General features: G+C 37.4%; 3 protein-coding genes and 1 pseudogene across 9 annotated transcripts; 1 reads left to right on the plus strand and 3 right to left on the minus strand.

Annotated features, from left to right (window-relative positions):
* The first annotated feature begins 57,721 nt into the window (after window positions 1-57,721).
* LOC113112093 (nucleoside diphosphate kinase A-like) lies at window positions 57,722-63,687 on the plus strand. Of its 2 annotated transcripts, none has more exons than XM_026277493.1 (5): window positions 57,722-57,815; window positions 58,431-58,563; window positions 62,414-62,515; window positions 62,656-62,768; window positions 63,484-63,687. In XM_026277493.1, exons 2-5 carry the CDS (start codon window positions 58,435-58,437, stop codon window positions 63,599-63,601), a joined length of 462 nt encoding a protein of 153 aa, XP_026133278.1. In that variant the 5' UTR covers window positions 57,722-57,815; window positions 58,431-58,434; the 3' UTR covers window positions 63,602-63,687. The 2 variants fall into 2 exon arrangements, with proteins under 2 accessions (XP_026133278.1, XP_026133277.1); XM_026277492.1 differs by lacking the exon at window positions 57,722-57,815 and adding an exon at window positions 57,943-58,349.
* Window positions 63,688-63,836: 149 nt separating this feature from the next.
* LOC113112092 (caskin-2-like) lies at window positions 63,837-110,490 on the minus strand. 6 transcript variants are annotated; one of them, XM_026277487.1, is made up of 22 exons: window positions 110,282-110,490; window positions 109,564-109,912; window positions 96,196-96,247; window positions 91,011-91,108; window positions 86,776-86,921; window positions 85,304-85,399; window positions 83,345-83,457; window positions 79,711-79,819; window positions 79,351-79,459; window positions 78,468-78,562; window positions 76,982-77,099; window positions 75,835-76,005; window positions 74,598-74,687; window positions 74,107-74,240; window positions 73,254-73,311; window positions 71,433-71,503; window positions 71,138-71,248; window positions 70,878-70,979; window positions 70,571-70,709; window positions 68,342-69,943; window positions 67,082-67,322; window positions 63,837-65,408 (listed from the first exon to the last, which is right to left on the minus strand). In XM_026277487.1, the coding sequence occupies exons 2-22, from the start codon at window positions 109,655-109,657 to the stop codon at window positions 65,312-65,314; spliced, it is 3,846 nt and encodes a 1,281-aa protein (XP_026133272.1). In that variant the 5' UTR covers window positions 109,658-109,912; window positions 110,282-110,490; the 3' UTR covers window positions 63,837-65,311. The 6 variants fall into 6 exon arrangements, with proteins under 6 accessions (XP_026133272.1, XP_026133271.1, XP_026133274.1 ...); XM_026277486.1 differs by having other exon boundaries at window positions 74,107-74,243; XM_026277489.1 differs by lacking the exon at window positions 74,598-74,687 and having other exon boundaries at window positions 110,282-110,489.
* Window positions 110,491-112,245: 1,755 nt separating this feature from the next.
* LOC113112191 (alpha-N-acetylgalactosaminide alpha-2,6-sialyltransferase 1-like) lies at window positions 112,246-114,654 on the minus strand (annotated as a pseudogene).
* A 469-nt stretch (window positions 114,655-115,123) lies between these two features.
* On the minus strand, window positions 115,124-121,663 carry LOC113112096 (alpha-N-acetylgalactosaminide alpha-2,6-sialyltransferase 1-like). The gene is made up of 9 exons (XM_026277494.1): window positions 120,541-121,663; window positions 120,171-120,366; window positions 119,915-120,077; window positions 117,761-117,929; window positions 117,461-117,599; window positions 117,208-117,308; window positions 117,017-117,100; window positions 116,819-116,918; window positions 115,124-116,648 (listed from the first exon to the last, which is right to left on the minus strand). Exons 1-9 carry the CDS (start codon window positions 120,633-120,635, stop codon window positions 116,475-116,477), a joined length of 1,221 nt encoding a protein of 406 aa, XP_026133279.1. The 5' UTR covers window positions 120,636-121,663; the 3' UTR covers window positions 115,124-116,474.
* Window positions 121,664-121,896: the final 233 nt, after the last annotated feature.

Raw genomic sequence — 121,896 nt, forward strand, 5'->3', positions numbered from 1 at the left:
TATTGTGTGATCACATTTAATGTTGTTTTAATTTTTTCTTCTTTTTTTTCAATGTATACCTTATACATGTATATTTGCTCAATGTGACTTCTGTGTGAATGGTGCTTTATGGATTGCTACACTATTACCAATATACCATGGATCTTTTTTGTCTGCCAAAAAGGTCTGCCTAACTTTTAGTCAAATGTTACTGTACTTAAAGTAATAGTACAACCGATAATTAATTTTCTTTTGTTAATTTACTCACCCTCAGGCCATCAAAGAAGTAGGTGACTTTCTTTCTTGAGCAGTTCTATGAAGATGAATTTTAGATAAGCCCATGGTCCTTGATGATTCAGAAAATGAAAGTCAATGCTTTGAGAGTCAGAAAAGCTGAAACAGAAAACACAAAATTAAGGCTCGCAGTTCCTGACAGTAAAGCAATCCGTGTTTGCAAGAAACTGAACATTATTTAAAACATTATTTCCTGTAAATATTTAAATGAAAATAAATTCAAAAGTGGGTATTTTATCTTGTCAACTGTAGAATAAAAATAAATAAATAAATATAAACAATTTGGGCTTTGGAAAGACTGGGTTTACTTGTTCAACATAAAAAGAAATTCATGAAAGTGGCAAGACAAATGTGATTAGACGCAATGTTGCACTTTATACTGTAAGTGGCTGGGCAGCTTAAAGTTGTGCTCCTTTGGTTAGGAACTTAACATATGCACAGAATAGACTTACAACAATGATTTTTTTGTTACTGCCATTATGCAACATAAACATTAATTATCATATTACATTTAAAATATTCAATTATTTCTTAAGAATATAACATACCTCACATGTAAACAGCTAGTTAAGCTGATCAAAAGAGGCCAAAATCAAATTTTTTTTGTTTGTGTGTTATGTAAAGTCATGCCTATTACATAACATGCACCAACTTTTTTGTTTCACAAACTCTTTTCTTTTTAGTGTGGGCCTGCAAATGCTTTGAATTAATTATTATACAGTAGTCTATTTTGTATACCTTGTCTCTGATCAACTGGACAAGATCAGAGAAACATCCAGGTAATGAATTTACAAGTGGTTTTCACACATTATATTTTCATTTTACACAACGCTCTTGGGAAATGTGCCATAGAGATTAGTTACTTAAAGTGGGTTCTAAAATTCTTAGAGCGCTAGTGAATGCTTCTTTTTGTCATTTATTTAATTTTTTTCATTATAATTGATCATCTCTGTATAAAAATGTGAGAGAAAATTTATTTTAAAATCAAAAAGAAGTCTAAAACCACCCGTGAATGTTTCTACTCTGCATACATAAGTACATTTCGGCATAAAAATGTTAAGTCAAAATTGTATTTGAGAATTCTTTGACCACAAGACAATCCTTGCTTTTTTCTTTCTTTCTTTTTTTTTTTTTTTTTAAACTCTTTTAATATTTTTTTTCTATTATAAATTATAATTTCTGAATAAAATATGAGTTAAAATAAGTCTAGGACCACTAGTGAATGCTTCTATTCTGCATACAAATGTACTGTACAAATGTATTTCTGCATAAAAAAAGCGAAGTGGAAACTCTATTTAAAAAGTCTTAGACCACTAATTTAAAATATAAAATATCCTTCTAGCGTAAACATGAGTAAAAAAGAAAAAATGTACTTGAAAATCTAGCATGCACTTCAGAATTCGGCTATTTTGATCAGTGGTCTAGAAATAATGCAGAAGTTCTGTTATTTCCAGGTTTAAATGTGTTTTCGAATGTGGTCTCAGACCTTTGTAGCCCGCTGCACTTGCTGCTAACTTAAGGCTTTGATAAACCAAGCTCGACTTTTTTTTTTAAGAGACTCTGCATTTTATTCAGAAGTAACACAGTGTATTAGGCCAACAGAAAGAGCCCGATGCACTGCTGTTCCCTAATAAAATGTTTTATCGACAGACACAGAGATTTAAAAAATAACCACTGGATATTACTATTAATATTTTAAAAGCAGCACGCTGTGGGGAGACCTTTATGGCAAAACTTTAGAGAAGTGCACTTCCATCAGCTCTAACTCTGGCAGCCTTGTCTACGGAGCCACTGCCTTAAAGCAGAAGACAAATGATACCACTTTCCTCTGTATGTTCAACAGTGTTAGCGCACAGAAGGGGGCATTGCGGTCTTAAGTGTAGTGGAGGATGCTGCCGATTCTTCTGGGCTGAAACATCCAGGGGGAGATGAACAATAATGAGGTAAAGAAGTCCTTTGACCTTCATCACTGGGATGATCGCAGTGGACTCCTGCTATACTAGATTGTGTTGGAATCTAAAACTAGACTATAACCACTGCAAATCTATAAGCAATGCAATATAGAAAGCACAGTCGAAAATAGAGTTGTGCTTTACAACTTTAGATGCTCTCTGCCCATGTATGTCAAACAATGTATTTTAAATTATGTATGAATCCAATAATATATCAGGAAAAAAGTAATGGATTGCTTATTACATTTCTCACACGATTGCTAAAAAGATGGCAAAATGAGAGAGAATGCAATTAGCATGGTTACAGCTGCAAAAATGTCTACACGAGGAGCTGAAGTGTTTATTTGCTTCACATGAAGCCTTCCTCTCCAGCACAATTTGAATTCTGTGGCATACATCTTGACATGTTATGTAATTCACTAGGGATGCACAACATATCAGTACCATACCCGTTAGTGGCAAGCATTAGTGCTTTTATTTATCATATCAGTCCATACTGGTAATATTTTGGCCAAAACAAAGATATGTAAAGTGAATCATTATCAACATTAATACTATTAAATATCAATTAACCATTTTTCATTTTGTACTATGTAATGTTGTGGTGTTTAAAATTACTTAATTACTTTTAAACCTTTTTTTAGGCTGCTTTTTCTTTTTAATGCATACAAATTTAAACTGATCCATTTATGGGTTATCTACCATAAAATCAAAATAACTCATGTCTTATGCAATTCTAATGTGATACAAATTTCTTTTTAATTAATTTTGTGTTTGGGTTCCAAAATTCTGAGAGCGCAAAATAATGCTTCTTTTCTCATTTAATAAAAAATAAATTGTACATTATTAATTATGATTTCTGCATAAAAATGTCAGCGTAAATATTTTCAACGTTAAAAGATTCTAAGAACGTTCTAAGAACAGCAGTGAATGCTTCTATTCTACATAAATATGTACATTTCTGCATGAAGTCTTAAGACTACTAGCAAACGCTTTTCATTTATTATGGAATATCCTTTAGGTTTTAGTGAAAATATATTAGAAAATCTAAGACGTATTTCAGAATTAGGCTATTTGATTAGTGGCCTGGTTCTGGTTCCGCTTTATTAACAGGTTTAAATGTGATTTTGTATCCCAGGTTGTTTAAAGTTATACCAACAAAATTTAAAATACCCACACCCTCATATCATTTATGTCTTTCTTTCTTATGTAAAACATAAAAGAAGTTATTTTAAAGAACGCTGGAGGCCAGAGCAACACTCGATCCCGATGACTTTCATTGTTTGAACAAAAAAATATATATAATTCTTTCAAAATATCTTCTTTTGTGCTCTATAGAAGACAGTCATACAGGTTTGAAACAACATGAGAGTGAGTAAATAATAACAGGATTTTTATTTTTGGATGAACAGTTTCTTTAACATCAGCTTCCCTGGTAAAGCTATCAACAGGCCTTTCTTCCCTATTCTGTTCAAACTATTCTTTTTCCAAAGGTTAATATTAGCAGCAAAGTGGAGAGATGCTGGAGTGTATGGAATTTTGTTCTAATGAAAAACCATTAAAGAGTTTCCAAATACATATCAGTTTATTGGATAGGCCCAAATGAAATATAGTGAGTGCTGCTCTTAGTAATATTGTCTTTTAACCCTGCACTGAAGCAATAACTTGCTCTATTACCTTCACATGAACCTGTGCAAGCAGAAATGATTGAACTCCGCAGGACGGGGGGTGTTCTCTGTGGATTTCACAATAGATGACCCATAAAAATACTGAATCCGGGAAGATCACAGCAATCATCACCTGATCCTGTATCGATCCGCCATTGTAAGTTTCATTTGTTTGCCATCAAAGGAACCCAAATAACCCATCTGATGCCCCAGCAGAATATTGATCAGGCAGTTGCGAACAGATGCAGGTGGTCGCGAAGACCGTCAACATCCAGGATCATTTTCTATGAAAATGGCCCAAGTAATTCTAAAAGATGAGGGAATGAATGGATTCCAAAGAGATTTCTGGCGAACATGGACAAATATGAGAGTGTAAACACTGGAGTACACTTACGAAAAAAAAAAACTCAAAATGCACAGCACTGTGCCACATGATCAGGGATGTCATCAAAAATCAACCTTAGTGATAGACTGCGCTGCTTGAATATGGAAGTGAAAACAAGAAAAGAATCTTGATACTGTATATTGAGTTTGATGCTAGTACATCTACATTGTACATTTTCTCAGTGTGCTGAGGACATCTACTGGCACCACATTTGTTACGTGATCGCTTCTCTAACTCTGGGCTACAAGATCCAGTTCATCAAAGCTCTCAGCCACCATAGCATTACAATTCCTCAGCAAATCACTAAGGATGAACAGCCGCCTCAGTTGATTTGTGTCCTCTGCCCACCCATCTCACCCATGTTCCACTGTCTAACTTGCTAAATGGTGTTATATTTCCTAGCTGTTTTTCTGAATGCACAAGTGATTTGTTGCTGTCTCTCTCTCTCTCAGGTGAATGTGCAAAGTGTAATACAGACTTATGGCTGCCGTGTTCCTCTTCCCTGACATGGCAAAAAAAAATTCTCTGCCGCTCCATTTATCAAAGCTCCTCGCGCTGGCACCGGCTTTAAAATGACCTTCATTAAATTGATATTTTCCCGCAATGCAGATTGAAACATTCATTGTCTCCTCCTACACACTCTGACCGGTGTAATAGGCTTGAGTGTCTGGTGTAATTTTTATAGCCTATTTTAGAACATTGTTCATTTTCCCACAAGTTATTCTTCCACAAGTATGTATGCGTGCTTCTCAGAAACATACATAATAGGCTTTGTGGTGCAACATCAAGGCTGACACATGGCCCAGATTTTCTGTCAGGGAGCTGAATGAAATACGGTTACCCCTGGCACCACGGTGGCCTTCTGTCTTAGGCAGGGTTTAACCGGACTCAGTATGGAAAATGACATGGTAGGTGACTAGTGGCAGGTTTTGAGAACTAAAAATGTGCTTTATCTCCTAAAAGTTATCAGAAAAGTTCACTCATTGCTGTAAATGTACTCACTCCCAGGCCATTTCGAGACAGTCACCAATGGATCTTCTGCAGTGAATGGGTGCCGTCAGATTGACAGTTCAAAGATCTGATTAAAACAGCAATGGATTTGTTTCTTACAAATACACAAGTTTTGGTTTCACAAGAAATTCAATGATAAACTGAATGGAACTCTCATTCTGATGGCACCCATTCACTGCAGAGTATCCATTGGTGAGCAAAAATGTAATGATAATCCTTTGTGCCAATAAAACATTTAGTGCCTTTCAGGGAAAAAAATCTGGTCTAGTTTATTTCCAAGATTTCCAATCACAAATATTCATTGTTCAAAGACAGGACTTTGTTATAGTTTTAGTCATATACACTAAATTAAGTGCTCCCAGTTGCCAAACAGTTGACACATGTATACAAATTAAGGAATAAGCTTGAAAATATTAATGAAATTATGTGGTTTTGCTCTCTACTAGCATCTATGATACAGTATATTAAGATTTTTCTCAGATATACAGATTCAATTTTCTGTTCCATTTGCAAGAAATTTGTTTAAATATGCAATAAATGCCCTTGGATAATTAAAAACAAGACAATGTCACTTTTTGGCAGAATAACGTCAAAATAAATAAATAATTTTTAAAAAGCCTGGGCACTGGTATCACATTCATTACCGGTCAGCAAATTAATTATGAGTGTACTAATTAACAGTCAGATTAACCAAGCGAATGGAAAGCTGCAAAAAGTTACAGGATTTGCACTATAATCCTGTGCATTTTGAATATCAATTTGGCTTTACTTATATACTTGTGAGCAACCTGATGAACTGTGTTGACCCAACTCATACATGTACATACACCCCCTTACTGACACAAAACATTTTTCAAAATATATTTGTGTTTCACAGAAGAAAAGGTTTGGAATGACATGAGGGTTAGGATGCTATGAGTAGAAGAGTACTGTATTTTAATCAAAAACTCATTGTCAATTTTTTTTTTTTCTGTAACCACTTGAATCACAATAAATAAAGTTACTCAAAAGTTCCAAAAGTTGTGAGTGCTCCTAAAAAAGATCTCTGTGCTTATAAAGAAAAATAAGATGCATGCCATGAAAAAAATTAGTAGTAGTGATAATTAACTTTAAAAACTCCTTCAATAACCTTCTCAAGAAAGCATAAAAATCATAAGTGCAGATATTGATTGCTATAGTCCTTCTGATTCACTAAACAGCCCAAGTTCAAGGTTTATATGAAGTAAAGCCTTTCTGGAAAAGTCCAAGATTTTCAGTTCTTGGAAATAGAAAATCCATTCAAAATTTGCAGGCTTTGCCATCAGAAGAAACATGGCATTGTAGCATTCGCCACAATCTTCTTTTTCTTAAAAACCACACTCTAAATAAATCTGTACTCTCTCTGAAGATTTCATTTCTTGTTTTTTGTCATTTATAATTTTTCAAATTATTGTTTTTTTTTATGGCGTTGTAGAGGTGGTAGATTTGTCACTTTGCAAACCTACACTCTTTCATTTCACATAAGCTACGGGAATATTTTAACATGTTAAAGCCAAGACATAATTTTCTCATCAAAATCCAAGTGATAACTGCCATTATAACACAAACAAATCTCAAATCACAGTTCCATTTTAAGTGTTGTTCTCATTAAATAAAAAAATAAGGAAGAAGGGAAGGAAAAACATATTATATAAGGGTATATTTACACCTGTATTGTTTGGTTCCATTGAATTAAACTCAAGTTTTCTTCCTCCTTTGGTGCGGATCTTTTGGGCAGGTGTGAATACAGCAATCACACATTTGGGTGCGCACCAAACAACTGTACCGAGACCCAGCTGAAGAGGTGGTCTAGGTCCGTTTCCAAATGAGCTCTGGTACGTTTGAATGGATGAACCAATGAATGGATGTCTTTAGCACGTGTTGTTTTATTCACAATTTCTGGTTCACTTGCAAAAATAGCAGCGTGAAAGTGAACCGCACAAAAAAGAAAAAAACATTGTATTTGGTTTGGACCAAAGCAAGAGAATTAGCGAACTTTCCTGGTGTGAATACACCATAAGAGTAGAACCTACTAGAACCTCTACTGAATTCAAAAGTAATCAGAAAATAAAACCAATTTTAAACAAAGTTAAGAACATATTTAAAAAAAAAAAATCCAACTGCAATATAACAACACTGTCAGGGAAAAAATTACCTCTGTTCTAGCTTTTTTCCAAATGTAATTTTTAATTTTTTTTTTTTTTTTACAAATTGCTAGTTATATTCCTTATTTGCAAATGTACAAGTCACTCCAATTTTCAATTAAAAGTGGCTTGCAACAGGCGTTTTACTTATTCTTAATCTTCTATAGTCGAAAATGTTTGGCCCCAGAATAGTTTAAGGGCAAGTAAGCCTAAAAAAGTAATGGTGAGTAAGCCTTAAAATTGAAACTTAAAATTCTGAATCTCTTGCATAATTATTTTCTGTTGACTTCCTTTAATGTATTCAAATCTCAGTATGCCATTCATACATGTAATAAACAGAAAGTCTCTATATTTCCACTGCCTCATCACTGTGCTCCATACAACAACCGCTCACACAAGTGCATCACAAAATTCGAGGAAGAAATTCAATTGAAGGAATACTGACTGCCAGGAAATAACTGATCAAATGAAACTTAGCCCACGAGTGAACTCTCAAAAGATGAGGACTGGTCCATATGTGTGGACGTCACCCTACTGTCTAGCAGCACAAAAACATTACCTGCAGTGCCAGCAATCTTCTGATCGCTGACGGAGAGAGGCATGAAGGATTCTGCCAAGTGTAGGGGCGATGGGAGCGCTGTGCCACTTGCTACGGTATTGTCTGAAGGCAAATGGATGACACCATTTCTATTCAGAATATGTTCTCCCAGTTTGTTAATGAAGACTTCTGGGACAGTGGGTTGGAAGAAAGAGAAAGCATTTCAAAATCTCCAAACAAAATATAAGAACTTGAACTTAATTAGTATAGACTTTAAAGTGGAGTGAAGTGGGATAGAAGCAGCTCGCTTCTCAAGGCCATTTGAATTTGTGCCTGGGCTGTCGAGACTGTGAAATATTAATTGGTTGTGGGTGAGTGGGAGCAAATGGCAGCTCTGAAGGCGAGCACCCGAGTAAAGAGAAAAATCACATGCTTGGAAAGACACATCATGTAGCGCCGCAGACGTGATCATGGAGCGGTCAGGTTCATCTGGACAGTAATCCTTCCTGTGATTCAGAGTAGATAAAGTACAGTGAAGTGTTATTGTTAGGAAGACAGTGCATTTCTTCTCTTCTGAATGGTTCATTCACTTGAGCTCTTTCAATACTGCTGTTCTACATTAGGCTCCTGGCTTCATTTGTAAAGGACAAGGGAAGTGCAAGGGAGCTACAGAAGGAAGTACAGCATATAACCTAAGTTAAACCAACCAAAACACCACTTAAAAACCAAGTGACCATCTCATGATTGTGTAAAATGTAAGCGCTTCACTCACTTTGTTGTAAGAACTGGTTTCGCAACATACAGTAGGCTACAATGGGATTTACAAGTTAAAAACAAAAAAATGTTGTTTTTTTTTCACAAAATACAGAAAATTGATCATTAATTGCAATGTAATAAAACTGTTAAAATGATCTAATGTCTCAATTTGCTTTATGGAAGCTTGTTAAAATTCATATAAAAAAAATTAAAAAGGTAATTGCAATGGCAGGGTAATTCTGACTTTATTTCTCACAGTACTGAGTTCAGAATATAAAGTAGCAACTGCAAGAAATAAATTAGAATTGTGAAATAAAGTCCTTATTACATTTCTTTTTTGTTATTCTGTGGTGGAAACAAAATTGTGAGATATAAAAGCAGAACAGAATTACGAAATATCAACTCAGAATTGTAAGCTGATGAATTTCTGTATCTCGACGTTTTAAGTTTTTCAATTTTAAGTCTCGCAAATCTGAATTGAATTGTGAGAATTGCAAGAAAGAGTCTATTGTAAAATAAAATATCCAAAATCAAATATTTTATGTTTTTGATTCCAAGGCGAAAACAGGCTTCCCTAGAAATTGGAAATAATAATAATAATGATAATAATGATAATAATAGTTTACCAAGCCAACAGAATAAACTTAAGTTTATATAACATTGTATAGAGACTTTGTATGGAAAGGATAACAAACAAACTACATTTCAGCAGTCAACCCTCAGAGTGTATCTGAACAATCTGGAGTATTTGAAATATATCCAAGTCCCACAAGATAAAGCTGCAGGCATGTTTTGGCATTATTAGACCTTCACAAACCAAGACTACTAGAACAATTCACCTTCCTGCAATCCTTTTATGTGTGTTTTCTGCATGCAGATGCCAGCTCTCTTTTCTCAGAGGACATTTTCTCAGTTTTTATTCCGCCTGTCACTTCTGCCAAAGCACATCAAAGTCTTCTTTCCATTAGTCTAAATGGTAGCCTCTCTGTCATGGTTCAGAAGTTAAAAGTAATGGTTTATGCGGGAAAGTGATGAATTCATTACTTGAGACGAAGAGATGAAAAACTCAAGCAAACAACATAGATATTTGTGTTATTTGCTCATTACGGTAATGAGGAAATTGAAAATGCGCAGGCTTTGTGTTTTAATTCGGAATGGCATGCAAGCACACACACAAACACCACAACAGAATGGAACAATATAGGTTACTCTGTAATTGCTTAGGCTCATTCAGATGGCATTATATCAACTTTATAATTCTTGTTTTCAGTTTTATTTTGAACAAAGAGACATTAATGCGAATATGAAGTCTGTTTTAACAAGCGCTGTTAGAATTACAGCCCTCGTCTTATTGACTCGAGGCAGAGTAAAAAATGTTTAAAAAAATCAAGCAAGCCTAGCCCAGATGAGACAAAATAAAAAAGTACACACAGAAACATTAAAATATCTTTAACCATAAATTCAGATGGCAAATCCAGCTAAAACAGGATTTTCACTATTTTGCAGCCTACTTTCTGAAACCGATGACCTGTGTGCAAAAAGCCCATGGCTGCCCTGTGAGCATTTTATTGATCTGCTCCAATTAACATTAGGATAGAAGAGCTAACGTACAATTAACACTCCCACTCAAGGGTCATGAGCGACTGTCATCTTTGAAGCTAAATGCAAGTTCTAATAAAGTCAGTAGGCTATGAGATCAAGACATCCAGCCCCCCCACACACACACACACACACACAAACCTGCTCCCTTTCTGTTTGCAGCATGACTTCTCCCCATCCATAAACACATTTCTTTCTCTTTCCCTTGGCACAAATTTCCATTCAGATCTATTCACGAGTTTTGGATTCCGATCCCAGGGTTGGCAGGATGAGAGGAAGGCCACGGCCTTTATCAATATTACATTTGTGCAGGAGATTGCGCTGCATTCAGCAAGAGAATAGATCTCAAAAGTCAATATGGCGAGTAACAGCTAACAGCCTCTCCTAGTGACTCACAATACAGTGCCTAGTCAAGCGCTTCACTGCAGTCTCCTGATGTTATATATGCTGGCTGTTAAAATATAAATGATATGCTAGACTGAGCTGATGTTGCTCTTCTGCTTTTCGGGAGTCGAATTAGTTTAAATTTCTCCAGAGCTATTTGGCATACATGTAATGTCGCAATGTGGCTCTTCAATAAGAAATCTGGATCCATGTTGTTCTAAAAAAAATATATACCACAGGCTGTTTACTGTATGTACTTGTCTGTGCTGTTTTTGAAAACAGAAGGTGTAATCGTGTAATGGGGAAGCGGAGTACTACTGTTACCTCACCTCAAGACATCGATCAGATGATATATTTAAAAGGGATTTGTCTGGTTTTTGTACTTAAATCGCTATTTTGAGTAGGATTATTTCTTACGTATCTCATCCAATGCATCTTTTGCTAATTCCAAATCATCATTTTAAAGCTGGTAATGGAGGCTTGAGCCATGATAGCATTCTAATGCAGTTATTAATGAAGTTATTAATGTCAAACAGCTGCTCCACCAACACTGGTGCCCCTCAGGGATGTGTTCTCTCCCCTCTGCTCTTCTCCCTGTACACCAATGCCTGCACCTCTAAAGACCCCTCTGTCAAGCTCTTGAAGTTTGCAGATGACACTACAGTCATCGGCCTCATCCAGGTCTGAGTCTGCTTACAGACAAGAGGTTGAGCAGCTGGCTGTCTGGTGCAGTCTTAACAACCTGGAGCTTAACACCCTCAAAACAGTGGAGATGATCATGGACTTTAGGAGAAACGCCCATGTACTTTCCCCACTCACCATCATGAACAGCACTGTGGCTGCAGTGGAGTCATTCAGATTCCTAGGAACCACCATCTCTCAGGACCTGAAGTGGGACAATCACATTGACTCCATTGTGAAAAAGGCCCAACAAAGGTTGTACTTCCTTCGCCAGCTGAGGAAGTTTAACCTGCCACAGGAGCTGCTGAAACAGTTCTACTCAGCCGTCATTGAGTCTGTACTGTGTACTTCAATAACTGTCTGGTTTGGTTCAGCAACGAAATCAGACATCAGAAGACTACAGAGAACTGTTCGGACTGCAGAAAAGGATTATTGGTGCTCCTCTGCCCACCCTTCAAGAACTGTATACATCCAGAGTGAGGAAAAGGGCTCAGAAAATCACTCTGCATTCCTTACATCCAAGTCACCCCATATTTGAACTTTTGCCATCTGGTCGGCGCCTCAGAGCCGCAAATACCAGAACAGCAAGGCACAAGAACAATTTCTTCCCCCAGGCAATCTACCTCATGAACAGTTAAATGTTCCCTACTTATGCTTATAAACGTGCAATACCCTTATATTTATTTGTTAACCCTCCATCCTAGAACATTCCTGCATCTCAATCCTATTCCATTATCATTTATAGCACAATTGTCTATACACTTATTTATTTGCCAATTTGTAATTCTCCTTTTTTTTTTTTTCTGTGTGTTGTTGTCTCTGTGTACTGGAAGATTACGGTATGTCACTAAAACAAATTCCTTGTATGCACAAGCATACTTGGCAATAAAGCTCTTTCTGATTCTGATTCTGATTCTGATTACAAAGAGAGCGAGAGACAGAGACAGAGAGAGAGAAGGAGGGAGAGAGAGAGAGAACTTGTGTGAATTAGGCTACCTCTGTGCATCTCGAAACAGCACTTTTATTACCTCGCTAGTGAGAAATGTCATGTGTAGCCTTTAAGTTTGCCACACTATATAGGCTAACTGATAAAATTGTCAGGGCAACACTGGCAACACCTTTTTGTGCAAACTGCGCGACCATTATTACAGTTAACTATGCAAAGTGATATGGAACTGTAATGCGGTCAAGCAGAGCTACCTGGAAATATGCTGCTGTGTATTTCCCTGAAAATAATTGCATACCTCAGAACTTTCGTCAGCCAATCAGATTCAAGCATTCAACGGCCCCGTAGTATAATAGAAAATAATGCACACCTGAGGTGGTGGTGCTCATATCTTGGATGTGCATTATTTTCTAATAATCCAACTGCCTTTCGATAATTATTTCTAACCTCTTCAACTCTGGTATTCAGAATGTCCTACTTTTCATTTGGTAAAATCCAGACTGCTAATTTTAAACCTCAAACGGACATCCACAACATTTCCCCTGTGTTTAGATTTAGATAATCTTAGCCATATTTATTGAATTATGGGATTTTTCTCTTACTCAAACACATCTCTTTACATCAGAAGGCGTTTAATAACCCCCAAGAGCCATGTACAGCACTTTTTATTATATTACATGATTATAGGGATGCACCGAAATTGTAATATTATTATTGTCTTATTTTTTATTTTATTTGACAAGAATAACAGTACAACTACAATGTTAACATTTCTAAATGTTGATGGATTTCTTGCTTTTTCTCATCTTATTTATTAATTTTTAGGAATTGTTTTGGCAGAAACCTGCAGGGAGACCTCCTTGCTTCTTTTTTTTTTGACAAAAGCAGATTTATAAATTATTCTCATTACAAATTTGGGGAAATGTTTGTTGCATGCATCACTTTGTCACATCCATAACTTGTAAAAAAATCTAAAAATGTTACTGAGCAACTGACGAGTAACACTGTTTCAGCACAGACTTTCCTCATGCTTTGGATTTTGAACCCTGGCTAACAGGCAGATAATTCTGCAAGCTTGTGCAACTCTGTCAGAAAACATGCAATTCGGACGTGCATTAGAAACATAACAGTTTGCAGTTTATTTATTAATTGGTTTATTAATTAAAAGCCATTTCACACTTTCAATCCACATACAGTAACCAGCAGCAACAACAACCCCTTCCTCTCGATGCGATGCACTAAACAGTCTCACACAGTTGGTGTTTGTAATGCTTGTAGTGCTTGCAAAGGGTGCCACCTCACATTTTACACTGGTTGCCGTTTGATCGCATACACAATCAAATACACCTAGGAAGACTTGAGGGTGAGAAATTTTTGAAAATTAATTTTTTGGTTGAAGTATCTCTTTAAGATATGCCTTTGTCTAATCAACAATTTTATTTATTTATTTTTTTTTGGATAATTCATTCCACACAGGTGTAGGGCCTATGTCAAAATACTGAAGAAAAGATCCCTCACTACTTCTCTTACATCACAAGATTAAAGGAACACTCCACTATTTTGTAAAATAGGCTAATTTTCCAACTCTCCTAGAGTTAAACAGTTGAGTTTTACAGTTTTTGAATCCATTCAGCCGATTTAGTCTGGCGGTAGCACTTTAACTGTAAGGTTCCTTGATTATTACGCTGGAATAAGAGCATAGGTCCTAGCCATATCAGCATAGGAAAAAAATTGCAACTTTTCATTTTCTGTCATTCCTAGAACGTGATGTAACTACAGAAGAGTCAAGTTTTAAATAGGAAAAATATCTAAACTATTTGGTAATTTTTGAGAGACATGCTAACGGTTTAATCAGATTCAATGATCTATGCTAAGTGTGACGGCCCGAGTGGTGGCCGCACAAGAGCGGTAAAGTGGATGTATCCAGCGCACACACACATGCATACATATATTTATACAAAGGACATTCATTTCAGAATGAGCTTTATTTAAACTTCTTATTCATTTTCATTTGTTTCAGTATGATCGCATAAGTAACCACAGGAAACACAATTCATTCATTCATTCTCTATTTATTGTTAGGTTTGCATAAGTTTACATTTACATTTACAATACATTGTGACTGATTTGAAGTGCACACAAATTAGTTATGTTGTATCTGTTATTTATATTTGTTTCTATTTTGAGTTTAAGTTTACCGGTGATCAACTTCAGCCATGGTCCGTTGCAGCCGCATCCTGGTGTGACGAAAAACAAGAGTCCGGCAGGAACACCATATTTAAGCTTATTGGTTCCGTCTGGACGTACCATTCACTGGGAGTTTCCGGGGGGAGGAAGGAACGTTGATGTGTTTATTAATTGATTGATTTAGTTGTACATTTATGATATTTGATTACATTTTGCTTTCCTTATCTTTATTTACAATGTATCTCTGTTTGATTTGATTTTGATTTATGTAAGGTTATATGTTGTATGTAAAGTTAAATTGTTTCATTTGTAATGGGCCCATCCCTTCCTTTATAAACTGTTGCTTTGTTCATTTGAGCAGGTCAGTTTTAGTTTGTTTGTTTGGTTTTTGTCCAATTGTTTTGATCTCGGTTTCTGTTTGTTTATTTTTGTTGTAAGTGTGTAAAGTTATTTTGTTTTGGGGTTCAAATAAAGACCCATTTGTTGCGCAACGCTTGTGTTCCTTGTTCTTGGCTTCTCGGTCCCTCACATATGGTGGCAGCGGTGGGATTCTTCAGTCAGTCAAGGACACAAAGCGGTGTTTTGTTCTTTTCTGCCCCTCGAGGCTGTTTTTTTTTCCCCGGTTAATGAGCCGTACCTCAAAGAGAGGTGGGCCTAAGGCTCCGCCCTTGCAGCAAGAGGAAGAAAAGGGTGAGGAGGACCAGGACATGGTGGAAGGAGCTGAAGGAGGTGAGGCAATGGGAGACCGAGACGTTTCTGTGACTGAGTTGGCATATCTGCTTCGAACCCATATGGCCAGGACGGAAGGCTGGGAGACTGCAAGACAGCAGGAGCAGGTGGATCAGGAGCGACGGTTTAAGGCTCTCCAGCACCAGTTTGGTCTTCTGCAAATAGAGGTCCAAGCACGCACCTCTCCCAACCTTCACTTACCTGATGTTGACCGGGAGTCTCGGGGAAGGCACGATGTGGATCATTTAGATTCTGATGGCAACTCAGAGGCTGCAGTTCATCAGCAGAGTTTTAATCAGGTTGGGAACAATATAGGCCCACCATTATCTCAGATACCCCGATTGGAGAAGCTGAGTGACACTGATGAAGTGGAACACTTCCTTGTTACTTTTGAAAGGATTGCTGTTGCTTGTAGGTGGACTAAAACTGATTGGGTCTGGCATTTAATCCCTTTGCTGACTGGTAAAGCAAGAGCAGCTTATGTCCATATGGATGTGAACGAGTCTACTGACTATGATAAAGTGAAAGATGCTATATTAAAGAAATATGATGTCAATGCCGAAACTTATCGACAAAAGTTCCGTTCCTTATCCGTAGATCCATCGGAGAGTCCCATAGAACTTTATAACCGGCTCAAAGAACTCTTTGGAAAGTGGATCCAGCCTAAGAGGAAACGAGTGGAGGAGGTGAGTGAAATCATCATTCTGGAGCAATATCTTAGGATGCTGTCCCCTGAACTCCAGGTGTGGATTCGAGAGAGAGATCCTAGAACCGCAGCGGAAGCAGCGTCTTTGGCGGATGTGTTTGTTGCAGCCAGAGGAAAGAGTAAGCCGTGGGCTTGGAAACCTGTCAATGACCGCCGTTCTCTCGACATGCCTCACTTTCAGCAGAGGAAGTCGGAGGGGTCCGGTAAGCCCTACATGAGGAATCCTACTTCAGCCAAATTGAATTTTGCTCCTAAACGACCTCCCATATGTTACCTGTGTGGTCAAGAAGGGCACACTAAGCCAAATTGTCCGAAGATCTCAGCTCAGCTTACACAGCTATGTTTCGTGCCAAGGAGGGAGGGAACCAAATCCCCAAGCTCTTTGAAAACTACAAATGTGGAGATAAATGGTGAGAAATTGACTGCTTTGATTGACACCGGCAGTGATCAGACTCTGGTAAGAAGAAAGTTCATATCACCCTCTTTGATCAGTACAGTCAAAAAATTGCCTATTTGCTGTGTACATGGAGATGAGAGACTGTTACCAACCGCCAATGTTTATGTTAAAATCGAAGAACAGACTTACCTGGTGGAAGTGGGGGTTGCTGATAACTTGTCTTTCCCTGTGATTCTGGGTCAAGATATACCAGTGCTGCTGGAGTTGTTGTACCCGGCTCGACAGTGTAATGTGGTGGTGACCAGAGCAAAGGCGAATCAGTCAGAGGGAATTGAACACACACTAAGTACTTTACCTTTCTTCAATGCAGAGATTGAAACCGGGGTGTCGAAGAGGAGGAAGTCCAGAAGAGAAAAAAGGCAAGAAAAGGTAAAATATGCTGCTCATACAGAGAGTGAAGATTTAGCCTGTGACTTACCTGTGAACTTCCAGATGCCCACCAATATCGTTCAGATGCAGCAGGAAGATGCTAGTCTCACGGAGTGCTTTGCTAGAGCTGCAGAGGTAAGAGAGAAGCCTATAGATGACAATACAGCCAGATATGGGATCACAAAGGGAATACTCTATCGGGAGATCAGAGACCAGAAACAACTTGTGGTTCCACAGTGTGTTCGAGAGATGGTGTTACATCTGAGTCACTCGATTCCTTGGGCTGGCCACCTGGGGAAAAACAAGACCACTGCAAGAATCAAGAAGTGGTTTTTCTGGCCTGGTTTGAAAGTAGATGTGGCCCAATTTTGTAAAAGCTGTCCTGTTTGTCAGAAGGTATCCCTCAGACGTCTGTCAAAGGCACCACTACAACCACTTCCTATTATTGATACTCCGTTTGAGAGGCTCGGAATGGATGTCGTTGGACCCGTGGAGAGGAGTCGCTCAGGGAACCGTTTCATGCTGGTGATAACGGACTACTCCACCAGATACCCAGAGGTATTTCCATTAAAATCTGTGAAGGCGAAACCTGTAGCTACTTCCTTGGTCCAGTTATTTTCCAGGGTCGGATTTCCTGCAGAAATTCTAACCGATCAGGGCACTAATTTCATGTCTACCTTGTTGAAGCAGGTTTACCAGCTCTTAGGAATTAAGAGTCTGCGTACTACTCCTTATCATCCCCAAACGGATGGGTTGACTGAGCGATTCAACCAGACTTTGAAGCAGATGTTGAGGAAGTTTGTCAGTGAGACTGGTCAAGACTGGGATCAATGGTTGCCCTATCTTCTATTCGCTTATCGGGAAGTCCCTCAGGCTTCCACAGGCTTTTCTCCTTTCGAGCTGTTGTATGGCCGTGATGTCAGAGGCCCATTGGCTCTGCTCCAGGAGATGTGGGAAGGGAGTCCTGAAAAAGAGCCCACCAGTGTTGTTTCCTATGTTCTACAGATGAGGGAAGGTTTGCAGAAGATGACCGGTTTGGCTCAGAATCATTTGGCAGAAGCCAGAGAAAAGCAGAAGACGTGGTATGACCCTCTGGCTCGAGAAAGGGACCTGGAGGTCGGTACAAAGGTACTTGTCATGTTGCCCAGTCGAGAGAGTAAACTACTAGCGAAATGGCAGGGTCCTTACGAAATCAAGAAACGCCTGGGTCCTACAACTTATGAAATCAGTATGCCGGGTCAAGATCGATCTAGTCGGGTTCTGCATGTCAACCTGTTGAAAGAGTGGGTTCCTCGTCCTGAAAAGGCACAGTCACTGATGATTCGCTGTGTTGAAGAGGAAGAATCTGATGAGCAGTATCTGCCACAGCCAGTTCCTGGAGAAATCGGGCTAGATCATCTAACAGCTTCCCAGCAGTCCCAAGTACAAGTTCTCTTCACTTCTAAGGTATTTTCTGAATATCCTGGGTTTACCAACTTGATTGAGCATGGTGTGATACTGAAACCTGATGCTGTCGTGAAACGCCAGAGCTATAGGATACCGGAAAGATTGCAGGTGCCCTTGCAGGAAGAGGTAGACCTTATGCTCCGCTTGGGAATTATTGAGCCTTCGAACAGTGAGTGGTGTCACCCCATAGTCCTTGTGCCAAAAAAAGACGGGAGTATAAGGTTCTGTATAGATTTCCGATATCTCAACTCAGTATCACAGTTTGATTCCTATCCTACCCCTCGCATAAGTGACCTAATTGATCGTTTGGGCCAATCCAAATATCTCACAACAATGGACCTTTCTAAAGGCTATTGGCAAATTCCACTGACTCCACCCTCACGGCCCTTGACTGCATTCAGAACACCAAGGGGCCTTTTCCATTTTAAGGTGTTACCTTTTGGCCTTCATGGGGCCGTGGCGACGTTTCAGAGATTAATTGACCAAGTGTTACGGGGCTTACCTTTTGCTGCTGCATACCTTGACGATATTGTCATTTACAGTAACACCTGGGAGGAACATGTGCAACATCTCGCAGAAGTCTTGCAGCGTCTTCAGAATGCCGGCCTAACGGTCAACCCCACCAAGTGTGCTATAGCTAAACAGGAGACCGAATACCTGGGTTATGTCATCGGCCAGGGTGTTGTGCGACCGCAGGTGAAGAAAGTTCAAGCTTTGGAGAGGTGTGCGGTACCCCAGACACGTAAGGACATGCGATCATTTTTGGGGATGGCTGGATTTTACCATCGCTTTGTCCCTAACTTCTCCAGTAGGGCTGCTCCATTAACGGACATGGTGGGGGCACGTTGCCCGAACCAATTGCAGTGGACTGAGGAGAGATTGAAAGCCTTCCGAGACATCCAGGGAGCTTTAACAACCAGCGCTGTGCTACACAATCCTGATTTTAGTCGTCCTTTCATTGTACAGACTGATGCCTCTGAGAGAGGAGTAGGAGCCGTTCTATTGCAAGGACCACCAGAGAGTCGACAGCCAGTGGCTTACATTAGTCGCAAACTGTTTCCGAGAGAAGTACGTTATTCAACGGTGGAAAAAGAGTGTTTGGCCATAAAGTGGGCGTTGGATTCCCTACGATACTATCTACTAGGCCGTGAGTTTACCCTAGAGACTGATCATAAAGCATTGCAGTGGTTGGAGAAAATGAAGGATTCTAATGGGAGGATTACAAGATGGTATCTCGCCATGCAGCCCTTCAGATTCAAGATACAACACGTTTCTGGAAAAGTCAACGTTACTGCTGACTATCTCTCCCGCTCTACTGGCGAGATTCCTGAGGGGGGGGAAATGTGACGGCCCGAGTGGTGGCCGCACAAGAGCGGTAAAGTGGATGTATCCAGCGCACACACACATGCATACATATATTTATACAAAGGACATTCATTTCAGAATGAGCTTTATTTAAACTTCTTATTCATTTTCATTTGTTTCAGTATGATCGCATAAGTAACCACAGGAAACACAATTCATTCATTCATTCTCTATTTATTGTTAGGTTTGCATAAGTTTACATTTACATTTACAATACATTGTGACTGATTTGAAGTGCACACAAATTAGTTATGTTGTATCTGTTATTTATATTTGTTTCTATTTTGAGTTTAAGTTTACCGGTGATCAACTTCAGCCATGGTCCGTTGCAGCCGCATCCTGGTGTGACGAAAAACAAGAGTCCGGCAGGAACACCATATTTAAGCTTATTGGTTCCGTCTGGACGTACCATTCACTGGGAGTTTCCGGGGGGAGGAAGGAACGTTGATGTGTTTATTAATTGATTGATTTAGTTGTACATTTATGATATTTGATTACATTTTGCTTTCCTTATCTTTATTTACAATGTATCTCTGTTTGATTTGATTTTGATTTATGTAAGGTTATATGTTGTATGTAAAGTTAAATTGTTTCCCCTCTTAATTTGTAATGGGCCCATCCCTTCCTTTATAAACTGTTGCTTTGTTCATTTGAGCAGGTCAGTTTTAGTTTGTTTGGTTGGTTTTTGTCCAATTGTTTTGATCTCGGTTTCTGTTTGTTTATTTTTGTTGTAAGTGTGTAAAGTTCGAGAGAGAGATCCTAGAACCGCAGCGGAAGCAGCGTCTTTGGCGGATGTGTTTGTTGCAGCCAGAGGAAAGAGTAAGCCGTGGGCTTGGAAACCTGTCAATGACCGCCGTTCTCTCGACATGCCTCACTTTCAGCAGAGGAAGTCGGAGGGGTCCGGTAAGCCCTACATGAGGAATCCTACTTCAGCCAAATTGAATTTTGCTCCTAAACGACCTCCCATATGTTACCTGTGTGGTCAAGAAGGGCACACTAAGCCAAATTGTCCGAAGATCTCAGCTCAGCTTACACAGCTATGTTTCGTGCCAAGGAGGGAGGGAACCAAATCCCCAAGCTCTTTGAAAACTACAAATGTGGAGATAAATGGTGAGAAATTGACTGCTTTGATTGACACCGGCAGTGATCAGACTCTGGTAAGAAGAAAGTTCATATCACCCTCTTTGATCAGTACAGTCAAAAAATTGCCTATTTGCTGTGTACATGGAGATGAGAGACTGTTACCAACCGCCAATGTTTATGTTAAAATCGAAGAACAGACTTACCTGGTGGAAGTGGGGGTTGCTGATAACTTGTCTTTCCCTGTGATTCTGGGTCAAGATATACCAGTGCTGCTGGAGTTGTTGTACCCGGCTCGACAGTGTAATGTGGTGGTGACCAGAGCAAAGGCGAATCAGTCAGAGGGAATTGAACACACACTAAGTACTTTACCTTTCTTCAATGCAGAGATTGAAACCGGGGTGTCGAAGAGGAGGAAGTCCAGAAGAGAAAAAAGGCAAGAAAAGGTAAAATATGCTGCTCATACAGAGAGTGAAGATTTAGCCTGTGACTTACCTGTGAACTTCCAGATGCCCACCAATATCGTTCAGATGCAGCAGGAAGATGCTAGTCTCACGGAGTGCTTTGCTAGAGCTGCAGAGGTAAGAGAGAAGCCTATAGATGACAATACAGCCAGATATGGGATCACAAAGGGAATACTCTATCGGGAGATCAGAGACCAGAAACAACTTGTGGTTCCACAGTGTGTTCGAGAGATGGTGTTACATCTGAGTCACTCGATTCCTTGGGCTGGCCACCTGGGGAAAAACAAGACCACTGCAAGAATCAAGAAGTGGTTTTTCTGGCCTGGTTTGAAAGTAGATGTGGCCCAATTTTGTAAAAGCTGTCCTGTTTGTCAGAAGGTATCCCTCAGACGTCTGTCAAAGGCACCACTACAACCACTTCCTATTATTGATACTCCGTTTGAGAGGCTCGGAATGGATGTCGTTGGACCCGTGGAGAGGAGTCGCTCAGGGAACCGTTTCATGCTGGTGATAACGGACTACTCCACCAGATACCCAGAGGTATTTCCATTAAAATCTGTGAAGGCGAAACCTGTAGCTACTTCCTTGGTCCAGTTATTTTCCAGGGTCGGATTTCCTGCAGAAATTCTAACCGATCAGGGCACTAATTTCATGTCTACCTTGTTGAAGCAGGTTTACCAGCTCTTAGGAATTAAGAGTCTGCGTACTACTCCTTATCATCCCCAAACGGATGGGTTGACTGAGCGATTCAACCAGACTTTGAAGCAGATGTTGAGGAAGTTTGTCAGTGAGACTGGTCAAGACTGGGATCAATGGTTGCCCTATCTTCTATTCGCTTATCGGGAAGTCCCTCAGGCTTCCACAGGCTTTTCTCCTTTCGAGCTGTTGTATGGCCGTGATGTCAGAGGCCCATTGGCTCTGCTCCAGGAGATGTGGGAAGGGAGTCCTGAAAAAGAGCCCACCAGTGTTGTTTCCTATGTTCTACAGATGAGGGAAGGTTTGCAGAAGATGACCGGTTTGGCTCAGAATCATTTGGCAGAAGCCAGAGAAAAGCAGAAGACGTGGTATGACCCTCTGGCTCGAGAAAGGGACCTGGAGGTCGGTACAAAGGTACTTGTCATGTTGCCCAGTCGAGAGAGTAAACTACTAGCGAAATGGCAGGGTCCTTACGAAATCAAGAAACGCCTGGGTCCTACAACTTATGAAATCAGTATGCCGGGTCAAGATCGATCTAGTCGGGTTCTGCATGTCAACCTGTTGAAAGAGTGGGTTCCTCGTCCTGAAAAGGCACAGTCACTGATGATTCGCTGTGTTGAAGAGGAAGAATCTGATGAGCAGTATCTGCCACAGCCAGTTCCTGGAGAAATCGGGCTAGATCATCTAACAGCTTCCCAGCAGTCCCAAGTACAAGTTCTCTTCACTTCTAAGGTATTTTCTGAATATCCTGGGTTTACCAACTTGATTGAGCATGGTGTGATACTGAAACCTGATGCTGTCGTGAAACGCCAGAGCTATAGGATACCGGAAAGATTGCAGGTGCCCTTGCAGGAAGAGGTAGACCTTATGCTCCGCTTGGGAATTATTGAGCCTTCGAACAGTGAGTGGTGTCACCCCATAGTCCTTGTGCCAAAAAAAGACGGGAGTATAAGGTTCTGTATAGATTTCCGATATCTCAACTCAGTATCACAGTTTGATTCCTATCCTACCCCTCGCATAAGTGACCTAATTGATCGTTTGGGCCAATCCAAATATCTCACAACAATGGACCTTTCTAAAGGCTATTGGCAAATTCCACTGACTCCACCCTCACGGCCCTTGACTGCATTCAGAACACCAAGGGGCCTTTTCCATTTTAAGGTGTTACCTTTTGGCCTTCATGGGGCCGTGGCGACGTTTCAGAGATTAATTGACCAAGTGTTACGGGGCTTACCTTTTGCTGCTGCATACCTTGACGATATTGTCATTTACAGTAACACCTGGGAGGAACATGTGCAACATCTCGCAGAAGTCTTGCAGCGTCTTCAGAATGCCGGCCTAACGGTCAACCCCACCAAGTGTGCTATAGCTAAACAGGAGACCGAATACCTGGGTTATGTCATCGGCCAGGGTGTTGTGCGACCGCAGGTGAAGAAAGTTCAAGCTTTGGAGAGGTGTGCGGTACCCCAGACACGTAAGGACATGCGATCATTTTTGGGGATGGCTGGATTTTACCATCGCTTTGTCCCTAACTTCTCCAGTAGGGCTGCTCCATTAACGGACATGGTGGGGGCACGTTGCCCGAACCAATTGCAGTGGACTGAGGAGAGATTGAAAGCCTTCCGAGACATCCAGGGAGCTTTAACAACCAGCGCTGTGCTACACAATCCTGATTTTAGTCGTCCTTTCATTGTACAGACTGATGCCTCTGAGAGAGGAGTAGGAGCCGTTCTATTGCAAGGACCACCAGAGAGTCGACAGCCAGTGGCTTACATTAGTCGCAAACTGTTTCCGAGAGAAGTACGTTATTCAACGGTGGAAAAAGAGTGTTTGGCCATAAAGTGGGCGTTGGATTCCCTACGATACTATCTACTAGGCCGTGAGTTTACCCTAGAGACTGATCATAAAGCATTGCAGTGGTTGGAGAAAATGAAGGATTCTAATGGGAGGATTACAAGATGGTATCTCGCCATGCAGCCCTTCAGATTCAAGATACAACACGTTTCTGGAAAAGTCAACGTTACTGCTGACTATCTCTCCCGCTCTACTGGCGAGATTCCTGAGGGGGGGGAAATGTGACGGCCCGAGTGGTGGCCGCACAAGAGCGGTAAAGTGGATGTATCCAGCGCACACACACATGCATACATATATTTATACAAAGGACATTCATTTCAGAATGAGCTTTATTTAAACTTCTTATTCATTTTCATTTGTTTCAGTATGATCGCATAAGTAACCACAGGAAACACAATTCATTCATTCATTCTCTATTTATTGTTAGGTTTGCATAAGTTTACATTTACATTTACAATACATTGTGACTGATTTGAAGTGCACACAAATTAGTTATGTTGTATCTGTTATTTATATTTGTTTCTATTTTGAGTTTAAGTTTACCGGTGATCAACTTCAGCCATGGTCCGTTGCAGCCGCATCCTGGTGTGACGAAAAACAAGAGTCCGGCAGGAACACCATATTTAAGCTTATTGGTTCCGTCTGGACGTACCATTCACTGGGAGTTTCCGGGGGGAGGAAGGAACGTTGATGTGTTTATTAATTGATTGATTTAGTTGTACATTTATGATATTTGATTACATTTTGCTTTCCTTATCTTTATTTACAATGTATCTCTGTTTGATTTGATTTTGATTTATGTAAGGTTATATGTTGTATGTAAAGTTAAATTGTTTCCCCTCTTAATTTGTAATGGGCCCATCCCTTCCTTTATAAACTGTTGCTTTGTTCATTTGAGCAGGTCAGTTTTAGTTTGTTTGGTTGGTTTTTGTCCAATTGTTTTGATCTCGGTTTCTGTTTGTTTATTTTTGTTGTAAGTGTGTAAAGTTATTTTGTTTTGGGGTTCAAATAAAGACCCATTTGTTGCGCAACGCTTGTGTTCCTTGTTCTTGGCTTCTCGGTCCCTCACACTAAGCTACAGCTAAAGTGCTAACGCCAGACCCAGAGATCAGCTGAATGGATTCGAAAACAGTAAAACACAACAGTTTAACTCTAGGGGAGTTGGAAAGTGAGCCTATTTTCACAAATAGTGGAGTGTTTATTTAATATCAGTGCATACTTTAAAATTAAACTATATAGTAAGCATTCGCAGAGACAGGTGTGATTTTTTTACTTCAGAACAGATTTTAGTAATACATAACATTGTTTATCCTTCATAATTTGGTTGCTACGCAATTTATTCCAAGGCAGTCACACTCCTGCGATGCTAAAAGTAGTGATTCAATTGGGTTTCCTTACACGTGACTTTCCAAGAACCAGACGCCTTTATCATGGGAAGTTGGAGATAGGAATATGCACATTCGACTTTGAATAGATCGCAGCAATAACATTTTACAGGAATTCTACCTGCCTGAGGTAAACCCATTTTCTCTAGAGTTCTTCTGAAACTGCCTTTCAAATACAGCACTCTATTTTAAAATGTGCCACAGAAACACAAACCATCTGCAATTATGCAGAACAAAGTCAAATGGTAAATATCATGTCCCTCTCAAAGAGCCGTGGTATAGCTCAGTACGCTACTCTCACACCTCAAATATTTTGTTCACAGGACTCATTCATCATCAGACTCTTTGAAGATCAGCAGGTGAGGAGGCTGCCAGGCTGTTTAAAATGCAGCTCTTGCCTCCGGTTTGTCTGCGCGCCTGACGTCCTGTTTGCTTTTAACTCTGGCGTCAGCCTGGGGACAAAGCGTACACCTTCACATTTAAGAGAATAATCCAATAAGATCAGCTTTACCGACTCTCGAAAATAGGAGAATACCAGTTTTCACACAGACTATTCATCTGTGTTTAACTTATTAATAGCCATTCTTTGTAAGACCTGGAGCTATTCCGTTATTTTACAAAAACAAAATTTCTATCCAAAGAGGTAAGCTTTGGTACACTGTCTAATCCTCAGATCACAGCATGAACTGGATATGCAGTCAGCTAAATTTGTTTATTTGTCTTAATCTTGTGTAAATGGTGCTAGCATATTTGACATTGTTTCATTCTGCTAATTTCAACCACAAAACCGCGCACTCCAAAAAACAAATCAGCCAATCTGATGTCAGCAAAAACTAACAGGCACACTGACTGACTGGAAAACAAAACATTGCCTTGGGCTGTCACAGAGTGTCATTTCTCATGACAACCATTTCAGTCATATCAGTCAGGTAGAAGAGATGATTTCTGTGTGGCATTCCAAAAAATAATCACTTAGAGCACTTAATTATCATCGAAGATGAACATGTATGAAATGTCACCAATCAGCAAAACACGTTCAAAAAAAAAGTTGCTGTAGTGGCAAAAACATGTAAGATTAAAGTGTGAAATATTTTTTTGTTAATCGCTGTAGACTGGCAAGTTCAGTATTTGCAATTACTGTGTTTCAATGCAGACAAGAAAAATTTAATCTGCATGTTATTTTAAATAGCATTTAAATTTAAACCTCATGTTTAATTTGGCAGACACTTAAATGTAATTGTTAATTTAGAAAAACACGTTAATATATACATACACATTGCACTATGTGTCTCAACCACCTTAATTGCTGAATCCAGTAATTATACACACACACACACACGCACAAAACATGATTAGATTAAATGTAATTTAATATTTCAATCAGCTAACAGCCATTATTACATGAAATACAATTTTTATATCCTATTTTGATCCCAAACAATTACCAGAAACTTTAAACTGAAGGACGGCACTCACCTCCATCCCCAAACAACATTACAAGGTTGAATTATGTTCCTGACAAGGAGAAATGCCCTGAAATCTTTAAACAAAGCAAAAAGAAGAAAAAGATACTGCTGGGCAGTGATGTCCAAATTATGACATACTTTTGGATTGAGGGTTGAGGGTCAAATTCTCAGAGGACTCCAATCTGCCAGGTCTCAATTGAGGCGGAACCAGTGTCCCTGCTACAGAATTACCCTCCAGACCTAGGCTGTCAGCCACAGTACATTCAATTAATTCTAAACCATATGGAACCTCATTACAGGGCTGAGGTTTGGGAAGAACCTGAAGCCCTTCAGTGTACACTACCATAACTGTCACTTTCCTTTCTGAGGGATGTCAAATGAGCAAAAGTCTCATATATGGCTGTCAACTCAATGGTGCAGGTGACATTTGTAAGGTCAAACAATGCTCATAATGTTTATCTAACATTCTAGGTTACTCTGGTTTACATTGGTTTTAGTTACTAAAATCCTAAAATTGTCATGCTGTGATCTGAGGATTTAGATACTCAGAATTTCTGGTATTGGATCGGATCAGTTCTGAAAAAAATGGTATTGTTCGATCCATAATTATTGTTTTATTTTGCACAAATAATGCAAAGGAAAAAAAAGTAATCTAGAGTGAGAAAAAAAGCAATATGAATATTTACTTTTGATGTGAACACACCATTACAGATGGTGTACAAAAAAAAAGGAACACAAAATATAAGTGAATTCGAAAATTTAGAGACTAGTTATTATGCAAAGAAACAAAACATTTCTTTGACAGCCTGTTAAATGGGGTGCAAAAAATAATTATAATGAATACAGAAAGACAACCCTGAAACTGCAGGGAAAAAATCAAAGACTGTGACTATGGTGATTCAGTTAAAGTCTGCACCAAAGAAGGACAATTACATCTTATAAAGTAGATGTCCATATATCAAAGAACACGAAAATCAATAGGCATTCATTATCCAAGACACAGGGGGCCGATGTCCGCAGGGTGAAAATTCAATCAGCCTCAAAGTGTTACAGCAAAAGATTTACACCTCCTCATCTGGACTTTCAGAAACATAGTACATCACCACACATCTGACAAACAAGACAACAGACTACTTGTACTGTAGTACTTTAGAGTTCACTTCTATATCATAACTCTTGAGTTTGATCCACACACACCCCAGGCAATGTAGCACAGCAAGAGGAAAAAGTGATAATGTTCTGAAGGAAAGAGTTTTCATGATTGCATAACGAAATGGTTTCTGCCGTTATTACTGCAATGTCTCAGTCCAATGGGAGTCAAACTCTTAGCAATTTCGGTTCATCCTTAGCGTTTTCTGTGAAATTCTGTATGGGCGACACAGTCCCTCAGGAATTTAGCCTGGTGAAAAACAATTAGTCATGCATCTGACTGAGATCTTGGCAACAGTGATCTCAGGAAATGTGTGATATTTGAGAAGCTGATTATGAAATCACCCATGGGTTTTCAAAATAGACTTAATAAGGTTTATTAAAAAATCAAAACCTCATCTGCCTGAGACATGATGAATCTCACCGGCTGCATTCATAAGCCAGCATAAAAGCCTTTGAAGTGCACTCACCATCAGATATCAGATTTCCTGTAGTAATTTCTTAGATGCTTCTTGAGAAGGTACTATCTTTGTATATTCAATTTATGAGTGTACATTTATAAATTTTGGCTTTGGGATGTTCTATATCAACTTGATAGGTGTCTTGAATTAGCTTGGCAAAAATATAACTATTTATGTTCGGCCTAATAGATCTTAAAGGTGGGGTATGCATTTTTTTTTCTCCAAAACCCTTTAGAAAAGCAAGTTGGGCTTAGTACTGGAACAAACTTGTAGCCAATCAGCAGTAAGGGGCGTGTCTACTCATGATGTGTAGGAGAGAGCGCTCAGTGAGTCCACAGGATGGACATTAGCAAAACAGAGTAACGACAGAAAGATAGAGATGGCAGATAAAAATGTCTGCAGAACAAAAGAAGGCTTATGATAAGGCAAGAAGTAGGAGCCGTGTAAGTAGGACCCGTGCTTTGTTTCTTCTCAATAGTTGAGTAACATTAGTTTTGCTTTGTTTCACAAAACTAATATATGCTGGCTTTTGCTTGAATATGCTTGTTTGTGTCATGTTCGCGTGTTTGTTCATCTGCAATCAAATTGTCGTTCCCTTCAGCTATGATAAAGACACATTCATTTCCACACTCTATAAGCCTGAAGAGCCTAAACCTCCTCCACTGTCTGTTTTAAGCGTGAGCTCCCAAAGTGTTTCTGAAAAGTAAGTTATGTTTAATAAAGCAGATAATAATACAGCAGATTCCGTCATAATCAGTGCCTGGTTTGCATACGTATGTGAGGGGTGGAGCTATCAAAATAGGGATGAAACCCTTTTGGGGTAGGAGCGTGTTTGTTTTGGTGATTGAAATGTCAACATTGACCACCAGAAATCACTTACTCCACCTTTAATAATTGGCTCTTCGTAATCTTTCCTAAAAAACTGCTTTATTCTGTCAATGCATGCTCACCACTATAATTTAAATGTTTCCCTTATATCTTATAAAAACAAAAACAAAGACACTTCAATTCATTTGAATAGAACTTAGATGAGGGACTTAACTGAGAACAAGCACTTATGGAGACAAAAAGGTGTTTCAGTGATACAAGGTGCTTTCTTCCAGCTTCTCCATCTCTGACACCTTCAATAGCAGGTCAGCTCTTGAACATGTTTGTGTTGCCCTCTGCCTCCGTTCCTGCAAGGCCTGAGACCCAAGTAATGAGACGGATATCCCATCCCATCAAGCTGACTTCAATTCAGTGGGGTGGGAACACCCCAATAAGGCTCCTACAAGCTACTCGCTTCATTCTCCGGCATCCATTTCCAACTTATCAGGAGCCATTACCTGCCTGGTGCTCTGAAGGGTCAAGGACAAGCAAAGAAACATTGCTTGTTTATTCTATAAGGACAGCCAATAAAGCAGAGAACTGCTAGCAAGCTTTCCCAAAGCTTCTGAAAAGAAAACCCAGTGAAACTGATTGCTGTTTTGAGATCTGATGTTTTTAATTGGTGTTAATTTTCTGATCAAACATGAAAATGCCTTTAGATAGCAATAACACTACGCTGTGATCTTACATTTAACAGTTAATAGAGACTTTATCTCTATTTCTGCCATAATTTACTCAACCTCATGTCGTTCCAAACCTGTATGACTTTCATTTGTTGAACACAGAAGATTATTTGTTTTGATTTGGGGGAAAAAAGAGAGACCTATCTTTAAACTAAATGAATAATAATAAATAATAATCTTAGGAAATAATGGAAATGATGACAGTTTGTTTTTGTTTTGTTTTTCGAAATGATACCAGTTACAACATTTACTTGCAGCATGGATTCTTTTTAGTATAACTGATGTACTACTACAGTTTTATTCATATTTTGAATTTGTTTGTGTTTTTATATTTTCTGTTTTCACTTTAATTAATATATATATATATATATATATATTAGACCATTTAGACCTTGCACCCGGGAGCACCAACCTTTTTTCCATCGTTAAAATAGCACAAGTGAATTTGGACATGCCCTGAGTGCACCTGCGCCGTGCGCTTTACACTTTGCGTTTAGATTAGGGATGCACGATAATATCGGCACAACATCGGTATCGGCCGATAAAAGCTTAAAATGACCATTATCGGTATCGGCCGATATGAATATTTCTGCCGATGAGCCAAACCGATATTCTCCAAGTGAAATAATTGACCTGTTTTTCAGATGTGAATGTCTGTCTACATTTGTAAAATAATAAATTTATGGTAGAATCAGTACAGAAGAGATACATGGATTTCTCTTCAGTAAAATTAAAGTTTAAATATATCAGTATATATTTGTAAATATATCAGTATATATTTGTATATATATCGATATCGGTATCGGCATCGGCCAAAATTATTTAGAAAATATCGGCATATCGAATATCGGCCAAAATCCAATATCGTGCATCCCTAGTTTAGATCGTTAAAATAGGGCCCTTTTTTGTATGGTTTTAGATTTAGTTTTATTTAAATAAAATAATCCTGTTTGGCAGCCTAAAATAGAAACTATATAAAATGCAACAATAAAATTACAACAACAAAAATGTAATAATAATAATAATAAACTACATTGAAAAAAATATTTCAAAATGAATTAAATTAAAAGTGCAAAATTATAACAACTATGCAACTAACTGCTGACTATTAGCAAAGTTCTCTAAAACGAAATAATTATTCTTAACCATCATATTTTTTAATGGGCAATAATGAATGAAAACAATCATTTTTAAACTAAAGGTTGTAGAGTGTTTTATAGATTTCGATAGCAATACAAGATCACTGTGCTACAGGCAAAACTAGGAAAAATAGTGTGATTGTGCTCCTGTCTATATTCATTTCTCAAAGAAAATCTTGATGTTTATGTAAAAATCATACCATATCATGGGCATGCATACAAAGATATTGCATTACGCCTTACACAACAACTAGATCATCAGAAACAAACAGCATTTGTCACAGCCACTAAAATGTTTAGAATATGCTTTAATACTGTTGTATACAAAAGCATATGATTGTCAATATTTAAGAGTTTGCTTTGAAACCGTGAATTCATTGTATGAAAATGACATGTCCTCTTATTACATTTTCCTCTATCATCTTCCAGAGACTGAATTTGTTGACATGCCCTTTCACAAGTTTTGTTTGCTATTCACTGTGCTGCAGTAGCAGTCAATTCTCCCAAGAACTATAGTGGCCGAGAGAAAGAGAAAGAACGAGATATATTGGGGGTGGGGGGGGTATATGGTAGCAGTAGCCTTATGAAGGAGATGCCTCAGGGCTTTTCAGAGGAGTCCTCCAAACTTCAAAGTCTCTTTGCTTCCATAAGAAAGGCCATTGGGGAGTTGGCATCAATTTTAAATGATAAAGAAAGCGGTTAGGGAGAGAGTGAGTGAAGCATACCAGGATAAAAAAACAAGCCTCTTGTCAGGATGAAAATTAGTTGTGTTCATGCTGAGAGTGAGTTGGATGTGTTCGTTCCACTGCTGAATTCCAGCATATCCAGCAGAAGACATTGTGAATGTATTATCAGCACTATCAGCATCAGAGCAGTCATGATGAGAACTTCCTGCGTGCATAATGCCAAATACGTCAAAGGAAATGTAAAAGAAAACTGATTAAATAATTATGTTACAGCAGACACATATAGATATATGTAGACCAGTTCAGATCTTCAATATATATACCTGTCACACATGCTGGAGTGTAAATCAAGAGCACGACAAAGGAGATATATAAAGAGTTCTTTTAATGAACCGGGAGGGAAAAGGGAACATCCAAACACAAATCCAAATAATTGAACATTACATTAATAGCGGACAAAACAAAACTGAACAGACAGGGTTTAAAAAGGCATGGAAAGTAATCAGAGGAATGGAATCAATTAACAAAGCAAGGAAAGGAACATGACCAAATAGGGATAACACAAAAGGAACAGGAGTCCATGACTGTGACAGTTCGCCCCCTCCCGGAGCGGTGCGTCCTCTCACTGAGAGAGATAGTCCAGTGGAGGGAGGGGGTTCATGAGGCAGGCATGGGGCAGGCAAGGGTCAGGCAATGGAGAGGGAACATGGGGCATAGTACCAGGGTGGAGTGGATTGAGGAGCCAGGGAGGAGCCTGGAGCAGGAGGAGCCAGATGGTCATCCAGATGCCAGTCAGGATAACGGCCCATGGTGGAGTCGACGGCGGGAGGAGTCATGGTGGAGGAAAAGCCGATACCAGGGGGCCGATTGATGGAGACTGCAATGATGTATGAGGAGCCCAGGTTGGAGCAGAGTAGACGGAGAGCCAGGGTGACACAGAGGGTCCAGAGGTCCAAGGCAGTACTGAAGGCACCGGCGACCGAGGCGGAGGCGGGGCTCCGGAAGCCCGCTGCGGAGTCGGAGTGACTGAGGATGGAGATAGAGCCAGAGGGAAGGAGGAGCCTGACAGAGCCGGAGGGATGGAGTGACGAGGCGAAGCCATAGGAGTGGAGTCCCAAGGCGGCGGATGGTCGACGACTGACCAAGGTGGAGCCGGAGGGATGAGGGAGCCTTGTGGAATTGGTGGGATGATGGGCCATGGTGGAGATGAGGGAGCTAGGTTCCAAGGCGGAGCCAATGGGTCAAAGGACCAAGGTGGAGTCCAGGGCTCGGAGGCTGGAGACAGAGAATCCTCACGCCAAGGTGGAGCTTGAGACTGGAAGTTCCGCGGCGAATCATCGCACCTAGATGGCGCTGACTGAGGGTGAGCTGCGGGACTGACCGGCACCAGCGGAGATGGGGTTGAGGAATTGGCTGGTTTGAGAGGAGGCGGGAGAGGGAGGCTGGGAGGGAACACAGATGGACGCAGGAGATTCAGGGCTGGGCGGAATGAACAGAGACACAGGAGATTTGGGGCTTGGCAGAATCAGCGGAGATGCAGGGGAATTGGGTAATACCTCACCAAACCAATCAGTTAAATCTGTCTTGAAAACATCTATAAGTTCCTCATAATAAACTCCAGACACTAGTTGCAGCGCTCCCTCAGGGATGGGAGGGTGGGCAGGGCTTCCATCCAGGACCTTGATCTCCACCAAAACATCATAATAACAGTCTTTGAATGCAAGATATTTAAAGTGTACATAAAGAATACTTGCACTAGTTCCACTTTACCATATGTAAATATATTTCAATATACAGTATCTGTAGTTGCACTATTTCCATACAATTAAAGTGCATTTAAGCACAAAATTAGCATATACTTTAATTACACCAGTTTAGTATACCAGAATCAGGGACGGACTGACCATTTGGACGTTCTGACGTTTCTATCTGGCGAACAAATGCAATCTATTTTTGTTTATAAGTAACAATGTTGCCAAGTCCACGGTTTTCCCACGGAATTGGGTTACTTCTACACTGTTGCCGGGGGTTGTTTGTCATATCTGTAAACCTCAATAACGTGATATTTAGCCACGGAAAATGCTAATTTAAACAGGGGAACCACACCAAAACACATGTATTTTATCCCTGTATCTGTGTATTTTATTTTTAATGGGGGACCCCTTCAAAATCAATTGGGCTAGTTTTGAGTACAGATTGGGTTGGGAATTTTTGTGAAAACCTAGCAACCCTGATAAAAGCCCAAAACTGATGCAAAAGAGTGTGAGATCATGATGGCAAGCAAAAGAAATGAAGATAAAGGTGATTTGGAGAAGCTAAAAGAAAAAAAGCAAACCGTTACATCAGGTTGCCTTTGCCCACCTCTCCCACTAGGCACAGCATGTAGCCTAATAGAACTGCAGTTAAATTCCAGGTCCAAGCGTCCACTGCTATTTATTACTCCGTAATGTCTGGCATGAATCTTCCATTCATTCATAAAGAGCAGCGATTCTACAAAGAGTTATGTTTGAGAGCTATTGAGTTAGAAAATAGAGTAAATGAAGTAGCCTATAAGGTGATGAGTCGGATTAACATGACACACACACACACACACACATAAACATATGAAAACTCAAATTAAAGAATTCTGTTGTTTCAGGTGTCTAGATTCTAGGTTTATGCTTATCATTACCACATATTGCATTCTGTTCTTTTTATGTAGTTTTCAAGTATTTTAGTTTAAACAATAATGCATGTATTTCAATCCTCTGTTGAAAAAAATATATATAAAGCATAACATAATTTGTAATGGTTTTACTGTTATAGTGAAAATTGTATTGGTTTTAATGGAAACTGTAATGGTGCCTGTTGATCTTTACTGGTAATTGGTCACCTTCTATTCGTGGCTTTTGTTAAAGCTACTAAATCCTAATATAATATGTCCCAAAACTTGAAACATGAAACCATTATTTACATGAAACCATTATTTAATGGTTTTAATGGTTAAAAGTTGATGGTTTGTAATGTTTTTAATGATATTTGTAGTGGAAATCATTCACATTTCTGTGATGGTTTCTTTTGTTTATGTAAGCAGGGTCACCATGGGTTTTTTGATGTTATCTGCCATAAATGCAATAGGATTGCTGTAATATTGTGAGATAGTAGCGACTGTTTGTAGTTGTGGTGAGCCTGTTTGTGAGAAAATCCAGAGCTGTTTTTTACTCCCTGTCTGTCCCTGACCAGAAGCACAACTGCGGGGTATTTTTATTAAGTACATGAATATGTAAATATATTTGTAGTATACTTAGCATTAAATACATTTTACATATTTTTTTTTTATATTTATGTTTTACTAGCTAAGGTTCTTAGTGTATGTGTTTGTGTAACAGAAATTACATGATTCTTCAATAGGTTTGCACTTAACTTTTTTCCGAACTGTGATCAAAACCCCAAAAAACTGTAATATTGTGACATTTTACTACACTTTAAAAGCACTGTTTCCCTATTTTTTTAAATCGTATTAATTTGAAAAGCTTATTTATTCATTATTCATGATGGCAAAGCTGAATTTTACTCCAGTCTCCAGTGTCACATGCATGATACTTCAGAAATCATTCTGATATGCTGATTTGGTGCTCAGAAATCTTATCAATGTCAAAAACAATTGTGCTGCTTAATATTCAGGTTTGTACAGGATTTCTTTGAGGACCAAAGTTCCAAAGTACAGCATTTATTCGAAGCAGAAATCTTTTGGAACATTATGGGCCCTATCTTGCACCCAGCGCAATTGACTTTGTACACCGACGCATGTGTCATTCCTATTTTGCACCTGCGCAAAGCGCGCTTTTCCCTCCACAGAAGCACGTCGCTAAACTAGTGAATGAACTTGCGCTCCCTGGGCGGTTCAGCGCAAAAAAGGAGGCGTGTTCCGGCGCAAACAATCCCTGGTGCTATTTTGCTGTTCCATTAAACAATTGCGCCACTGACCAGAAAAAACCTAGTCTAAAGTCAGTGGCGCGTTGCGCATTGTTCATTATGCTATTTTAAGGGCGCATTCTTGACCATAATGTATAGCGTGCACAACGCGCATAGACTTTGCTCATGTAATCTACACAGATGCAACAGTTATTTTTGCAAATCATAAATTGTTACACTAAAAAAATATTAACACATGAGATGACGGAAATCATTGTGGTGTGCCACGAAGATGTGAAAAAATAGGCATAAATCTAGCTTACAAATTATTCAGGCTAATTGTAGTAATTAAGGATCAGACCTGTTTGAGGTCATATATGTATATAAGGACATCTGACAAATTGGTTTGTCCGTCAAGAACCAGGAAAAAAAAATCGATGAAACAATTGTGGCTATTTCCTCCCACGCCTGTTTAACCGACGCTATTTTGGGTGGGTTTCTCCCATCCCCATACAACACAACTTCTCTGTCTTTCACTGCTCTTACAGGAACACCAGTCTCCTCGGCTGTGAACCGCTCCTGGCGTGCGCCTGGTAAATACGCCATAATAATAGCAATCCATAATGGAACTTGCGCACCTGCTCTTAAAGGGAATGTTGGATGACGCTCTGATTGGTTTATTTCACGTTACGCCCAAACCACACCTATGAATAATGAAGCTACTTCAGACCAACCCACTTTAGATTTGCGCCGGGCGCAAGAGCCATTTATCCCGCCGGGAAAATAGCAACAGCGCCGAGACCCGCCCACAAACTTACTTGCGCTTCGCGCTTTGACACTTGCGTTTCAGATCGTTAAAATAGGGCCCCTTGTTTTACTGTCAATTTAATGTATACATTTTTGTTGTAGTTTTTTTTTTCTTTCTTTTTCTTTTTTTTACTAAGCCCAAAAGTTAGTTAGCTAGTGTATTTCCAAAAATTACACAACAAAAGCTGTTTCCAACATAATAAGAAATGTTTCTTGCATCAATTCAACATGACAGACAGACAGACAGACAAACAGACGGAGAGAAAGAAATGCAATCTAAAAATAAATGTATATATCATGTACATATTTATTTAAGACCACTTCTTATAAACTATAGGAAAAGCCTTGAAGCAAAATCCAGCCAGGATGGGAATACAGGACACAGTAGGTCATCTACCTGCGCACTTTAGATATGCCATTTAATCTTTCCTTTCTCAGCTGACACGGCTCAAGGGGAACTTAGGAAGGCAGGACGTGGAGGTGATTGCTACGTGGTATAGCCGGTGGACAACGGGAAAGTTCAGAGCTCATTTAAGAGACTTGGGGACCTTTTCACCTCGCGCAGCGCACCGGGTCCTGGATGACAAATGAGCTCCTTAAAGCACTTTATTCTGCAGCTACAACGGTCCCGCCCCCTCACTCCACCTTCAGCCATTTATCATTCACATCCCCACCTCACCAACATGGCCTAGTTCATAAAGGGTGTTCAGCACAATGGGGAAAGTAAAATTCAGGAAAAGGAGAATATATCCAACTTTGAGCGATTTTGATTTAATTATTTTAAAAATGGTCTGTGAACGACTGATGCAGAACAGAACACACTGGTAAACAAGAGGAAATGGGACAGCTGAGTGGAATGTCACTGTTGTATTGATGATCTATTCTCTCTTTGAGCTGAGAATAACGACGCTCTGATCAACAGACGCATTTTTCCATGTCTCTGTTTATTTGATCAAAACTGATTGGACTGGGGAAATGAATCCGGCTGTGGCTTTGAAAACAACCTGAAATAATTGAGCTATTCTCTAGAGTTTCATGAATGTTTTGAATGCGTTTAAAAACAAGATTTGTGCCCAAAGGATATTCGCTTGCTCAATCATAAAATGTTTGTGTAGTGGAGATAGATAAAGCCTATCAAGTGGATGGAGTGTTCCTGTACATAATAGCAAATAATAACACATCTGCAGGTTCCGGTGAGAGATGTAAACTCACTCTCAATTGTCTCCACAGCAACAGATTACATGTCAGAAATGTAAACATCTCCTTTGCTGTTGTGAAAACTAATGAGGGTGATTACAGACAAAGCAAAAAAAAAAAAAAAAGATTAGTCCTCTGAAATGCATAAGAGAATTCATTTACAGAAATTTTAGCCGCTTCAAGAAAGTTAATTGCATCACATCTGAAGTCATCTCAGACTCATTTCCTCTCCGGTTTCATTTCTGGATCTATTTTCATTGCCTGTAGTCTTCGGCACTACAGCACACTACCAATTATACCAATAAACAAAATACTATATTTACAAATGACAATATTGAGTTTTTCATTATGTACAACATGAGCAAAATCTCTAGTAAACTGATCATACTGCTTAAATCCACAAGGTTTTTACAATCAACTGTAAGCTCGCATTCAGATCCACCTCCATCCAATCCACGACCATCTGATAAAACTGCTTTTTTGATAATCCATTCACTTGGATGTACATCACAACAAAATCTCTTACTACTTGCTTTACATTGCAATGTAAAATAAATCCTGGGAAGTGTACATTTATGTTGTGAATTTTAACTGTTACCACTCATTCATGCAAATGAACATGTTGAACATCTGTAAAGATGTGTATATTTGCTCCATGGTAAATTAATGCCACTAAATTCTTAAAGCAATATATAAAGAATATAATGTGAGTGAAGTGTTACATTTAGGCAAAATCCTATGCTGAAATTCAGGCCCTACTTACTTCTAAGTTAATTTACTTTTTCACTTTTAACTTATTTTACTGATGGACTGTCTCATGGGTGAACTCTTATGTGCCACATATTCTGCATACACCATATTTGTTCCTTGTGATGTTTCGTGCACTTTTTTCCTTTCTTAAGTCAGTGTTTGAGATTGTTCAAGAATCCCCCAAGCAATTTGTTTGTAGGACTGAAATGGTCTAATGAATAGGCCCTGAGTCAATTAGACAGAAGCTGTTTGTCTTTGTTTTGCTTATTGGCCTTGGCACTTTGAATGTACATCTTGTCATCCGATATTATTAAGCAAAAACAACTAGAGACAAATAAAGCATAAACAAGCATGGGAGATATCACTGATACCACACTCTAGTATTGTGTCTCCTCAGCAGGACTATCATTTCCTCCTGCTTAGTTGTAATTAACTGTAATTCTAGATACAAAACTCTGCTTCTTGATGTGAAAATGAACGGCTAGATCAACAGTTTTCTAAATATTTAGTTTTTTAATCAAAAATTTTAACTAGTTAAATTGCGAGCTCTTAAGGAAAACAAATGGTCCACCAGCCGTCACCATGCAAGTGGTGTATATATATTCATATATTCACATATACAGATTGTTATTATCATAGGTTGCTGGGGAAGAAGCTTGAAGAAGCACAAAGGAGGGTCAAAACGAACAGATTATATTTATTTAATATATTTAAATAATCCACATGGGAAAACACAACCTCTTAAAACAATGAAGACTGGATAAAGAAACTTAGGAAAGGCAGGGCTATAAAAACTAAACCAAATGAGGGACACAGGTGAACAGAATGACATAAGCAACACAGGAAAACTAAGTCAAGGCAGGGAAAACAGAAACAGGGAAATCTAAACCAAAACAGAACATAAACACGACATATAGCCCTGGAACCATTAATCTAGATTAATAATGCTGCACAAATGTTTATCTTCTATCATATCTGATACATGCCCGGAAAAAAAAAATGATGATCAATTTATCCAGAACTGTGCAGCTATACTCGTATGTTTGATTTCTATCTATCTTTCTATACTTTTGTTTAAGCATTCAGGTTTTCTTTGTAGGGCTGTTTTGAACTTACTCTTTAAATGCATTTGTTTACTGGATCCTTTGGACTAAAACACCATTAATTTAGATTAATAATGTTGCACTTAATGCTGCACAAATATTTATCTTCTACCTTACCTACTGCATCACCTAATGAGATTCAACTGAACCTTATTGTTAAGTGTTATAGCTGATAAATAGAACAACATTAAAGTTGCAACCTAAACTACATAAGAATGCTTTTGTTTCAAGCATAGGTTGAACTTACATGAACTTTACAGCCTGCTCAGAAAAAAAATAATAATAATAATAATTCAGGAAACCTTGCCTGCATTCCTCCCTGTCATGAACAAACTCTCCATCAGCTCTGAATGCCATGGGGAATAATCTACTTGAATGAAAAGTTACAGAAAACTGTTCAGATGGGAAATCTGTGGTAATTGCACTTGAGATATCTCCAGCAAAATCTTGATTCAGGTCTTTAATTAATTTGCTTTGATAACTTCAAAAAAGGATGTGACAACTTCATTTTGCAATTTAATTGCATACAATGGATAGTTATATAAAATATATAAGCAGTAAAAGTGGATATTAAACAGAATATTGTACAATTTATTGAAGTATCTATACTGGACTGATATTTTTGCACTTTACGGCCAGTTTCATCAGATTTTCTTTGCACACTCCCTACATAACCCTAACCGGAGACATACAAGGACCTTACTCGCAAGTTCACAGCTTTCAAAGCACTTGACATTGCAGACCTTATTTTTTCATATTTCGCAGCAGATGAATTAATGATGTTTCTGCACTGTTGATTTCACTTCTCTTCAAAAGCAGCAGAATTGAGGAAATATGACAGTATGGTGTGTGCTATGCTATCATGAGGCTGTGAACTCTTAGGAACATGTGATGATTGGATATGTAAATTTCCTGCTGTTCTCTGTATTTCAAAGGTATCAAACACGAGAAGCCACCCATGTACATTCACCACAAAATGTGAACTGTAATTGTTTAACACTGAATAGACAGTTCACTCAAAGAATGAAAATTCTGTCATCAGTTACTCACCATCATGTCATTTTAAACTTATACCACTAGGGCTATTGCAAATGAGACCGCTTCAGCACTGGCTTCATGGCCATGTCCCTAGGTGGGTGTGGCAGCCTGGCACTCACCTGGTCCAAGTTACACCGACCTGTCACCAAACCTTCACCCCGTGGTCAGATCTTACATTTCTCCATGCCGGAGTGCCTCTGGAACAGGTCTCAAGGCATGCTGTGGTTTACATGGATGCCTCCACCACCGGCTGGAAGGTCATGTACAATGGGCATGCAGTTTTGCTCTGTCCCATCCATGCATTGAGATGCTTTGTTTACATAAAAACACATAAAGCTTCAGGACCTCAGACCAGCTCTTTATCTTGCCTATTCAGGTTGTGAGCTCAGTCTATGAGGAGTGTTGCATACTCTTGGGCACTGGCTCGTGGTGCCTCGCTCACAGATATTTGTAGAGCTTCAGGCTGGGGGACCCCCGAAGTGTTCACTAGATTCTATAGCCTCTGTGTGGAGCCAGTATCCTCCTGTGTTCTCACCTCAAATGGGTGGTGGCACTGACAGGCCCTGGTTAGAGTTGGTTTGCTAAAACTTTTCCAGAGTGAAGTGACATTCAGCCAAGTATGGTGACCCATACTCAGAATTTGTGCTCTGCATTTAACCCATCCGAAATGCACACACACAGAGCAGTGAACACACACACACACACTGTGAGCACACACCCGGAGCAGTGGGCAGCCATTTATGCTGCGGCGCCCGGGGAGCAGTTGGGGGTTCGATGCCTTGCTCAAGCACACCTAAGTCATGGTATTGAAGGTGGAGAGAGAGCTGTTCATGCACTCCCCCCACCCACAATTCCGTCCGGCCCGAGACTAGAACTCACAACCCTTCGATTGGGAGTCCAACCCTCTAACCATTAGGCCACGACTTCCCTGTGAGTGTCTGTACTGTAGACCCTGACGAGTTCCTCCATTCCCTTGGCAGCCAGATGCAGTGGAATGTCTGGCACCAGGCCTTCACTAAGTGACCTAAGTGGATCTCATATGTGTAAAGTCCACGGTATAGCCTCAGAAACCATGGTTCCCCGGCAGATTGCTGCCATTTAGACCTCTTTTGGGAAGGATGGGGCTTCCGCAGAATCCCTGTTCCAAGTGGAAGTGGCTCAGCTCCTCAGCAAAAACATGGTATGCATTGCACCTGCTGCCTTTTTATGCTCACGCATATGACATATATGATTGTAATGTTTTCAACAGATGAAAGGCTGATGAAAACAGATGAAAACTGCTGCATTTGTACACTGGGGGAGTTTCCTGAGCTGTGGGTAAAATAACAGTTAGACGAAGCACTACATGAGCAGTGCCACTGATGCTAATAATTAGTTATTTAAATACACCTTCTAAGGTGAGAATATCGAATTAACCCAAGTGCTGAGCTAATTAGAGGTTATGGGACAGATCCCTACTGCTTCCAGTCACACAAAATGGCATTACAGCAAAGAAACGGCATGCCTCCGAAAGGCCCAGGAAGTCTGGAAACAAGTTACTGCTTAGGTTTATTGAAGGCAATAAAAAGATGAGAGACAAGTGCCTGTATCACAGGAATATTTATTCCGTCACCGGAATAGATCTACAATTCAATAAGGCACTGCCGTTTGGTGCAAACTAATGAATGATACTTACAATGAGTGACAATAACCCACTTGGAAATTGGTCTGGGAAACAATGAGCCAAAATGAGGGAATAATACGTGGATGACAAATAAACAAATAATACTGGTGGCTGCCACATTGGTGGGGGATATTAGAAATGTCACTGTGGGTGTGGAAGAGAGAAAAAGATTTCACTGTTTCCCTCTGGGGACTTTCAGGTTCTGTGAGTGTGTGTGTGTAAGAGAGAGAGAGAGAGAGAGAGAGAGAGGTGAACGGCTGATGATTACCATCAGGTACTAGGTCTGAGACTCTGACTGATACCACCACCAGCAAGGGAAATAATGCCCTATTTCCTCGCTCAAAGATAAGCCTACAAATTCAAAAGATTTTCACCCCCTTTTCTTTACATTATTGAGTTTTACAAACTTTGTACAAACTATATAACTTGTAAATGAGTTATATAGAAATATATGAGTTTCTTTAGGTGAATCTAAGTCAAGTCATCAGTGTTTGTTGACTTCAGATTGCTGCATGGTCGTTCGGTGACAGGTCTTTCATTTACAATGAACAAAACATGGTCTTCATATGTTCATCAATGCATTCTTTGGATGTGACTCTGTGAATATATGTACTGTACAATCAATTAACTTCCTAGTGAAAAATAAATATACTAAAACTTATTTGAAATGTGTTTATTTTTTTTTTGTGCCAAGTATACTACATATACATTTACAAAAATCCCAAAAATAAATCTTTAAAAAATAAATATGTTTTGGTTATTGGATATAGAAACATACAAATATTCAGTATCTGTATTTTTTATAATTAATATCTGTCTCTATTTATCTATCTATCCATCCATCTATTCATCCATGTTCTTAAATCAAATTAGTTTAATCAGGCATTTGCAAGCTCCAGTTCAGAAAATGGTTTCGGTTAAATGTTAGTTGCACTATATCCAAAAAGTCTAAAAAGAAAATTCTGCAATTGCACTAGCTGTAATTAATATTCACAATACCTTTGCTGGATTTTGAATAATGCATGTTGACATTTATTGGCCTTCATTTAGAGAGCAGAATATTTAATGCAATAGTAAATTTTGCTTTGCTCAAAGCCAATTCATTCTCAAAATGAGGGTCATAGTTTTACAGGCAAAAGACATTGCAGACCATTAGCAGTTGATGCTCATTGCTAAAACTGCATCACGACGGTGCTGAAAATGGATCCATATTCCCTGATAATGTTATACAGAACTTTGAATACACATGAATATTCTATGAATGAATTCCTAAATCATGAGTGTGTCTAGTTATCATGCACTGCAAGAACAAAGCATGGTGGGAGAAGGTGATTACAAGAACAAAGCATGCTGGGAGACGTCATAGTGTCATCTGAAAGAACGCTCTCGACATCATGAGGTGCAAAATAGGCAATATCTTCAAACCAACAGATGCAAAACTCACTACCGTGTGAGAGATTGAGATCATCAACAGGAGAAAAAGTTCATAACCTATCAGAAATGTGGATTTTTTTCTTTCCACTTTTATGACACAATTATTTCCACAATTAAATGAATTAGCTTTAGGGAAGCCTAAACACATGTAAAGAAAACAGGGTTGGGTATCGAGAACCAGGGCAACATTTCCAAGAACTTTGGATTCAATAAGACATACACATGTCAGTTCTGCTGATCAAATCATGTGTGTGAATTTTAATGTGATTTTATACCATTCAAGTGCAAGAAGGCTCGAAAGCGCACTCCACACTTACACAACCAAAGTGCACACACAAAAAGCTGCCTCTCATATATTGTGCAAATACTAAATTGACAGACAAAATTATGCCAAACCGTAAACAGCTGAGAAAGAAAATGCATGTATAGCATAACAGTGCATCGGATCCATGCATTAGGTCTTAAAGTGACAGCATCAGTGGGTATACGCAAAGCCGACTGATAAAGAAGTCGGTATATGCTGTATACCTGCGTATACCCTGCACTACACCACTGGTGCTAATCAGAAAACAAAAGAATGTCATTTCCTGATATTAACTAAGAGCCTTTTTGTAATTTTAATAAGGATTAATCTGTTTTTTTATTTTTAAAAGGAAACTTGCATCGTGTTATTTTACATTTGATTTCACTGTCTGTACCTAAACTTTGTTTAGCTGTATTTATTTGTGCTGTTGCTAATGTTGTTATTTGTTCTTATTTTATTACTTGTCTTTTATCATTTTTGAAATCTATATGAATTAATCTTGTCATTTTTGCTGTGGTATTTTTGTAAGTGTTCTTTAGGCTGCTGATTTTTGTTAATGGTATTCAGCCGCAAAATTGCAAAAAAAATATTCAACACAATATTTTAAACCTTTTTGGAATCATAACTTGAAATCATTTAGAATAAGCATAATCTGAATCAGAAACTTCAAACGATACTCAACCTTCAATAGTAAAATGAGAAAATATATAGTTTGGAAAAAGAACAAATCACAGGGCTTACAATAGCGTTGTTAAAAGTAGTTTCTTAGGAAACTTAAACCCAAATATAAGAGCACTGACTGATTTAGTTGTTTAATGCGGCTACAGCAGTGTTTTTACAGCATAAACTGGTAATGATTCAGTGGCAGATTAACACCCCACCTCTCTCCTTCTTAATTAGCTCAACTAAATGATTTCAAGCTTAATTGAATGTCAGATTATTATTGCATGACAGCAGCTGTTTGAGGACACGAAGACGAACAACCGATGTGATTTGGAGTGATGGCCCTATCTCGGCCCTCTAGGATTAGCCAGGCATGTGCGGAGAGAAGCGTTTTCACTGTTGTTTGCTAATGAATAGCTGTGAATGCATGGTCATACTGTGAATCTGCGCCGGCAGCTAATTGAAAAGTAATCTCTGTTGTTTATCTTTACACAGCCAGTCATCCAAAAGTCGGTGATATTTTTTATATTCACAGCTTGGCTGCAGCCAAAAGCACACTTTAGTCTGAGGAAAAGGAGCTACTGAGATTCATGGCCCACATCCATGACTTTTTGGATATAAAATTATATGAATGCTGTCAATTCCAAATGTCTCATCTCCGCAGGTGCTAGCTAATAGATGGCTGCTTTCCAAGGGTGGGTGGCATCGCAAAATCTTTTATGATGGTTTGAAGAATTTTTGATCATACAAAATCTGTAACCTTTATAACTTAGTTGACTCTAAATGGAACATATTAGTACCTTTTGAAAAGTGACAGTTATCACACAATTTGTGTCTGAAAGCGTACAGCCATACAGCTACATCTTTTTTTTCTACTCACAGTAACAGGAATGCACAGTATCAGTAATATCACCTACTGATATTAGATTTTTTTGATATTGGACATATAATTATGCATGCTCACTTGACATATTTTTTTTACAATAAGGTAACCGTTACTTTTATCTAATACTTAAGTTAATAAAAAAAAATAAAAAAAAAAATCATACTATGCCTGCAATTTATGGGTTATCAGAGATAACAAAAATAATTACCAGCTTATCGGTATTGGCCAGAATTTTTTTTATCAGAACTTCTCTACTAGATGTTCAAAGAATATTACAGAATAGAGTTTATATATTAAACAGCCAATAAGTAATGTATGTTTTTGTACAATCCAATGAATTAAAACACAAATTAAATGCTGTATTTCATTTGCTTTATTTTAACTTAGACACAAAACAAACTATTTTTACTATGATTAATTTGAACAAATTAAATGATAGGTACGGTATCAATGTAAAAACAGCTTCATACTACAGTATGTAGAACTGGAATTAAAACAAAAGATGCCAAACATTAACATTTATATTACAAAATAACATTAAAATGGATATACGCACATCGTTATTTGCATATCTTTTTAACTGTACTCAAGTAGCAAGATTCAGTGTTGCCTGGAAAACATAAACAACTAAACTAAAGAGCATAAACTCTACACAATCGTACTGCCCAGAGTATTTTTTATCTTCATTCATTGTAAAGTAGCTATATCAATGTCCCCAGATGCTAAGAATCCATTCTGGGTCTGTTACATCTACACTTAGACCTCGATCAGCTGCGTTTATCTCTCTGTAGATCTTCATTTTTAGCTTCCCCTGATTCGATCCAATCTTAGACATGTATACAAGCAAGCATGTTTGCCTGCAACCCCACACTTCGAAAGTGGGAAAAAACCTATAGCAGGCAGTGGGGGCCTGACCTGATTTACTGTTAATGCATTTTAATACAGGCAAGTCCCCGGTCTCCCGCAGAGTCATCTCTGGGAGAGGAGAAAAAAAAGGTTCTGCTGCTGTGTATTATCATTTCATCATTTATTCATGCTGGTCTATAAACAGAGGGAGAGAGGCAGGCTGAAGCGCTTTGGCAGCTGAGACCTGAAAAAGATACCCATTAATGTGGGACACATGAAGAGAGTCATGTGATGTCAGACACTTTACCTTGACATCAAATTGATGATAAGGATTTATTTCAAAGGTGGACTTAAACTGTGTTCAAGACCGTTTCATTTCAGGCAGAACAGAGGGCCGCTCTAGGCCATGCTCTGGCAGAGCTAAAGAGCACTGCAGCCATATTTCTGCCCCAACATGAATGAGTACCGACTATAGCGTGAAGCCTGGGAATCATGCAGCACATTCCCAAAAAGCCTCGCTCTGATTTATAAACATCAACAAGTGGAAAGCATTTCAATTTTACAATGTCAGTTTGAGCTGAGTGCTTCAGATGCCATTCGTGATCCTCCAGATGATTTCATTTTAACAATGCTTTTGACTAGGTAGGCGCAGATGGTTTATGAATATTAATCAACTGATCCACAAAAATATTGAGATTCAGTGTTTTGTTTTGTTTTTTAATCATTGTAAACTAAACGGATTAAAAATAAATAAATAAACAATATACATTATATATTATATTCTATAAAGTAAAAACGAAAAACAAAATAACGAAAATAGAAGATGCTGCATTGTTGAAATTTCAAATTCGTAAGTTATTTTTTTTCTTGCTCCAACTTGTTATGTTAAAGGTGTTATGCTGACTATTAAACTTAGGTTTTTAATCACTCTTTTGTCTATATTAGTTGAATTTATGGGGTCCTATAATGTGAAAAAATTATTTATGTATTTTTTGTAAAGTAAACAAAATTCAAAATATTTAGGGCCAGATTTGCTAAACAGTGTTAAAGCGCAATTCCATAAAAGCACAGATGGGAGAGGGAAATTTTATGTGATTTACTGACAATGTGGACATTAAAGAATACAGACGCAGCCAAATCACCTGCTTTAAGACATATTTTTGGGGTGTTAAATAACAGCGCAAATACCAGTAATTTGACGAGCGCAAACTTTAGTAAATCGTGTTGCATGATTCGTTTTAATACTATCCTCCAATAAATCTTGCGACTAAAAAGGAAAACTTCTATAAATACTTATTCAATAAGGTCAAGCAAATATTACTGTCCATACCTTTTTAGTGCTAATTCTTTACAGCGTGCTTTTAGTAAATCCTACTATATTAACGGCAAAAGACGTTTGCACTGGTGTTAGTAAATCTGGCACCTACATTTTTATTTTAGCATGTAAGAATACAGTATTTCATATTAATTCTCCAATTATTTTGTGGCGAGTGGGGCGGGGCCGAGAGGCGTGGGAACGAGGAGTGAGGCCAGGTGTAGTGATTGGAGATGAGCTACACCTGCGCCCCCACCGCTAGTATCGAGTCCCACGTAGGAGATGGAGGGATATAAAACTGGAGTGACGACCGTGAAGGACGAGAGAGGACCAGGCCTGGGACATTATTTTATGTGTTTGCTTTTTATTTGTGCGCGTCAGTCGCCGTGAGGGGCTGACGCACTGTTTAGTGTTTATTTTGAATAATTAAAGTTTCATTTTGATTGTGCGCCGGTTCCCGCCTCCTTCTTCCCGATGAATAGGAAGTCTTTATTGTTACATATTTCTTCCTACGCTCATCTTAAGAAAAATAATAATGGAACAGGGCTTGCATACAGCACAAAATTAAAAAAGAGAAAAGTGTTAGAGTTGTGTGGGACATGGGAAAGAAAACTTTATATGGAGTTATTGAACTCTACAAAATAATAACAGAGAAAAATGTGACATTTGTTAGAATTCGGTCTAAATGATCATTTGAGGTTTATAATGTTAATAAAAATGGCTTTTAAATAGAGATAAATGTCTTAATATCCATTCTGTCTTTAGAAATCACAAAAGTGTTTCATTTAATAAAAAGTGTTGGTATTGGTATCAAAAAATGTGATCAAAAACATAGATTTCGTAATGAAAGATTGCCAAAAATGTACTTTTCCTCACCAGAGGAGTTTGTTTCTTCATCAGAACAGATTTGGAGTAAACTGGCATTTACATCACTTGTACTCCGATGGATCGCTGTAGTGAATAGGTGCCGCCAAAATGAGTTCAAACCGCTAATACACTGTAAAAAAGAAAAAAAATTGTTCCTGCATTACATTTACATTTTTAAGTATAATCAACTTGGTTGTAGGCCTAGTCATTTCAACTTGAATTATGTTAAACCAACCTAAAAAAATTAATAACAATAAAATGAATTGAATGTATTTTATGAATGTTTGTAATAAACTGGAAAGCAAGTGATGTACTGGACAGTAATGCTATTTACCTAAATCTGTTCCAATGAAGGAACAAACTCATATTTACAGTGTCCCTGGGGCTCAGTGGTAGAGCATTGCGATACCAGCACAAAAGGTTGTGGGTTCAATTCCCAGTGAACACATGTACTGTAATGTGTTCTGTACATGTGTCTGTACATGTGTACTGTAAGTCACTTTGGATAAAAGTATCTGCTAAATGCATTAATGTAATGCAAATATACATCCTGGATGGCCTGAGGGTAAGTGCATTTTTCTTAAACTAAAAGCGTCTGTGTTTAATTGCTATAACATAATCTTAAATATTAGTCTCTATAACTATATGTTATGGAATATACCTGCAGTATTTATTTATTAATGATTTACATACTGCATAAATGAAATGTACTAAACCATGTTTATGAAGTAAAGGAATACCTTAACTTTCTGAGACCCAGCAGCCTGGGACTTCAGTTGGACATGTAGGTATTTGAGAAGACAGGACCAATGACTGTCAGGGTTTAATCAAACAAACGGGATATGACTGAAAAGCCCAGTATGTAGTCTTTATTAGGACACAGTTTCAAGCCAAAAGCTATTCCTTGCCCTGAATTCAGATCTTGAGTCCCTTATAGGGGACAAAAATGAATTACATGGTCTCGACAGGCAGAGGCCACAGGAAGCCTTCTGTCACACTGAATTAGCAAAGTGATCAACGTTACTAGCTAGCGGGATGAATCCGATAATGGATCAGTCTACAAAGTAACAACAACACGAAGCGATTCAGGGTAGAGGCAATTCAGTGCGTTCCCAGAAAACACCATTTTCTTGATGGAAAAATGATTCATGCGTTGAAGAGCAAAGGCTTTATTCACAACGCATTTTAAAACTGTCCATGAAAAGAAAATACCTGCTATTCACTATGGACGCATTTACAGTATAAGTATAATTCGGGAAAAATAAAAAGAATATCTCAAAAAGTAGAGAAAAGGCTTAATACATTCAGCAAATACAGATGGATTATTCTTCATCTGCAGTTAAAGGTACAAATATATAGAGCAATTAACAGTCTGCATAATGTTTATTAGTCTGAATTATATATATATATATATATATATATATATATATATATATATATATATATATATATATATATATATATATATATATATACACACACACACACACACACACACACAGGTAATTTATTACTGTTTTGGAAAGAAGTCTTTTATGCTGTATTTATTTTTTCAAAGTATAAAACAGTAATACTGTGAAATATTATAACAATTTAAAACACATTTAAATATGTCTTCAAATGTAATTTATTAAGATGATGGGATGCACACATTATTCCATTCTGGTGATGCATCCTTGCTGAATAAAGGTTAAAAAAACACTTTTTCCTTAACCTGAAATTTCGTGACATCCTCAAACTAATGTCATTGAATTTTGCATTGGTTTGAAAAATATATTTCTAGCTCTTTGACAAACGTGATAAACAAATCACGATTGCTTCTGATAATGCCTGTAATGTCTGAAACATTTTCACAAACCTGAATCAAGCGTGCACCTGACTCCACACCACACTGGATGAACAGAGCTCTCCGCCAAGCAAAGAGAACACTGCCCTCTGCTGTTTACAACCAGTATCTGTTGAGTGTTCACCAAACACCCTGAATATGTTGTAACCCCAGCACTTTCATTATTTGATAAGGCATCTGAGGACTCACAGCTTCACTTCAAAGACTACAAAAAGACACCAGGCGAACTTATCTGACGCATATTACCGCTTTTGTTCAAACAAACAAGCGAGAAGTGCATTAATGCCAAGCCCCGAGGTCAAAGCAGTGCATCACTCATGCGATATCTGCACCTGAAGGAGATGCAGACTTCATTGTTCCTGCTCTGACAGCTGAGTTTTGCTCAGTCAAATCCCTGCACTGTCAAAAAAAAATGCTTGAGAATATAAGCAGCCGGAGAGAAAAGTACTGGAAGATTGTATTGAAGAATATAAGATCCTCAAATAAGATAGAGCCAGAAGGACGGAGGTGCGGAGAATATTAAGCAACGCCGAGGCTTTATGTAATGCAAGACTGTGCCAGAGCTTCCGCCTCAGACATTCTCGGCGCAGTTCCACCTCCAGTCTCTCTCATCGTCCTCAGATTATTTGTGCAATTGGTGTAGGAAGAATTTGTCAATATGCATGGCGCTCTCACCAGCTGGATTGCCTCACGTTGCAGGTTACCAGGGGAACAAAGATTCAGCCGTCTGTTTCTATTGAGAGCAAACACAAACCTCAAGGTTACAGACATTAAGGAGTCTCATTCATGTGAAGAGGCTCAGAATATCTGACAGTTCAACTGAGCCTTCTATCTCGATCCTGTCTGCTGTCTTTTTCATCCCCGTACAATCCATCCCCAGAATGACATGAGAGGTGAACAACAGTGAGTTCCCATCGCTGCTCGCTGATGACAAGGCACAACAAATCCCACACCTGAAAAAAAAAAAAAAAAAAGTAGAAACTATCTGCTCGGATACGAAGCTAAAGTACGGTTTCTGAAAATATCTGTATTCGGAAGATTTCTCAGCTTTTCGCCTTTCCAATAACAATGTTCTCCATCTCACCCAGCCGGAAAAGAAAGTGATTTCACAGACACAAAGTCTTCACAGGGTACTTAATGCTCGGAGTCTGCTAACAGGCACTGCAAGCTATTCAGAGAACACGTCATGGCATCTAATGAAGACAAAAGCAGAGGTTTGGGGAAGGGAGATGTGGGTGAGGAAAGGTTAATGTTATATTAATGGGGACCTCCACTGTCCTTGACAAATCATGTGGCCCCTGTGACCCTTTCCCAGACTTGTGCTCGCTTCAAGCACTTTATTTTACCCTCAAGTACTCCGTTTTTACAAAGCGGCGGTGTCTGCGTGTCAGTTGCTTCGTGAATCCCACTGTATAATTCACATATTTAGTTATTCAGCAAGGACTTGGTGTTTGCGTTGGGGATTCACACCGACACGAACGCCGCGTTTGTGGCGAGATCCCAAAACAGCCCGATTTTCAGGATGTTCTGCTGTCAAACCAAAGTCCCAAGACAGATGGGAGCCGGAGATTTTTATTCCTCCCACGGCAGGTTCAAATAAAGTTGAGAATTAGGTTTCTATAATTAGTTGACTCTTTGGAGGCATACTGCCAAACTGTAAAAGAAACTGTAATTTATAATAGAGGCAACATGAAAAGACTTTAAAGGGATAGCTCACCCAAAAATAAACTTTCTGTCTTTAGTAGCTCACCTTGATGTTGCTCCGAACCCAAGTGACTTTGCCTTATGATCAAAATACCTATTTTCAGATCACAGAACAGAACTTTTGTGTGCAATGACAGATCTTAGTGTACATGGCTGTGAAGCTTAAAAGAAAACGACACACACACACGCATATATAAATATATATATATATATATATATATATATATATATATATATATATATATACACACACACACACACACACACACAGGTATATACACATCATAATATAATATATATATATTAAATATTGCTTTGTTTTAATTTTTTTGTTTTGTTTTTTCCTGTGATGGCAAAGCTGAATATCCAGTCTTCAGTTTTCCATGATCCTTCAGAAATCCTTTTAAAATGCTGAAACTTTTATATTAGTCAATGTTGAAAAAGATTAAGCTGCTTAACATTTTTGTGGAAGTTGTGATGCAGTTTTTCAGCAATGTCTGATGAACAGAAAGTTCAAAAGAACAGCTTTTATTTGAAACGGATTATTTTACTGTCACTTTTGATCAATTGAATGCATGCAAAATTGTGCATGAAGATTCTTCAAAAGATTTTTCTGTGTTCCACAAAAAAAAAAATGCAATTAAGTATTAAGAAAGGCAAGATTTATTCAATAAAATGTTTATAAAATGCAATTTTATAAAATGAATCAATACATTTAAAACCTAAGTAAACGTGTATGTCAATCATTTAACTGACTATTTGTACAAGATACTTAGCTCTATGTAAATCTGCCTCTGTGCCACAAATATACTTGATAATCATTATGCAAAATGCCATTTACTCTCAGAATTCACCTCCTTAACATCCACGCTCACTTGCAATCTCTCCCCATCTCACACTCAATCCAATTTCTGCAGCACCTAACCATGTGTGATGAAGAGCCCAGGCCAATGAACTTCATTGATAACTCGCAACTAAAATGACAACTGTGGCACAACGTGATGAAAATATCAGCGTATTGCTGCTGTGTTGGAGGTTTCTGACAGGGCCACATCAGTCACCCTCATCTCAGATCTGTTCCTCAAAAATATAATCTTGTTTCCTCGCATCAATCCGGGTGTAAAGTAGGCCGCTGTGATCAAAATTAAGCTGTTGACATGACTGCTCGACTTCCCTTTCCAGCTCTCTGACTATCGGGTATACACCAGCAAATACAGACAGACATAGCACAGATGGATTGTCTAAACACCACAGCAAAACTGTCAGTGCATGCTACAATAATAAACTTGCCTTATGAAATTATCAGTTAGAAAAGTGCAATCGCCAAATCTCTCCTCTCCTCTCCTCTTCAGTCCAGCATGTTGCCAGAAATGAACGGTAAGTGTATGCCAAATAATGTCACTGTACTTTCAGACAGCTACAAATTGTCCTAAAAACATACAAATATTTCAGAGGTGTTTATTAATGTGGGGGGGGGGGCATAGGTATAGGTACCTAGAGTTTTGCAGCCATGAACTAGCTCACTTTACAGCCAAAAGCCAAAACATTAGCACTGACAATTTGCATGAAAAACATCTACACAGACACAAAATGAACAAAATTGAACATTGATGAGTTTGACTACAAAGCAGGGACTACATCACAAAAATAAATGAAGTATAAAAAAGTTACATTTTACCTCAAAATAAGCTTTTCTCCTCTAAACTCTTCTGCCTGCCACAGGGCACGGATTTCTAGTGTTTGGAATAAGCACTAAAATGAAAATATGTGAAGTGAATTAGGTGGTTTGTAACTTGTTCCTTAACTGAGAAATAGGTTGTGTTAACTGATCCATGTTACAACCATCTCCGGCCCCCCCAACTAGCTATAGCCTAAGAACAGAAGCAACAAAAAAAAAAAGGTAGGCCTATGGTAAACGTTTTTGAAAAAATAAATTCTGACATTTTAATAAATTAACAACTGGGGCATAAAACCTGAATGTGACCTAAATTTGTTATACTGTATATTATCACCTACTACATCAGTTATTTTTATAATAGTTAATAATTATATATAATTATTAGTGTTTATATGACCTAATATAAGATTGTATGATTTTAACCGTTTCCGTAACTTGTAATCCCGCTTGTTTTCATTCGCGTCATTAATGGCTGAGGCACTGGAAGATGAATGAGCCACGTGCCTTAGAAAATCAGATTTTTGAGCATCTCGGCTCTGAACATGTAGGCCACCCAACTAAAACGAGCCAGAGTACAAGTGGAAAGTTAAGCGTGAACGGATGGGAGTTCTCTTTCTATATCAATTTATATGTAAATCACACTAAATTACCCACCATATGTCAGTCCTCGTTTACAGTTCTCCCGAATTCATCCATGCAGGAGGGCGGCTGAATGAGGATCTATCATCAGCTGGATTGCTATAACGTCTGTTTGGCAGGCCAAGAATGAAGCAATGAGGCCATCTGGAATGACTGCACTCCTTATACACCGCCCTCATGTGGCTTTAAGTAGAATCAACAGGGGGGCTGGAGTGGTTTGGGTTCGTGATCACCTGTGAAACCATACGGAAAATTCTCTGTCTCTTTCGGCTTATTCCCTTTATCAGGGGTCGCCGCAGCGGAGTGATCCCCAGAACTTAACACTGGATGCCCTTCCTGCTGCAACCCAGCACTGAGAGTACACTAACTTGTGCCCATACTTAGTCTACAAGAGCGACAACATTTCACTTTTTGGTGTGTCTTCTAATTATGGAGCAGACTTCATCTGAGAACTATAATAATTTAATGAAGTCTCTAATGAAAGGAAATCAAACACTAAAAATACCTGCTTGTTATTGGTTCTGTGCACTCTACCTGCTACAACTCAGACAAATAAATGATGCAGAGAATTAGAGCACAAAAGAAATCCCTGTGATTTACAATATATGAGTGACCTGAATAAAGCAGCTAGAGTACAAATGTGATTAAAAGCAAAAGGAACAAATAGAAGAGAAATTTGTGTAATTTACAAAAGACCTTTTACTTGTTGATATATTTCCTGCAGTTTCTCCCCAGAGCTTTTAGAACGCAATGAGAATTGCATAAGGCTTTTGTGATGATTGACTTATATTCTGCCAAATTAATCAAGTATAACAAATAACAGGGTTTTTTTATACGCAAAATACTTATATACAGAAGCGATGTGTATTAAAACTGAAAAAGGGGGAAAGAACAAGCTCTTTAGTGACAGTAAATCAAAGTTACAGTCACTATGGAGGCAGTACTTCACACTACCTTTTGGCAGCTACCTCATTTAATCCTTCCTTTAAGCCCTGGTAAAAATAGAGAATGGAATACAAACTATCCAGTACTGTTGGAGAGATTAGTAGAGGATTATTTATCCATTTAGTCAGGTAAGGCATATTATGTTAGAAGGAAGGATGTGGAAATACGAGCCCTGAGTGTCACGTCCCTTTACTTGATTGCTAAGATCTACATGATAAACTAGATTGCAGATTCATATAGGTGTTCAAGGAATAGTTCACCCTAATGTACTCAACCTTAGGCCATCCAAGGTGTAGATGAGTTTTTTCTTAATCAGATTTAATTTAGAGAAATTTACATCACTTGCTCATTAATGGATCCTCAGCAATGAATGGGTGCCATCACTTGTTAAGTTAAAAAGTGTTTGTAGAAAACAAAACTTACATTTTTAACTTCACACTGTTGTTTTCAGCTACAATCCAGCTCCTCAGTCCAATTTATTGCTTTTTCCAGTGAATAATTGGTTCATCTGAATCAGGTGAGAAATATGCACAGATCAAGCACCGTTTACAATCACATTGCTTTTCACTTCACAAGACGTTAAATGATGGACTGGAGTTGTCTGGATTACTTTTGAATTATTGTAATGATTTTCTCAGCTGTTTGAACTCTCATTCCGATGGCACCCATTCAATACAGAGGATCTATTGGGGAGCAAGTGATGTACTGCTAAATTTCTCCAAGTCTGTTCCAATGAGGAAACAAACTCATCTATATTAATATATGAGTTTAGGATAGCCTGTATGTGAGAAAATATTCAGCAAATTGATGTTTTGGGGGTGGTCCAACTTTCGGTACAAAAATTTTGGTCAGTAATATGACTACCAATGCCATTGCACAGTGTGAATGTTTGGGTTACTGGGGGCATTCGACTTGTTTGTTTCTTGTCTTTTTCTCAGGGTCAGCATCACAAATCCCTCTGTTGACAAAACTGCATTGACTGCAAATAAGAATGATGGGTTGTGAATACAAACATGAATTATAGCTAAAAGTGTACAGAGTTTATCAGCAGTCATTCTTGTCATTTCAGGGTCATATTTGAAATGGATAACAGACATAGAACACTAAAACTTCTGTAGGGTTGTATATATTTTATATGAAAAGTTCCACATACTGCATTATTGAGCAATGGTACATAAAAACCAGTGGGTTTTTTATTTTTGACTTCTCTTGTTTCTTTTTTCCTTATGTGTATATGACTGCAGAGTTGCATTAGAAAATTATAACTTTAGACAAGGTCATTATATTTATGATTTGGTAAAATCCTACATTTTGATTTAATATTAATCAAATATATTTATTTTCCCCAAATCATTAAATTCTGTTTTCTTGAATGTTTTTATACATATATATAATAAAAAATTAAAAACCAGAATAAATTGAGCAGTCAGTAAATATTCCCAACACTATACCATTTTTAAATATACTATTAACTATTGTTGACCAAAAAAAATAATAATAATTAACAAAACAGCTTTAAAACAGATCCCAGGATTTTCAATTTGACCAATATAAAAAGGCACTTGTTTTTATGAGCAATAAAGACTTGTTTCCACAGTCCTGCTTTGCATTACAATGTCAGTGCAGTGCAATACTTTATTGCAAGAGGACTGAGACTTACAAGTCATCAAATTGTAACATTTAATTGCCAGGAACAACTGTCATCCAAATGCCCAGGCTCTTTACACAGGGCTGAAATTAACTGCCTTGCATGCCTTCACTGCAAGTTATCAAAATACTCTACTAATGATCAAATAATAGTGTTACGAGAACAAGAGCCAAACGTGTCTCTACACTGTGCATATATTAGATACTGAACCGACAGTTGCATAAAACATTTAATGGAACTGCGGCAAAGAGTGTGTGGAAGTGCATGTAAGTAACTGACATGACTGCAGTGAAGTGATTCCCTGAGAATTAAATCAGTATATGATGCTGAGGGATTTGCTGCATATTTCTTCACTGTACAGATGGTCTAATGGGTCCAAATCTCACACCAGGGAAATATGTTGTACAGATAATGACCTTGAATGTACAGAATGTAATGCTTGGCATAACTGGAGCTCTGATCAGTCCTTTGCTGGCCCTGTGCTGTTAGATTAGTGCCCTGTGGATAAATTGCTTTGGGTGCACTTAACAAATCCAATATTTTATCATTCTCTAATGTGCTTTGCAATGATTCTATGATTGCATAATGCATTTTGATACGCAATTACACGTTAGAAGCACTGTAACTCATTAGAGCTCAGTTAAAAATAATGTTGACAAGATATTAAAGTTACACTTTAGACAAAGTAGAAAACATCAAAGAATCTTTTCAAGTATTAATGCATTTATAAATAGAGATGCATACAAAATAAAACAGAATAGAAATAAAAAACGGAAATAAAAACAGTTTATAATTTTATAATAAAATCTTGATTTAAAAGTATTATTGTGTTTTATTATTATTATTATAAATTTGTTATTAAAAAAAATAATGCATGTTAATAATATCTCATTCCATCGCAACAGATTAAAAATCACCGAGTGCCACAGCACTGGACTCAGTCTCCGCCCACCTCCATTAAAACACTTACTGCGGATGCTCATGGATTAGTGAAAGCACACGCGTGAGGAATCAACTTCAGACTCGTCGACTGCATTCAGAAATTGTAAGAAAATTATTTTCAATCAATCAAATATTTTATTATTGTTAGATGTGACATGTCAATGCTGTATTTCAATGGCCTGGTAAATTTGAAACTGTTGGCAGCCAATGTTGCACACGCGCAGCTACTTCATATAAGCGCGTCCTCTGATTTGATAAACAAACGTGAGCGCAACAGTTTACCAAATATAGGGAGACTATAGCTAAAAAAATAATAATCGTTTTCTAGAAGTGGAGATAAAATAAGCTTGAATGTGAAAGTCGCATTCAAATGGAAATTAAATATATATGGCTAAATAAAGTTTGTTCAAATGAAAACGTGATTAGATAATGTGCTGGGACCGGATGCGTGAGGAGAGCAGATCAGATCACTATTCACGGGTTAAGCTGTCAGGCTACAGAAAGCCGTCAATACAGGTTAAGACAGGGAAGGAAGGATCTTACTGTCACTTGACATGTAATTAGTGATGGGGTCAGGGGTTTCATCTGCCAAACCCCCCTCCACACCTGCAGCCCAGTGTGCCAAATGTGCGACGGCGTAAGTTTGAATGCACTTCTGTGTTGCAACTGTTTTTCTTCTTGTGTGTTTTACGGGTAACTTAGTTGTTTTGATTTTCAGCCCAATGTCTGGAAATGAAGAGCGCACGTTCATTGCCATCAAGCCTGATGGAGTGCAGAGGGGACTTATCGGAGAGATCATCAAGCGTTTCGAACAGAAGGGCTTCAAGTTAGTTGCTATGAAGTTAATCCAGGTAAATTGAATTAAGTTTTACTCTCAATCGTTTAGATAGAACCTCCATTTCCTTTTAATAGTAAAACAGCTTGCTGAGAGTGTTTCATTTGCCATTTATTGTTGACAGTTACATGTGTCTGGTGAAAGTGACAGATTTGTTTAACATGTATACCTAACGAATATTGACCATGGTTTTTCTACAAAAAATAAATAAATAAATAAATGACTAAAGTTTATCCATGGTATTTTTAGGCTTGTAAAACTGTGGTTATACAAATATTAGTTGGTACTTGTACATGGCTACTATAATTTAACTATAAAAAAAATAAAAGATAGAAAAATTTCGTAATGGTAGAATATTTTTCACAATTAAACTTACATCACTGCATCACAAACAGTGGTCAACCATTTGACAGCAAACAAAAGAGCATGCCTGCGTCTCAATGTTCATACTCTCCATCCTAAATAGTATTTAAGATTAGAATAACTGTGTCCCAAAGCATAGTATGTTGAAAAGAGTATGCCGAAGTTCCCAGATGGTCCACTGTTTCAGGTCGATTTTTGGAAGTGTGGATCAATGCACACTCTAATGGCTAAAATTGCCCACAATCCATTGCGCTTTGGCGAAGGATTTGGTCCAGAACTACAAACGAATGACGGTTAGGTAACTATAGAGAGGTTTACAAAAAGTGGTTACTAATCAACTTTTAATCTGGTAAAAAAAAAAAATTATATATATATATATATTTATTTATTTATTTTTTATCCGTGTTATATTTCATCTGCAACAGCAATGTGAACTTTTATAAACATCCATTTGGTCGTTAACTTTTAAATGCATCATTATGCAGAAAATATGAGAAGAGTTCTCCGCATGAAAGACCCGTGACTGGCAGATCAACGAGCTACTTATTTTCTCCCCAGTACAGTAGGAAGTCAAATGAAATGTAGATGCTAACTGTAACGAGATGATTGACGGGCCTCTGACAGTGACAGGATGCGTGTAATTATGCGACCGAGCGGTCTGTTAAAGACACAGTTGTGTGACGTGATAGTATGCCCCAAAGCTTGCCTACTCTTCTATTACACACTCAAAAGTGTGTACTATTTCTTCACCAAAAGAGTACATACTTTAAGGGTGTATACAGTAAGTAGGCACATTAAGACGCAAGGTATGGCTTTAACAATATAGTCATCAGTTTGCATGTATAGCATGAAAAATAATTAACTGTAATTGAAGCTTTCAGTAAATAAAAAATTAAACACCCAAAACGGGTGCACCCTAAGGACAGCCTTGCTAATACCAGAGTCGTTTTAAAGGTGCTGTATGTAAATTTTGGACTCTAGAAGTATACAGATACCATAATATGTTTGCATATATTTAAGTTAACATATTTGTTTATCTGAAAAACAATGCAAGTCAGTTATTCTCCTTTGAAAATGTGCGCTCCCGGCCGGAATGTCAGTCTCCGTTTTGGTTTGTGGAACCATCTCACTGCCAGTTTACCCAATTGTATTTCGGCACCCTGGGTTGCCAATTGAAGGAAAACCGCATATTTCATTTCATTCATCATCAAGTTAGCTCATTCCTGTTGGTTTCGTCAATCTGGCAACCTGCAGTCTGATGTCACATTCCAGGCAACCTTTAACCCATGTTTTTCTAACCTTACACGTGAAAGTGCACTGGAACAGCAGTCAAACCTGTGACTTCCCACCCGTGAACTCGTACTAGAAGGATGTACTCCCAGTTCTGAGCTCTGACGTCATATAACCCCGCGAAAACAACAATGGCAGCCCCTACGGATAATACTGCCTACAGATGCATTGTTTATGCAAGTGGTACACATTGAAAAAAACGATTTTAGGACAATATAACATTACAATAAAATGTATAATCTAGCTACAATTCCTTGTGCTCAGGAAGTTTGGCATGACTTGCCTGGAATTCTACAAAGTCGTGAGCTGTGGTTTGAAGTCGTGACTTACAGGCTCAAAAATCTGCCTGGAACGCAGCATGAGGAGGAGGGGCCGGGTGAAAAAAACCCATCTCATGTCTCAAGTCATGTCATTCAGCGACCATCTTTGAAACGCCGCTCGGGCATGCAACTGTAACTCTTTATAGCAACTGGAACTTCTAACAGCAGCTGCAGTGACACACTGACTTTACCAATTAGCGATTTGCTCTTTCATTCAGAAGGCGGGGTTTCCTGCGAGCGGCCATATTGAGTGTTGCTTTTTTCCCCATTCAAAACTATTAGAGTGATGGTGAACTAGAATTCACCAAGTACAACATGTTCCTGGATCCAACATCCTTGTTAATCCAGAAACAACATTCAAGTCAACCAATCAGAACTGAGGGATCGGTTTTCGAGAAATGTCAGTTTTAGGCTTACAATCAGGGTTAGATGCTTCTTCACCCTTGCTATTCATATTCATATCACTTCCTTCAGATTTTAGGAATAAATCATGGGTAGGGTTAGGTTTGATCCAGGAACATGTCTTACTTGGCAAAATCACAGTGACCATGAGTGACAAGTTTTTGTATTATTGTCCACTTAGAAGATACAAACATGGCCCATTATAAGATTTATAGTCAGTCACTTTTTGATTTTTTTGTCTGTTGGTATTTGATAAAATTAAAGATGCCAAGTATGTAAACAAGATGTCCAGGACCAGCAGAAACATAGGTCCACAACATTAAAAATACAGCAGTTCATATTTCATTACACATGGGGTACTTTTTATCCCTGTCTGCACCAAACCCATCTTGACAATATAGACACATCATCTTCCAGGCAGTCTTGTAACATTTTTTGTTTATTGGGAATTCAATAATTTTGACCCATACAATGTTTTCTTGGTTATTGGTAAAAATATACCCCAACGACTTAAGATTGGTTTTGTGGTCCAGTGTTACATACTTTGGTTTTTCTCATTGTGATGGATGATTAAGGGAATTCAGCCTTTTTTCCCTCTCCTATTTATATTCCTGTGAAACAGATGAAACTGGATAATTTAATGTTCATAAGCACCCTGGTATGCTCAAAATTGTACAAATGAATGGGAATATACTACACTGATATTTTACTCAAAGAACTTCTAGGGGTGCCAATAATTGTGTCCAACATGTATTTGAGAAAACATTTATTTCATAATGAGTTTTTCCCCCCATTTTAAATTGTTTCAGTTTAATGAAATGTTAGATGGTAGAGATAGAGGCCATTTATGTATATAAATATTTGGTAACATTTTATAATAGGTAACACCTATTAGTTGCTTATTAGCATGCATATTACTAGAATATTAGCCATGTATTAGTGGTAGTTAAGAACATAAGCCTTATTCTACTTTACCTTATTCTACATCCCTAATCTTACCCAATACACACATTTAAAAACTACCTTACTAACTATTAATAAGCAGCAAATTAAAAATTTGAGAAAAATATTGTAGTTAATAGTTAACAAGTGTTACCTATTCTAAAGTGTTACCAAATATTTATATATTCAAAATAATTTTAATGAATGTTTAAAAAAAGATAACCGTATTTATAACTGCCTTTTACATTTATTTTCTTAATTTAAATTACTTAACTTATTAAAAACCTACTATATTTTAGTTTCTAAATGTGGAAAGCTCTATTTAGAGCTTGACTTCTAAGGGTTAAACCAATTATAGGCTCTTTTGGTCTACAAAGTTGCACGTGCTATATATATCCACTTGTTACCATCACATTACAGTAAATATTGCCTTAAACTCTGTCACAAAAAAAGTGGTCAAAGGATTTTATTGGGATTAGAGATTACCTTTAATTCTCAAAACATTGTAGGCTTTTTTATTAATGTTTTGTACGCTTGTCTTCAATGCAGGCCGATGAGGATCTTCTGAGACAGCACTACTGTGACCTGAAGGATCGTCCTTTCTTCCCAGGGCTTGTCAGTTTCATGTCCTCTGGCCCTTTGGTTGCCATGGTAAACCCATTTATATTATTTTCCCCAGAGTGCGACTCTAGGGCACTTTGAATTGAATACAATTTCCGGCTTATCGCTAATAAATATACTTCATTCATTTTATGAAGGTCCCTAATGTTATTTCTGTGATGTATTTTTAGGTGTGGGAGGGTTTTAACGTTATAAAAACCGGCAGAGTAATGCTCGGTGAGACTAATCCCGTTGACTCCAAGCCTGGGACTATCCGAGGTGACTTTTGTGTTCAGGTTGTCCGGTAAGATCTTGCATTGTATTCTAAAATAACATTTTGATGACTGCGTTTTAAACAGCATATGCTTTATAAAGAAGAGCCTGAAAAATTAATAAATTTCTTTCTTGTGTAAAGAATGCAAAATAATTGTCTGGATGTTACATTTGATATATTAAACACAATTTTACATATTTACCATATTTTCCGGACTATAAGTCGCACTTTTTTTTCATAGTTTGGCTGGTCCTGCGACTTATAGTCAGGTGCGACTTATTTATCAAAATTAATTTGACATGAACCAAGAGAAATTAACCAAGAGAAAATAATCAATAGAAAACATTACCGTCTCCAGCCGCCAGAGGGCGCTCTATGCTGCTCAGTTCTCCTGTAGGCTACACTGAAGATATAGAGCGCCCTCTCGCGGCTGTAGACGGTAATGTTTTCTCTTTGTTCTAAATAAATGCGACTTCTAGTCCAGTGCGACTTATATATGTTTTTATCCTCATCATGACGTATTTTTGGACTGATGCGACTTATACTCCGGTGCGACTTATAGTCCGAAATATACGGTACCGTTTATTTTTTTATATAATAAATAAAGCATGCAAGCCTTGGTGAGCATTAAAATACTTTCAAAAACATAAAAAATCATTACCAACCCCAAACTATCTTTGTCTGGTACATATTTATTTGCAATAGTTTTTTTTTTTTTGCTAATATTAAATTGCTTTCACTTCAGGAACATCATTCACGGCAGTGATTCTGTCGAAAGTGCCAACGCCGAGATCAACCTGTGGTTCAAGCCAGAGGAGATCTGTGACTACACCAAATGTCAGGACAGCTGGCTCAATGGCTGAACGCTTTCTTCTTTTTCTGCACTTCTCTCCCTCCCGGGTGCTTCTGATTTAAATCAGCTCATTTTCATTTTTATTCCCTCTGTTTCTGCTGTTTGCTTATTCCCACTGTTTCTGCTGTTTGTCTTTACAATTAGAAAAATCATTTCTATCCCATGAGTTCAAACGAAAGCTTCAGTGTTCTGATACTATATAAAACAAATGTTAAAGCCACTTTGACATGAGTAGTCTGAGAATTGATCTTGTGACGTTTTTATTAAACAATACTTCAAGTAGTTAAAATAATTGAATTAAGAGGCCTATTTTAATTATTTTATGGTACTGGTGGCCCCACTCAGGCAAAGCAACTCAGCGCAATGCCACACAAAGCACTGCAGTAAGGAATGAACTTGGGGAAATAAAGTACACAGTGCTCATTTAAATGATACTGTAGCACCAACAGTGCTGTTGTCCATTAAAATATCATTATGCCACATAACACAAAAATCACAATCTTGTAATTCCAGATTGTTGCTTACAAAAAGAAAGCATGCAAGAACAGGATGGTCTTCTCACAGTTTTTTACATATACAATTCTTTTTAACAATGTAGTTCACGTCAAACAGTTAGAGAAAGGTCTCTTTCAGTCAAGTACTGGCTGTCCTGCCAGTGTACAGTACATGCAAAAATAAATCTGTACAATAAAAGATACATAATGCATACTCTACATAAAGATGGTGAAAGTGCACAAGAGTCACAGAAATGAATGCTCCATTAGAACACTTCTTATCCTGTATATTCTGGTGATGTTTTTGTGTGTTTTTATTAACCACATGGGCCCTATTTTATTCAAATAAAAGTTCCCTTTTGGTCAGCCGAGTCTAAAGATGTAGTGCTTCTATTTTTGCTTCTCAATTTCAGAATTCACCAAGAGGGACTTTCCCTTTTAACCTGACAAACCCAATAAATTATTATTCTGGTACAAAAATATATAATAGATGTAATCCATATACAGTTTCTCTTTCCCCAAACTCAACGGTTGTCAAAATACACTTTTAATATGCTGAGCTCTAGTTGAATTCTATACAAAGATTGAAACATACAATGTACAGTGAAACTAAAAATCTACTGTACAACACCGAATCTGTTGGCATGGACCTATATATATATATATATATAGTTACAGTACAGTTAAACATGGTCCATGAGGTTTGGGTTATTAATAAATCAAGCGTTTTCTTGGTTATGTTTTTGATCAGCTGTATTATTGCTTTTGAACAGGATTTTCAAGTCTACAGAAAACAAAACTGGAGAGTGAATCTTTTGCACTTGTAACCGAGTTCAGGTTGTATCTCACTTTGATTTTACACCGTATATCCATGCGCTAGAGGCCAACTGTGAGCACAACAGGAAATTAAAGTGTCTCTGTTGAAAGAGCTTTAGTACAGTAGATCTGTAGAACAGAAGTGCTTACATTCAGCAATCTTCACTGCAGATACGACGACGAAGATGCAGAAAGCAATAGTTTGGTAAAAGATATGTTGAAGTTCTCAAGTGGATATTTTGGAAATTTGAGGCACGATCCAGCCAACAGACGCTTAGCTCATTTAATTCAACTGTAAAACCAATGCTTGTCAGCAGGATCACTGAAGTGATTAAAGTGTGAGAAGTTAGATATTGCTGGTCTCAAATATCCAGAGGTTCGCTTGTTCTACCTGTAGGAATTACAGAAGGTCAGTCCAGCATGGCTTCCAGCTGGTCAGCAAGATCATCGAACATGTTCCCTATATCATCAAGAATGTTCCCAGCTGACTTCACTGTGTTAATGCCCCTGAGGGAAAGACGAGAAAGAATGAGGTTAATATGGGAGTATTGTGAGTTTTAACTTAATGAGTGTTTATACTGACAGCAACCTGCAGTCATTTTCAATTTCAATGAGTTTACGATTTTCAGGACCATGAGCAACTGATGGAGATGCATTGTTTCCTTCAATGTTAAGCACTTTATCTCAACTTTCAGTGTGATTGATGAACTGGAGATAACATTGGACTTTTATATAGCAATAATAATAATAATAATAATAATAATATATTAATATGCATATTTAATTACTGTGCACATTTAATAGTTTGGATTCTGCAAATTAAAAAAAATGTATTATTTTATTTAACAAGATTTTTTTTAAAGATATTTATTTATAATGCTACAAAAGACATCCATTTCAAAGAAACCATTCCCACAAAAATATTAAGTGGCACAACAGGTTTGAAAAAATAAAATAAAAAAATAAACATCTTAAGCACCAAATCAGCATATACGAATGGTTTCTGAGGTACTGTGTGCTGAAAATAAATCTGGTTTAGTTTTTTTTTTTTTTTTTTTTTTTTTTTTTAAGTTGCTAGTACAAAAAATGGCAAGAAACACATTGAATTAAATATTATTATTTTTATTAATTTTTTGTAAGTAGAAAAACTGAAAAGTTTTATTGTAAAATGTACTCCAATAATCTTTGTTTCATTTATTTTTTTGTGTGTGACACTGAAAAATGGAGTAATGGCTGCGGAAAATTCACCTTTGCCATTATGGGAATATTTTTTTTATTTTGAATTGTAGTAATATTTGACAATAATACTGTTTATTGTATATATTAATTAGAGCGGTCAAAAAATTGCACATTAATGCAGGCGATTCATTTTTCCAGTATAACGGTGAAAATAAAAATCAATATTTAATTTAGAATTTAGTGTTGATAAACTCAATTTCTGTATACAGTACTTTCTACTTGCTGAAGGGAGCAGGTAAATTACTAAATTCATATATCATGCTATTAAATTATTGTATAATTAAATGCTGAGGTCATATTATAATGGTCCAGTAGCATACTACTATTTAAAGTGTTTCACTTACTTCTTTTCTTAAAAAAGGAACCCAGTATATAGTGTTCAACACATTACATGCAGCATCAGTACCAGTCAGGACCGTCAGGATTAGATTCACAACATCTATATATTTAAAACACTATGACAGGGGGTTTATCTTGGATTAGCATATGCTCCGCTATGAGCTAAATCTGTTCAAAATGCAAAATGTGGTTTAGCACAGACAGATTGACCAGCTTCACTGCTGAGAGTGGATTTGTTGTGACAAAATAGGAGGGAAGTCAAATGAAAGTCCAAATTGTAGACACCATCTGTCTTCATCCGTGAGATAAGGACATCAACAATCTGTCTTCATCGCAGCCAAAACGATCAAAGAGTCAAAGGAAAAACACAAACTAGTTTTAGGGAGATCACTTATTGCTAGATTTCCCAGCGGGCTTGTTGTGACAAGCGGCCATTCAGTCATTATAGGACCATCTGCAAACCGGTCTCATCGAAATACAGCAGACAGAATTTCCTCGGCCGCATGGAAAAAGTGGATTCAAGCTGTTTAATACATTTGCCGACCTATTATATGAAAAAAAAGGAACGTTACAAACATGCAAACATAAGTGGTTGGTGTTACCTGTCTGCTGGATCTTCCTGAGCCAACTTCTTCTCCACAACTTTAAGTGCTGCCTCGAGAGATGTGCTGGTTTGCTCAAGTCGTTTGTGGACCAGCACGTTCTGGCCTTCCGTCACAGCCTGTGGCTTTCCTGCCAGTACAGACTGACCTTGAGCTGCTTTGTTTGGTGAACAGCGAGCCAGAGGACTACAAGGAGGCGAGTCGGCAAAGGCCACGCTCTGTACGACACTGACCGTCACTCCTGAAGAAAATTGACCACAGCCAAAAGGCGGAGGAAGAACAGGAGTTTAGTAAGAGCATAAGTTATTAAATAGAACCATGGGCAATTGTGTGTGAGGACCCCAGGGCTAGTTTTATAATTTAAGAGCATCAATTAGTGCATTTATCATTAATAAACTAAAACTATTATTTATTTTTGTTTTTTGCTTGAAAAAAGTTGCCTTGCAAACAACTGCAATATGTTTAAGCTAAAGTACTAATATGACTCAAATTGAAAGTGAACTTACAATGAAGCTTAATAGAAATACATAAAAACAAAAGAACATAACCGAATTAATCAAATGTAAACCAAAAATTAAAACACACTAAATATGAATAAATACTACAATGAACATAAAAACACTAAAATAACACCGGATCCAATGAAGTTCTGCCCTATATCTTTTTGAATCAGGAATACATAACATTGCAAAGGTAAATTGGGCTCACACACTGATTTGAACATAAATGGAACAATTCCAAATAAAGCATCAAGTAGATTAACCCTATAAGACTTTTCAATCTGTGTGTATAAATGTGTTTTATATAATTAGAACGTAAAATTATCTTTATATAAATTATTAATTTAAAATGTATACTTTTCATATTTGACATTTACAGGTGTAAATAAAGACCGATTAAGTGGAGCATCTTTAAAGGCTTCTAATGTGTGATCACACCTCCTCTACATTATTCAAATTATATCATGTGTATAAATACCAATTTTCAGATCCATGGGTGCTGATGTGATTTGTTGGTAATTGGAGGAAATAATATTTAAATCATCTTGTTTTCAGACATTAACACAATTATGCTGTAAATAAGCCTATAAGACCAATACATACTGTTCAAAAGTGTGGGGTCTCTTATGCTCACCAAGGCTGCATTTATTGATCAAAATAAACGCTGAATTTTCAGCATCATTACTTCAGTCTTATTAAAAAATATATAAACATAGAGCTTTTTCCTATTTTAAATAATAGCCTTAACAAACTGCAGTACCTGAGTTTGCTGCAGAAGAATGGCGTGTGGGTTTAGAAGGGGTGGGAGGTTTATGTGGAGATCCTGGTTTCGGAGGAATGCCAGATTTATAAGGATTTTTTGTCAGGCCACCATTCTGCATGCATTGCGAGACCATCTCGGTCTCAGCGGCCCTCTCATTTCCTATTTGTGTGCTGGTGTCCTGACCTTTCATCTGCAGTTCTTTTGGCTTGGGTCTCCTTTTGACTGTGTCTGATTCCTTCAAGTTAATCTCCGGCACCTCTAGGGATGAATTGATAGATTGCACCGGCTTCAGAATTTCAACAGACTCGATCTTAGCAGATGCTATTTTGCTCCTCTGTTTGATAGTAACTTTGCCCTCTTCTGCGAAAGGTATGCTCTCCTGTGAGGATGTTGAACTTTGTTTGCTCCTCAGAGGGCTGATGTCTACACCAGCAGGATCTTCTCCATCATGCTTTGTTTCATACGTTGAAGATTCACTAGCGGTCCTCCGACGGTTTTCCATATTTTTTGGCGAGATGGCTGGGGACATGGCTTTAAAAACAGGGCTGTTACATGTCTTGTTGGGGCTTCCTGTATTGTTCTCCAGCCTGGCTGCAATGCTTCGGACACTTCCTGCACTCTCCATTTCAACCCCACTTGGGGCAGAGCTAAGTCGTTTTGGAGGGGGAGGAGGAGGACCTTTCCTCTTGGCACGTATGGCGAAGGAATGACTGCGGCCCACTTGGCGCTCACTGGAACTGTAAGATGGTTGGCTGCGGCCAGGCTTGCGAGTGAGTGTGACATAAGACGCCACATTAGCGGTTGTTGTCGCAGGGGCCGAGATGTCATCATCTTCATTCTCTCCATCCGACATGGCATAGCGTGAAAGACTCTGAGTGCGCTTTTTGGACCGAGATGGGTCCCCGTTTGGCTGTGGGGCTCTGATTGGGCTTGGGCTTCCCATGTTGGCATTGCAGTTTAGATGTTGCAGGTAATTGAAGCCTCTCTGATGTGGTGATCCATGATGGGGCTGAGAGGGAGAAACCACCGGTCTAGGTTTGGTGTGGATGGGTGGATATACGAAACGTGCAATTTTACTAGTAGCTATGGGTGGTGTCCTTACTGGACTGCCAGATGAGGGGAGATGATGCTGTAGCGCCATTTTTACAGGTGATATTTGACTTCTATCCTGAGATTCCTTGCTGGGACTGTTGTCCATGCTGCCTAGGCTCTCTTGTGTGCGGCTGTTAGGAGTTACCGATGCCATTGGACGTTCTTGCGACCGTCCTGACCCTCCTGACCGTGTACCGATGCTTTCTTGACTAAGACGCATGGATGTTCCACCCATGTTTCCGAAAGCATCTTGGCCTCCACCGTGTCCGCTGCGAGCCATGGCGTTCTGTAGCTCAACGCTCAGCTCGCTGTCCTGGAAGGTGAGCATCTTTGGTGATTGAGGTGACGAGGGGCATTCAGAGCTGTTGTGATGCTCGATGGCCACCAGCTCGAGGGCGGGAGGAGCTCCCCTGCGCTGTAACAATGCCTGCCCCTCGGCCTGGTTCTTACGAGCCTTTTGGAGGTCACTGAGCTTCTTAACAGCAAGCATTAGCTTCTTCTGATGGCCTGTAGATTGAAAATATGTTATTTAGAAAATTCAAATACTTTGGAAACAGAAATGTGGTTTTGGAATCTCGTGTACATGGGCGTTAATGAAAATGTAGGACCTAGACTTGAATCTTGAATCGGTCAGTAGTGTTTTGTTTTTAAGAAATCAATGCCTTAAATGCAGCAAGCTTACATTAATTTGCTTAAAAGTAAGAGTCAAGACATTTATTATGTCACAAAAGATTTTTATGTCAAATAAATTATATTTTTTATTCAAAATGTATTACAGTTTCCACAAAAATATTAAGCAGCACAGTTCTTTTGAACATTGACAATAATAAGATATTTCTTAAGAAAAGTTCTAAATAAATTCTTCAACGACAAATCCACACGACAGACAGACAAAAGACTGGAGTAACTGCTGCTGAAAATTCAGCTTTGCCATTACAGAAATAAATCACATTTAAAATAGAAAAGGAGTTGTTTTAAACTATAATAACATTTCACAATATTTCTGTTTTACAGTATTTTTGATCAAATAAATGCAGACTTGGTACACAAGAGACTTTCAAAACCATAAAAAAAATACATATATAATAATAAAAAATAAAAAAACAACATTAGTGTATCTATCCATTCCCTTACCCAGCTTAGTGATGCCAATTTCCTGTAGATCCTCCCAAGTGATATCCTGCACTATGCTGATGGAGTCATATCCATTCTCTGCTAGCTTCTTCTGGTATTGTGGCAGCCCAATCGCACTGAGCCATTTCCCAATATCAGACTGAAACAAGCAGACAAATTTCATCTTCAGTGCCTCTCTTAGTTAAGAATAAAAACTCAATGTCTGTGATATGAATCTAGCAATCATCTGTTCATTCACTCCCGAAGCTGCACAGCGCTGTACGTTTGTGTAAATGTTGAAAACCGTTCATATATTGCACTGAATTACTGGAATGTAATCTGGCAACCACTCTGAGATATTCATGTTGCCGATCTCCATGGAGATCTTCTTGCGGTGGCCAGGCTTTGTGACGCCAATAGCGGTGAGATCCTAAAACATAAAAACAGATTGATACACTTAAAATATTAATAGACCGTATGTTCAGCTTTGAATTTCTATGGAGTGCCGTAATGAATACCAACGAGTTGTGCAGGATTGCAAACATAAGCCCGTGTACTTAAATGCCGATACACAAAAAGGGGGCTCACCTCAGGGGTCATTCTGCTGATTGTGGGCACATCATAGCCAGCTGTGAGGAAATTAGATGTGTACTGCTCAAGCTGATATTCACAGAGCCACTGGTAAATGGCCTCAGCATCCTACAACACAAAGAGAGGCATTACACACAAAAGCCCAATGGGTCTGTCATGTTAAGGCACACTGCATAAACAATTTTGCATGTGGCTGACAATGTACATGGTATATGCTACATTGTTAAAAATAATATATATTGCATCAACAGCATGAGTAATATTGTAATATGCAGTTCTGTCTTGGTCTTGCCTTGCCATCCAGAAGTTGCTGTGGGTGTATGACATGATGTTCTCCTGGTGGAATCCTCCGTCCAAGAGCACCTAAAGCACACACACACATTTCTGCCGGTCAGGGACTCTGCTATTGCCTTAGGCTGTGGACTATGGAATCAGTGCAGTCTTTCATGCATGTTCGTGTACCTGCATGTTTATACTTCAGTGTGCTGATGGAGTAATGTTTCAGAAGAAAAAAATGTTCTCCTGTTACCTGAGGCACTGTTTTTCATCTTCATTAATAATAGATCATACCAGAAAAGCACAGTCACGGACACGAAGGAAAGAGGATTTAAGACCCAAGGCTGTTTTGATGAGTGATTTTGTAAGTATGTGTTCATTTGAGAGACATGCATATACATTTCTTCCTTGATAACAAACAGTACTCCAAGGACATGCTTGGCAAGAAACAAACATTTACAGTTATTAGCTAATAAAAATCTATATAATGATAACCCATTAACTCTTAACCAGACATTAAGATTTTTTAATGTCTGCAGTGGCAATAACACACACGTAAATATACCCCCATTTAACTCACCTCCAGAAAATAAGCTGATTTTAGAAGAGTTTGTTGATCTCATGCTTATTTTTTAGATCCTCTTCGAGTCAAAAGACACTGTAAAAACACTCGCTTGTGTCCGTTTCACTGATAATCTTCTCTCCTTCTCAAATTGTCTTCTTTTCCTTGGTATTTCTGACTTACATACAACTTAGCTTCCGTCATTGCGTCCTTCCCTTCTAGTGAAATATGACACTGCACAGTATCTGTCTTTAAGTAAAAAATGAGCAGGTTTTTTAAGCGGTCTTTCTCTTTTTTTTTAAAGCGGTCTTGGGAAGGAACCTCTTTCCAACTTTAAACTATTGTAGATTAATGAAAAACATGGCTGTCTTTTTAAGATGAATAAAACTAATAAGTTTTATAGGTGATATTTGTATTGAATGATTCTCTGAATGTCCTATTCATGGAAAAGACCCAACAAGTGGACATGCTCAAGGATATAAAAAAATGTATATGAGTTATCTGAAGGACAGCGCATGAGGCTTTTTAATTTGAGAGTATTGAACTTTTCAATGACTGCTTTACACATTAATATACAGAGGCTTGTAAATGTATTTGGGTACTTGGGGCACACTTAAAGCTGCAGAAGGTAACTTTTGTAAAAATGTATTTTTTACATATTTGTTAAACCTGTCATTATGTCCTGACAGTAAAATATGAGACAGATAATCTGTGAAAAAAATCAAGCTCCTCTGGCTCCTCCCAGTGGTCTTATTGCCATTTGCAGAAATACACCGCTCCAGGTAAGAAACAACCAATCAGAGCTGCGGTCCGTAACTTTTTTTGTGCTCAAAATGTACAAAATGTATATAATAAGCGAGTACACCATGAATCCATTTTCCAAACCTTGTTTGTAGCCTGTCCTGAATCACTAGGGTACACCTATAATAAGTGTTTATATTTGGACTATTTTAGATTGCTTCGGGGGTACCGCGGCGGAGTAACCCAGTACCTTTGTGATTCTTTCATAGACATAAACAGAGGGAAGTAGTTCCGACTACGATGTTCTTCCGCAGGATGCAAGCAGTTCTGTTTATTAACCGCTAGAGCGTCACAAGTTACAGACTGCAGCTTTAAGATGTTTAATATATGCTATTAAGCCAAGTACCATCTACTGATGTATATTGGTGGATATTATTCAATATTTTAAGTTGAAATAAATTAAATAATAATACATTTTAAGATATTTAGAAATTAAAATAAATGTAATTCACACATGACAGCAGAGGTTCTGACCTGAATGAGGGTCCGTCTGCTTTGTCTGTTCCACCAGTTCTCCAGCAGAGGGAGGCAGCTGCATGTGAGAAAACCACAGCACTGTCACATTAAACTCAACAGCTGTCTGGCAGAAATAGCTCAGAGAGACGATTACAGCATGTTAAAGACTTCACACAGAGAGTCTAATTACTACATATGAATATTAATTATAATTATCAGCAAGAACGTAATCTCTCTTTAATTTCACATGTAAAAGTCCCTGTCACAGAGGTTTACAGACTCCATCATTGAGAATATTGGGAGTAACTCTCACAGCATGAGATCAGCATTAGGTTCTCTATGGTAGTTTAAATAAATGCTGCAGTATGAGTAACCGTAAAGTTCAGCTGCATATAAAAAGCAGAGTTTATTGTGTTATGTAATTAGGTAATACCAATGTGATGGCTATATGAGCTTTAATTACTGTTCCTGCTGAGCAAAATTATTTTCTATGCACTGGACCTTTTGGCCACATTTGGGGGTCAGAAAGTTTCTTTTTTTCCCCTTTTCTTTTGTCAAGATGACCAGAAAAATAAGATTAGGAGAAAATAAGGCAAAAATAATGATGCGTGGCTTCTGTGAGTGTCTATATATAACAGTAATTATTCTTTCTCTTTGGTGCCTCTGTGAACCATGAAATCTCTTTGCTGTTCTAGGATGGGGTCGCTATATTGTAAATTAATCAGTTCTGAATATTTCTCAGCACAGTTTTCTCTCAGCTTCAGGTCCCTAATGAAAATCAATAGACATGCAGATGGAATTATAAAATCTTTCGTTTATTTGTTCTTTTTCTGGTTCAGCTTAACATTGGATGTGTGAGACTGAAGCCCACCTTGGTGGTGTCCTGAACAGCAGAAGGTGACTGACTGGGTCCATTGTGTGGAAAGTTTCCCTCGGTGCTCTGTCCACTGCCAGCACTGCGACTGCTGCCCATGCTGCCTGCACTGCCCACACTGTTCCTGTCACCTGCTGAAAGAAAGAGGAATAAACAAAGACAGGAGAAAGATGAAAACAGTTGGTGAAACACTGCCTGTTAAAAACTGTTTTACTACACACTGGGCAACAACTAGACAAGAACTAGACAAGGGGAATGTGAAGGAGCACGAGGGAACATTGAGGAGGCCTAGTGCGAATTAAACAATGTGAATGGCAAGCTGATGGTAGGCTGACAAACTGAGAACAAATATAGCCTAAGTGAACAGGAGCCCTTGTGCAACAGCTGGAAAAAAAAACTCAAATTGAGACAAAAGTCACTGGTGTGCAGGCTTTGGGACAGCCGTGGGGATGAGAAAACAGGGGCCTGGGGAAACGGACAACTCTTACCATTAAGAGAGGTCCTGAGGACCCAAATATCGTCTGGATCTTTGGGACTAGCTGGCTTACACAGAGCACTGGGACTGTCGGGAATCGCACCTAGCAAACACAAACACTTTAAAGGGCCATGGGGGGAAACTCTAGGAGTCCAGATGTACTTAATGCGAAATCGAAGAAAGAACTGGTGAGGTGTCATTTCTTACAAAATAGTGTTTGCTCCAGCTGGTAAACCCCTTCACCAACTACCAACGGTCAGTGGCAATTGCGTACTATAATAGGTTTATTTCCTAGGTTTAGCCTTTCATATAGTCTTACCTAGTGAAAATCTGTGATTTACTAATGTTTTTTTTTTTTTTTTAAAGTTATACATTTTAACCTCAAATGCTCATTTCTAACGTGACTATGTAATGTGCGAGACGTGGGTTTTTTTTTTTTAGAAAATGACTACTGTAGATAAGACCCTTATTCCTCTGCTGGGATAGTGTAGAGCCTTTTGAAGCTGCACTGAAACTGCACTTTGGACCTTCAACTCGCTGCTACTGAAGTCCACTATATGGAGAAAAACCAAAGAATGTTTCTCTCAAAAACCTCAAAATATTTATTTCCGACTAAAGAAAGACATTTTACCATCTTGGATGACATGTGGGTAAGTAAATTGTCAGGAAATTTTCATTCTTTAAGTGAACTAATCCTGTAATACTGTAAAGCTGCTTACTTTAAACCAATTTATTGTATAAAGTGCTAGATCCATAAACAGGACTTGACTGGAGTGCGGAATTACAGAGCTGGTGTATTAATATCTATGTCTCTATAACCAGGTGCTTTCTGAACTTGTTTTCTCACCCCTTTCATTTTTGCTGTGTTTGTTTTCTTATAAAGAGGAAAGCAAACTTTACATATTCATTTATATTGCACTCTCAGCAGCCTGGGTAAACTGTAGTAAACTGCTGTTAAGGCATTTCAAACGTTCTCTCCCAAAGAGAAAAAACAGAAATGTACTTTGTGTATCATGTCCTTTATGGCTAATGCATATCAAAAACTTTTCACCAAGAATTACACGACCTTGGACTTGGGAAAACTCTAAATGTAGCTACGATGGATTAAAGTAGAGTTTATGTTGCTCACATGGTGAGGGATAGAGGAGTTTTTCCTCCTTTTTTCCACAAATACTTGGATGGGCTCTTGAAATAAGTTTGTAGGTGTACGTGCTTTGAATTCATCCCAAAGAGTGTAGTTCTCACACTACCTGGGTGCTGATCCAGCCCATTGTGGGGAGTCAGTACAGGACGGGTGGATGAGTATAAGGTATAGGAGTCGTCAGTGTGAGAGGTGTGATGAGAAGTGTGTGAGGACAGGGCTCTGGACAAAATGTGATGTCTCTTGACGGGTAGTGAGGCCTGCCGGGAGAGAATGCCCCCTATAGACACAATATGGAAACACAAATGAGGCATCATGGACATAAATGAAACATCATCCCTGAGAAAGATGTTTCCATTAGGGACATGCTCTAAATGGTATAAACTAATGGGCGTTTATGAAAGTTTGTGACATGAAACATGAAAGACAAATCCCTTTTTTTCTTTCCATAAATGAACTTTAAAAACTAAGATGAACCTGGGGTGGCTTTAATATCCTGATAAGATAATGCAGGTGGGAGAAACACCCCAGCACAATGAGTAAGTGGTTGGGTCTTAATCTGGCTGTTTTGCATCCATCATGTCTCTTCAGCAGTATCGAGGCAGAAGCTCAGAACGGAGGCTAATTTTGTGTGAGCAGCAGGATGTTGATGCGGTGACATGACAGAGTGCTGAGTCTGCCGCTGCGCTTCCTCTCACACACAGAAAAATAAAATAAAATACCCAGCTCATTTCAGGGAAAGATTTTCTGCTCAAAACCTAGCAATCTAAGGCCGACTCCCACTTTTCATGGAGGCTCAGGGCTCTAAAGCTGATCCGCCTGGCCCCAATATGTTCCTGTTAATCCCATTAGTGTGTGTCTGTGTGTGCCTTTATCAATGGACTACATGTCCACAAGTCTACAAGAATTTAAGAGAACTGCACTACTTTAGTATGCATTATTTTGATACGCATACTGTGGGATACAAATGTCAGAGAGTGCATTTAAAATCTGGGATTCAAATTCTATTTTAAGCCTAAAATATAGTTTTAGTATTCTGAAAAATTAAGAACAAAATGTTCTAGTACTAAAAAGTCAAAAATGTGTGTCTAGGGCAAAACATTAAACATTTTCAATTTTAATCTGCGCTGAAATTTTTATGCTGATAATGTAACTTAGAATAAAAAATACATATAAAAAGAATAAAAATGGGCCATATATCTGTAGTACATGCTTGTGCATGTTGAAAAATAGAACACCAAATTATTACATTTTACCTGATCTGCGACTAATGACCTCCACGATGGAGGGAGGGAAGAATCCCACACGGTCAGTGCCTCTCTGACTGTCATGGATGTGTCCTTTCCAACGTCCATCCATATGCTGCTCCAAGACCTGGAACAGACCAATAAGATCACAGGATATTAAGATCTTTGAATGCTTGCACATTTTATAATATTCATAATGGTCTTCTCTTCAACAGCCATTCAGACTTTTTCATTTATTATTGCGTGAAATAATTTCAACAATCTATGATTTAATTATAGCCCTCGGTGTACCCTACACCATTTAAAGTCAAAAAATGGTGCAAATACGCACCTCACATGATTTAATGGCCAGTGTGAAAAAATAAATAGACATGAAATATTGATTTAGTATCATTATATAACACTTGAGTGTAGATCACTGCTACTCAATATTGGGTTCATCTCACGTATTCAAAGGCGATAATGAACATGATATTGCATAGCTTGTGAGTGATCTACGACTCTGTCTATTAAATGCCGCTCCATTTGAAAGCAGGTGATGGCGATTTAGCGGTAATCAAGGAACCAGATTTACTGACTAGATTCGCATGATAATATCGTTAGATATATTGCCCAGCCCCTAATGCATTACAAAAAAGTTATTGGAGTTTGAAAAGAAAGATATGATGTTGTCCATCACCTTTCCTCACGGTATTAGTGATTAAGATAATGAGATGTTAATTTACCCCCAATTCAACTCCCTACTTCCTAATAAAGCTGTAAAGGAACTGTGAATTTTAAAGGTGGGGTTGAGTCTCAGTGAAAGTATCTTTCATTGCTAGCTTTTGAAAACCTGAAGTCTCTTATGTCTCACTGCCACAAAAACAGCAGTCTTTTATGCTAGCAGAAATGGCAGCCTAAAGCTATCTAGACAGACAAGGTGTGAACAATGACAGCATATGTGCGGCACTGAGCCTCGGGCTGCACTCTAGAGTACACACACCGAAGCCAAGTCTTTTATTGGGGGTGAAGCACGTTGTTATGAAGGCAAACTAGGCTGAACACACGCTACTATAGCACAAACAACAAGCTACAGTTGATTCATTTGAGACATCAAAGGCTGATTGGTGGGAACTTGTTGTAGCATGTTAAAGTATTCTCTGTAGGGAACACCAAATTACGGTCCTCACTTGTTCATGTTACTGTTATGTCTTATATGCAGGACATACATGTATCAGTTAGAAACATATGCAATGCTGTTGTGTTGTCTTCCATACTTAAAGCATTTTGAACACTGCTTTCAGCTCTACTGTTTTTCCACAAGCCTAAACCAATTTGTTGTTTTGGGTTTTCATGTTTTTGTGATTCATTAGAATACGGTTTAGTAATCTGGTTAGAATGCAGATCAAGGCAACGCTCAAGCACATTGCCAATTATATAGGCCTATTACATAATGCAAATTATACAGTATTAAATTAGGACACCTCCTGTGAGAAATAAGGCTTGTAAAGCCTACCATGATTATATCTCCTGCCCGGATGTTGAGTGCAGTTGGGTCATGGAGATTCCAGTAGTCCTTCAAAGCTCTCACCTGCAATGCTCCGCTAGCATCTGATGTCACAACCAAGGGAAACGAATGCATGAAAGAATAAGAATGAGAGAGAAATAAAAACAGTTTGCCTTGAAAATACTCAAGTCATGCACTATGGGTTTAAGTAATCTCTGAGGTCTTCATAATAACTAAGGTCCACAAAACTGCTACCGGAAAACCTAAGAATTCAATACTCAGGTGGGATTTGTTGCAATAAAGAAGTGTAATAAGCAGAATTTAAAGAGAAGTAATAGATTGTTTAAATACTCTGAAGCACTTAGCACATCTTCTGAAAATTTAATGAGTAGCTGAGCTCAGAACAGGGATGCTAAACACCTCTCATCTTCAAACAACAGCTCCTTCAGTCGTTTTAGTGCTCGAATCAAAGCGCACACTTCAAAGACAACAAGCAGCTGGATTACAGGAGGGATAGTAGAAGGGCACATCTACTTAACACATTCAGACGTATGCCTAGACCCAGACACGCAAACACGTAAACAAAACTTTTAGCTAAATTTCCAGGCATGGCTGCCGTTGCTGTTGCCCCGGGATAGTAATGTTATGCAACACTATAGCTTTATAACAAAAGCTATGAAAGCAGGTTCCCAGAGACAAACACGCAACACTAAACACACTCTAGACAACTGTTGTCTATTTTCAGTCTCAGCTAACATTGAACAAACAAAGGCTCATGGCCTGATATTAAGGAAAGGAAAGGAGGATTAAAAGGAGGAATGCAAAACAGAAAAAGGAAAAGGAACAATAAGAGTAAAGGGAAAACCACAGGAGTTTGGGATTTCTGACTCACCTCGAAGGAGTTGTTTGATTTCTTTGCTGGCATGTGAAGTGGTGAACTGGTTCACAATGTCCAGTGCTGTTTGATTGTAGGTGTTGCGGATGTTCACATCAATCCCAGCCTAAGTGTCAGATGATGAAGGGTTGGATTGATATGTGGAGGTTAGTTCAGGTGAGAGAGAGAGAGAAAAAAAAATAAAAATAAACACTGCATACAGGCAGAAATACAAAAAATGATATATCATTGTACTCTGATCTGACAGCAGTACACTGTTGGAAAGCCCCCAAAACTGGTTCTACGATTCACAGCCTTTTCCTTGATGATACATCTGACATGAGAACACTTCCCAATGTTTTGTATGCATCTACTTACATCAAGCAATAATTGTACTACTTCCGTTTTCCCATAGAGGGCAGCCTCATGTAGAGCCGTTCCGGATTTAGTGGTTCTGTTGATGTCAATCCCAGCTTTTAGCAGCAGTCTAAAAATGAGTGACAGACCACAGTGACACATGAGCCATACTGTCCACAACACACCAACGAAATCACTCAATGGTACAGTCAGCCGCTCATTACCACTACATTCAACCTAACACGCTGATCAGGTCTTTTGTCCCTTATTAAGTGGCTACTTGCCAAAATAGCTAGATTTTTTTAGATACTGATTTCAGTTGAAATTATATGTGAGAAGAAACAAGCTGTAAAAAGATATAATATGAGAAACATGAAACTAGCACAACTATGCCCGCCCTCCAGCAATACATCTACAAAACCAACATTTAGCATGAGAAATTGCATAGTGAGTGGGCAGCACTGAAACCACATGATAGTGAGTTCAAGACCACTAGCAAGGGGTCAAAAGTCATGGCAATTTAAAGCCTTTGAGTAACATAAACAGCCTCTGCATCAATCAGTTTTACATTGTGTGTCTCTCTTCAGGATTCAGAATCTAAAGCAGCTGCAGTGCAGGCTCCATTTTCCATTTAGCTGTAATTGATTAATTCAGCAAACTGAACGGCCTTCCCTCTTTAAATAAGGTCATCCAAAGTGTTAACCCAAAAATGAAGCTCCTGTCATCATTTACTGACCTTCTGTGCTGCTCCAAATATTTCTGATTAATGTCTAGCCTGCTCTTTTCCATATCATTAAAGTGAATAGGGACTGAGGTTGCACAACAGAAACGCCATTATAAGCAACATTAAAAAGCAGTTCATACAACTTGTACACTACATTCCAAATTCTTCTATAGTTATATGAAAGCTTTGTATGAGGAAAGGATTTTGTTTGTGGGAAGCTCTGTCCTGCTGCAACTCTCAAATATGGTATCAGTGACACCACGAGAGAGATGTGAGAGCCCTATTGATCATTTCTGTAGTCCATTTCAGAACTTTTCTGTAAGAAACCTTCTATTAAATGGATACGAGTGACCAATATATTATTTAAACCTTCTCCTTTAGTGTCCCACTGAAGAAAGTCATTTCTTGCTTGTTAAATTCTGCTTGAATTAATTCTGTTTCAAGAATCCAATGCTTTATACTAAGAAGCACAGAGTGGTCTCTTGTTACCACTGTCCATCTTTCCCATGTTTACAAGTTCCAGCATTCCAGAAAGGCAGTGGAGGGAGAGCTGCAGCGTGAACTTTCATATATGGTTACTGCTAGAGAAGCATGTTGAGCAGCTGACTGGCTGGTGTAACTCTATTCGGCCTCATTCCTATGCATGTTACCATCACAGTGCAGTCACAGCCCTCTCATTACACTCACAATGGAGGGCAGCCCAGGTCAAGACATTCACGCAGCACCAAACACACTACACTCATTCCACAACCTCTTCTCTTCAGCTCACTTGATCGACAAACATGTCAACAAAACGCCCAGTCGAAGTCTGCCTGACCGTCAACTTGACACCACACTACTTTCAAAAAAGACAGACAACCTCCCCCCAGCAGGCTTGCATGCATATAAACACATAATTCTCTCACTCTCTTTGCTGCCTATAGAGGTTGCGTGTTAAGGCATAGTAAACAGGCACCAGATCCAGATCAAAACATAGATAACATAGATGCATGCGTGTGTGTGTGTGTGCGTGCGTGCGTGTCTCGAGAATATAATTATAGTGCTTATTTAATTTTACTTAGAATAGAAATGTTAAACATAAACAAACAAAAAAACATTATAAATCCAACTTTTATTTTTCCCACTGCAAACTGACAAACATTTATTGAAAACACTGAAATTTAATGAAACTGGTGTAATTAAAAACGGTGTATTTTATCCAATATTCATGTATTTCTTTTTACCTATTGGATTAATCAAGCCATTAGCTTATGCAACGGCTCGAGGTGCCAATATGGTTAGATTGCTACAAACTAGTGCTGTCAAATCGATTAATCCCATCCTAAAATAAAATTTGTTTGCACAATGTTCGCTATGTACGGTGTATGTTTATATATTTAATCGGATATGATTCATATTATATATAAATATGAATATATATTACATATATTTCTGAAATATTTTTCCCTGGAGTCACGATTCGTTGTGGATTACCTTAAAGTTAGTGTTGGCAGGATAGGTGGAATCGTGCTGATAGAAGTGCTCTCTCGCGCACGTGCACGCTCCACTTCTTCAGTTCTCATATACAGCACACGATCAGTTTTTATTTACATTTATGGATTTAGCAGAATCTGAAGGCATGCATGCTCAGTGCTCAAATACACACACAGCAGTCCAAATTTTTATCGTGTGAGAATCTAACGTAAATACAGTCAGTTATGGATTAAATTTACGTAAACAGGTGGGTGAAAACTGAATGTGTCATTATTAAATGTATGTCTTCAGTCTTATAGGGACAGCATTCCTAATTAAATACCTATCTTTCATTAATGTTAACCAACAAAAGATTTTAAATAAATGAATACATGTTAAGTAAACAATTTTTACTGTATCTCTTTCGTATTTGTCTTACTGTGCTTCTTTTTTTTATTATAATATTTGTACAAGTTAAATTTCTACATGTGTATTTATACATATACTGTAAATATACACAGTAAACACGCATATTAAGTAAACAAACTTTTATTTTGGACACGATTAATCGATTTGAGAAGCACTACTAAAAAACACCTGCTTATGTCAACAGTAGGTTTTTAAACCAACTTACTGTACCTCTGTGAAACTATTTCTACATCAGTTCGAAAAGCGAATATTTAGACTGAAAGTGTCAGGGTTCGGATAGAAGGATGAGGCGAGGACTCGATGCAGAGATAATGGCTCTTTAATAATAATAAAATGACCAAACAAAAACTAAACCCATAGGGGAAACAGACAAACCTTGACTGGCAAGGCAAGGCAAGATGAGCACGGACAAATATTTGACGACGAACTAGCAACCAGACTGCAAACACAAGGACAATAAATAGGGAGCTAATGAGGAGGGTAACGAGGAAACACGTGGGGAAAATTACATCAATAATCAGGTAACAAGATGGGTGGGGTCAGGACAATTGACAAGAGCACATGGCACACAAGCACATGGCCAGCAAACCAACCACAAGCCATGTGCTTGAACTAGACACAAACACGCAGCTAATGAGCAAACACATATACAGTGTGTTCACACAAGACTGCACACAGCCAGCAAAAACCAAGCTGCGTGCAACAGCACAAGACAAAACAGAACAATACAAGACAACACTTGAGACTGCACGCTACCACAAGACAGAACATGGAGCGTGAGTGTCCGGTCCCCGACACGAAACCGAAACTCAGCAAGACTTGAGTGCCGGGATCCGAACACCACGCTCCAACATGAAACAGGACAAGCAGACTAGAGTGCACAGCTCGAGCAGTCTCGAAGCGGCGTGCTCACATGAAAACAATGAAATGATGGGAGTGTCAGGGCTCTGTCACAAAACCATGAATAACACTAGACTGAAGTGACAGAACCCTGACAGAAAGGAAGGAACACAACAGGATATAAGAGTAAGGGCCTAGTGAGAAGCAGACCTGATGATGTCCTTATGACCATTGCGGGCAGCAAGATGCAGGGGGGTGTTATCCCTACCGTTCCCCTCTAAGAGAGCTACCACCATGTTACTGCTCAACAACAGCTGGGTCACCTGAAGGAAAGAATGAAGACACGGTAAGGATGCCATCCAAGACTAGAACACTTTCAGCAAGAAAGGGCTCCAGTTTTGCACACTAAATGTCTAAACAAGATGTCACTGCCAATTTAGAATACAAGAACACAACCAGCCTGAGTTGTCAGCCCAGGCATAGACTTTGTACTCCCTGGCATTGAGAATCTGTCAAATGGAATTCAGTTTCCAGCTGGGGCAGAATCCTCCTGCAGCCCAGCAACTGACTCGCTGGTGTGCTGCTAAATTAGACTCATTCCATCAGACTCTCTGCAGCATTTGCATTCTATAATTCCAAATGACTTGGGCGAAAGATTAAAAACAAGTAGTTTACCCTGGCAAATCTAGCTTAAGATGAATTAATGAAACTGTCATCAGGAAAGCCATCTTTTAAAGCCTTTCATCTCCATTCGCCCAGCTTGAGGCTTGTGCAGGCAGTTTGTATGAGCTTACTGATATACTTTGCCGCTGTATGTGTGTGTAATACAGTCGTCACCAAAATAAACAAGACCTCGTTCAAGCTCTGTTATGTCATGAACTCCTGCTCATAATTATAATAGAGATTGCAGAGTGGAAATAGATTCAGCACTATGAGCTTGCATTGAGACTGGGATAACTCAGATGGATGTTATAAGGAGCACAGTTATTTTATGTAAATCGGATAAGCTCTAACTATATTAATGCAGAAATACCAATAGTTGAAAATTTCCACTGTGCCTGTCGTCTCTTGTCTGCTGGAAAATACAGTTTCATTCTCTGGTTATGTTTTACTTTTGTATCCACATATTCTTAAATTAAATATCAATATTACAGGACAATTCAAATACTGGCTGATGCATAAGCTGATGATTATTTAAACATTATGGCCAATAACCAATAAATTGTCAATAATATATTCCAAACTGTAATGTACAGAAAGTAAAATGGATATACATGTTGAGATTTGCTAAATATTAGACTCAATAATAGTATAAAATTACTCTTTGTAATTATTATCTTGAAATTATTATTTTAAATTAAAGCAAAGGTAAATTGTATAAAAATGAATTTGCAAAGTTAAAACGGAATAATCAAACTGATTGGAAATGATAAAGAAAAAAATATTGGAGTTTGTTTTACAAGAAAATACAATTTCAGTCTTTCTACTTTAAAATTTAATATTTAATTTAATGTGTTACTTAGCATTTCTTTGTAATTATTTAAATGAAGAATACACATACACACACATACACATATACATACATATATACACACATATACAAACATATATACACACATATACATATATCCACAAATGTATTTTATATATATATATATATATATATATATATATATATATATATATATATATATATATACACACACATACACACACACACACACACACACACACACATTTATATACACATACATAAAAATAAAACAATTTTACTTAAAAATACTTAGAAAAACACAAATGGGTGTGTGGAGACATTTTAAGACCCAAAAGCTTATTTCCATTAAATGTAATTACATTTTCATTTCTGTGTTTGTTGGGTCTTTAAAAATGCTAACCGAATATTCTGCCTCTAAACTGTGATTAAATCCGGCATTTTCACTCTGTAATTATTAATATAGTGTAAGAAGAAGCCTTTAGCTCATTAACAAAAGTTAATTCTGTTTGATGTAAACAGGATCTTTCTCATTTTGCTCCACCACATTGGCATCTCTAATGCTTTTATGAGACTAACACGATTCAAACACACATTAACCCTTCTGAGGTGGTATAGCAGGAGGTCAAGTTACAACATCACAACAGATGTAGTGTAACTACACTCTCGTGACTCACCTTGTGTCTGCCAAACTCACAGGCCAGGTCCAGAGGGGTCTTCTTGGCCTTGTTGACAGTACAGGGATTGGACTGGTGTTGTAGCAGCATTTCAGACTGAGGGGAGACACAGACACACAGAGATACTGTGAAAGGGCAGGGAAGCAGTGTCTGGCTACATAAGGTTTCTGCGATTACACAATAGAAGACCATGTCAAAAGCCATATCAGTTCAAACCTATCCATATATGAAAAACTGAAATAGCATCCAAAAAGGTCATGGACTAAGAGAGAAAAGACCAAAGAAATACTGTACATAATTGCGTTGTATGGCACATATTTATACCCTGTGACACGTTTTGTGAGGAAGGGTATGCCATTTCAAGCCAAACAACTGGTCATTCTAACCTGGTTCCAAGAGGTATCACATACACAGCGAGATTAACTAAAAAATGCATTGTTTTGAAACAAAGCCCTGGAACAGCTAAGTAATTTTATCTTTGCAGGGGACCTCTTTTCTGCCTCGAGCGTGCAACAACATGTCTTGCATTTTCCTTCCTTTTCCTTTAGAAAACATAAAACAGTACGTATCCTTTTTATCTAGCTTTCAGAGATCTGTAAACAGCCCTTGAAAGCTATATTTTGGTTTGAGTCACAGCACATTCCTGAGTCACTATCAAAGTGCTGCGTTCAGCCTTTTGGCTCATTAATTTTGAAGATACTAGTAAGTGACACAACCAGTGATGCACTGAAAATTCGACAACCAAAAATAACTTGTCAAAAACTCAGTTTTGGTTTTATGTTAATGGCTCTGGCTTTATATTTACCTCAAGAAATCCATTCCTTTACCATAGTTTTTTTGCTTTATATTTGCAATGTATCATATTGTTTAACCTGGTGCCTTCATTAATTTATGTAAGTCTGAATAAATGTGTCATGAAAACAAGTAATACATTTTTATTAATGCTCAAATGTTAATTTCATTTCCATTTAAATGGTTATTTTTCAAGAGTGAATTAGAGTTGAAACAATTATATAAATCAAAGTTGATAAAAATGCCTTGTTATATACAACTTTTCATTTGAGTGTTGATGATTAAATATTTAATTTATTGATTATAAAATAAATTATGTGTGTTTTTTGGCTAAAATTAAGACTTTTTTCAGTTTCCGTAAAAACTCATTTCAGTGCATCACTAGATACAACAAATGCAAATCTAAAGTTTGTAATGGGAATACAAAGTGCTTGTGCACTTCTATGATTGTTTTATTTCTTTAAGTCATTTTTTTGAACTGAAATCACTTTAAGAAGCCCAGACTACATCAGTACATCAAGTCCCTACCATACCTGTCAAACATACCTACTTTGGTACAATGGATCATGGTATAGGTGATACTCTGAAACCTATTAGACTCTTGACATTGTTCTCCCTTTTGTCAGTGTAGTGTCAGTGGCTCAGACTGGTCAATAGTGGAGGAGCAGAGTGCTACATACCACCTCATAGTGTCCGTACTGTGCAGCCAGGTGGAGAGGGATCTGTCCATCTTGTGAAGCCCCATTCACAGAAGCTCCCGCTCTCAGGAGCATAAGTACAGAGTCAGCCTTCCCCTGCCAGGCAGCATAGTGCAGTGGACGCATGCCTACAACAACGAGCAGAAAATCATTATTTTCACAGCTACTTGTTCTTTTACAGTAATTTTTCATCCACAACACATATTTGGAGTTTGAAAAAATTATTATTTGTAGAAATTTGTTTATAAACTTTTTATCCAATTTGTTTTGCTTGATACATTAAAGAGATAATGACCCAAATATTATCATGTTGTTCCAAACCTGCATGGCTTTGTTTCTTCAGCAAAATACAAACTAAGATGTTTAGCAGAATGTCCATGCTGCTCTTTCACATACAATTAGTGTTGTCAAAAGATCTGGTACTTCGTTACCAATTCGGTAAAAAAAAAAAAAAAAAAAAAACATTATGGTACCAGGTTCCTGGTTCTTGATGTGCATTTATTCGGTACGTACCTCGGTTCAGGCGTCATGGTTCGATACGATTTCGGGTACAAAATATTTTTTTATTTTGTTTTTAAATCTACTAAGCTCAGTTTCTTTTCATTTATTTGAACAGACAGTAGTACAAATTACAAATTACAGACAGTAGTACAAAAACTTTTTCTACCTAGATGTGAAAATACTAAATATTATTACATTGTTACATATATATATATATATATATACACACACACACACATATATATATATATATATATATATATATATATATATATATACACACATATATATACACACATATATATACACACATATATATATATATATATATATATATATATATATATATATATATATATATATATGTGTGTGTGTGTGTGTGTGTGTACAAAGAAGAACTTCTTGAAATATATTTGATTTAGTTTACAGATAGTGATTTAGTTTACAGATAAGTGGGGGAAAATTTTTGCCTATATATGCAGAGTTTTAGTTAATTTTTGGGACACGTTTAATTTGTTCACAGAAAGGAAACTCAAGTGCCGACATCTTATTTGTCTTTATTTTCTTTATAAATTGTGACTGTACACAAATAAAAGCAGACCTTTATACAGTGATGCATTATTAATAAAACGTTAAGGGGGGGTGAAATGCTATTTCATGCATACTGAGTTTTTTACACTGTTAAAGAGTTGGATTCCCATGCTAAACTTGGACAAAGTTTCAAAAATTAAGTTGCACGTTTGAAGGAGTATTTCTGTTCCAAAAATACTCTTTCCGGTTTGTCACAAGTTTCAGAAAGTTTTTTTTCGAGTATGGCTCTGTGTGACGTTAGATGGAGCGGAATTTCCTTATATGGGTCCTGAGGGCACTTCTCCCGGAAGAGCGCACGCTCCCGTATAGCAGAGCACTGAGAGGCTGAGCACAGACAATCACTGATCAGAGCGAGAGCGTCGCGAAATGTCACAAAAGGAGTCTGTTTTTGGTTGCCAGGGCAAGACAACCCTGCACAGATTACCAAAGAAAAAACTGCATTAAGGGACCAGTGGATGGAGTTTATTTTTACAGAGCATCAACGGAGTTGTGCAAGTGTTTGTGTTTGTTCCCTGCATTTCGAAGATGCTTGTTTTACAAACAAGGCCCAGTTTGACGCCGGATTTGCACATCGTTTATTTCTTAAGGATAATGCAGTCCCAACGAAAAAGGGTCACGATCGTGTGTTGGAACCGCAGGCGGTGAGTAAAACTGCTTCAAATATCTCTGCCTCCTTGTTAGTGCTTCCGCCTCCCATGCCGGAGACTCGGGTTCGAGCCCAGCTCGGAGCGAGTCGTTGCTGCTGCTGCTCTCGTTCAGTTTCAGCCTCTGGATCTGATTCTGGGTCATAAATAAACGGCTGAATCTGCTGAATTCTTTTCCTCACGGTAATGTCACAGCTTCCAAACGCTCTCAACGCAAAAGCCTACTGGCGCTCGTGATTCTTTAGCTCCGCCCACACGCCATGCCTCCAGCCGGTCGTGTTATTCCGGGAAAAATCGGTACAGACTATCTTTCTCTTATGAATATAATAAAACTAAAGACTTTTTGGAGTTATGAAGGATGCAGTACTACTCTATAGGTACTCAAGATTAACAGGATATTGAGTGAAAAGTTGGAACTTTATAAAAAAACTAAATACAGTGATCCGTATTACATCAGCTCGCCCGCCTCTGTTTTACTGTTAGAACTGAAGTACAAAGCCTATAATTTACATCATAAATACTAGTTCAGCATTCAGATATGTTACATCGCAGATATGGAAATACTATGGAATATTTGGATTAGTGCCAAATGAGAGAAGTAGGATGCACGAGCACAAAGCTGAGTCCACCAGCCTTTGTCAGTCTGTGAGAGACACATTCAGAGTCAGCATATGGTCACTGTCTAGTGGTCTTTGTTTTCAAGCGCGCAACTCACAACATTCTCTGTTCTTCTGCAGGCAGACGGTTATCGAACAGCGTTGCGTTGCTCTGGGCACCCCTTTCTGGACTGGGGGTGAATTGCCTGTATTCGTCGTAAGGCCTCATACAATGCAGATGTCCGTACCGTGATGGTTCGATAACAATACATAAATACTTTATATACACGCACACAATATTACATACATATATATATATATATATATATATATATATATATTAATATACACACAAACATATATATCTTAGTATATACAAGTATATATACTTGTGTGTGTATGTGTGTATATATAAACACACATATACATTTAGTCTATATATTTAAATTAGGGATGCACCGAAATTTCGGCCACCGAAAATTTTCGGCCGAAAATGGCTTTTTCGGTTTTCGGCCGATAGACTTTTATCACCGAAACAACACGGCCGAAATGTTGTGATGACGCAAACAGAAACCGCGACCTGCACGTGCACCTGCATAACGCAGACCACGAGCTCCACGCGACATTCACTTAACACCAGTGAGAACATTCTCTCTCTTCGTATTCCTTTATTCGCAGCACTAAAACGTCTCCTAACAAAGAGATTAAGACGGACCACGAAGTAAAAACAAAGAAAAGTACAGTCTTATAGAGTCTGTTAGCACACGTCTCACTGAGATCTTTTCGGATCCTCTGCACTTCATCGCGAATGTGCTTGATCCGCGTTATAAAACCATTACTTGGATGCGGAAATAAGGCAGCGCGCACGAGAAATGATCCAGGCCGCGCTGGATGCGGAGAACCCGCGTGGAGACGGAGAAGCGCCAAGCGCAGAAAAGACTCGTCTCTGCACCAGATGAGTGGCATGCACCCTCGTTGTCTGATATGTTAAGTGAAATTCTGCAAGAAAGTGCCTCAAATAATAATAATACGTTGGCTATTTTGTTCTTAGGCTACTATATATATATATATATATATATATATATATATATATATATATATATATATATACATACACACACACACACACACACACACACACACACACACACACACACAACAGCTAGATGGTTAACTGTCCCCATCCCCAGAAGAGACAACCTTCTTGCCTATACTGGAGAAGTGATGCACTTTCTAGTCCTACAGAGAACAATTTCAAATGCACTTCACCTAAATGCACTTTGTTTTTATGAGAGAAATGTTCATTTTACAACCTTTCTGCAGGCCAGTAGGCCTGTACATTATTATTAAATATACACATGAGTGGGATACATTTTTAGTTTGAATTTTATTTTATACTGTGCATTGTTGCAATGTGCTTAATAAATATTTGCATCATTTGTAATTATGTATTTTTATGTTGTTGTTTTTTTAATAAGTTATTAAATTGTAATTATCTTTGAAACTTTAATATTAATTTATGCAATTGCAATGTCTTAATTTTAGTAAAGCTAGTACACGGTCATAGCAATAAATGCAATGGTACTAATAATTGGCATAATTTCTTTCGGTGTTTCGGTTTCGGTTTTCGGCCTTGGTTTTCTCTTTTTCGGTTTTCGGTATCGGCCAAGAATTTTCATTTCGGTGCATCCCTAATTTAAATGTACTTTACTGTTGTTTTTGGACCTTTTTGTTGAATTATATACCTTATCAGAAAACAAAAAGGTTATTTAAGAAGAAAAAAAGTAATTATACAAAAGATAGTAACGTAAGAAAATATATTTTATATATTTTAAATGTTTTACAAACTCATTGGCTCATGGATAAAAATTGTAAATTGTCTCACCGTTGCTGTCTTTGATGTCCACGGTGGCTTGTGACTCCAACAGCAGAGACAAGAGGTCAGTGGTGCCAGTGAGAGCCGCATGATGAAGAGCTGAAAAACTGAAGAACAGAGAAACAGTCCTGAAAACTACACAAACATCTCCAGTGAAATTTTAAAAGCTACCTAGACCCCTAAGATGATGTAATTTTTCCATCTGTTCTGATAGAGGGAAATGTTTGGCCGGTCTGGCGATATTTCTGTCACATTGTTTAATTGAGTACAACACTGTGATCAGTCCACACGGCACAGCTAAAGCTCACTGCCCAATTAGCAGACAGATCTCTGCTTTCACAGTCACTTCATGACTGGGAATGGTCCAGCTACTAAAATATGCATGTGTTTGAGGGAACAGACGACTGAAGAACAAATAAAAGAACATTCCTTAACATTAAAAGAATTGAACTCAACCAATGTGGATTAGTCCTAATAAAGCTCCTTCTCCATACATAATTAATGGTCCTAAATGTAATAAATATTGTGCTGTCCGAGTCGGATCTAGAGATTGTTATTGTAAGTGAAAGAGCTGAACTACAGGATTATCAATTCCCAAATCTGTGATGACAAGTATGCTTAGCAGTTTCTAATCTATGGGACAATATGTGGCAAACCTTTGAACATCCTCACGCTCAGTTCTAGGAATGGCTATTAAAATGTGTCAGTGCAGCTAATAAGTATATAATTAGCTCCCTAGATTAAGCTGACTTTTCCTTGCAGTCTCAGATTGTTTCCTGGGTCTCAAACTGAATCTGGTGGAGCCGCGCAAATCCCAACAAAGCACTTCTGTCTGTGGTAGATAAATATATCATTTGTATTAAAAATGTATCACAGGAAGAGAATACCAAGATTTCTTTAGACGTTCATTTCTTAGAGAGGAAACTGTTGTCCCTGTTTTCACTAGCAGCTAGCTTCTGCTTTGTACTATTCAGTGTCAACGTAGACGGGTTCAATGACGCTCCAATTCAAGATGCTACAGTATTTATTTAACAGTTTAAAGGGTCCTTTCAGAGAAATACCTTTCCAGTTCATAAGTGTGACTCATCGACATCACCATAAAATCCCTCTGACTTGAGTTTAATGATGGATGAGACATTCATGGATTTTACAGTACACTCAGCCTCATTTTACCAAAAAAAAAAAAAACTAAAACACAGGAGAATCAGGGCCTAAAGAGAGCGCACGCCATACAGTGAACAAATTGATGAAATAAATCAAAAAGAACGGTTACTATCAAAAATTATAAATCAACTAGTTCATTGAATATATTTCTATATATTAAAACAAAATATGATACTTCTATTCAAAATTTGGGGGTCAACAAGACTTTTTGTTTTTGAAAGGTCTCTTATGCTCATCGTGGATGCATTTATTTGATCAAATTATAGTAAAAACTGATTTGTTACATATTACAATTTACAATTATTTTCAGTGTCACATGATCAGAAACCATTCTAATACTGTATGCAAAGATGAATTTCCACATGTGTGGACAATAAGATTTCTAATCTAATATTATCGTCATGTCAAAAACATGATTTTTTTCAAGTTTGTTTAAATAACAATGTTCAATCTAAAATAAAGAAGAAAAGACCCATTGTGTGTGATGTCAACATGCGATTAAGGTTATGTTCCTCATTACTTTACATTAAACATCATCTTTTTGCAGTCAGTGTGGGCAGACAAATTACTTTTAAAGGTTTTTCCAGGTTAGGACATGTAAGGTTCTCTGAATCCATTTTACACCTCCTCCAGTCTTCTCCTTCATTGCATTGCTGCGGTGCTCCTACAAGCCCTTTCACGCAGAAAAGACAAACCGACCCCTTTATCTCATATATGAGCACATCTTCACACATATCATCTCCCAAAGAGACCATACACCAAAATAACACCCAATACTGAAGCTTCAGCAGGGACTTGGTTAAAATCATATGGGGATTTAAAATCATAGTTTTGTGAAACTAACAAATAAGAGATGGAAAAAAAGCACCCTGCAGCTATTTTTCAGAAGCCACAGATGTAGAGCGTGAGCAACGCTGATGATTAATATGACACATATCTGAAGAATGCTGTGTTCAGCCTATGCTACAGCACACACTATCTGATCCAAACTTCTTAAAGATCAGTATGTCATCTACTGCGCATGCTAAAAATATCCCACCGGGATTTAACAACTTATTATATTCCATTCCCATAGTACAGATGGCAGTATGATTTAAGGTTCCTGATACTATAATAGAAAGAAAGACAGACAGAAAGAAAGAAAGAAAGAAAGAAAGAAAGAAAGAAAGAAAGAGAAAGAAAGAAAGAAAGACGATATGAATCTGAATGAATCAGAATGAACAAATAAATGAGCGAAAGAAAGACAGAAAGACAAAGAAAGAAACAAAGACGATATGAATCTGAACGAATCAGAATGAACAAATAAATGAGCAAAGAAAATGAAAAAGAATGAATGAGCGAAAGAAAGAAAGAAAGAAAGAAAGACAGAAAGAAAGAAGCGAACAGTGCCAGTAGCAGTGATGAATAATGAAATGTTTTTCCTCCACCTCAGCTGCAGGTCCCTTAGGAGCCAGTTTCTCAGTTCTTTCCCTGCTGCTCATAGAAGCACAAATTAGTGCTCATGCTAATGTGAGGCCCTCAACTTCATGGAGATGTGCTTTCAACTTTCTGCCACGTTTGTCTCTCAAGACTAAAGGGACCCCAGATTCAACAACAGCACACACTGTACGAAAGCAATTCGATTTTTACCCAGCATACAGGGCTTAGTGAGTCACAGAAACGAGAATGAGAATGACATAAAAACACATGTTAACAAATAATATTCCCACAAATGCTATCTTAGAGCAGTCTTAAATAATTTCAATATTGTCCTGAACATGAGCTCCCAGCATGCACTGCTGAATGAGCGTACAGATCATAGACTGTATTAAAACATGGATGTAGTGTCCGTGACGTCACCCATAGTTTTTTTTTTGAAGAGCGTTTTTGAAGCTCAAAGGGGGCGGATTGGGCCGTCGCCATCTTGGCAGAGTCACAGATTCCCGGAGAACCGAAAATGGGCAGAGGTGGGAGGACGTTCCTGAAGCCACGCCATCTAGCTTGACGATGGTGACAGCAGTGGCAATCCACCCATCACTCAAGTAGCCATACCCTTACTTATGCAGAACTTGAAGGCTTAACATAAATTAAACGACAGTGTCATTTTAAAAAAAAAAAAAGAGAGAGAAATTCACCCCCTCATAGTCATGAAGGGCAAAATTAGCTATATAGACAAACCCCCCTTTTTGTACCAGGCTGTAAAGATTTTTTATCTTCTGTAAAGTTGGGCATTTTAACATGGGAAGTCTATAGGACTGACTCCCTTTTGGAGCCAGCCTTTAGTGGCCAGTCTGGGAATTGCAGTTCAGTTTTAGTCTCTTCCATGTTGGTTTCATGAGAGAGAACGGAAGGTTGCCGCTCAGTACAGACAGACGTACAGAATATAACAGATTACTGTTTTCCTGTTTAATGACTTTAGTTTTACGTTGTTTTTATCATCACTGCTCGGTATTTGTACACTGGTGATAAGCTCATGTTTTTACTTAATTAGATGTTTTGACTAAGGAGGAGGAGGTTATTAAAGTAATTAAAAAAAAGCAGGGTGGGACTTGGTTCTAACAATCAGTTATTGATTGGATGGTTGCATATCTGAATTCAATCATTTTCATCAAATACAAAAATACAAAAAATACGGCTGAATCTGCTGAATTCTTTTCCTCACGGTAATGTCTTTTTCTTTTTCTTGTCAAGTTGCTTTACTGGTTATAAGCTCAACTTTACAAAAAATATACATGGAGCAGTTTCAACCCCAGACAATATTTCCCAAAGTGTCTATCCAGTGTTTTTAAGAGTTAAGCTTTGGGTCTGTGGCTTTAATAGTCTGCGCTTTGATTTCAAACAGTGCTGGTAGCTCAAAGCAGAAAGGAATCATGGGAGAACTCATGGGGAAAACAAATCAAACCATGTCACGATGCTTTTAACTAATGCCGAGATATACAGTGGGGAAAATATTTATTTGATCTCCTGCTGATTTTGTAGGTTTGCCCACTTACATAGAATAAGTATTTTATCCCCTACCAACCAAAAGATTCCTGGCTTTAACGGATTGGTTAAGTGCCCATTTGGAACACAGATTAGTCCTGTCACTTTACAAAATTACTCCTAATGTCAGCTCGTTAGGTGTATAAGACATCTGTCCATTCCAACAAGGAGCTTGTTAATGATCTTAAGGCAGTTGGTACCACAGTCACAAAGCAAACCATTGGTAACAGACTATGCCACAATGGACTGAAATCCTGCAGCGCCCGCAAAGTCCACCTGCACAAGAAGGCACATGTACAGACCCATTTAAAAGTTAGCCAAAGAACATCTAAATGATTCAGAGAATGCTTGGGGAAAAGTGCTGTGGTCAGATGAGACCAAAATTTAGCTCTTTGGCATTAACTAGACTTGACTGTGTTTGGAGGGTGAGAAATGCTTACTATGACCCTAAGAACACCATCCCTACAGTTAAGCACAGAGGTGGAAACATAAATGTGACCGAAGCTTTTGTGTAGCGGTGTCTGATGTACTCTGTTTGCTTCAGTCTGCTTCTCAACAGTTAATAAACATGCAAAATTCATACATTTGAGAATCTGAAGCAAATTTTCCTTACGACGAGTTTACTGCATAAATATTTAACCTCAAAGCAGGCAGATTTGGATGACTCACAAAACAACCCATCAAAATGTTATAATTTCTGTATATTTATCCCTTGTGCTGTGCTGAAAATCATTTTCCTAATATAGTGTTCTTGGTCAAGGGACCAGACTTTTAAAAATAGCTGGTAAATATAACATTTCATTGCTACAGTACATTATCAACAAATGTATTATTTTTGTCAGCTTGTTTTTTTCTTTCAGCAAGTCACACTGATCTGAGCTTAAGCACCTTTATAATAAAAAATAATTTATTTTTAGTCCAATGTACTAAAATTAAATATCTTCAGTTATTTAAAAAGAAAAAAAAATCTTCTATATACATGTGGAAAACAAGGAAACTACATATATAATACATTGTTATCTTGTTCTCCACAATTTGGACCAACTGTGTGGAAAATGTGAGAACTTACCCATCTTGGTCTTGGTAGTTCACATTTAGCCTCTTTGTGGAGGCCAGCAACTCTAGGAAAACATATGGAAATAAAAGTCAGGACATGATGTGATGTTTTCAACAAATCAGTCAGCTGCTGATCCCTCCATTAGAGAGGTATGAAGCCAGATGACGTTATGGCATGAAAGCACTTGTTTCAAACTTTCAACAGGCATTTGTTTCGTAATTAAACACAACGTAGATTGATGGATAAGTCATGTTTTTTCATCATGAGTCTATTTTGTAATCTGAACAGAATTTATATGTAAACCCACATTTTTTTATAATAACTTTTTTATTTTTTTGCATAAGAACGGAAAAGTTAAAACAGTTCAAAGAGGTCTTAAAATGGTAGTTCACTAAAAACTCTATTTCTGTATTTTCTCACTCATGGGTGGCACTGCAAAACTATGTGCCATGAACATAAGAATCCTCACATAGCTCTTTTTCATAAAATGAAAGTTCATTTTTAAAAATTCATTTTTATGTGAACTATCCTTTTAACTGAGACACCTTCAATGAGATCAACCAAATACAGATACAGTAGTCTTATTATCATTACTTCCAAATACTTCTGTCCTAACAACCATGTAGGATCTTAACAGGTTAATCTTGAAGGACTTTTCTTAAAGGGGGGGGGGGGGGTCAACTCATCAAATCAAATAATTAGAGATGCTTTTGATTATTAATATTTAATGAAACCATTAATATGTAATCCAGAATTTGAGAAAAATAAATATATTTCATAGGGCCTTAAAATGTAAACTTTTAATAAAAACAGAGTAAAAAAAAATGGAAATGGAAAAATAACTGAATCCAGAACAATTAAAAATAAATTGGAAGAAAATAAAATAATAATTATCAAAATGATGTAGGACTGTAATTATCAGAATTAAAAAACTAGATTTGCAAGTACACAGTTCTATAATGTAAGTTAGAATGTTCTAATGATGTGGAGAAGAAAAAGAAAACAAAAAGAATTTTTAAGTAACAAAGAGCAGCTTTGTAAGCATTGTAAACATAAAAAAATATATACAAAACACTGAAAAAATTGTTCGCTCCACCTGTCGCTAAGGGAAAATGTGATCTAGGTCACCAAGTGAAGAGCAATGAATGCAAGACTGTCCCTACTGACAGTAGACAAGCCTGTCCTCTAAACAACACAGAGCGGTGTCATCATTTAAAACCAGCTCTGAGCAACACAGCATCCTGACTGCTTTTATCTCAAACAAACATGGAAATGAAGAGACTTAACTACAAATGGAAACTGTTCTCTTACCTGTCAGTACACACACAAATGCCTGTCCCATTTTGACTTTAAAGAAAAGTCACAAAGTTAAACTTTTCTTCTACACGTCAATCATTCACTTGTTTAGAATGCTTTCCATCCATTTAAAAAATCTAAATCCATCACCCTCATAAAAGATCCTCTCTCCTGCTCCAAATCAGAGAAAACCACAAGTAATTGGATCTATAACCATTTGTTCCCTCCAGCAAAGTGGGAGCCATAACAATGAGATGAATTGGTTTTTTTTTACATATAAAAACTGAAAGAGTTGCAGTAGCTTAATGGGGTGATGGTGAAGTCATGCGACTGATGTGTAGTTTATTTACAATCTACAATTAGCTCATTACGTCTGGTGATGTTATTAAAGCTTTAAAATTGTTAAGTTATGATGAACAAAACATGTAAGAATCATAAACTTTTGTTGGTCACAGGGCTTATTTTCTGCAATAATCCAAAAGCAAATGAAAAAAAAAAAACTACTGGTGCAGGACCTTCTTCAGATTTTGGTAGCCCAAAATAAATTTACCTAAACCAAGACAAAGAGAGGCAACGGATCCATAAACTTATGATTCGGATGACCTTATGTATTTTGAACCGCAGATCGATCATTTCTGGGAGAGCAAAAAAAAAAAAAAAAAGTTATTTATTATTTAAAGAACACCATGTTCTTCGAAACCACAACAAAAATTTGTAGCATAAGGTTAAATAATTGTAAACACGTGAAAAGTTTTCAATTAGTTTTCAATTAGTTAGACTAATTAGTTTTCAGGTACAGAAATGTAATAATTAAGGATAAAATAACACTGCAGTGTTCACTATATAAATATATATTTGTCAATATTAAAGTTGTGTTTTGTTGTTTGCTTAACATTAAATGATAGACAGCGACAGGTTTTTATAGGTCACTGTCACTTTAAGACCGACTGCATTAAGTTTTAACCCTCTAATCTCAATTATACATAAGGTTGGGTATCGATTGGGTTTTATCTGATACCTGTGCCATTTCGATACTTTTAAAATGGTACCAGTGCCTAAACGGTGCCTGAACCGATCTATAAAAATTAATTAATTAATTAATTTAAAAAAAGACACATTAAAGAACATTAAAAAGATTTAAAATAAATTGATAGTTTTCACACGTTCCTTGGATGCTCACATTTCCCAAGCATCCCTTACTCCAAGGCTAATGAAGGTATTTCACGATCCGGGTCATTATTTAATACAAAACCACACTACTAATGTTTCTACTGTATCTCTGTCAATAAATCTGATATTTAGTTAAAATGAGTGCTGTCTGTCACGGTCTTTAATCAGTTGATACAGTGAATGACTGTATGGTCATTCTTTATAAAGTAGCAACAATGTCGTTTTACAATGGGTTTTAAGCCAGTTATTTACATCTTTTGCTGTAGTATGAGAGTAGGAAATATCAGTTTACATTTCCAAATATTCATTTTGCTATTCATTTTAATAATAATCTACTGAGATTGTTGAATGCACAAGCAGACTGTCTGACAACAGACTGCCTAAGACTAAGACTTTTGCACAGTAGTGTATGCATAAAGTAAGTATAATTAGATAAAGTATATTTAAATAAGTGTAATTAAAGTATGCATTCATATGTGTTAAAGGGTTGGTTCACCCAAATATTAAAATTATGTCATTAATGACTCAACCTCATGTCGTTCCAAACCCGTATGTGATGAATAAAAATTCTTTAATCTTGAACCCGTGAGACCTCTGTTCATCTTCGGAACACAGTTTAAGATATTTTAGATTTAGTCCTAGAGCTTTCTGTCCCTCCATTGAAAATTTGTGTACGTATACTGTCCATGTCCAGATAGGTAAGGTAAGAAAAACATCAAAGATTTTTGCCGTTAACCGATTGTTCCAGCAATCAACTATCGGTGCCGATTAATCGGTCGACCTCTAGTAACAACCACACAGAGTCTAATTATTCTAACTGAATGCATTGATAAAGTTAAAGAATTTGACGTAAATGATGACACATACATTTAGTAAGGTTAGGAAAATATTGCACATCATGAGGTAAAGTGTCCTAGAAATCAATTTAAGGCAAATATCACAAATATGCTAGAATTTATAGAGCAGTGATGAGACTACTGCTTCAGAATGGATTACAAATTTAAAAAATGCTTTTTTTTTTACCCAGACAAGCAACTTTTTTGCAGATTTACATTTTACAGGTTTAAATGTTTAGCCTTGCTATACCCCATTTTGATATGATTTTTGGTATGCTTCACACACTGCCACCACTGATTTCCTATGGATCTGCAGGGTCTGTAAGCCATGCCTTTGGCTCAAGCTGAGCTAATCACAGGCCCTGTTGTACTCCAACAGAACCACCCCACTATGGGCTATACACCACAGCCAGCGGGCAGAGGGAACGATGCCAACGGAGCTATGAACTTTACATATCGCTGCAGGGGAAGAACAATTTTTTTTAAAGAGGAGTTCAAGTTTCAACATGAGACAACATTCCAGACATGGCTAACCCACCCAATCTCTCAATTTCCATCTATGCCCCCTCTCTATCCCTCGCTCACAGTATCTACACAAAAGTGTGCGTGCAAATACAAACACCCTTTGTGTCTGTCAACAGTGGTCTTTTCTTATTGAATGGAAAAGCTGCTTCAAATGTGGGCATCTCTCAAATGAAATGAGCCACAGAAACCACACAGGACTCAACCACTCCCTAAACCCACACAATAAACATAATGAGCCAATTTAAAGGACACCTTGTATCAAGTCATTCATAGTCACTGAGCCTGTTGGGGTTTTTTTTATGCTTGAAGGCATCTTTACACCTTTCCTTATGAATAGAATCTCCCCTCAAAAACCTTTAAAAGCACAACGACGTACAGGTACAGAGTGAATCTGAAGTTTGGACACAAACAGGTGATAATACAGAGTATAGGTATAATTAACAATAGCCTTATATGTACACTGATTTTAGGAATTTGGCACATTTACACTGACAATAATGACACTGAAAATGCATCTGTGAAAAATGTTAAACTAATGTCAGTTCTTAGTCTTTAATTAATGCCAAGCCATTACCAAACACAACTTCTAAGATGAAAAACAAAACCTGAACCAGTGTTTCATACATATGGCAAGGCAAGGCAAGGCAAGTTTAAATTGCACATTTCGTACACAATGGTAATTCAAAGTGCTTTACATAAAAGAAAGTAAAATAATAATGAAGAAAAAAATAAAACAAGCAATTTTAAAACTTTTAAAATAAAAATTTTTTACTTATTTAAAATTAATTTAAAGTAGGGGTGTGCCGGTTTCAGAATTGGTGATGATGGTTATGACGTGAGTCAAATGTGACGGTTCATAACATAATCGTGAGGGGGGGGGGGGGGGGGGGTTAGTGGATCTGCCGTAGAGTCAATTGGTTGTTCTTGGAGATAGCGGGTTAACTCCGTGTCAGCGCGCGCTCTGATCGGTAAAGGGGCAGAGATTTCAGACCTCCGTTTATTAAGGAGATCTGTCACAAAACTCATCATCCGCGCCAACGTTTTTTGAGCACATTTCAAAGCCGCACCCGCCCGCCATCCGCTGATTGTTTTGCGGTCTATGGCCATGCAATGCTTTGCTGATGCAAGCCGCAAAAAAAAGCCATTGTCTGTTCTTGAAAGGATGCAGCAAAGATATTTAATGCTAATGTATGAGGCATAGGCCTATGCTGAGTTTCATTTGCGATGAGATGCGCTCTAGTTCACAGTGCAGTGCAAGTGAACGCGGCGCGCTGGTGCTTCCATGTCGGTTATCATTGTCTGCTATATTTGCTTTTTATTTATTAAAATACATGCAATTGGTTGATGAAACATTTATTAAAATTAAGATAAAATTTGTACAAAACGAAATTCGTTTTTAAGAAAGGTTTTCTACAAAGCAAAATTTTATGAAGTGGTAAATATCATGTCTGACGATTTACAAAACTTCATTAAGTGGTAAAAACCATGTCTCTGGATATATTGCCCATCTTATGATCCTATCTAAAAAATGTTTGTAAAAAATATTTTAATGACACGTTTTTGGCCGGTCTCACGGTTATATACGAACCGTCACACCCCTAATTTAAAGCAGTTATTAAATGATTTTACATTAAATAAAATAAAAAAACTGAAAATATAGTGCAATCAGTTCGCAATCAGTTATGTACAAAATATAAATGGATTTAATGACATTTTCAAGTACACTATCATTCAAAAGTTTGGTGTCACTAAGATTTTTTTTAAAGGAATTAATACTTGTTATATTTAGTAAAGCTGCATTAAATTGTATATTTCACAATATTGCTTTTTTTTTTTTTTTACAATATTTCAATTTTTTTTTTTTTTTGAAAGTCTGAACATAAGAAGCCATGAGCTCTTACGGAGAACTTCTAGGTCAATGAAAGAAAACTATCATGTTAGTTCAAAAATGTGTTAAAATTCACTTTTATAGTGAAAATGTCATTTTTTCAAAAACAATAATTTGTAAAGAAAATTATCAAGCTGAGTAGAAATTTTGGCATAATTTTTTTTTTTATAATTTCAAGATAAAAAAAATTACTAATGAAGTAAATTTGCAAAACCTAATAAAACCTAATAGTTGAAAATCTACAATCAAATCAAAGTTGTGCCACTATCCTGCCATTTTGTTGTCATGAGACAAAAACGAATGCATGGCCATGACATAAAAAAAAAAACATTTTGACAACAAAAGATGTTTTTTTTTTCCATCTCAAATGGAGCAGAATAACCATAACAACCCTAGAAAAACATCTTGATATTCATGACTCAAAAATACACAAGCACACACATTACTAATATTTTCAGAAATTTACAGGAACAGAAACAGGTGTTGCAGGTCAATCTCTCAACGGATTAGATAATGACTTTAATTAGATGGATTGCTAGTGATTTGGTTTGGCTTGCCAGAAGCAATCTGGGGTAATCAAGTTGAATGACCTACCTACAATTTGTTCCAGTAAACAGCACAGTAAAATACAAGCTAACAACTTATTCTCTTATTAGTACAGCCTCTTATTAGCAACCTCTCAATAATCTTGCATTAAAAATGAAGACTGTAGAAAAAGAACTTTCCATCTCTGCATAAGGTTGAACAACTTGGCTACAGTATAACTTTAACCACATGGGTTTCAGCATCTTTATGTCTGGCTCACAAGACCCAGCAGTCACATTCCTGTTATCCCACGAGCCTTTGTGACAGTATGTTCAAAGGGAATTACCACCACAAAATAGGAAAAAGGTTTTACTGTAAGACCTTTCCAAAACATTGGATCTTGGCTCATTTCTTAAACAACGTTCTGCCACATGATGAAAGCCTCTCTGAACAAAACAACTGGAAAATTGTCAAGGTGTCTGAGCTCACTGTCAGTGGATTAGAGGAGATAAACGAAGGACCTGGTTATGTAACACACAACGTGACTGTGCACAAAGGTGACTTACTGGATCAATGTACATTTGAAATAATGTAAATGATCTTGCAAAAGACTCAAACAAGGTTTCACTGCTAAATTGTCATTCTGCAAAATACTATTTATCCTACCCACACTCGACTATGAACAGTTTTGGGAAGGTTTCTTTGGAAATGTAATCGATTACAGATTCAAGTGACCCTATTTAAAATGTAGTGTATGTTAATATTTAAATTACATTATTAATGTAATTGATTACTTTTCTAAATTTCTAATGAACGTTTTTAACTGTTAATCATTTTCAAACATTTAAACCAGGCAGGGTTAACCTTAGAGTAGTCATGTATTTGTCTCAACCCTGTTACCGACACAAGCGTTACTAGATACTATAGTTTAATTAGAACTCATATGCCACTGAACAATATAGGAATTAGCTAAATATACAGAGGGGGATCTTTAAAAAGTTTGAATTTTACACAGACAAATCTTTAAAAACAGGGTCAACCCTAATCAATGTCATCCCTGTTACCCACATCAAAACCTGTGGCTCTAAAAAGTAACAGGTTTGATAATTTCAAACTAATTTGCTAATTGCTAGCTAATATTCAAGTTCACAAAAGCACATATTGTACATTTGAAAGGATTTAGGATATTGATTATATTAAAAGTAAGAAATAATTGTTTAAATTTACATTTTAAAAGTGGTAACAGGATTGACATTGCATGATGGCCCCCCTCAGTCAAACCTCACAAATTATAAAAAAAAAAAACAGAACATTATAGAGGGGTGAGAGAAACATACTTGTGTTTTAAGTGTAGGAATCCTGGTTGACAGATGATGTAATCTCCTAGAAATTATGTCACTTGAATGCACATTATTGCACCAGGGGTTTTTAACAAGGGTTTACGGTAACAGGGCTGACATGAAATCAGGGGACATCAAGAAAATGACTTGTGTATGCATACTTATGCCAAAAATCAATACTTAACAATAAGACTTTATTTTGAACAATATGCAAAATGTGATTTTTATATAATTTCGCAAATTAAAAGTCCTGCTGAAAAAGAAAAAAATCAGTCAAAAGGTCAATTAAAGATTATTTTAAATTATTTAAATGGAATTTATGCTGATAAAGATGAGGTTTTTGGCTTATCCCTATAAGCCAAAAACCTCATCTTTATCAGCATAAATTCCATTTAAATAATTTAAAATAATCTTTAATTGACCTTTTTGATGTAAAATTTATGAAAGCATATTGTTACCGTTGTTATTGTTACTGTATTGTTTTTAAATTGCACATTTATTTGTTTTTATACTAAATCTCTTCTTCATTATTTCAAAAGGATGCAAAAGGCAATGATTTCATGGAATGACCCATAGTTAAATCAGACTACCAAATCATGTGATACATTATGTAAATTCTAAAATATCTTATAATATCTTAATATTTCTCTTACACTGATTTCTCCTCAAAACTATACTATAGCACCTAACAGCCATCTTACATCTAAGACTACCTGCATATCCATGATGGTAATCTTTCTCTTTCTCTTTAAAATGAAAATCTTTAGCCAATCCTGTATGAGAATGTTAGAAAGAAAGTATTTAAGATAATCTTTACAGACTGATCCTAGTCACTCACTCGAAGGAAGATAAAATCAATACAATGAAAGCACACACATGGTGTTCTGATTTCATATCTCTCGAATAGTCTGGATATGTCACCTGCTCTTGTAAGGTTGTTTTGGTGCTGATGACTGTAAACAAAGCTGCTGAGAACCAGTCAGCTCAAATTAATCTTACCTTTACCTTGCTAGTCTCTGTATACAGACTTTTCTACAAAAAGGACATTTTTATCATGGAAGCTTCAAATAATCATTTTTGTGAAATTAATGCTGTTGGAAATAACTAGGCCAGTAACGCCTTGTTTAAGAAAATCTGCTCTGAATGAGCTGTAGCTCAGTGGATCATATGACCAATGGCCAAAGTGATACCAAAGATTATGTTAAGTTTTGATGTAGGTCATTATTTAGCTTTACAATGCAGAACAGAGGTCAAATATAATCCTGGCTATTGTCTCACTATAATAAAACAAAACTACAAAGGGCATGTCTATGTAAGTGCAATATTTATTCAGATACATTTACTCTGAAATTTCTTCTTCAAAGTGGTGATTTCTTGCTTTGGAATTACTTGCACTACCTATTACATAAGCCGATGAGGATATGAATGTGTTGAGATTTTTGAAGCCCATAGAGATTCATTATCATTTGCATCGACAATGAAACCAGAAATGAAACAGGAAAGGTGAAACAAATCATAGCTGAAAAGTTAAGTAACAACACAACTAAATCACGCCCATATTTATTATAGCTACAAACAATCACTTGTCCCTCTGACACCATGTACTAACCAGAAGTGATGCTGTGTTTTCAACAACAAGTGGTTTGTCTCTCTTCACCAAAAGAAACAGAACATATTTGATATTTTAAATGTACAGCTATGTGCTGTGGGATCCAGACCCATGAGATTCCACAGAGCATTGCCACAAAAACAGAAACCAGATGATCACTAAAATGCCATTACTAGAGTTTTGCCTGGTTTAGGCACAGTTTGGAAATAATGCAAAACAGGGTTTACGCAAAACTTATCCTTTACACTTTGCTGAAAAATATAATATGGTGTATAATATATAATATGTAGTATGGTGTCACTGGTATAAAATGACCAGTAGAATACCCTGTGTGAGCAAAGTCGGTAAGTTTTCCAGTGCGCTAACTTCAGCAATTTCAGGAAGAAGAAATATTCTCTACAATCAACAATCACTTCAAGACAATTAAAACAAAGACAGAGGAGCACATTCTCATGCAGTCATTTCAGTAAATGTGAGGACCTAGATGTAAGATGTTGTATGTGTACGCTGTTTGTGTTTTCTACAGTAGAATTCATGTTCTGTAAACTAATTAAGCTAAAAATAGTTGATGTATGCAAGCTCTCACATCATGCTTATAATACAGTCCATCCTTTAATTAATCTAGTTTTGATGAATATTTAAAAGCTGACTGCAAGATGCAGGACCGGTTTGCTAAATTGAAGGAACGGCAGACTTACAGTTTATACTAGATCTATCGATGACTGACAACATCGCTCAAGGATTAACTCACTGAGCAGATTCCAAAACAGTCCTGAGTAGCCTGACCCATCTGGCATGAACAAGTGGAGAGAGTATTAAAATGTGTACAAGCTTGTGTAAAACATGCTTTGTGTGGAAAAACTATGTTTTTCAGTCAGCTCATATGGAAATGCTATTTTTACCACAGTGTTTTACAGGGTTTCAGCATTTTTAGGCGAAAAAAGCGACAAAGCAAAATGGCCCAGATGACGGTTCACTGAAATCCAGCTCTCTTTAAAGTTAATCTGCCAGTTTGCCATATGGGTTATCCCTGATTTGTAACAAGACAGGTGGGGGTATACATGAACACCAGAATTTTCAGATTTTGGTAAAATGAAGGAGGCGGTTAAGAATTTCAGGTTTAATGCTCAATTTAAGCCATACAAGATACAGTATAGGAGCATCTCAATACATTAGAATGTTGTGAAAAAGTTCATTTATTTCAGTAATTCAAGTCAAATTGTGAAACTCGTGTATTAAATAAATTCAGTGCACACACACTGAAGTAGTTCAAGTCTTTGGTTCTTTTAATTGTGATGATTTTGGCTCGCGTTTAACAAAAACCCACCAAATCACTATCTCAACAAATTAGAATACTTAAGACCAATAAAAAATTAAAAAATAAAAATTTAGTGAATTGTTGGCTTTCTGGAAAGTATGTTCATTTACTGTACATGTACTCAATACTTGGTCAGGGCTCCTTTTGCTTTAATCACTGCCTCAGTTCGGCGTGGCATGGAGGTGATCATTTTGTGGCACTGCTGAGGTGGCCACAAACTGGTTTGCCCAGGTTTTTTTGACAGTGGCCTTCAGCTCATCTGTTTTTTTTTTTTTGGTCTTGTTTCTCATTTTCCTCTTGACAATACCCCATAGATTCTTTATGGGGTTCAGGTCTGGTGAGTTTGCAGGCCAGTCAAGCACACCAACATCATGGTCATTTAACCAACTTTTGGTGCTTTTGTCAGTGTGGGCAGGTGCCAAATCCTGCTGGAAAATGAAATCAGCATCCTCAAAAAGCTGGTCAGCAGAAGGAAGCATGAAGTGCTCCAAAAACTTATTGGTAAACGGGTGTAGTGACTTTGGTTTTCATAAAACACAATGGACTGACACAAGCAGATGACACCACAAATTGACTCCAAGCAACATGAGCTTCTCCACCCTTCCTCCAGACTCTAGGTCCTTGGTTTCCAAATGAAATCTGAAAAGAGGACTTTGGACCACTGGGCAACAGTCCAGTTCTTCTCTTTAGCCCAGGTAAGACGCCTCTGATGTTGTCCGTGGTTCAGGAGTGGCTTAACAAGAGGAATACGACAAATGTAGCCAAATTCCTTGACCCGTCTGTATACCTTGACCCCAGCCTCAGTCCATTCCTTGTGAAGTTCACTCAATTTCCTGAATCAATTTTGCTTGGCAATACTCATAAGGCTGCAGTTCTCTCAGTTGGTTGTGCATCTTTTTCTTCCACACTTTTTCCTTCCACTCAACTTTCTGTTAACATGCTTGGATACAGCACTCTGTGAACAGCCAGCTTCTTTGGCAATGAATGTTTGTGGCTTACCCTCCTTGTGAAGGGTGTCAATGATTGTCTTCTGGACAACTGTCAGACCAGCAGTCTTCACCATGATTGTGCCTAGTAAACCAAACTGAGAGACCATTTTGAAGGCTCAGGAAACCTTTGCAGGTTTTTTGAGATGATTAGCTGATCACAATGATTGTGAAATCATCACAATTAAAAGAACCAAAGCCTTTTCTTTAAAGTCGGCATGACATTAAAATTCACTTATTTTAAATGTTTAAACCAAGTCCCCTCTCTACATTATTTCTGATAATCTATATCACTCAGATGTAAGTCATAATTCAAAAGAGATGATATGTATCTCCTTTCGTTTCAATGCAACTTTAAACAAAAAGTAAGGCATTTACCAGAGTTGCCAGGTTTTCACATCAAAACCTGCCCAATTTCTACTCAAAACTATCCAAATTAGTTTTGAGGGGGATCCCCCAGTTAAAATCACGTTCGGTTGGTAAAATAAAATTTTTTTTGGTGGGGTTCCCCTGGTAAAATTCACATTTTAGATGGTAAATATTACGTTATTGGGGTCGCTTAAACCTGTGGACATGACAACCTGTGGCATCAGTGTTTAAACCATGGACTTGGCAACACCAGCAGTTACACCTTAGTGAAAAATAAATATACTGAAATGTATTTGAAATACATTTATTTCATGCTTAGTATACTACAAATACATTTACATGTTTACGTGCTTAATAAAAATACCCTACAATTTTACTTTTGCTATATACCAAACTGGTATACTTAAATTGAAATAACTAATTTAGTGATAAAAGTAGTGCTGACAACATCCAACTAAAGATATACTGAGGTATAGCTGATTGTGCTAAAGTGGAGCTATTGCAAGTATACTTCACACTTGAAATATCTTGCATTTAAAGACCGACAATATTAAAAAGATCATACAATCATCATCAAGAGTGACATTAACACACATTTTAGGCTTTATTTTAAGAATAACGTTTAATTATAATTTGTATATCAGTAAGAAATGCATTTATTTTAAATGTATTACTCTTTTACTAGGGAAAAGTAAGTAAATGAGGGACTTTTTTGGAAAATTGATATGGCATTGTGTAACAAGAAACACATTCAAAACTAAAAAAAAACTTCACACTGCCATTAATATCCTGTAGCAGAATATAACCACAATAGTGTTGACTATAAGTGTTCAGCTATGCAGGGGAGTTCACAGACTGTCTGCCCTGCCATGAACTGACCCTGTTTGGCCTCCAGTTGAAGCAGTCTCCATCTGCTTGGGGAAAACTTACAGACTGTCCTGAAAACATCCTCTGCAGGTGCACTACACCAACTTGGCCAACAACTGACCCTTGACCGTCAAGTGAGTAGGCTTTAATGTGCCATTCTAACTGCAGTTGATGTCTGAAGGTACCTATTTACATGTAGTGTTTATGTGAAGTGAATACATTACTGGAATGGTCAAGAGATGCTAATGGTCTTTTCATGTTCAGTTTGGATGCAGCTGTTGTTTGGTGTCATATAGGGCTGATTAGTGTTATTGCCACTGCTGTTGCAGCTCAGATGTTTAATTAATGACTCCCTGGTGGTTAATCTTAATATTAGACACAACAACATCTTAGCCAAATCGAATCAACAATTTATGGGTTTGAAAATGAATTCTTCACCTGGAATGTAATCTGGGACATAAGAACAGCATTTTTAAGAAAGAGCATAGTGTGTATCAGGCTGCAGATTATTTTATTTTAAATATTTTAAATGTGAAACAGAAACTTTCAGAAGACAGTTAATTTACGTATAATCTGGCCTGTGGCTGATAATGTTTTCAAATTGCCGCTGCCAAAAGAAGAAATAAGTATGCAAAAAAGCAGCCTACTTACTATTTCGGTTGGTCTTGATCTTGGCCAGAAGTTTATGAGCTAAAGGAAGGTCTCCATTCTTCACAGCCAGAAGAAGGTCCTGCTCCTTGCCCATGGCTTTCGTCCAGCTTTCAGAAAAGTGTTATAATCCGGATTCAGAATGTCATGATCTCTCGGTTCATTAAACTTTGGACTTGGCTTTTGTTTACCTAATCACTTTTTGGTTTGCTTTAATACATATGGTCTAAACATTTAGCACACTGAGCTTTAATTTAAGGTCCTGTGCTACATAAAGTAGATGATTGCTTTTGAGCAGCGAGAATATACTGATTGTAAGCCATCCTTACAGCCAGAAACATCACAAGGACACCTAAAGGGAAAACAGACATGCTGTATTATCAAGGCTCTGTATAGATTCATATACTCTTTAACATAATATTCGTACATAAAACGCAACTTTGCTGCAGCTGTTGTTTTAAGAAAACGTCTCATGGCGTCTTGAATCTGTATTTTTATTCATAATAAACAAGCAACCAATCACTTCTAAAACAACATAAGAGCTTGTGATCGTTTGGATATTATTAAAAGTACAGTAGGACGAATAGTGAGACGTTGAAAATAACCCTAAGCATGAATGACAACTTTCCTGAATGGTTACCTCTCTAGGTGTTATTTAATCAAATTGTAAATAAGTAATGCACTTGTCGTCTAGAGCTGTAGGATCACGTAGCCTACTCACCAATGCGTAGTCAGGGCGATAAAAGCGCTTAGAGCCACTTATTCCTCGAAACCGACGAAGTTTATGAAGTATAATCCCGTTTGTGTTTTCTGTTTCTGTTCGGGAAATCGCAAAAGCGCAATGCCATACTTGAACGTGTTTGACACAACACAAGTGACCGGTGCGTGAGCGCGCGCGCGCGCGGATCAGTCACGCGCCTCTCTAGTGCTCGCTCTTCCTGAAAGGTGCGCTTTGAAGACTCTTATATTCCAGAAAAAGGATTCCATAAATGACGAATATCTCCTACAAAATACTCTGTGCGTTCAAATTACTGGATGTAATGTTCCAAAAGATATACATATCATTTCATGTTATATTTACAGCTTGACTTTATACCATAATTGTTAATTTGTTGCTAATTTAAAAGTTATTTCACAATGGACTTCGTATTCGATGATGGAAATTTAGTCATTTAAAACATCTGTGACTACCATGTTAATTTTTTGTCGTTTCTAAAGTTATCGCGACATCTGGTGTCTGGACGATGTAATGTCCTGACAGCTCTTGGCGGGAACCACAAACTAGTTGAGGGTTGTCAAACTCAATTCCTGAAGGTGCAGGGCCCAGGCTAATTTGAAATTTAAGGATTTCGGAACAAAACTTTTCAAGGGCTCTGGCCCTTCAGATATTGAGTTTGACATCCCTGAAAAAGTTGTTAATTTGGCACCTACTGATTATGCCCCTTAATGTCACACAATATGCAAAAATTATTTGCAAAGAGATCTGACTCAAAAACACTGTCTCAACTACATTTTTTATCTAGTAAGTATTTGGGTAATTTCAAAGATTTTCTTGTAAGAAACCCAGATTCGTTTAGATAGGCTACTGTATCAGATTTTCGCAAATAGATCCAGATAAATTGGTCGTCATGAAATTTCTTCCAGGTTCTCATCTCCAAACGATAATCATGAATAGCATAGTTTAGTGTGTTTGTTGTCATAGTAGTAGTTATGGGATATTTCTTATTTTAACCATAGACTCTCACCTGCAAGAAAGCAGAAAAAAAAACATGGCGTTGCTATAAAACAATAAGCCCAAGGGTCAGTTCATCTGATAAAATCAATCTGAACTATTATTATTATTATGGATATTATTATTACAATAACACTTAGAATGTCACATGTGTGCATAGCCAGCAGAAGAGTAAATGCTCCATTAATTGGATTAATCATTGAAGGTTGTGCAGTTTTTACACAGATGCACCAAGAATATGCATTAAGTGTCTCAAGCTGAATGATAAAGTTTGCCGTCTTTAACTTAACTATGTTAAATTGAATGTCCGAAGCAAACTTCTGAAATCATCACCAAATAAATTAGAACACCAAAATAAGACTGCTCTGTTTATCTGGCAATCTCAGGTGCACAAAAGTTGTGTTTGTTACAGCAGTAGTTTCCCTAGAAGATTCTCCCTTGAGATTTTAAAGTCCAAGTACTAACCAAGTACCAAATCATAAAAGTACTCCACATGGCTCTGGGGGGTTAATAAAAACATTCTGAAGTGAATTGATGAGTTCATTCATATTTAAAACCTTATAAATCATAATCTCTAGCTTCCACATTCACGAGAGAGTGACGGTCCAGAAGATGACGTAATGCAGGCATAGCATAAGCTAAGTTTTGTTTACAGCAAAGGCTTATATTGAAATTATGCTCCATGTGGAGTAATTGTTATGATGGATGGATGGATGCACTATTTTTCGGCTTCAAAACCTTGACACCTATTCACAGCCATTATAAAGTTTGGAAGAGCCGGGACATTTTTTCATATAACTAATATATGTATTTGTCTGAAAGTAGAAAGTCATATACACATAGGATGTACTTGAAATGATGGGGTAATTAAAATATTTGGGTGAATTAGCTGAGGTTAAAGCTTTGACAAGATATCCTGATATAATAACATAATAACTTTGAATGATTTCATCTGCCAAGCAAACTTTTCAGTTTACCTGAACACATAATCAGTAGAGTCAATCTCGTTTTCTAGCCCGGAGCCATTGAGAATGCCATCATTCCCATCAACAGCACAATGAATACAGCCATCCTTCACTCTTATGGGTACTAGTAACTGAGTAGATGCTAGTTTAGGGATGGTGCCAACAGCTGCTTTTGTGGCTATAAAAAAGAACAATTGTGCATTATTCTAAAACTATGTCTTTATAAACCATACACCACATCACATTTATGCTTTCAGATTAAACAAACCTGTGCAATTGAGTCCCATATAGCCAAAGGGGTTGTTGAAGTGATGAAGTCGGTTCCACTCACTCGAGTTGAGATGATCACTTTGTAAAAACAGCTGAATGTTTGGATTAAAACTTCTCCTTAAACACAGGATTAGAGGAATTTCACAAGGAGGCCACGCATTTCTGAAAAAAAAATATCAAATACGTCTTTAACCCTATAAAGCCTGACAAATGAAAAACAGTTTGAAAAGTTGTATGTGCTAATGTGATTTATGATAAAGGGAGAATATAGAGCTCATGCTAGAGGGGAAAATTTTTTTCTTCAGAGCCCAAACTAAGCAAAAATCCGCTGTTTGGTAGCCTACGGTTGATACTTTTCAGCAAGATACCCTCACCTGTCACCAATTCAACTGCTTATTTTAGAATGTTAATTTTTTTTTTTTTTTTACTTGGATACCCTATAAACATTCAACTTATTTCACCTGTCTTTACTTATTCAGAATGTGTTGCAGCCATCAATATCTCTTTTAATTTACAATTTAATATAATTAAAGGGACACTAAGTAGGAATTACTCCCATCTAGTGGTGAAATAGTATTTTGCATTCAAACTAATTTTGCTCTCCAGCGCCTCACTTTTTCAAATGCGCGTTGCATCTACGGTAGGCGATATGTACCAAAAAGCTTTGACAGGATGTCTTCTAATAGCACTTCGTCGAGTTTTCCTTCAGGTGAACAGGTGTGTTATTTCAAACAAACAGCAATATGACCATAAACAAACGAATGTTACAGTATGAATTACCGACTGTGGAAAACATGAAATATTGTAATTAGTAGTTATGTCTTCTTTATTCGTTATATTTTCTGAATAATGTGCATTGTTAGATATAAAAAACATATTGTAATATAGATTGTAACACTGACTTACCTGTCGAGAAGAAAACTGGCCACTTCAGCGTCTCTTTTGAAATCTTTATCCAGCATTAGCTCTTTCCACCTAGAAAAAGCTTCCCCAACATTAACTCTTGTTTTCTGTAATCTACGGTCACGTTTCCTTTTACGTTCTATTTTTGACTGTTTTGGCGACGATATTTTCTTCTCCTGTGGCGCGGCATATGTATGGTCCATAATAAGAATGCAATCCAGACTTTTAAACTTGCCGGTGCAGTTTCAAGCGCCTCTCACTGCTCTGCACCTGCGTTTCTGGCTCTGACCGAAAACGCGCTGTGGAAACGCGTTGGCTTAGTACTTTTTGTCCCTCTCTGCTATTATAGTTTTGCAAGATGGCGGAACTACATGGAAGCCTCCGTCGACCTACCCGTCCCATGTATATAAAGATAATAAATTCTTCATTTACGAGGATTAGTTTAAACATTGGCATAGGTATTTGTACACCATTGAGGGCATATTTATGAATAAAAATATTGATTTTAGATAATAAAATACCTAAAAAGTTACTTATTGTCCCTTTAAGTTGATCAGTTAAATATTGTAAATCTTTTCTTTGTAGTTTAAATAAAAAGTCATTTAAATAAAAATCAACCAATGAGAAAGAGACTGAAATAGAATAACCAAATCAAAGATTTTTGTGCTAACAGTTAGTAAAATGTCCCACCATTTTTGAAAATGGGGCTGGCTGTATTGTTTTCTAGGGGGAGAAATTGACACATGGAGAAATCATGCACACCTACAGTAAGTTGCCTCGGTCTAGTAAATGTTCATTTTAAGATATTATCAGCAATTGAAAAGTTTTTACATTTTCTTTGCAAAAATCACTGAACACCATGATTTAAAAATTGACATTTTAGAATTACACTTAAAAGGCCTTTTACTTGCAAAAGATAAAACCTACCAGATCTGAACAATCTGTTCTTCACAAAGACTGTAAAAGAATAGAAAGCCTCCTTCTGCTTTTGATGTGTTTGTGTTTTTAAAAAGTCAGACGGTTTCACAAATTGTCAACCCCTCCTTTCGTGGAATTATAGTCCAGTATGATTTCTGGCTTCAGGTCCTCTCTTGCACTCAGTGATGCATCTCTGTGCATCGTACTCATCACAAGGACGTTCTTGTTTCTTTTGGGGCAGTAGGAAACCACTGTCGCATTTTCAGAGAAAACTAATTCTGATGAATGCATGTTTCTGCCCTCCATGTTCAGAATCTCTCTGGGTAGCTCAGGTTTGTCATTTGTAATTTGCCATTCATTTTGAACACCATGATTTAGCTTTTTGAAGTGTGTTTAGTTAGGGTTAGAGCACTTTTAGATACACTTACTGTTTAGAACTGGAGTTGATGCCCTGACATACATAAAATAAATGTTTTTATTTTGTGTCTGTACAGTTGCTTTTGAAAAGCTACCTATGAGGGTCAAATTGACCCGCGAACATCACGAACATAATAGTAATTTTGTTTGTATATGTCAAAAAAACACCAGTATTCATATTATTTCAGGTAGCTTGAAAAAATAAGTGATAGGTCATTTTTACCATCTGTGGCTAACAAAATATTTATCTCTATTGAAATAAGTGTGGAAAACCTTTTTTTTTTTGCTTCATAAGGTAGTAGAAAAATAAAATAACAAAATATTTCCAATAAATTTTATTATTTTGGGTCAGTAGAGCATTAAAATATGAGGGTCAAATTGACCCGCGGACGTCACGAACATAATAGTAATTCTGTTTGTATATGTCAGAAAAACACCAGCATGTTGAAACTTTGCATGCATGTTCATGATGATAAATGAGAAAAAGTCACAAAATATCAAGAAAAAAAAACATAGGTTAACCAGTATTTCCAACAACTAGAAATCTAAAGGGGTCAAATTGACCCGCAATATACAAGGGTTAAACACTGAATACTGAGATGGCTGTCTAATAGAGTTGGCTTTGGGGAAAAAAAAAAAGAGTACACATAAAAGATTAATGTTCAGATACAGTTTGTTCTTCACAAAGACTATCAGAATACAGAGTCTCTTTCTTTCTGTCTTTGATGCGTTTGTGTCTTTGGTAAAGTCTATTGATTCTAGAGTCACACAATTTCTTCAAAGTCTTTAGCTTTTCAGGCATGTGGGAAGAATAAGTTTGTAAACCCTTTAAAAATATCAACATTTCTACACTGATTATTATTCATAAAATCTTAATTCGTCTTTTTCAAACAATTATAGACAATCTGAAAAATACAGATCCGTGTATTTTCTGAGTTTTTATTGAATACATTCAGTAATCGTTCACATGCAAGGTGAAGAAAGTCACCTAAACATTTTCTGTAACTGCTTATAAGACTTTTGACCAATTTTGAACCATCTCACCCCACAAAGCTCTATCAGTTTATCAATATTTCTGGGATGTCTTAATGACACCCTGACAAATATTCCCTTCTGTTCTCTCCCAATCCTAAAATAAACACATGGTTTAATGATGCATTGAATTTGTACTGTCAGATTACAATTTAAACAAACTGTAGTTAAAACAACAAAGTCTTCCAAAGAAGTATGCTACTTTAGATAAATCAATGAGAAAACAACTTTGTATTAGTCTGTCATGTTCATTCATGTTGTTTCTGAAGTTTGATGATGCTTATCAATACACAGTTCTGGAAGAACATTTGTTAGATAGGATGAGCTATAAAAAGTATACTGTAGATATAGATAAAAATAAATGAGAAAAACATATTCTTTAAGAAAATAGACATTAGAATAAAAATATGCATAATAAAAATCCAATTTATACGCTGTTAATTTTTAATGTAATGAAGAACAAAGATCGAACAAACAAACCAAGACAATTTTAAAATTTAAATATCACCTTCCTCACCTTTTAAAAAAGCAAAAACAAAAAAGGTCAAACTGATAGTACAGCCTTTCATTTGGAGCATATTACAGATGTTTCATTTCATTTTTGTCCACAGCTCATTTAAGAATTGTAAAATAACGGCTGTTGACAGAACAGAGAGTCTTCTTCTGTTTTCGATGTGTTAGTGTCTTTGGAAAAGTCTAATGATTCCAGAGTCATGCAGTTTCTTCCAAGTCTTTATCTCCAGTCCATAGTCATGGTTGATATAGAAAATTACATTTGTTTTTTTTAACTTTTCATAATAATAGTTGGAGTACTTATGGTGGTCTTCTGTGATAAATCCATAGGCGTCCACCTGATATTGAACAATAAAGCATTTTCAAGTAATACTTATAAGGTATTAGTAATTTATGTCCAATACGATTATAAAATGAGAACAGAAAATAGTATTTAAGAGTACTTCCAGTGTTAAACAACTTGATGAATAAGCTGAACGAATAGAAAATAACTACTGCGTTTACTTACAATATCACATGTGTGAATAGCCAAGAACAAAGCAAACGCTCCATTGGTCGGTCGGTACAATGACCAGTGAATGCCCTGCATTTGTTTGGAAGGCATTAATCTGTTTTTTAAAAAAAACATGAGTCATTGAAAAGAGATAGATCACACTTAGATTGTTGTATGATTAGACAAACTGCTCACTAGTTACATAAATGTTACCTGTTGCGAATGTATCGAAGAAAGTCAGGGTGAAGAACATAGAATCTACTCTCGTTAAATTTCCCTTCGAAATATTTCAGTGGCCTATGCGAGAATAAATGCAAATGGGTATTTTTGTTTCATGCTGAGGTAGAGCCTCTGGTGCAATGATATTCTGGCACGGTTTGAAAAACTAGAGCTGGATACTGTACCTCACACCCTTGAATGACCCGTTGGCTTCTTTTCTCTGCAAAAGGCCTTGGAGCCACTCAAAGTCCCTCCGGCCTTCAGGGATCATTACATATTTGATACCCTATTAAAAAGATGAAATTTTGGGGGGGATCAAATAAACCTTGTGAGCTTGTGTATTTATATAATTAATTCTCAATGAAGAACACAGCAGCACAAGCAAATTGTATGGAATATTCGTTTTTTAAGATAGAGTCCAGTGTAGAATATACTGACCTCATCTTGTGGAACACTGTTAAAGCCGTACTTTTTTAAACTCAGAATGTTGGAATACAAGGAAAAAGCCGTGTGTATATAAACTGATGTTCTATTTCCAACATCCTCCTCGTAACCTTGAGTAACAGCCCCATTTACTCTGTTTCAGAACACACACAGTCAAGACCTCAGTAAAGCAGGCTGTTATTGTCATGCATTATTATTAACATAACTATTTAATTCAGTTATCAACTCTCCCTAGCCATATTTGACTAAGCTAAATGATTTTATTAATAAACGTTAACATGTTTTAACTCTTACCGAAAAACATAATCATGGGAATCTATCTCTTTGCCCATCTTTGAGTTATTGAGAATGCCACTAGAGCCCACAACAGCACAGCGGACACAGCCATCCTTTGAATTTTCATGCACAGGCAGTAATATTGAAGACTTGGGCTTTGGTATCAAATCCACTGCTCTTTTTATCTCTTCAGTGAAAGACAGAAAAACACAGTTTATGAAATGTAAAGTGCATATAGGGACAGTAGGTCATCTAAAGGAAAAGTTGACCCAAAAATTAAACTTACTGAAGTTGTACAAACCCTTCAGGCCATACGAGATGTAGATGAGTTTGTTTCTTCATCGATTTAGCATTACATCCACCAGTGGATCCTCTGTAGTGAATGGGTGCCATCCCAATGAGAGATCGAAGAACTGATAAAAACATCACAAGTAATCTACAAGTAATCCAAATGTCTCCAGTCCATTCAATAATTAAACTTCATAATCCATAATAACTCTTCCTTGAGTCCATCCCTAATGTCCACAAAATCCACATACTGTCACGGTTCATGGGTTCACTGACTCATTTTTGTTCTGTGTGTACGTGTGTGTGTGTGTGTGTGTGTGTGTGTGTTTGTGAGTGGGTGTATCAGTGATTTCTGCTGACTGGTTGGTCAGTGCCAGCTGTAGCTCATCAGCTCAGCTATTTGAGACCTGCACTATCTGTCATGTGTTGTCAGATTGTTAGTGTTACCGCTGTGTTCCTGTTCTTCGTCTAACTGGATTTTGGTTCTCCTGTGGATTGCATGTTCCCTGGGATATCAACGGCTGCCTGCTGTGTTCCTGCGCTACCAAGAGTTACTCATTTCCTGCACATGCTTTATTTGACTCTCTTCAAAACAAATTATTTCACATTCGCTACTGAATCCTCCTTTGTATTTGTGACATTTGTACCGTTTTAGTCTTCACTTGTTAAGTGTTTAATCTGTCCATCTTGATGGACTTGTTTATTACAAACATGCAGTTTTTCACTTTACAACATGTTAAGTGAGGGTCTGGAGTTGTGTAGATTATTGTGATGTTTTTTAGCAGCAGTTTCATTCTGATGGTACCCATTCACTCCAGAGGACTGGTGAGCAAGTGATAAAGTCTCCAAATCTGTTTCAACGAAGAAACAAACTCATCTACATCATAGCCTGAGGATGAGTAGTTTTTATTTTATTTTATTTTATTTTTACACATTTTCATTTTTTGTGTGAATTATTCCTTTACTTCAAGTGTGCAAGTTTAGCTAAATCTACAGTGTTTGTGGACTAATGGTTATTTAAAGAAAAGGGGGAAAAAAGTTCCTTTTTTAAATCAAGATTATAGTGAAACATTTAAAGGGGTCAAATGATGCGATTTATAATTTTTAATTTCTCTTTGGAGTGTTACAAGCTCTGGGTGCATAAAGAAGATCTGTAAAGTCTCAAATCCAAAGAGATATTCTTTATAAAAGTTAAGACTTGTCAACAGCCCCCTAAAACTGCTTGTTCTAACACGCCCCCACACGTCTACATCACTATGTGGAAAGATTTGAATAATGCCAACCAGATGTTCACACAAAGGTAAGGTAAAATAATGCTAACACATGTTTTTCAGCTGCAGTACTGAAAGAGTGAATAATATTATTGACTGACTGACTACATTTACTACCATTATAACACAAAACTCGATTTTTAGCATGGAAGTTAAAAGAATGTTTTCTCTCCTATTGTCCCTAAATGTCGTTTGCTATTGCTGGGATCTCATAAATAAAATGTCATTGCAAGGGGGAGGGGAAGTTATATTATTTAAAAATTACAAGCACAGATGAAGTTTAAAAAAAAAATATGATGTGCATGAATAAATCCTTTATAATAAACACTGCAATATTCATTTTAAAAAAATTAATTGGTGACTTGAAAAGATAATGTGGGATAAAATCAACATTATACCACAAATGATTTAAGCTTGCACTGAAGCCATAATGTTTCTTTGAACAAAGAAAAAAACTCACCTGTTTCCATTATTTACAGTGCTATACTCCAATGACACTAAGCTAATGAAGACATCAAGATAACGACCTGCTGCACCCCTTTCTCAAACACACACAATCTACAGACTCTACACACACATATTATGCCAAATCTTTAATTTGCCAGGTTATCACCATTGTACTTGTATTCCATGAAGCCGAAGGGATTGTTGAAGTGTGCTAATCGATTCCATTCTGTTATGTTGAGTAGACCTTTGTACAGCCACAGCTGAATGTCAGGAAGAACTTTCTCCTTGAACTTGAGATCCTCTGTGTTGTAAAGGGACTTTGGACAGGTCTACAGTAAAATGTGATTTATTATTATTTTTCAAAGGATTAAAATGATTTCACAACTTCACAGTGAGAATTGTGTTAGAGAAGAAGGACTTACAGGATCTCTTGCTTCATTGTCTCGCAAATAAAAGTCTTCAAAATCCCACACTGGAAGTTTTGTAAAAATTTTCTTATAGAGAACTGGAATAGGTGTTATGTTGATTTCTTGATCAGTGGAGTAAATGGGTTTTTCACTGTACAAACTAGGAATTCCAAGTTGTGATAAAATTGATGCAGAAATGATGACAGTTTTGCTAATTAAGAGGAAAGTGTGTAGCAAAAACAGGAATAAACTTTTTGTGGTAATCCAGACAGACAAATATCTAATTAAACAGTAATAAATCCCATATACCGGTCATTCGAATATCAAACATACACCTTATAAGACAAATTTACAAAATTAGCAAAAGATTTACTAATTTTCTTACCTGTAAAACTGTTCAGAAAGATTCATCCAAAGCACTAGATAAAGCAGCATGCAACAAGTCAGTATGATGCTAATAACAGCCCAGGCGTTCTGCATATTTCATGACCAGTTTCCACTCATGTCATCACTCTGGCCCCATTCATGTGAAAGATTCACCGTTTTATAATTTACCTATTCAAATGTATTACATCATCAAACCAGTTGTTTATTTCGGGATTACAGTCCGCCTATTGCTATGAATGACATTATTGTCCTATGGCCTGCACTGATCTGGGCAGGGTTTAAACATAACACAGTTAATAAATGAAAAATATAAAGCAAAAGTGTTTTTTATTTTTAAAAATAATAAAATAACATGCATCATTTGCCTATTTTTCATACTAGTAACTTGAAGCACAGTGTCGACATGTAAGATAGACATCTGTCAGCTAGAGGGGGTGATACTAGCAGATTTTGAATTTTAGTTCAGTTTAGTTCATACTATATTTAACAAGGATTTGAACTGACATGCACTATAATCATTAGAGTAAGTAAAGCTAAAGCACTACTACTGAATTTTCTACTAAACATTTCCAGACTTCTGATTCACTACTTATATTATGTATAATAATGAGCAATAAATACATATATACACATACAAGTAAAAAAAAAATACACATTTTTAGGTTCACTGAAGTCACTGAATTCAACTTGAACTCTCCTTAAAATGGTATTTGAATCTATAATCCACATAACCACACTTTCAAATAGAATAGAGTTTAAGCTGTTCTTGTAAATCACAAGAACAGTGTGATTTACAAAAGTTTTACTGGGTTTCAGCATTTTTAGGGGAAAAAAGCGACAAAGCAAAATGGCCCAGATGACGGTTCACTGAAATCCAGCTCTCTTTAAAGTTAATCTGCCAGTTTGCCATATGGGTTATCCCTGATTTGTAACAAGACAGGTGGGGGTAGACATGAACTTTCAGAGTTTGGTAAAATGAAGGAGGCGGTTAAGAAATTCAGGTTTAATGCTCAATTTAAGCCATACTAGATACAGTATAGGAGCATCTCAATACATTAGAATGTTGTGAAAAAGTTCATTTATTTCAGTAATTCAAGTCAAATTGTGAAACTTGTGTATTAAATAAATTCAGTGCACACACACTGAAGTAGTTTAAGTCTTTGGTTCTTTTAATTGTGATGATTTTGGCTCGCGTTTAACAAAAACCCACCAAATCACTATCTCAACAAATTAGAATACTTAAGACCAATAAAAAATTAAAAAATTAAAATTTAGTGAATTGTTGGCTTTCTGGAAAGTATGTTCATTTACTGTACATGTACTCAATACTTGGTCAGGGCTCCTTTTGCTTTAA

Source organism: Carassius auratus, chromosome 12, assembly GCF_003368295.1.
Source record: "Carassius auratus strain Wakin chromosome 12, ASM336829v1, whole genome shotgun sequence".
Lineage (NCBI taxonomy): Eukaryota > Metazoa > Chordata > Actinopteri > Cypriniformes > Cyprinidae > Carassius > Carassius auratus.

Excerpts from the sequence above, each read along its gene's own strand:
- LOC113112093 (XM_026277492.1), top strand. The coding sequence starts at position 58,279 with ATGGGGTCAGGGGTTTCATCTGCCAAACCCCCCTCCACACCTGCAGCC. Across the intron at positions 58,564-62,413 it reads TTGCTATGAAGTTAATCCAG|GCCGATGAGGATCTTCTGAG; the intron begins GTAAATTGAATT and ends TCTTCAATGCAG. Across the intron at positions 62,516-62,655 it reads CTGGCCCTTTGGTTGCCATG|GTGTGGGAGGGTTTTAACGT; the intron begins GTAAACCCATTT and ends ATGTATTTTTAG.
- LOC113112092 (XM_026277486.1), bottom strand. The coding sequence starts at position 109,657 with ATGGGCAAGGAGCAGGACCTTCTTCTGGCTGTGAAGAATGGAGACCTT. Across the intron at positions 78,563-79,350 it reads AATCAAACAACTCCTTCGAG|ATGCTAGCGGAGCATTGCAG; the intron begins GTGAGTCAGAAA and ends TTGTGACATCAG. Across the intron at positions 69,944-70,570 it reads AATTGGCATCACTAAGCTGG|GCCATCAGAAGAAGCTAATG; the intron begins GTAAGGGAATGG and ends TTCAATCTACAG.
- LOC113112096 (XM_026277494.1), bottom strand. The coding sequence starts at position 120,635 with ATGCAGAACGCCTGGGCTGTTATTAGCATCATACTGACTTGTTGCATG. Across the intron at positions 117,600-117,760 it reads TCCCATGATTATGTTTTTCG|AGTAAATGGGGCTGTTACTC; the intron begins GTAAGAGTTAAA and ends GTTCTGAAACAG. Across the intron at positions 116,919-117,016 it reads CTTCGATACATTCGCAACAG|ATTAATGCCTTCCAAACAAA; the intron begins GTAACATTTATG and ends TTTAAAAAACAG.